General features: G+C 49.4%; 4 protein-coding genes across 6 annotated transcripts; 2 read left to right on the forward strand and 2 right to left on the reverse strand.

Moving 5' to 3' along the window:
* Positions 1–3,810: 3,810 nt before the first annotated feature.
* Usb1 (U6 snRNA biogenesis phosphodiesterase 1) lies at positions 3,811–14,706 on the reverse strand. 2 transcript variants are annotated; one of them, XM_057753759.1, is made up of 7 exons: positions 14,544–14,706; positions 13,503–13,669; positions 11,691–11,874; positions 8,839–8,892; positions 7,190–7,295; positions 5,880–5,963; positions 3,811–4,789 (listed from the first exon to the last, which is right to left on the reverse strand). In XM_057753759.1, the coding sequence occupies exons 1-7, from the start codon at positions 14,651–14,653 to the stop codon at positions 4,685–4,687; spliced, it is 810 nt and encodes a 269-aa protein (XP_057609742.1). In that variant the 5' UTR covers positions 14,654–14,706; the 3' UTR covers positions 3,811–4,684. The 2 variants fall into 2 exon arrangements, with proteins under 2 accessions (XP_057609742.1, XP_057609743.1); XM_057753760.1 differs by having other exon boundaries at positions 14,492–14,546.
* A 74-nt stretch (positions 14,707–14,780) lies between these two features.
* Znf319 (zinc finger protein 319) lies at positions 14,781–23,914 on the forward strand. Of its 2 annotated transcripts, XM_057753970.1 has the most exons (3): positions 14,781–14,829; positions 15,167–15,501; positions 17,148–23,914. In XM_057753970.1, the coding sequence occupies exon 3, from the start codon at positions 17,402–17,404 to the stop codon at positions 19,145–19,147; it is 1,746 nt and encodes a 581-aa protein (XP_057609953.1). In that variant the 5' UTR covers positions 14,781–14,829; positions 15,167–15,501; positions 17,148–17,401; the 3' UTR covers positions 19,148–23,914. The 2 variants fall into 2 exon arrangements, with proteins under 2 accessions (XP_057609953.1, XP_057609954.1); XM_057753971.1 differs by lacking the exon at positions 14,781–14,829 and having other exon boundaries at positions 14,833–15,501.
* Positions 23,915–25,756: 1,842 nt separating this feature from the next.
* Positions 25,757–32,000, reverse strand: Spmip8 (sperm microtubule inner protein 8). The gene is made up of 7 exons (XM_057754351.1): positions 31,778–32,000; positions 27,710–27,771; positions 27,286–27,460; positions 26,950–27,011; positions 26,778–26,842; positions 26,582–26,614; positions 25,757–25,787 (listed from the first exon to the last, which is right to left on the reverse strand). The coding sequence occupies exons 1-7, from the start codon at positions 31,998–32,000 to the stop codon at positions 25,757–25,759; spliced, it is 651 nt and encodes a 216-aa protein (XP_057610334.1).
* A 7,683-nt stretch (positions 32,001–39,683) lies between these two features.
* On the forward strand, positions 39,684–101,959 carry Cngb1 (cyclic nucleotide gated channel subunit beta 1). The gene is made up of 34 exons (XM_057754293.1): positions 39,684–39,884; positions 44,095–44,152; positions 44,405–44,471; positions 45,135–45,252; positions 45,357–45,399; positions 46,072–46,117; positions 47,618–47,693; positions 48,359–48,416; positions 48,803–48,950; positions 50,220–50,295; positions 51,425–51,461; positions 56,071–56,608; positions 58,428–58,508; positions 64,998–65,085; positions 65,466–65,541; positions 65,708–65,748; positions 68,798–68,801; positions 72,811–72,976; positions 75,786–75,893; positions 76,354–76,511; positions 77,087–77,242; positions 78,270–78,478; positions 80,624–80,674; positions 81,063–81,149; positions 82,168–82,232; positions 83,156–83,278; positions 87,183–87,324; positions 87,971–88,130; positions 88,901–88,998; positions 89,090–89,173; positions 92,288–92,406; positions 92,844–92,990; positions 97,477–97,696; positions 100,398–101,959. Exons 1-34 carry the CDS (start codon positions 39,684–39,686, stop codon positions 100,731–100,733), a joined length of 4,185 nt encoding a protein of 1,394 aa, XP_057610276.1. The 3' UTR covers positions 100,734–101,959.
* The last annotated feature ends 34,347 nt before the right edge of the window (positions 101,960–136,306 follow it).

The following is a 136,306-nucleotide window of genomic DNA, read 5'->3' on the forward strand; positions in this document are numbered from 1 at the left end:
AGTCAGTGTGTGGATGAGGTTCACTAGAACGCTGGGTAGAAGAGCAAACCTTCTGGTGAAGTTTGAGCTAGACTTTAACTTTTACTCCGGCATGAATGCTAAGGGGGCTCAAGGTCCATGACAACATCGTGCAGCTCATGGTCAGCCCTAGTGTAGTGAACTGGAGCAACTGGGATGTCACTTGAGGACCACAGAGATCAGGGCCGTGGGCAGCGAACGTCCACCACCTCCCTCCAGACAAATGCGATCTTTCCTTACCCGAGGGCAGGTCTTTCCTAGAATAGGCTCTCTGGGTGCCTCTGCCTCTCCCATCTCCCTGGCAAAGGACCTTAGAAATAGCCGGTTCAAACCCACCCACTGGGTGAAGGAAGACAAAACATGCCGGTGCCTGGCCTAACGTCTCATGGGAAGGAAATTGGAGTTTGGAGGAAAGGTAGAGGTAGTGTTTCCCCTTTCCTTCCACTGATGGACTTCTCTGTGGGGTCCCTCACATGGCAAACTGGCTTCCGAATTCTCTAACTTGGAATTCGATTTTGAGAAAAACCCAGTGTTCAGCAGACAGCATCCCATTTAAGTCAGGGATACTGCAATTGTTTGCAAAATTTATTCCTGACCATTTTTTAAACTGAGTTTATGGGGTTACCTAGTGATAAATAAAATCTCAGGTATGCAGGCAAGGTTTGAGAGACTGTGGTCAATCAGGTATGGTGTTTTCTTCCATTGTCGGTTGTTATGGTGGGAACTTCTGGCTCAAGGAAATGGCTTTTTACGTGAGAAATTCTACAGAAAACTCTGGATTCGAAGCCAGGTCTCTGGGTTGCTGCCCAGTCTACTTTACTGGAATTTGGAAGATCTATCTCCTATTTAGGTTTACCTTTTTTTTTTGTAAGGGGGGGGGACTCAGATCCAGCCAACAGTTGAATAAGCCGTTTCTCTTCCTCACTGAAGGTGCTGTGAGCTAGGACTGGGTCTGGATAACAATGCCCTGACTACCCAGTTATAGGGGTTCCTCAAGCAGCGTCCTCACAAAGGTGAGGCTGAAGCTGAGGGAAACCTGACCAACTCTGCTGTTCTGCTTGCGTTTATTACCTGATTTTTCCTACCAGTTTTAGAAGTACGTGGCTGTGAAGCTACACTCCCAATAGCTTTGCTGTTAGTAACCCCTCTGATGAGAGGGTCATGGGAGAATAGGTTGCTGGCTTTTTAGTGCTTGGAGGCCGCTCAGAAGGGCCAGAATGGGCAGGAGAGATGACTCAGTGGTTAAGAACATTTGCCTACCTCTCCAAAGATACGTTAGGTTCCCAGTGCCTACACCAGATAGGTCAGAACTGCCTGTGACTCCAGCTCTGAGGGGGACCTGGCCCCTTTTCTGGCCTCAGTAGGCGCCCACACATACCAGCCCACCTCTGGTGGGGCTCGAAAGTGCAGACCATGTTCTGTCTCTTTTCCTGACCTCCAATCACATTCTCCACGCCCCAGACCACCCTGTCTCTTTACCCCACAAACACCTCTAAAGCTTGCGGCTGGTAAGGCTTTAGATAAAGCTCTTGCCGCCTCACACTCGGCCACTATCACTTCATGACTGTTACTGTGCCAGGCTGGCAAAACAGGACCCTTTCGGCAACAGGACAGTCTTTTGGATTCTGGGTGCCAAGCGAAGGAATAAACACACACACACACACACACAAAGTACTTTCCCCCTCTCTTGGAACTAGACCTGGGGAGGTCTAAAGAGGCAATGGAGGAGGTCTTGTTACCAGGTGGAAATCAGCAGTGAGGCCTTGAGATGGGGGAACATCTGAGGATGCTAGAGCCAGATGTGCTGATTCTGTCCTCTCCCAAGCATGATGAAATAGTCACCGAGAGCAGTTCCTTCCCTGCACACTGCGCACCTAGCGGTGGACAGGCTTGCCCTGGCCTTCCATCTCCAGCTGTCTCCTGGGTTTCTGGAACACGTCTCCTCTTTTGGAAGGAAGCGCCCCAGCTGCTTCTGCACTGTCAGCGGAGTGCTTGCTGAAGGCACTCCACTCTGGAAGCACACTGCCTGTCTGGGTGCCCGCCAAGCGAAGGCTGCCAGCCTCCCCAGGCACAGCTTACGTGCCCATCCCCCTCAGCAAAGCTCAGGCTTCCTTCCTCCATTGCCACCTCCACTCTGTTGAAGAGCTGCTTATTGATCTTGGCCCATTTCTCAAAGTGGCTGCACGCGTAACTCCACTCTCAGCACAGCCAACCTGCAGAGCCACATCCTCGGGGGGGGGGGGGGGGCGGGGCAGGCCCGGCCCTCAGTGCTTTGGACAAGTACGAGGTTAGGGATGGGCATTCGAATGGGCACACCTTGCCAGTTTTCCCTTGGCACCACAGGGCCGGCCCGGATTGGTCCATCCAAGGTGCAATCACTTGGAGCAGGTGTCAGGAACGTGACCTGTGAAGCTAGGATTACCATGTTGCCTGCAGGCCAGAAAACACACCTAGCTTCTTCTCCATTGTGGCTTCGGATGCCACTAACAGCAAGCAGCAGGTCAGCTGAAGCCAGGAGACTGGCGCAGTGGCACTGGGGGAACAAGGCACGATTGTGTTCTCTACGCTGGGGAAAGACAGGGCTGTGAAGGCATGAATCACGAAGTTGGGTGCAGAGCCTGAGCAGGGGGCAAGTGTAGGGATAGCCTAGGCTGTGTCATGGCAGAAGCTGAGGCCAGGGTTGAGTCAGGCCCTGACAAGTTCTCATGTCCCCAGGCAAGTCATGTAACTGTTCTTCCTCTACCTAGTCTGCATTCCTTAGCTTGGCTGTAGGGAGAAATGGCCAAGAAGGCCCTAGAAAAACCTTAATATCTGTGTTTGAGGGACGGGGATGGCAATTTCTTGGGACATGGCAATCCCTGGGTTCCATGTATTGCATGCTGTTTCTCTTCATGAAGTCCTCTTCTTTTTCATGTGCAGGGGGGAATGTGTGTGTATGTGTGTACAGAGGTAGACAAGCATGCGTGTATGGGTGTGCACACAGGCATAAGCCAGAGATCAATCCTGGGTGTTTACTGTTCCTCAGAAGCTAGCCACTTGTTTTCTGATAGTCTCTCCTTGGCTTAGAACTTGACAACTAGGTGAGGCTGGCTCGCGAGTGAGCTCAGGGATCCTTGTCTCTGCTTCCCTGGTGCAGAGGTTACAAGTACCGCAACAGCTTTTTGAAGGTGGGGTTCTGAGGACTGAACTCTGGTCCTTATGCCTGCAAAGCAAGAGTATTACTGACTGAGCTAGCTCTCCAGCTCCCATTATCTTTTTTTTTTTAATTAAAAATTTATGGGTATGGGTGTTTTGCCTGCATATATGTGCGCCACGTACATTCCTGGTGCCTGAGGGGCCAGAAGGACTGGAGTCACGAATGGTTATGAGCTGCCACATGAGTGTGGCATCAAATCTATGCCCTCTGAAAGAGCAGCTACCTCTCCAGCATCCCCAAACCCAACATTTTTTTTTCTTGAGTCACAGTTACCACAGAGGGACAGTGAGATGGCTCACTGGCTAGAAGTACATTTTCAGAACCATGGAGCCTACAAAGTGGCAGGAAAGAACTGACTCTCGAGAGATGTTCGTGGAACTCATGTGCCTGTACACACACATGCGTACGCTAAGACAAATAAATACATAAAAATCTCTAACATAAAATACATAAAATACAAATAAATACATAAAAATCATAACAGAGCCTCGCAAGAACTCCCTGGACCGTGCAGCACAGCTGGAGGGGAGGCAGCGGCACCACTCACCTTAAAAGTGGGAGTAGTTTAAAAGAAGACACCACATTAAAAAGGCAGATTTTATTTGTTGAACATAATTTAAAACTGTAAAAAAATATTTCTTCATCCATTACTAGAAATCCCCATGACAACTGGAGAGGATTGGTTCTTTGCCCCGAGAAGAGCTTGGTGGAAAATAAAATCCCCTGTGCCTCCCTGGCCCTCTCCACCTCCCACCCCACCCCACCCCTGAAGAATGCTCAGCCCCAAGGGCAGGAGTATTTTGCCTGGAGGGAAGGTGTCTCTGAGCTTCTTTGGGAAAGTGGATGGGGGGAGTCCAGGGGTCATAGGTGTTGGAGGCCTGGCCGGCAGCTATAGCCAGCCAAGATGAAACATCTGCTGGGCTCTCCCCAGGCACCTGGCTGGGTAAGTGGGAGGAAGGAATGAAGAAAACTGCTGCTGACCACAAATTAGCACCCCGTGCCCTGGCCCTGAAATGACCTCTCCTGGCACAGGATGGGATGAAGGGAAAAAGTGATAAATAAAGGAGATTAAAGGGGGGGGATGACAGACTCACCGAAGCCCCCAGTTGGACAGAGGGCAGTCCGGGAACACTGAGTTTAAAAACTATGTGTTGGCCAATGGCATCGATACAGATCACTGCAGGGGGAGACCTCAGTGGGGACTCCCCTGGGTGGGCTCCCCAGCAGGGCTCATTTTCTTTTCCTAGACTAACAGAAGAATTAGAGGTCCGGGCTGCCCTCTACTGATGATTTCTGGAAATGACCGCACCACAGCAGCAACCTACCCACCTACCACCCTAAAGGACCAGGAGAGAGGAGCCCACTACAACAGCGCTAAGTGTGTGATTAGGGCTTATTGCTGGGGGTATACCACAGATGGCAGCAAGCTCCTCCATCTCAGCTGGCCTAGAGAGAGGCATGGGGCAAAGTTCACTTCAAAGGCATCGAGAAGAATTTGTTCCCGGACTTGCAGCGAACATGCTCAGCCAGCACACGCAGCAGCATCTCAGAGTCTTCAAACTCATCCACGATTTCCTTCAGCCAGCAGGGAGATGACAGCCACGTTAAGAGGAATCGGACTCCAAGGCACCACAAACAACGCCAGTCCGATAGGCTGGGCATTACCAATCACCTTACAATCCTATGAGCTAGGGCCTGTCACCTCCACCTCCGCTGATAGTAAAGACACACGGAGCCCTCTGGTTTAGTTTGGGGCTGGGCTCTCCTGGAGCTCTTGCTGCCTTCCACATGACCAGGCCAAGGGGAAGGTGCCAACAGAGATCATGGCCCAAGGCCTGTACAGATTTTGACTTGCAAAGTACAGTTTAAAAATCCAAACCAGGCACTGAGGACAGTCTGGTCTACTAAAAGAGGCCATGTCTTGAAAAACCAAACCAAAGTAAAATAGAATTAAAAAATAAGATCCGAATCAGTTGCCAACACCAGAAAATCAGAAGACTGCATGTAAAAATCTGAATTTCTGGCTTCTCTTGAGAAAAACAGGAGAGCTACCGACTCGCACTGCCAGGCACTGTGCTAGTTCTTCTAGGTGCTGATGACGCTGACGGGAAGGTCACCTGTTTCACCTGCTATCAAAATGTAGCCAGACCTGGCAGCACAGGCCTGCAATCTCAGAATCTGAGGTAGGAAGAACACGGCAAGTTTGAGGCTTGCCTGCTCTACAGTGACCTCCAGGCCCAGCAAGGAGACCTTGTGAGACCTGACTCAAAAGTAAAAGCCGTGATGTAACAGGCGCTGAGGGCTGGAGGTTCCTGGTACCTGGCATTCTTCCTCTATTTACAACTGCCAGACCCAAACCTCTGACCTCAGATAAATGGCTGGGCCAGGGTGGGGGAGGTCACCCTCATCCCGTGTCAGGTGTAAGGCGGGGCACACAAAGTCCTAGAGGTTTTGTTACAGTGCAGTTCTGTTGCCCTGAGTGCCACTTAGGTCCCAGCTGCTGGCTCAGGGGTGACACTCTGAGCAGGAAGGAGGGGTTGAGGGCCTCCTCTATGCTACCCAGTTTCCTACAGATTTAGGTTCCAGTGTCCAGTCCTTCCTTTTCTGTCACTGGTTCGTCATCACTCTGGAGCTCAGAGCTCTGCGCCCCGCCCTGGAAACTCACCTGTAGTTCCCGCAGGCACTGTCCCTCCAGCTGGAGCTGTGCGTCACCCACACACCAGGCCAGACTGACATGAAATGAAGGGTCCTAGGGAAGAGAAGCAGGGACTCAGGCTATCACAGGATGCTATGTCAGGCCCATCCATCACAGCAGGTCTATGATAGTCCCGTCAGGTCTCCCTGTAGGATCGCTGACCAGTGCCGAGGGCTGAAGTCCTGCCCCCTCCCTTGACCACAAAGTGGCTTATGCTGGTCCCCACTACAGACTGAATTGTACTCCTCCCCAACTGCAAACAGTGAAAGCCTGACCCCAGTGTGATGTGTCTGGAGGTGATCAGGGTTAGATGAGGGCACAGGGTGGAGACCTCAGCAAGAGATGTGCATGGGCAACGGCTTAGCGGTTAAGAACACTGGCAGCTTTCCCAGAGGACAAAGGTTTGATCCTCAGTGCCCACTTGACGGTTAACCAAACACTGTAAGGAATGTCTGGGATACTAGTCCCAGGGGGATCCAACGCCCTCTTGTGGCCTCCAAGAGTAGCCAGAAAGGAAGGCAAAGCATCCATGAGCACAAAAATAAAAACTAAGGGGGGGGCGTGTAGAGAGCTATGTGCTCCTTTCCCTCCATGAGGAAAGGGCACAGACAGTGAGGGATGCCTCTTACAAGCCACAGCCCTCATCAGAAACCAATCACATAGGTGCCTTAATCTTGGACTTCCAGCTTCAGGGTTAAAGGCATGCATTATCATGCCTGGCTCTGACTCTATTTTCTGATCCAGAACCTTCTAGCAGAGGCCATACTTTTCAAATTAAAAGAACAAAACTCAAAAATGTCAACAATTTTGGAGAAACAATAATTTTATTTAAAAATAACTGCACACCTGGCATGGTTTTAAAAACACAAAGAATAAAACCAATGGCCTTTTGAAGCTGTGCCACTCAAGCTGGACTCTGAGTCCCCACAGGATAGAGGGAGGGACAGTGAGGATGTGAAGCTCTTCCAGAAGGGCCATTTTACTAAGTGCTGGGGATGCCTACGAACAAGGCAAAGCCGGACACCTCACAGAGCTGAAAGCACAAATCTCAAGATGCACAGTGTTCTGATGTTGGGCTTTGGGCAGACTACAACTCGTAACACCCCACATCCCAATCCTGTGCGCTGGCTCAGGGCTCCACATGGGGAGATTCTGGAGGCCTCTTCAGTTTGCCTCTGATGGGGCTTCTCTGAGGATGCTCTGTTCTAGACGCCAGCGGGCAGCAGCCCCGTGACAGACAGTAATCATCTCTGTTCATTTTCCTCAACCGTGTGCATTACCTGGTAGAAGGTGGTGAGGTCAAATTCCTCCATGACTCTGTCTACCTCTGAAACCAGGTCCAGGAACTGGGCATGCCCTGAGCTGACCTCGAGCCCAATGAAGGTCCTAAGAAGAGGCAGTGGAGTCAACAGGGGCACAAATGCAGGGGCACAAATGCAGCCTGCGAGAGCACAACCTCACAAGCAGGAGCAGGAGCAGGAGGCATCCACGGGAAGCCGTGGCTCAGCCATCTTCCAGTGCATGCCCTGCTGCTCCATGGACCACCTTCCACCCCCTTCCTCCCTCACTTAGAAACCTGCTCTCACTGGACGCCTCCTCTCCTGTCTAAGGAGCCCTGCAGGGCAGCCTTCATCTACCGCTGCACACCTCGTCCCCTTGCCCGCTCCACTCTCGGGCGGACTCCTAGGCTCATCACCCTCTCCAGGTTCTGCTCTCTGGTACCTGCTTTCCCCTGCAGGTGAGAACTGCTGTCCTCAGCAATTAAATCCTCCCCTGAACCTGCATCTTCAGCCAGCCCTCATCCTATTCTCAACGAAACACCGTAAAACAACAACAACAACAAAATGGTGGCCTGCTGTCTTCCTCTAAAGTATCTGGGCTCCCACTTTTAAACCTCCCTTAGAAATGCTCTCGTCAAAGCGGCCAATGAGTATAGTTATCTCTATGTTAACAGAGTCACGGATTCTGTCCTCACTTGCTTGTTAGTATCTGACACAGCTGGCTTCCCACTCCTGGAAACCCTTCAGCTTATATTATAAAGTTCTGTAGCCTAGACTGAAGGGAGAATTGAGCCCTCTCAGAGTGGCTGGGAGGGGTGGCTCGGCGAATGAACGAGACAGGAGGCCCTGCAGATAAAAATGCCCTTTTTTTTGGGATGGGGGAGGGGAAAGTTTGAGACAGGGTGATGGGGAATGTTTGTCAACCAATTATCTTTAAGAGGTGGGACCAAGTTAGGGTGTGGCTTTCTGAGAGCCAGAGAAAAATGTGGCTCTCTCTGTGGTTCCCTCGCAGCACAGCTGAGCTTGAACTTCTCGTTCCTGTTTCGTGAGTTTGCCCCTTATAATTAATAAAAATATAATTGTTGTATCTTTTAGTTAGCCTGGTTATTTCTCGACCTGAGGTAATTCAACAACAGGGCTTCTCTGTGTAGTCCTAGCTGTCCTGGAACTCGTTCTACACCAGGCTGGCCTTGAACCCACAGAGATCTGCCTGCTTCTACCTCCCAAGTGCTGGGATTAAAGGTGTGCACAACCACCGCCAGGCTAAAAATGCCTGCTTATGTTCACTTAATGCTTTAGGACTTCTACGTTTTCAAACCTCATTGGCTCCTTTGGCAATGGTCGAGAAAGGGGAAGTGAGAAATGGTGCAGAAGGGAAGGTAATGGGAGCTCATCACAATGGCAGGGAGGGGGCTAGACAGGAACCAGCTCCACCTGCTCAGGCTGCTCTATACTGAGATGGTTTTCCTGCACCTGCACTGCTTCCCAAACTCCCTCAGTGCTTCTGCATAAGCTTGAGTTTTGTTTGTTTTAATATTTATTTATTTTATTATTTTTTAATTTATTTTATTTTGGAGAACAGATGCCCCATAATATATGTGAAAGCGAAGTGTATCCCATCTATCTTTGCAATGCAGTCAGGGACCCACCTGGTTTTCTCTTGGTTGGTATAAATCTTTACCTGGTTGGCAGTAAAGAAGAACCTGAAATTTAAAAGAAGAAAGATATTTCAAGGAAAAAAAGAAAGACGTAAACAATAGTTCATGTTTAAAAACAAAAAAAAAATCCCCAGCCTTTTTTTCAGAAGGGGATGGTGATGGGTGCCTACAGTCTGTGCTCTGGAGACCAAGGCAGAAGATCTCAATTTACAATAGCAGTCTATCTCAACAAACAAGCAAGCAACATCAGTCCCTCTAAATACCTCCCCTCAACAGCAATTTAAAATATAATTAACTCATTTTTACAAGCAATATTGTTATTCCATGATTGAACTAAAAATATCTTATAGTTAGACAAGATCCTAAATTACCCCTGTAGAAGCAAAAAAGTTTGCTTTGCAAACAGTCCATCCCAATAGGCAACTTGAAACCACCTATGTACTGAGAAAATCATTCATTTTGTGGGTGGAAACAGTTGATATGACCCTATGAGGCAGGCCCTATAACTATAGACAAGAAACTGGACCTGTGAGGCTGACTTTGGTGAGGCAGGAGATGAGAGTCAGTCCATTTGCTTGCAAAGCCCTTGGTCTGACCTAAAAAGTGAGTCTCTGTGGAAGCGGGTCTGGCGGTGGAAAGTAGGGCAGAAACCCCACTCACCCAGAACCTGTATTAGTTACACAGGGGCCAGAGTCGGGGCTGAACTGCCCAGGTTTGGTCATCTCAACTCAATGCACTGAGGGTTTGCGGCTGCTCTAGCTTCACTGAGGACACAGGGCAGCAAAGCAAAGACAATATCAAGTCCTTTTCCTCAAAGACACAAACCAACGCTCCAGGGGCCGCTCTCTGGTCCTCAGGTGAGCAAGGCAACAAGCGAAACATGTCCCACAGAGAATGATATTCTCGAATGACTCTTGGGTCATCTCCAGAGGTCCCAGCTTGCTCTGTTAAGGAACTAGTGCCCACTAGGATGCCGGGGGAGTGGCTTCCCACCAGACCGTGTTCATGGGTTCTCATGCACTGGCTTCTCACCTTCATGGAGCATGCCTGCAGTGCACCTATCAGTCTTGTTACCATGACAATGTTGCTGATCACCCAGCCTGAATGATAGTTTGTCCAGGAAGAAAAGGGCAGCATCCTCTAGAATAAGGGAAAGGGCATTTCCACTCTTAAGGGGAGAATATGAGCAGAGTCAGACTAACCAAAGTCATTCCCATGACGTCTGCTGAAATCACATGGAAATATATGAAAGTCTGGAATTCTGATACCAGAACTCAACTAACAAACTGGGCATCCTGTATACACCTGTAACCCCAGCTAAAAGCTGGACAGAGAGGATTGCTGGTTCCAAGCCTAGCCAAGAAAACACAAGCTCCAGGTTTGAGAAAGGCCCTGTTTCAAAGGAACAGGCAGAGAATGACAAGGACAGCTGATGTCTGCTTTTGGCCTCCACATGCAGAGGCACAGACCCCACACACGTATGCATGGGCATGCCACACCCACACCCACAAACACTTTAAATTTTTCTTTTCTTTTTGAGTGTTTTATCTGCATGTAGTCTGAGCACCACATGTACGGAGTGCCTATGGCGGCCACAAGAAGCCATCAGAGCCTCTGGAGCTAGAGTTACAGACAGCTTGAGCTGCCAAATGGAGCTGAGAACTGAATCTAGGTCCTCTGCAAGAACACCAGTGCTCTTACTGCCAAAGCACCATCCCTCAAGCCTAACAAACACATTTTAAAAGGAGCCTGCAGGGTAGGGGAGATAGCGCAGTGGGTAAAAGTTGTAGCTGGACAAGTGTGAGGATGTGAGTTTAAAACTCTGGAGCCCGTGTAAAAGCTGGACACAGAAGTGTGAGCATCTGCACTTCCAGTGCTCCCACTGGGAGATGTGACAGGTGGGAGAATCCTGGACGCTCAGGGGCTATGCAGTCTGAGACACATGGCAGAAAAACAATAAAGAGATCCTATCTCAAGCAACGTGGAAGGTAAGGACCAACACCTGACTTCTACATGCATGTACCTGTACTCACAAGAAGACACACACACACATACTGGTGGGTTCCCTTGTCACTGAGAGAAGAAAGTCAACCTCATGGGGCAGAGCGGAGACAACACAGCTCAGGTAACATCTCTGGCTACATCCTTCTCCTCATGCATGAAACTAGGGCCGTCTCTGAACCCATCTGTCATTCCAGTTGGGTGAAGTCAATTTAGGTTGGGTACTGGCACCTGGGACAGACCTGATAGAATATAGCTGGCTTACTAAATCTGGTAGTGGCGATCACAGTGGACGAGACTGAGCAGTGCTATAGTCCTGGTTTTCTCACCAACTGACTGCAATGGAGCAAATTCCTTCCTCAGGCCCCCTGAGTAGTGGGGTGGGATCTTCGAGAGCTCTGATCCATAACAAAATCAGAATTCTTGGCTGACCTAGGGACCTAACGTGAGCTGGCATCTACTGTAGAGGGCAGCTGGTGGGACAAAGCCCTTCGGCTGTGAGGTTGCCCTCTGGAGCACTGCTGTCAGAACTGAACTAAACTGTAGGATACTCAGTCTCTGGAGAGTTGCAAACTCGTATGAGAGCTGCTCTTACATATTTGGGAAGAGAAGTGCTGGAAGCCCTAGGTGCGAGCACAGAGACAGACAGCAGGGTTTCTGCATACAACAGAGGGAGAGCAGCTGAGCAGTTCATGTGAGGTGCCCGCATCACACCACACAGGAGGGGACACAGCAGCCTCAGGTCTGGTCTTCTTGCTTGGCACCATTTCTATCTCCAAGCACAAGGGGTCGGGGGGAGACACATATGACGGACATGACAAACAGAAGAGGGAAGTGCTCACCTTTGGAAAGAGGCCATGTGATCTTTGAGCACCTGCACGAAGGGAAGGATCCAGTGGTGACGGAGAACCACGCTCTGAGACAGGCTGAGGTGGAACTCCTCCATCTGCACCAGTCGGGGCACGAACATCTGTGCTCGGTGAAGCAGCATGCCGAGCAGCTCCAGGAACTCTTCCTTCGCTTCGTCTAGAGAAGAGAAGAGTGAGGAGAGTAGACTGGCCTCAGCCAAGCTGTCACAGAGGAATAAGGAGCCCAGAGAAGCCGGGTGCTGGTGGCACACACCTTTAATCCCAGCACTCTGGGAGGCAGAGGCAGGCGGATCCCTGTGAGTTTGAGGCCAGCCTGGTCTACAAGAGCGAGTTCCAGGACAGGAACCAAAAGCTACGGAGAAACCCTGTCTCAAAAAAAAAAAGCCCGGAGAGCAGAGAAGCCCTTATTAGCCGAGTTTCAGGTGTAGCCTATGTCTGACAACCTGCCAATATTTTAATGAGAATGTCTTAAAATAAATGTATATGATAAGTGTATATGTGTGTATGATACATATGGGCACACACGATAGTACTTTCCAGTCCCTCGAAGGGCCACATTCAGACCTCTGTATTGTTCATTAGCTATCAGGATCAATAAGATCAACTTCATTACACTTTAAAATGTCTGCGCTGAACAGACACTGCCAAGGGGTTTGCGGGGGCAGACTGAGAAATACCTAATGAGGAGTACAGAAAACAAAGAACTTCTAACTCACAGAGATCTGCCTGCCTCTGCTTCCTGAGTGCTGAGATTAAAGGCGTGAGCCACCACCATCTAGCATATATTTTATTTTACTTTATTTTTTGAGACAGGGTCTTACTATGTAGCTCTGGCTGGCCTAGAACTCAAACTCAACTCGGGGGTTGCTTCTACCCCCAAGTGCTGAGATTAAAGTCATGCCTGCCTAAAGCATCCTTAGGCATATCTGTTCAAAGTAAGGAACAACCAAAATGTCCTTTAGTAGGTGAACATGCAGCCAGACAGTGGAATATTAGCACTAAGAAGAAATGCACTATCAAGTGTGCCAAGGCACAGAGGAACCTTAAATGTACACTACTAAGGCAAAGCAGCCAATCTGAAAGGCTAAATACTAAACGATCCCAATTCTGTGACGGTTTGGAGAAGGCAAATTTGTGGAAACGTGTTGCTGGAGGGCAGGGATGGCTAAGTTGAGCATGACGATTCGTATTGCCGTGGTATTACTCTCCACAATAGTGTAGATGCACATCTTTTTAGGTTTGTTTAAACTCACAGAATATACAACACCAAGATTTACCCATTATACAAACTGTGAAGTCTGGTGATTATAATATGGGCTCAAGCCGGGTGGTAGTGGCACACACCTTTAACTCCAGCCCTGGGGAGACAAAGGCAGACAGATCTCGGAGTCCTAGGGCAGCCAGGGCTACACAGAGAGATCTTTTCTCCAAAAAGCCAAAAATAAGCAGGTTCATCTATTATGAGAAATGCAGCACTCTGATGGTGGAGATGATAATGGGAGACTCTACACTAGGTTAGAGCTGCCACCTTGTGTGCTGTGCTAAGAAGCTGATTATCCGACTTAACCTTCCGAAGAGATAGATATTATCAGCCCACTTTAGGGAAACAGAGCCCCTAAGAAGCCGGTAACTTCCAGAACACCCAGTGCGGCCAGGTCTGATCAGCCTGTCACCTCCTCAGGGCTGGGGTGGGATGAGTCCAGCACACAGGGCCCTGGTTTCGTCCTCCTAGCCACAGCTAAGAGGTACCTGTTTCTGGCCATTTGCCATTAGTAAGGGACTCACACGGTATGTAGATGTGGGTGGCCCAGTTGCCCCGCTCATGGGGAAAGGAGCGAATGCGCCCCCCGTGTTTTGTACTGTCATCCTCGGGTCCCTCCTCCACGCCAGAGAACATGCTCAGCACACTGTCAGGTACCGGGAACCTCTGAGTGGGAAGGGGGTTCTGGCCACTGCAAAAGAAGAAAGAACAAGCATGGTCTCCTTTTGCACACAGAACAAAAGTTCTAAGCCCTTATGCACAGTGATTCTTCAGCAGTCTTGTCGTGTAGTATAGGCTGGCATCAAATCAGATCCCCCTTCCTCAGCCAAGCGGCTGAGTGTGGATCTCCAGACAGGTGTTTGAGCTTCTAGAGAGCCACAGCGCTCTAGAATTACCGAAGCCTCCCAGTTATTCTGGGAGGCAGATCTCAGCGGGGCTCTTGGTCCCCATGGGAAACACTAGAGCAGGTAGCAGTGTGGCTTGGAGGTCCTTATTACCTAGCCGAACTGGCCTGAAGTAGCTCTGTGATCTTGTACACTCATTTCCTTGTGTGTAAAGCATATTTCTATTTGCTAGAGCTCTTGTGCAATGAACTGACGTCATACTGCGCTCAGCAAAGACCGGTATTTAAGGACCTAAGGTCCTTGAAGTATAAGATCCCCATGGATTTTGCATCAGTCTGGAGAGTCCAGTCTCCAGTGTGGCTCCCAGTGGCTGTTCACTAAGGATTTACTAGACGAGTGAAAAGCTTTGATTGCTGCATTGTGTTCAAATGAAGAAACAGATCTTGGAAGGAACATGCTTGCACACCAAGGGAGAAAAATGCACTGGTTAGAGCTGGTCTGGAACCCATGACCTCACTCCCAACTTTGCCTTAGCCATGGCGGTGGTGGTGCCATTTTGGGGCTTTGTCCAGGGTGTGCTCTAAATTCTTCTTTCCCTCGTCGTCCCTTTTTTTTCTTCCCGGGGAGCCGACCCACCCTCCCGGGTATTCCGGAGGCTCGGATCCCACCAGGGTTTCCAAAGAATCGAGCCCTCGCGATAGAAACTTCCTCGCTCCTCACCAACGGCGGCCCCCCGACCCGGGTTTTCTCCGCCCCACAGCGGCGGCGGCGGCCTCCGCTTCATCCTCCGAACCGCTGCTGCTGTAGCCCACCAGGGGCGCCTCGCTCATGGGGCCTTGACCACAGGCGGAATCCGCGGGCACCTTAAGCTGGCGCCCCGAGTTCCGATGAGCCGGAAGTGCTCTCTAGGGGCGGGACCTATAGTAGCTCCACCTCGGGGCGGGGTCTTGCGAAGGAGGGGGCGGGGCCCAGAGGACTACCGCAAACTGCGCCCGCCGGCTACGCGGTAAGTGCTGCGGGCGGCCTTCTTGGCGCGTTCAGCCGCCCTAGTGCCCCGGTGCGGTTCCGCTCGTCAGCCCTGCACAACGTCAGAGCTCCAGGGTCCCTCTTGAGAGCGAGCCGAGCGGCACGTCCGCTGCAGAAGACCGGAGAGGCGGTGGGACGGGCTGTGGCCAGCGGGGACAGGGCTGGGGCTGGACTCCCGGGCGCCTCCCCTCCGTAGGCTTCGGGGAGCGGATCCCGAGGCTCCGGCCCCGCCCCTCCGTACCTACAGGCTCGGGCCGGCCGGGCCACGGGTTCCCGGTAGGGGGCGGCCTCTCACCGTGCCTCTGGTTCCTCCGCAGCCACCGCCCGGGCCGCGGCTCCTCCCCCGACCCCGCCTCCCCGGCCTCGCGCCGCCCGCCTGTCCGCCGGTCTCTGCAAGACCGTCGGTCTGTCCGCTCGCTCGTCCGTCCGCTGCCCGGGTCCCGCTAGCCCGAGTGCGCGAGTCGATTCGTCGGTTCCGGCCACCACAAACCCGTCTCCCGCCCCGAAGCGGTCCGCCTCTGCTACGCGAGGCCGGGGATTGGCAGGGCGCGTAGGCCGCGGCGCGGCGGATGGAGCCGGAATAAAGAGGCAGCCGAGAAAGCAGCTGGTCTCTGCTCGCCCCGCGCCTGACCGCGCAGGCGGCCTGGAGCAGGTGAGCGCCAGGGCACCCGGGGCTGCATCGGGTATCACTCCAGTGCCCACCGCACCTCGGGAGAGCCCCCCGCCCTGAGCTCTCGGACGGCCCAGACCAGGCCTGGAAGCACAGAAGCTTCCCGGGCACGGTTTGAGGCTCTGGGGCCTTCTTCGGCCCGAGCCACCCTTTCTCGGGACGCAGTGGCTGGGCCATCCGGAGCAAGAGCTGACAGGAGGTAGCCCAGCTGGGCCTGATTGGAGGTGACCAGCTTTCATTCAGTTACCCAGAGAGGAAGAAGGGCTGGGGTGGGGCGCAGGTGGGGGCTTCTCCTTGCTTTTCCAATCCCTCCCCTACTCTCTCCTGCCCTTTGCAGAGTGATCTGAGAGTGTTGCTGGCTTCACCTTTCTGGAGAAGGGTCGGGGTAGGCAGTGGGGTTGCTCCTGAAGGTGGAGAGTGGGGTGGCCGCTGGAATTGACAGACATTCATACCAGGAAAAATAACAACACAGTTGGATTGATACAGCTAGACTGGACAGCGTTCAGAGCCATCACCCCTCCTCTCTACCTTAGGAACGCTGTGGCGGCTTGTTCATACTCCTTGGTACACACTCCTTGGAATAAAGGCGCAGCAGCATCTTTATTCCCTGCTTTCCCAGAAGATGCTGAGGATGACAACTTTCAGCTTGATTCTTAGGTTTCTTTAGCGGAACAGTTAGAAGCTGGGCTGGCTTGTGAGGTCATTCTCTACCTTTCTTCCTTTTTCTCAGAGAATACTTAACACACTTTTAAATTTAAGCGGCAGATGAGCCGAGAACCTGGAAAGGGGTTGCCTTTGGTTCCAAAAGTTCCTCCCTCTCTGGGATTGCCTTGGGCTTCCTCAGAGAGGAGAAGCAGAGATTTGGGGTTGGGTGGGCTTTATCTTGCATTGATTATTGTGAATGTTTTGACCTGAAAGAAAAGCACCCTGTGGCATGCTTTATCCTGTCTAACTCCGGCATCCTCTGGGAGATGGTTAGAGTACAGAAGTTCAGCTTGGGTGGGTCTATGAACCTGTCATTTAACCCTCCCTGCAAGGCCATTCATCCTGTTGTAACTAGAGATGCATGTGCCCTGGGAAAGGCCTGGGGTGCAGGTGAGGAAGAGCGTGGACCAGTCCCATGAAGAAGAGGGTTTTGAGACGGTCCTTAATACCCTTGTGTTAATATTGGCTTCCAGAGTCCATTTGCCTTAGGACTGGTGCCTTGTGGGTGTGGTTTCCTTCTGCCAGCAGACTTCTCTGATCTTTTATAACAGCGGTGTCCTCGTGTTAATGTGAGAGGGGCTGGCAGGCCTTAGGGACAGATCACCCCAGACCCTGTGAGGCACCTGACTGAATAAAGGCCATATGGAAACTAGAGGGGATTTGTGGGGGCTGAGATGCCCTGCCCAAGGATGGGGAGTTGAAGAAAATGGGCACAGGCATGGCTCCCTTCCCCTTTGCATGGAGGAGTGGAGCTGCCACCAGACTTCCTTGATAGCACGTGAGGTGAGCAGCTTTCCAGCCCGGAGCATCTCCTTCTCCTGAGGTAGTTTGTATCTGTGCTGTGAGTGTGGGCAGTATAGGAAAAGATAAGGGGAAGGCCACTTGTTCCTGCCTCAAGTTCACTGTGTCTCTCTTCCCTACAGAACCGATTACTGGGGAAAGCAGAGCCTTCTCGGCATTGCTGGGACCCTGTCCCGAAGAGCCCCCTGCCCTGTAAGCACTGCCTTGTAGGCTGTCTTCTTGGCTCATGACAAGGGCTATCTGACCGGCCCTCCTCTGTGCCTTGTGTGAGGTCCTTGTCCGACCCTGACATCCAGTAGCTTCTCTCAGGGTTGGGTTCACCTTGAGCGGGAAACTGAAGCCATTACTGTCCAAACCCAGTTTCATCTTCCCAAGCATGTCGGAAAGTTGGCAGCAGCCACCACAGACGCAGCCACAACAGCCACAGCCCCCACAGCCTCAGCACCATGCAGAGCCACCCCCAGCCTTGGCTGAACACACGCTGCCCCCGGGCACGGCTGAGAACCCGCTAGGCTGTGCTGTCTATGGCATACTGCTGCAACCTGACCCAGGCCTGCAGCCCCCACAGCATGCACCTCTGCAAGCAGGGGAGCCCGGCCCCAAATGTGGTGTGTGTGGCCATGACCTTGCACACCTCTCCAGCCCTCACGAGCACCAGTGCCTGGCAGGCCACGACCGCTCCTTCCAGTGCACACAGTGTCTGAAGATATTCCATCAGGCCACTGATCTGCTGGAACACCAGTGTGTGCAGGCCGAGCAGAAGCCTTTTGTCTGCGGTGTCTGCAAAATGGGCTTCTCACTGCTCACCTCACTGGCTCAGCACCACAGCTCCCACACTGGCATGGTGAAGTGCTCCATCTGTGATAAGACCTATAAGCCAGCGGAGGCTGCCGAACCGGCCACCACTACTGCCCCATCGCTGCCCTCGGCACCTCCACCCACTAATGTCGCCCCTGTGGAACAGCCTGAGAAGCCCTACAGCTGCCCTATCTGCCAGAAACCCTTTAAGCACCTGTCAGAGCTCTCCCGGCACGAGCGGATCCACACTGGAGAGAAGCCTTACAAGTGCACGCTGTGTGACAAGAGCTTCAGCCAGTCCTCCCACCTGGTGCACCACAAGCGCACGCACAGCTCCGAGCGGCCCTACAAGTGCGCGGTCTGCGAGAAGACCTTCAAGCATCGCTCCCACCTGGTGCGCCACATGTATGCGCACTCGGGAGAGCACCACCTGTTCCGCTGCAACGTGTGCGAGCTGCACTTCAAAGAGTCGTCTGAGTTGCTGCAGCACCCTTGCACCCCAAGCGGTGAGCGGCCCTTTCGCTGCGGCGAGTGCCAGAAGGCCTTCAAGAGGCCATCGGACCTGCGGCAGCACGAGCGTACTCACAGTGCCGAGAGGCCCTTCAAGTGTGACCTGTGCCCCATGGGCTTTAAGCAGCAGTATGCGCTGATGCGGCACCGGCGCACACACAAGACAGAGGAGCCCTTCAAGTGCGGCCTGTGTGAGAAGGGCTTTGGGCAGCCGAGTCACCTGCTCTACCACCAGCACGTGCACACCCTGGAGACTCTCTTCAAGTGCCCCGTGTGCCAGAAGGGCTTCGACCAGTCTGCTGAGCTGCTGCGGCACAAGTGCTTGCCGACCTCCACAGAGCGGCCCTTCAAGTGCCCGGTGTGCAACAAGGCCTACAAGCGGGCGTCTGCCCTGCAGAAGCACCAGCTGTCGCACTGCGCAGCCGCAGAGAAGCCTCTGCGCTGCACCCTGTGTGAGCGCCGCTTTTTCTCTTCCTCGGAGTTCGTGCAGCACCGCTGTGACCCGGCCCGGGAGAAACCGCTCAAATGCCCGGACTGTGAGAAGCGCTTCAAGTACGCTTCAGACCTGCAGCGTCACCGGCGGGTGCACACGGGTGAGAAGCCCTACAAGTGCCCTAACTGCGATAAAGCCTTCAAGCAGCGCGAGCATCTCAACAAGCACCAGGGCGTGCACGCCCGCGAGCAGCAGTTCAAGTGTGTGTGGTGTGGCGAACGCTTCCTGGATGTGGCGCTGCTCCAGGAGCACAGTGCCCAGCACAGCGCTGCCGCTGCGGCTGCAGAGGGCGCCTACCAGGTGGCGGCCTGCCTGCCCTGAGGCCTCGGGGCCACCACCTGCCCTGTCCAGTCTCGCCTGCTTGCAGCTGCATGGCAGCAAGCCTGTCAACCAGCTCCTCCTCAGGAGTGAGGACCAAAGGGTTCTGGGCAGGTGGAGGGTGTGCATGTTCAGTTCTCCTAGAACCAGACCAGCCATGGGAGGAGCCAAACTGCTGGGGCCAGACCAGATTCCATTAACCTCTACCCCACGACAGAACTTGCTTTCTGAGATCCTGCTGCCCCCCTCCCCCAATCTATAGGGAACTTGAATCCCACCTGTAGTCAGGTGCCTCTGCCCCTAGGTGTGAGGGATGTCAACCCTGCCTTCCCAAATCGTTCAGCCTAGTTAGAAGTCAGGTGACTCGGGAAGAAGGAAGTAGGGTTTCTCCCCAGATTGATTTTTTTTTAGGGGGGGTGGCCAGCTTTGTGACAGTTCTGGAGACTTAGAGTATGGACCATGAGCTACAGTCTCGGATTGCCCAGCTAGGATGAATGTGCCCGAACCCCAAGTTTCTGGTAGTTGAGATAAGTAGGATAGGAGTCTTTGGGCAGGGGGTGCTTGAAGCCTAGGGGCCAGGGTGGGGGAAGCAGAGACATCCCATGACACCCTCGGGTCAGCCAGTGCTATCCACAGGGAAAGGGACACAAGCCTGTGTGCCAAGGGCGGTCCTGAGTCTGTGGAAGCCCCTCCTGCCTGTGAGTGGTTCTGAGCGTCAGGGCAGAGAGTGTGCCCTTGCCAGAGCTGCAGCTGTAGAAGGGGGAGGCTGTTAGTCCCCTCACTCCAACCTCATTCCTGGGGTGGGGAGGAAGGAGGACCAAGCCCATGATTTCCTCAGCAGTCATAACCAGGCCCCTTCCCAAATTGTGTGAACCAAAGTGTCTGAGGCTCCAAGTCATGACTTCAGCTTGTCCCAGCCCTGCCAAATGGAGTTCTGGGCACCCAGGGTGGGGAATGGCTTCTCACCCCACAGAGCCCTTCTGACCCATGGATACCATGAGCCAGCAGTCTGGTCATGGGCTTGGGCACTGTTGCCAAAACAACCTGCTCTCTGTTGAGTCCTGGCGTCCCCTTAGGCCTTTGGCTACTCACAGCCTGCCTCCTATAGCAAACTTGGGGACACAAGGATAAAGGAGCCTATTGGGCAGCATTCTTAGCAGGTACATGGTCGGCCACCATCACTGGATGGCCAGAGCCAATTCAAGAACCTGGAGTATCTTTGTTGACAAAGTCATTCTAAACCCAGCCCTGCCCATGCCCTCCTCAGCCCCCCCCCCCATGAGTCTTGAAAGAAGACTCACTGGCACCCAAGCCAAGGGCCAGGCAGTAGGAAGACACCACCACACCTCTCATCTCCAAAAGTCCAGCTGGTCGCATGCACCTGCTCTGTCTGCCCAGGCCCTGGCCTGCGGCCGCAGAGACATACTAACACTCCTCTTGACCTGACTTGTCACAAAGCCTCAACAGACTGGAACTCAGGCTACAACAGTCCAGTCATACCTGCTCATTTCCCCTTTGATTTTGCATTCTAAAAGCAGTTTGTTATACTATTCATAACATTGTATAGCTTACTTTCATGTCATTTTGGATCATATATAAATATGAGAGTTTGGAATTTTTAAAAGAATGACTCCATTTTAGGCAGCCACTTTTGATGTTAATATCCAGTGAGTGTGACGTATGCTGTAGAAGTAAAGACATTGACCCGTGTGGCCCACAGCTCTTCCACTGTTCTTTCCGAAGGGAATGATGGGAGGTACAGAGGCTGAAAGCCGCACAAACCAGAGAGGCAGGTGGGGGCTAGGCTTCAATCCTGAGCTTTGAGGCTTCCAGCTGTGTGACCTTGGAATGGTCACTTAACCTCTTTGACATAGTTGCCTCATCTGGCCACCAAAAACCAAACTGGGAGGCTAACTTGCCTCTATTGTGAGAATTGCATGAAGTCATTGTTGAGACTGAGGGGAAGCTATGGACAAGCTGACAGGTACCAGGTGCAGTGTTCCACACCCCAGCTATGGTTTAACCATAGCCCTTGAGGAGGGAGCTAGACTGTGAGAAACCAGCAGCTCATGAAAAGTCGGAAGCTGGAGATGGCAAAAAGATGTATTCATGTTCTCCCTGGAACAGCAGTGGACTCACCAAGCCCGGCCAGCCCACTCTCACCGTTTGGTCTGCACCACAGTGATCCCTTAGTGGGCCGAGCCCAGTGCCTTTACCTCCGACCTTAAACACATTTCTCCTTGTGCTCCATCCTTGCCTACAGCAGTCTGTCTGCAACTCACATAGGCCAGAGTGGAACTGGAGAGAGGGAGAGATAGCCCTCAGCCTGGCATCTGAGAGCCAAGGGCACCCTGTCCTAGGTAAAAGGTAGAAAGGTAAAGGGCATGGAGCTACCCATACCACACGTGTTCTAAGAGTGACCCGTTCCTCGTGTCTGTGCCAGGCTCCAGGCCGCTTATTTTCTAGTTGTGTGACCCAGGTGACACTGCTTGGTGGGTAGGACAGGCCTGGCCATTCCTCTGTCCAGACCATTTGGAGGCTCGGGGACCGTTCAAGCCACACAGTGGTAAGTGCCCTGGAGTTCCACCTGCATACATGTGGAAGACAGGCAATGTGGCCAGGACATGCCTGGCAATCTGGCTCCAGGTCACTTTTCTGACCAGGACTGTCCCTGACACCCAGTCTGGCCAGGGGATCAAGGCTACAAAATGTTCCTCCTGCCCCAGCTGGTGCTCAGCTCCCTGACAAACCCAAACTACTGTTGTCTGCTTTCCCGTGCAGGCAGAGGGATAGGTCCTTAAAGGGCCTGCCCTCGTGGTACTGCCACAGAAGGTCACCTCCAACCTGCACCTCCTTCCTGGCCCATAACCCTGCTCTCCCTCCAGAGCTGACTGACGACGTCCCACCCTGGACTACTCGCTCTGTGACAGTCCAGAAGGCCCCCAGCCAGGCTCTGGTGATGAGGTCTGCATCCCACCCTCAAGCAAGCATTTCAGTCCCTAGAGGTCACAACCCCAGGATAAGCCTTGGCTGCTGTCAGTCTGCATTTCCAGAGGCTTCTGCTGCACTATCCTGTAAACAGCAGTCTGTGGGGACAGGATTGTGGGGTCTCCCCCTTCCCTATGTCCCCGCCCAACCCTGGCTCCGCATTCCTGCCTTTGTTACCTCCATGACCATAACTGAGCACCGCTGTTTGCCAGGCACAAGACAAGAACTTCAGACGAGAGTTTAAATGAGAAGTAGAGTGGGGTGGAGGAGAAGGTCCAGTTAGCGCAGTACCTGCTGCTCGAGAATGGGGACCTGAGTTTAAATACCCAACACCTACATGGTTGTATCCGTAGGCTGGGAGCACAGGTGGGGGAATGACAGGACATATGGGCATTCCTGGAGCTCCTACCAGTCAGTCTAGCCATTTTGGTGAATACTGGATTCAGTGAGAGACCCTGTTTCAAAAAATTAGGTGGGGAATGATTGAGGACACCCATGTTGACCTCTAGCCTCCACATGTATGTGCAGCCACAGGCAAACACAGTAAAAAACGGCCACTGCCATCCGGGAACAGTCCCACATCTTCACCACGCCCCATCTCAGCTTGAGCATTATTTCTGAGCCCGCTCCAGCCCCTGGGCTATGATGCATTTCCCCTATGCTGCTCTGTAATAAACACTACTGTTTCTTTATAGTAGGAATTTCATTGAGTTCAAATTTACTTGCATTGGTTCTGGAGACCCCAGATCCCATTCCTGAACCTCATAATGGAGGTAAAAGGAGCTGGCAACTAATACTATTGGCCAGATATGTGCATCCCCTGAAACAGCCAAGGTCCCTGTGCTGTGGTCTTCGGGAAGAATGAGAGAAGGGAGCATGTGAGGCTCTTTAAGGCTGGGCTGGAAGGAGTGGGGAAAGCATTTCTAGTGGAAGGGTGGCTTTGAACAAAGTTTCGGACACTTGATCCTAAGAGTAGGACAGAGCAGCGAGGAAGCGTGGTGGAGTCTGGAAACGCCAGGGAACTGATTGTGTTCAGGTCCAAAGGGCCTAGAGATGAGGTCATGCTGGCTGCACTATCCCCAAGGTTACAACTGCAGTAAAGATTTCCCATGGGATCTGTTTATAATGAGCCATGAACCCCTGAAGGTAAAGAGGTGGTCAAGGCAGTGAAGTAGTGACCACCACTAGTACTTCTGAGAGCATTCCTATGTCTGTTTCTCAGGCTAGTCCAAACTACTGGGCTGTCTGTCATGCCTCAGCCTCCGATCGTCTGGGACTATACACCACCAATCTTGGCTTCTTAGTTTTCTAACGGGACATCCCTTCTAAGCCCATCTTTAGTCCCCAGTTCCAGGAAGCACCCCTGCTTTCGTCCCCATTCTTGGCTTGTTTCTCAGAGCAGGAAAGAAGCAGAATGAAGTGGTCACAATTCCTCTGCTTTCAATTCCCAGCTTTGCTAGTCATGGGCTGTGTGGTCTTGGGCCAATCACCGCTTCCTCGAGCCCATTTATTTAGACTTCTGTGAATGAGTGTTTTGCCTGTGTGCATGTATGTGCACCACCTGTGTGCCTGGTGCCCCTTGGAGGTCAGAAGAGGGTTATATCCCCAGGAATTAGAGTTAAGATGGTTCTGAGCCTCCATTTGGGTGCTGAGACCTGAACCTGGGTTCTCTAGAACAGCAGCCAGCACTCAACCTCTGAGCCATCTCTTCAGCCCCAAGTCCATTTAATTAACCAGCTGGTAAATGGATTTAAAACTACTTACCTCATGGGGCCTGTGAAGCACTTAAAAACTTAATAAAAAGTATATGCTCAATTGTTTTTGCTTATGCTTTCTACTCCCTTTATTGTTAGGCACAGTTTCTATTTCTTGTATATATAAAGTTGGTATTAAACGTACAGTCAGTGGACAAGAGCCTTAATTACTGCCATGGGTTGTCCCTTGCGGAATCCTGGACTAGGGGTAGTGGTTTGGGGTTTAAAGTGGCTTGGCCTGCAAACCTGTTTTTCTCATTGGGCTCAAAGCACCAATTAAGCAGGGCCAACTGCTTGTCTGTGTCACCTGAGCGCTCCATAGAGCACTGGCCCAGGCAAAGGCCCCAGAGCTGGGCCACATTATGTGGTGAACTCTCTTAGTCATTCTGGGTCAAGGAAGCAGGCCCAGAAAAAAAATAAAAAAAAAATCCCGGTCACTCAGTTCCTTCTTGCTCCATCAGAGCTCCAAGTGTTCCTTCCAAATGACAGAAGAAATGGGCCTGCCGGAGATTCCCAGCAGGGATCTGAAGTTCTGAATTGGGTGACCATTGCTCTGACACCTCAGGAGCTCTGCCATTGGCTTCCCAATGCTGTTCACTGGATTTGCATGAAGGAAGCAAATCCTTCCCAGGTTCCTGCCCGGTTTGTCTGCACAACAGCAGATACTAGATGATAATGTATTCTGACCAGTGAGGCCATTTTCCTCTCAATTCCTTCCACCAGAGACATTAGCCTTGGCACGCAAGAGCTGTGCAACGGATTCAGGAAGGAAGGAGTGAGTGATGAATTCCTAACGCCTATGGACGCCAACTTTGCCGAGGATAAGAAGAAAACAAGGGGTCTATCCTTGGAATACACAACAGCGTGTGGACACGTGACTTGGCATGTGATTTCAGGTTTGTGGGTACCTGAGGCTCCAGGGGAACTCCAGAAACAGGAATCCCATACTGAGTTCTTGAGCTTAGTGGCTATTTGTCCCAGCTGGGACCTCTCCCTGCAGTCTGCCCTCTGGCAGGGTGAGACATGGAAGACCCAGGAGTATGTACGGATGTCAACTGCCTTAACATAGCACCAGGCTGTGAGACCCTCTTCCCTGAGGGTTCCCTGCACCTAGGTCATCATGTTCACGATTACAGGAGGGGCTCAGGACGAGGGTGTATGTTGAGGGACAGATGAGGGCCAGTCGCACTGCTGAAGAGGAAAGCAGATGGCCTTCTATTTAGGTGATAAATTCCTTAGTGCCTTGAAGAGTCCGGAATGCTCTCACCTCATCCAGGTTTATATTTGAAACTTGCTGCTTCATAGGGACTAGATGGCACAAGCCTAACCTGCCCACTTCCTTTCAGGGAAGCTCTGGGTACCAGGAAACCCATTCCAGAGAGGTGTCACGGATCCCTCTCAGCCCCTCCTTTCCACTCAGTGCTCAAACTCAGGTGGAGGTTGCAAATTCAGGATCTTGGTTAGGGGTTGCAGGTAAGGGAAAGAAGCACAAGGGAGAGCCAGATCCCAGCCTGCCCAAGTGCCTCAGCCCCAGCTAGACTTGAGCCTCAGGCCTGATATTCTACACAAGGCCACAAAACATCCATCATTAGCCCCTACACACTCTCTTCCCATTCCCTAGGTGTTGGCAAAGAGCAGACAAGGGTAATAATACACGATCAACTAACTGTTCTTGACCCAGAACACCCCCCACGCCACACATATATACATACACACAGAGGCCTAGGGCCTCTCTAAAGAAGCAATAGATTTATTTCTTGAACTGAACTCCTGGGGAGATGGATGGTGCCACCATATGCCCTCTGTCCTGCTAGGGGACCTGAGGTAGCACAGTCCAGCCATAGAGGGATCATCCTTCCCCACCTACAGATTAATGCCAGGGAGTCAGATAGTTGGCACGACTGTAGAGAGAAAGAGGAGTGAAATGGGAACTCCAGGGTGCTCTCAAGAATAAACAAGTTTTTCTTCCCACGCTCCACCACCACCCCAAAGCCCACCTCTCTGTCCTCAGGGATCTAAAAATAGTTTCCATCCCGGCTATGTGCCCAAGAGCCTTCAATAGCCCCCTATTTCCTTTTGTAACTTTTTGACTATTTTCTTCATCTCTAATCTACCTCGCACTATTTCCCAATGACTCGCCAACGTCAACTGCTTCATGGGTTTTCAGTCATATATGAACCTACTCTAGCATCACACAGTAACAACACCCAAAGTTTTCCTTCCTGTGAGCTGGGGAAGGCAGCTTTCGGGAACAGGAAAGGGCACTCCGGATGCTACAAGCTACAAGAGGTGAAGAGGAGTGTGTGCTATAGGGAGAGACAGAGTGCATGGTTGTGCCAGTGTTTGTGTGTGTGTGTGTGTGTGTGTGTGTGTGTAGGGGATGGGGTAGTATCACGGAGTCCGCACAGGGCATGGCTGGAGAGATGAGTTTCTCAGCACTTCCACTTAGTACCTAGCCTTTAACTAAAGGTGACCCTGCTGGGGACGCTATCACGCAGCAGGAAGCAGATGGCAGTTCCTTCCTTCTCCATCCTCCCAGGCCCCCTCCTTCCGGCCTCCACCGGGCCAATCCTGGTGAGAAATGCACCCCTAGCCCGGGCCCACTAAGCAGTAGGTTGATAGCTAGCTGAGCATCTTCAAGTCTCCCTTCCCAGGGGGCGTGGCAGGCTGCGGCCAGGGCGGGGCCATTCTCTACCTGTAGTGGGAGCCAAAGCGTCGGAATACGTTCCTGAGAAAGAACCGAGAAAAACCCTGCTGAACTCGGCTCCCAGAGCTTGGAGGTGCCAGGCACCCGCCGACAGGTGCCGGTTCGGTAGGAATTCAGTATCTGTCCTACAGTAACAATCCCCACTTCCCTGCTCGGGGATGGGGTCCCGCGTGGTGTCACTTACAGCGAGTCGAAAGGCATGGGCTTCTGTCCGTAGCGGTCCAGGCTGGGGTTCTGGTTGAGGCAGTACTGGGGCAGGCCACAGGAATGGAGACCTGTAAGCCCTCAGGGCGCGGACCCCAGCAGCCGCTTCCCTCCCAACCACCCGGGTCGGGTCTACGTGCATCTTTCCCTACCCGCCAGTTCTGGGTCACGTCAGGCTTCAAGTACCGCACCGCGTAGCCACTGAAACTCTCCACTGTGAAGAGAACCCACCTTGCGGACCCAGATCCGAACAAACCTGGCCCGCCCTCATTTAAGCTCCGCCCCGCTGGAGCCTTGCTTGGCTCTCAGGCCCAGCCCCAGTGGCTTCCCTGACCTGGAGTCGTCCCAACCCCAATCTGGTCCCTGTGCTTGCATTGCTGGTCCTTGGGCCCATGGCCCTTATTCCTTCATTCCTTGCTTTAGAATGTCATCAACCTGCGGGAGATCTCCCCCCTCTCTAGGGCACCCTTTGTAATTGGTAGACTGACCCCTCTTGTTGATGCAAGGTAGCTTGAACTCCCCGGACCTAGACACGAATTTAGACCAGTCTTCTATGGCACGCGTGTAGCAGGGCCAGTCGACCCGGTTGATGCCTGGCGCGATGGGCACCATTTTTCCTTCGCGGTACTTATGACAGAGCTTCTGGCCGGTCCCTGTTAAGTCCTACGGAACGATGGATGATAATGGCAGATGCAAGGCAAGATCCTGGGGGCTTCCTCAGCTGACACTAGGCCCATTGGACTGGGGGAGAGGGGATACAATAAACCAGGGCCTGGATTGCATGGGGGTGAAGTCCTTGGTAGGCAGCTGGGCATATGCTCAAGAAGTAGAGCCCTGGACCAGAAGTGCCTAGGCATCAGTACAGACTGGTGCCACTGAGCCCATCCACGGCTGAGGACAAAGTACACTCACCAGGCATTGCAGGGGTTTGTTGGGGACTCCCAGGAGTGTGAAGTGGGCCTTGTTAAAGTCATCTGTTGAAAGATGATAAAGGTGTCCCTTTCAGGAGCTCTTATAGGCCCACCCTAGAGGCTTCAGCCACATTAGGCACCTTGCGAGAGAAAAATGTTTTGCCAGGTGTGGTGGCTTGTGACTTTACTCCCAGCTATCAGGAGGCAAAGGCAGACAGATCTCTGGGAGTTCAAGGTCAACCTGATCTACATCTCAAATTCTAGGCCAACTAAGATTACATAGTGAGATTCTGTCTCAAAGAAAAAAAGTTAGGGTTTTTTTTTTTGGGGGGGGGGTTCGAGACGGTTTCTCTGTAGCTTTGGAGCCTGTCTGGAACTAGCTCTTGTAGACCAGGCTGGTCTCGAACTCACAAACATCCGCCTGCCTCTACCTCCCGAGTGCTGGGAAACATGGATAAATGGCTTAGTTAAGTAGTTCATACACAAATATTAGAAATTCATTTGACTTCATGATCCCTAAACACATAAAAAGACACCCTGTTTCATTTACAAGATGAATGTACATTTAATTTACATTAATATTTCAATTTCCTCCACTTATTAGGCCAGACTGGGAACAATGCAAATGTTAGTATAGCTTTAAGAAATAGGCCCCTCAGGGGCTGGAGAGATGTCTCAGTGGTTAAGAGCACTGACTGCTCTTCTAGAGTACCAGGGTTCAATTCCCAGCACTCATATGGGAGCTTACAACTGTCTGTAACACCAGGATCCAGCACCCTCACACAAATATATACAGGCTAAAACACCAATAAAATAATTAAAAAAAAAAAAAAAGAAATAGGCCCCTCAGCATACATTTACTGGAGGCTGTGTGAATTGATTAGAGCCTACAGACAGCAGTCCAGGAAACATTAAAATAAAAAGAATTGCAAATATGCACACATCCTTTGACTCCACAAATGATGTCAAAAGAAGGGGACCCATTTTCATGTTTGTAACAGCAAAAGAACGTAAGCATTGGTCATTAAACCAAATAATCCCAATCATACCTGCGCTAGGGAACTGTGGAGAGTAATCTGAGTCAGGTGTGGTGGCACATACCTGCGCTAGGGAACTGTGGAGAGTAATCTGAGTCAGGTGTGGTGGCACATACCTGCGCTAGGGAACTGTGGAGAGTAATCTGAGTCAGGTGTGGTGGCACATACCTGCAGTTCTAGCACCTGAAGGATTGTGAGTCTGAGATCGGTGTGAGCTATCTTGTGAGACTTGGTCTCAAAAATCTAAGGGCTAGGGTATACCTCAATGGTAAAGAACTTGCCTAGCTTGTGTAGACCCTGTCTTCAATCCCCAGAAGGACAACAAAAAGTATTCATTTGTGTTCACGTACGTCTAGGATCTTTAAGTCTTGAGACTGTAATGGTCAGTCCTGTCCCTTTAAGAGACAAGCCCTGCCCATTCCCCCCCTCCACCACTGAAGCCAACAGATCTTCCTTCTTTCCTGCATCCCTAGTTCTCTTCTTTTCCATCTCTCTCCCAAAGAGGTAGCTGCTGCTGTGGCTCCTCTCCTCCTCCCCATTTCTCTTTCTCCCCTCCCCCCTTTTCCCCTTCATAAGCCACTAAATAAATAGCCAACCTCACTCTGTATGACATACCTATCAGTCTCGGTCCCTCACCTGCCACTCAGGGGCTCCCTGCTGCCCGCTGCAGCCGCTCGGGGACCTGCAACATTTTACTTTTACCATTACAGAGACTATTGGAGACCAGGAAGAGCTGACACTCAAGTCACCACTTTAACCAAATCGCCAGTGTACTTCTTTATTCATTAACCAAAAAAAGCAACACATATACAGAAGGACTTCCCATACCAGGAGACCATTACAGAAAACCACAGTTGATCAAAATGAGGACTTACAGTGTCTCGTTCCAAGTGATACATCTATAACACAACTCTTGCAAGGCTCAGGAATCATCGTGGAAGAGGGAGCAGAAAGAGCCAGAGGAGCAGGAATTTTGCTGTGAGATTGTGTCTCCTAGAAATGTCAGTGAAGCTACACCTGTGAAATCTCACTAACATGGCTGCACATATATAACCTGAACAAGGATGGCACCAATTGACACCTAACATGGAAGCAGGGAAGGTCACAAAGTTTCAAGCATAGACAAAGAACTACAGTATCTAAGGAGGGCGGAGAGTGGGAGAAATAGTCTTTCCCAGGGAAGAGCGCACCAATTGGCTCTCTGATACCAAATAGTCAGGCCTGAAAACACACATACATTATACAGACTGAGCATATTATATTTGGGAGTATGTACATATGTATGCATGTATGTATGTATGTGATGGCAAGTAAAGAAAAAGAGGCATGATTTTGAGGGAGAGCCCGGGTAAGTACATAGGAGGTTTTAGAGAGCGGAAAGTGAAGGGAGGACATGATGTAATCTTAATCTTAAATACAAAAAATTATAATAAAAAGCCAATAGTCCAAGGAAAAAATAGAAATGATGGAAAATCATTTTAGGCTAAGGCTAAAGGCTTACCTAATGCATAACCCTCAATTCAACCCCATTCCCATTTTAAACTATAAAATATATATTTGTAGACTCCAGGGGAGCTTTTAGGTGTGCTGGTTAAGGGCCATTGTGGAATTATTGTTAGCTTTCCTAGGTATGATAATGGTATCATGTCACAAAGGGGGCTGGAAACCAACTCTCTGGCAAAATTTGGCATGCACATGTGTGTGTGTGGATGTGAGAGAAAGAAGGAGAAAAGAGAGAGAAAGGAAGAGGAGGGAGAAGAAAGGAGGATATAGGAGAGAGAGCAGAGAGAGTGAGAGAGAGAGAAATGGAGAAAAGAAAGAAAGCAAGAGATAGCGTGTGAATACAAACTGCAACCGACTTCGGGCAGGCAGAGAGTAAGGAGCTCAGAACATTGCCCTTTCAATATTTTTGTTTGAATTTTTTTTTTTTTTTTTTTGGTTTTTCGAGACAGGGTTTCTCTGTAGCTTTGGAGCCTGTCCTGGAACTCCCTTTGTAGACCAAGCTGGCCTCGAACTCACAGAGATCCGCCTGCCTCTGCCTCCCAAGTGCTGGGATTAAAGGCGGGCGCCACCACCGCCTGGCCTTGTTTGAAAAATCTTATAAAGTCAGGGAACAAAAGACTGTGTTTCTGTATCGAGTGTAGTGGTGTGGACCGCCAATCCCTGCTGAAACGGAGGTTGAACAAGGACAGCTTGAGTTCAGGAGTTCAAGGTCAGCCAGGACAGCATAGCAAGTTACAGTCTCAAAGACTGGTGGCGCAGGGAAGATAGCTCAGTTAGTAAGGTGCTTGCCATATAAACATGAGGACCCAAGGTCTGGTCCCGGCACACTCATGAAAAGCTGAGTGTGCTGGGGGACACTTGTCATCCTAGTGTGCGGAGAGGACAGGAGGATCCCAGCATTTGCTGGATCAGCCTAGTTGATGGACCCCCGTCTCAAACCCACGGTGAACAGCAAACCAAGGAACGACACCTGAGGTTTTTCCTCTGAACTCCTCTATGTGCGCGCGCAGCTTAAGCCCTCCTCCTCCACATGACAGGCCAGTAAGAAGATCAGGTATGGGGCTACACATCTGAGACAGGAGGAACAGAGTTTAAGGCCAGCCTGGGCTACGTGTTGCGATGCAGTGCGGACGTTGCCTTCAAATTTCCAAGCCGAAGAAACCTTATTTTGTGAAAACCTAAAGGAAGTAAAAGAACACCGCCCCCCACAACAGCAGCAGCAGGGTTCTCTGCCCATCAGTCGTGCAGTAGCAGGTAACCTGCCCTTCACCCTTAGTTCAGGCTGCCTCACAAAGCCCCGGGAGTGGGGAGGCAGGCTCTCTACCGGTCCCCATTTTTCTGCTCGGGAAGTAGTGGGTGGATCTTGGAGGAACCTTCTGGAAGGGAGTAGAAAGATGGACTGGCCTCCATCATTTTTTCATCTGCCACTTGCCCCCAGCCGGTTCCTCCAAGATCTCCATCTTGCGAGCCACCCTTGCTCCAAAGGCAAACAGGAGACCCTTGAGCTGCTGGTGGCGACGTGGCCTGACCTTTGGAGCAGTAGGTGGAAGATTGGGAGTGCTCATCCGATAGGCAGCCCTTGACAGTGTCCATGTCCATGCGCCGCAGAGTGGGCAGGGCTGGGTGGTAGAGCTGGTGCTTCACACCGGCGAGTGGGTTGCGCACACGCTCCAGAGGGAGGAGGATGGCTGGGGAAGCATATACATGAGCAGAGCCGTCTTCCCAGGGCACCACGTCGATGATTTGGGCCATTGCTGGTGAGCAGAGGGTTTGAGTTAGACATCCTTACATATAGGCACACGTTCTTGGTCTACAGGTTGATTTAACTTTTTGTCAAGCATTTATTGCGAATCTTCTGTAGGCCCAGTGATTTTTCAGGAACTCCACTTGGGTGACAGGGATATACAAAAAACAGATGTGTGTGTGCGCGCACACACACACACACACACACACACTGCACCCAGGGCTATATGAGGGAAGTCAGCACAGTGTGTGTGTGGGGTGTCAGAGGCCTGAAGTTGGGGCACTCCAGGAACTTTATCCAGGAGATTTAAATATTGAACAGGAAAAGGCCACAGTAAAGCCTGTGGTATGTCTTGTGACACTAGGTAGCCAACTCTGGATTTGCCTTTGTTATATCTAGCATTTGCCCCAAATGGTACAGATAGATAACGAGACTGGTTTTTGGTTTTGTTTTGCTTTGCTTTTTTATTTTTTGAGACAGCGTTTCTCTGTAGCTTTGAAACCTGTCCTGGGACTTGCTCTGTAGACCAGGCTGGCCTCAAACTCACAGAGATCCACCTGCCTCTGCCTCCCAAGTGCTGGGATTAAAGGCGTGCACCACCACCACCCAGCCGAGACTGTTTTTAAAGGGGGAGAAATAGGACAGATCGGAATTAGAAAAAGATGGATGGTTACCTAGTGCCTCTTTTAAAAAGCAGATATGCCCTGGAGGCCCCCTTTTAGTTTTTTGCACCTTAGTAAGAATTTGTTGACTCTACTTCCTGACCCCCAAGTTAGAGTGAAAAATGGAGATGGGGGCTAGGTAGGAAGAACTTGACCATGGAGGACCAGGAAGGGGAATGGCGAGAAAGTATGGGAAGCTGTCTCAGAGACGCCAGCACACAAGGACAGACAGAATGGTAGAACAGAGAGAAAGAAAGAGAGCTCCCTGCTGCCATCGACCCACACCCACTACCTCGTCTGCAGGGCACGGGCCAGATGCACAGGCAGAAGAACCTTCTCTTCTGCTGCTCAGGGAGCAGAGGAAGGGAGGCCGGTGGGCCTTATAGGCAGCTGCAGGATAAGGAGACAATGCCCACCGCAGCCTGATTATGAGGGCGCAGCTCCCAGGTAACCCTGGTAACAGGCTGCCAGAGATCCCTTTCCCTGAAAGCTTGGGGGTCTCCATGGCTGCTACTCAAGCCAAGCATCTTGGGATGCCAGAACCGGGGCTCTATGAAGGTGACCTGGCCACACAAGGGCAAGCAAGCATAGCTGCTGGGCCCACTCAAGGCTATGCTACTGTGCTCGCTCGTTCAACTTGACACAGCTATTGTCAACTGAGAGGAGGGAACCCTAACTGAGAGAATGTCTTCATAAGATTGGACTGTAGGCCAGCCTATAGAGCATTTTCTTTTTTTTTTTTTTTTTTTTTTTTTGGTTTTTTCGAGACAGGGTTTCTCTGTGGTTTTGGAGCCTGTCCTGGAACTAGCTCTGTAGTCCAGGCTGGTCTCGAACTCACAGAGATCCGCCTGCCTCTGCCTCCCTAGAGCATTTTCTTAATTAGTGGTTGATGGGGGAGGGCCCAGCCCATGGTGGGTGGTGCTGTCCCTGGGCTGGTGGTCCTGGGTTCTATAAGGAAGGGGGCTGAGCAAGCCATAAAAGGGCAGGCCAGTAAGTAGAACCCCTCCATGGCCTCTGCATCAGCTTCTGCCTCCAGGTTCCTGCCCTGTTTGCGTTCCTATCTTGGCTTCCTTCAATGATGAACAGGGATTTGGAAATATAAGCCAAGTAAACACTTTACAAGTTGCTGTGGTCTTGGTGTTTCATCACAGTAATCGTAGCCCTAACGAGGACAGCGACACTGTCTAGTTACTATTGCCTCTCTCTGGGAAGGGGATGCCAAGCTGCCTTTGGTCTTTGGGGGGTGGAGATTAGCTAGCCTCCAGGGTCAGGGCAGGGATCAGGAAGAGTGGTGGCCTCAGCAGGCTAGGGATTAGCAGGTGATACTTCACCCCACCCCCATCCCACTCCACCTCACTACCTGGGGAGCTGCAGCCTCCTTCCCCCCATGAAAGCCAGGCTGTGGGTATCCTAGCCCACAGCTTGATGCTCTGGGTTTAGAACAAGACATCCCGAGGTTTGCGATCCTGGGGCTGCCTATTCTTTTGTGTATATTAGCATATGATCTGCATACACTTACAGGCGCGCTAAACCTGCCATTCAGTATCTCCCTGGCTGTCCTGGAACTCGCTCTGTAGACCAGGCTGGCCTTAAAATCAGAGATTCGCCTACCGCTGCCTCTGGGATTAAAGGCACGCACCACCGATGCCCTGAAAAGTCCAACTCTTTTAATGTTAGAAAATAGCTGGGCATAGTGGCACCCACCTTTAATTCTTACTCTGGAGGCAGAGGCAAGCCTGTCTCTGTGAGTTCAGGAGCAGCCTGATCTACATAGTGAGTTCCAGGCCAACCAGGGCGACACAGAGTTATCCTGTTTCAAAAATAAATAAATAAATAAATAAATAAATAAATAAATAAATAAATAAATAAATAAATAAATAAAAAATACAGAAAGCATATAAATATATAATTTAGTATTTTATAAATTGAGACATATCCTCCACCCCCGACACCAGTAACTGCTACTCAGGTCCAGACACAGGATACTAACTTGTTGTGGTATATTAAAAAGTGGAATATGAACTAAGCATGCTGGCATACAGCTATAATCTCAGCACCCGAGAGGTTGAGTTCAAACCGAACCATGGCTACAGGGTGTGTGGCCCTGCTAAACAGCTGCCGTCTTGGGGAGTTCTGCTGTGCCAATTTGCAAGAGATTATCTCCGCTGGGCTTGTTGACAATTGACATCCTCAGGGGGTAGGGCAGGGAATCACAATTCTCACCTGTGGTACCCTGCTGCTCCCGACCACCTGTCACAGGCGACTCTGGCCTAACTGCTCCTGGCCTCAGAGGGGCTGGAGTATGTAGGTGAGGGAAGACCCTCCCAGGGCAGAGCAGCAAAGGTTGTAAGAAAGTCTTGGACATCGGTGGCAGATGCCTTATAGCCCACGAGGCACAGGCAGGCGGATCTCTGTGAGTTCGAGGTCAGCATGATCTACAGAGTGAGTTCCAGGACAGCTACAGAGAGAAACCCTGTCTCCAAACAAACAAAAACAAACAAACAAAAGTCTTCAACCCTGCTGAGAAGACTTTCTGGTGTAGACTCTTGGGGGAGAAGCACCCACACTCCAGAAATAACCTGTTGCCCACACTCTCTAAGGAAGTCTGATAAATGCTTTGGCTCCCCATAGTGAACTCTGGTGGAACTGTGGTGGGTTTGTCATTGGGACCGTGGGAGAGAAGATGGAGAAATTGCTTGTTTCCTCCAGGGAAGGAATTTTAGCAACATCCTGTCTCTGAAACACCCAAACAACAAGTTTACAGTACAATTGCTTCGTCTGGAAGAGCCTACCCTAGAAACGTTCTGAGAGAAGGGACCCAGTGACGTGAAGACTTACACGCAGAGCTTGGTGCCCATGGCCGGAGTCAGAAACAAGCATCACGCACGCTTCCCAGATTCCACCTCTTCTATTGCTTTGATCTTCTGTAGCAGCGGGGAACAGTACCTTTCTGTTCCTTGTAAATGACTTGGTTTAAGGGGTTGTGTTACAGTAACAGAGGCGACAGGACAATGGGCTTCAGAGGAAGTCCTAAACTAGTCTTATTCAGCAGGCTTATGGCTGACTCACAGGCACACAGGATCCTCAGGTTAAGTGACCCTAGAATCAACTCGGGTGCTACCACCTCACAGAGCCCCTCTCCCCTGGACCACTGCCCTTTGCACCCCCCCCTCCTGGATCTGTATTTCTTCTGTGAGTCCAGCCTCAGTTTCCCAGTTTGGTCAGTTATCAGACAGGCCTTGGAACCTGCGATGATCAAGACTGTTAATTCTGGGCTTTAACTGGGCCGATTAGGAATGCCCAGAGATCGGTAAAGCGAGACTTCTGGATGTGGCTGGGAGGGTGCTTCCAGGCAAGCCTGGCATGCCGGTCAGCAAACTGAGGTCACCCCTTTATGTGGTTGGAATTATCGGCTTGATTGGTGTCTGGGAGGGAGCAGAATAGAGGGAAGAGGAGAAACTGTCTCTGATTCTTCTTTCTTAGTTGGGTGTGGTTCTTCCTGCTGCTGCTGGCCTTGGAGCTCAGGCTCTGGGTCCTTTGGCCCCCTTGGATGCTGTGTCTTGAACTCGCTACCCTTCAGGGACTCTGAGGCTAGAGATGTCTAACTGGGACATAGCCTAGGCCTTCTGGTCCTGAGACTTTATACTGTCTTGGTTCTGTTTCTCTGGAAATATTGCTAAGTACAGATTTTGGCTAACGGTCTTGTCCTGGTTCTTGTGATAAAGCTCAGGCTATTAAAGACTCTGCTGCAGAGAGCCTGCTCAGGTCCAACGCTGGTGCTGGAGAGTAAGGACACACTCCTGTCCCCCTGGCTGAGTCAATGGGCTCCTGTCACCTTGAGGGGTCCCCCAGAACCACACAGACATCCATTCCTGGTTTTGCAGTCTCTCTCTGGCTTTGCCAGGGTGTGGGATGTCTGGCCCCGGCACTGGGGCAGGTGCCCTAGCAATTTATAGGGCCCTAAACCCTGTTGGAGACCCTTGGGGGTTGTTGCTGGCTCCCCTGGCATGAGCCCTGCCCCCCTTTCTGCACATGCTAATCCTTTGCACTCGGCCCATCAAGCACCAATTAATCCTGGCTGTGTCTGAGGGGCCAGCTTCAGGGACACTGAGACTGCAATACCTGCCAGCAACTGACATCTGAACAGGTAACTCAGAATGAAGTGGGGGCTCAGTAGGACTCCTTGGTGTGTGTGGGGGGGTCCCCATGCTCAGCTTCTAGCAGGGAATTGAGGAGATGAAGTAGACCTGTCGGGAGAGCTGTAGTGCTGCCTCCTGTGACTTAGACTTTGGTAGCTTCAGGGCAGCCTGAGAAATGAAGACTTAACGTCCCACTATGGTTTGGGGGAGCCTAGGAATCTGTGTTTTCTCTAGGTCCTCAGAAGATTCTCAGAATGCTGGCAGTTCGACAGAAGCCTGGGTGGCTAGCCCTAGGTCATCTTCCTGCCTCAGCCTCGCTCTTTAAAGTTGGAGGGCAGCAAGATGGGCCTCCAAATTCCCATCCAGAAAACTGGCCTAGGAGACCTCTTACCGAGTAATTTCCAGACAGTTCAGAAATGCAAGCCAGGATTGTTGCCCACTGGTCCTCCAGCAGAGGACAAAAGAAGGCAGTCAGGGTCCAAGCACAGATTTGAGAGTAAACCTTAAACAATTTTATTGTTCTGAAGATGGCTATCCCCCTTACAGGGAGTAGGGGAGGGCAAGATGGTCGGAAGAATGAGTGTTGTCAGAGGGGCGTGGTAGCCAGGTGTTGGGGAGGGCTTTCCTCAGGTCTGGTTCCCCGGCTGCTGATAGTTGGCTGGGGTCTGTGCTTTCTACCATCCCAAACATGTGACCTTGGGAGGAAGTCGCTGTGTCCACACCCTCGAACCAGAAGGGAACTAGAACCCAGGGGTTGTATCCAGCCCCCATCACTTTACCGTAGGCTGAGCTGACTCTGCAGCTTAAGCTCTGTCCCATAGAGGCCAGCTTTTCTTATATTAAATTATCCCATCTATCTTTGGCCTCTGGGCTTTTCTCTTTCTCTATTCCTGTATACGTCACGTTACTTCTTTCTCCGTGACTTGCTGTGTCGCTGGATGGCTGGCCCCTGATGTCCTCTCCTTGTTCTACCTTGCTTCTTTCATATTTCTCCTCCTTTTTATTCTCCCTGCCTGCCAGCCCCGCCTATCCTTTTTCCTGCCTTGCTATTGGCTGTTCAGCTCTTTATTAGCTCATCAGGTGTTTTGGACAGGAAAAGAATCTCAATGTCACAGAGTTAAACAAAAGCAACATGAAAGAATGCAACACATCTTTGCATCATTAAAACACATGTTTCACAGCCTAAACAAAAGTAACACAGCTTAAAATAATTTTCCACAACATCAATTTGTTAGTTTTTCGAGATAGGGTTTCTCTATGTAGTCTTGGCTGTCCTGGAACTCACTCTTAGACCAGGCTGGTCTCGAATTCACAGATTTGCCTCCTGAGTGCTGGGATTAAAGGCGTGCACCACCATGCCTAGCTTCTTTTAATGGATTTTATTCTCACACTCTGCTCACAAGGTAGGGACTATCAAGGTCACTTGGTTTTTGTTCAGACTGACCTTCAACTGCTGATCCTTCTGCCTTCCCGGCTCAAGTACTGGAGTCTAAGTACCACCATTCGTGACTGCAGTGCCCCCATTACAGACAGGCACACAGAGGCAAGAGGAGTCGAACTGATCTGCTCATGACAATGTTAGAGCATACACATCTTCTGTTCAAACAACTGTGCTTCTTCCTTTCCAGCGTTTCCACATCCCCGTTATCGGCGGCATTACTACTTAATGCAGGCCTCACCCATGATGAGCGTTCAGATTCTTTCTAATAGCTAGCCTCTGATAACATTGCAGAAATATTTTTAATTTTTGAGTGTTTTATTCGAACCATTATTCCTGCAGCTTGGAAATGGATAAGCAAAGTGTGCAAAATCCATACCATAGAATACTACTCCATAATAGAAATAAATGAATTAGTGACAGTAACACTTACACAGAAGAATCTCAGATGTGTGTTAAATGAAAGAAATCATGCTCAAAGGCCACATATGATATAGAAATTTTGGGATTTCTATATCCAGAATTCTATATTCTGGAATTCAGACTGCAGGGGCAAGAAGCAGATAAGCATTTCTGGGGCTGGGGTGGAAAGGGGGCTGCTCATAAATGCAGAAACTCTTTTGAAGATTTATTTTTAATGTGTACATGCACATATTTCATGTATGTGTGGATGCTCACAGAGGCCAGAAGAAAACATTGGCTCTCCTGTAACTGGGGTTACAGGTGTCTGTGAGCTGCCTGCTGTGTATGCTGGGAACTAAATGTGGGTCCTCTGGTGCTCTTAACCATGACATCATCTCTCCAGCCCTACTGCAGAAATATTTTTTTTTAAATATTTATTTATTATGTATACAATATTCTGTCGGCGTGTATGCCTGAAGGCCAGAAGAGGGCACCAGACCTCATTACAGATGGTTGTGAGCCACCATATGGTTGCTGGGAATTGAACTCAGGACCTTTGGAGGAGCAGGCAATGCTCTTAACCTCTGAGCCATCTCTCCAGCCCTGCAGAAATATTTTTAAAATTAAGCTCTGGTAAAGGGCATATGCGCCCCACAAAGTGGCCCTGGATGAGGAGCATTCGGCGCAGTTAAAAACTCTGCTGTAGGAAGTCTTACAGCCAGTGGTTACCCGCCCACTGGGGCGTGGCCTCTTATACTATATAAGCTGGTGTAGAGCATGCGTCCGCTCTCTTTCCGGTTGCGGGATTCGGTTTCTGTTCTCCGTTCAAGCAGAGGATTCTGATTTGTGAATTTACCCCTAAATAAATAACCATCGATTTCTCAATTCTGAGCTAGTGTGGGGTTTCTTTTAAGTGTCCCTTCCACATTTGGCACCCAACGTGGATTCGGACTTTACACCTACTGGGTGGACGCCAAGGCCCAGTCTCCCCACCTTGCCTGCTTGGCTTGCTTTTACCTAAGCAGTTTTTTGTCCATTGCAGGCACCAGGATGTTGGGCTGGGTCCAGAAGGTGCTGCCTCAGCCTCCAGAGACCCCTCAGAAGACTGAGGAGGAAGTAGAACCAGAGCCAGAACCAGAGCTGGAGCCTGAGGCAAAACCAGAACCTGAACCAGACCCTCAGCTGGAGCAGGAACCAGAGCCAGAACCTGAAACAGCCCCTGAAGAGGATGTGCCAGAGACCCCGACCCTGGTGAGGGGAGAGGGGACAAGGGCAGGCTGGTCTTGCTGCTCAGAGACTCACAGCCTGGGCCACCTGATCCCCATGGGCTGCTCAAGAAAGAAAGCGGGAGGGCTGGAGAGATGGCTCAGTGGTTAAGAGCATTGCCTGCTCTTCCAAAGGTCCTGAGTTCAATTCCCAGCAACCACATGGTGGCTCACAACCATCTGTAATGAGGTCTGGTGCCCTCTTCTGGCCTGCAGGTGTACTCACAGACAGAATATTGTATACATAATAAATAAATATTAAAAAAAAGCAGGAGCCAGCAGGACATGTGGTCCCTGGCTCAGTGCACATCTCAATGAGGCTACTCAGGCCCAGAGATTGGATAAGTTTGCTCACGACTGTTTCTGTGAAAGGTGAAACAGGCTGTGTGGGCCATGCCGTGTCCTGGAACTCACTCATGAACATATGTTGTCCTAGCACTTCCCCAGAGAGCTGGGAGCAGAGAGGAGGATCCCTGTATGCCCATGTCCCAGCTAACCTGGCTAACACATCAAAAAGGCCATGAAGAGACTCTGTCTCAAAGCAAGGTGGAAGACAAGGACTGACACATACATCATATACATATATGGTACATACATCATATACATATACACTTGCTATTTATAAAAACAAATGTCCTGTGGCTGTGTTTGTCAGTCTCTGGAGTTTAGAGCAGACTGAGACACTCTAGACTCTGGTTTGTTTATTACCAGTTCCTAAGGAGACCCAGAATTAGCTCCAGAATAGAATCACATCACTTCCTTCAGCTGGTATTTATTTTGTAGGAAGACTTTCTTAGTTTAGGAAGTAGAAAATTAATAGAGGTTTTTTTTTTTTTTTTTTTTTGGTTTTTCGAGACAGGGTTTCTCTGTGGCTTTGGAGCCTGTCCTGGAACTAGCTCTTGTAGACCAGGCTGGTCTCGAACTCACAGAGATCCACCTGCCTCTGCCTCCCAAGTGCTGGGATTAAAGGCATGCGCCACCACCGCCCGGCTTTAATAGAGGTTTTTTAAAACAGTATTTTTAAAGATTTGTTTTAAATATTATATATAACTGTGTGTGTGTGTGTGTGTGTCTGCTCTCATGAGTGCAGTGACCACATAGGCCAGAAGAGGGCATCAGATTCCTTGAGGATAGTAGTGACTGCCTAACAGGTGGGAAAATGAGTCCCCTGCAAGCAGCAAGTATTCTTGCTACTGAGCTATCTCTCTGGCCTCTTAAATAGTATTTTATTTTCCAAGCATTTTTTAACATTAGTGTTCCAAGGATAACAGCAATGGATGTGCTAAAGTAGTCAGGGGTGGGGAGGCTTTAATCCAACACAAGAACTACAGGTAACAAAAGCAGGAGAAATAGTTTCCCCCAGGGAAGAGCATCAATTGGATATCCAATACCAAATGGCCAGCCTTGAAAACATACATACAAGTAACATTTATAGACTGAGCAGGTTGTATTTATGTATTTAGAAATATATATGTATACACAGTATGTATATAACAACAATTAATGAATAAAGAGGCCATGGATTTGAAAAAGAGAAAGGAGGGGTTTATGGGAGAGTTTAAAGGGAGGAAAAAGAAGGGAGAAGTGTAGCTGGGCAGTGGTGGTGCACGCCTTTAATCCCAGCACTCGGGAGGCAGAGGCAGGCAGATCTCTGTGAGTTCGAGACCAGCCTGGTCTACAAGAGCTAGTTTCAGGACAGGCTCCAAAACCACAGAGAAACCCTGTCTCAAAAAACCAAAAAAAAAAAAAAAAAAAAAAAATTATCTTTAAAAATAAATATAAATAATTTAAAAAATAAAAGAGCTGAGCAGTGGTGGCACATTGCCATTAATCCCAGCACTTGGGAGGCAGAGTGAGGCAATTCTCTGAGTTCTAGGCCAGCCTGGTCTACACACAGAAACTTTGTCTCGAAAAACCAATAATTAACTAACAAACCAATCAACTCACTAACTAACTAATTTTAAACAAGGTTAGTGTTCCACTAAATACATCCACTTTGGGACCTGACACAGAGTTTCAAAAAAAAAATTTTTTTTTTCAAAACAGGGTTTCTCTGTGTAGCCCAGGCTGTCCTGGAACTAACTCTTATAGACCAGGCTGGCCTCAAGCTCACAGAGATCTGCCTGCCTCTGCCTCCTGAGTGCTGGGATTAAAGGTGTGTGCCACCACTGCCCAGCCAATTTTTAAAAATTTATTCCATTTATATGCAGAGTCAGAGGACAACTCTTGTGTGGGACGTGTCCTCAGAGCAGACAGCAAGCACCCTTACCCATAAAAGCATCTCAACCAGCCCTTAATTTTTAATTCTAACTGTTCAACCACCATGGACCAGTTAGCAGTTTGCACCGGCCATATACCGCATATTGAGGAATATTTTTCTAGTATGTTCCTTTAAGTATATCAAAAACTTGCCAGTTCGGCAGCTCATCCCTTCGGGGGCTTGATGACAATTAATTCAGCAACTTAATTAAGCAGATTTCATTTAGCTTCTAATTGATGTGAGATCCTGTGCTTAGAGCAAAAGGCATAAAGAATCAATCAGGCATTGTCCCTGGGAGTCTGTAGACAAGTGCCCATCAGCTCCTTCTACTAGGAGAAAGGGCTAGTAAGGGAGCGAGCTCCAGCAGTGCTCTTAGAGTTCATGGGAACTCATAGACAATGGTCATTTAACCTCCAAAATTGGAGGCTGGTGGGCGTGTTTAGACACAGAGACTGGTGGGGGAGTTTTAACTGGGGAGACGCTGAGGCAAGGTATTTCTGGAAGAAGAAAGGTTGCCCGTGGGCGAGTGCAGAGTGTGTTTAGGAACCGACTATAGAGTGTGTATGTGTGCACGTGTGTATGTGCTTATGGTATATTCATGATGGTATACTGTGAGCACGCTTGGGTATTTCAGATTTGGGTCTTCATGCCTATGTGTGTATATTTGTATGCATATTCATGCATGTTTATTGTGTGCACATGATTCCATGTGTGTGTGCATATTTCTGAGTATGAGCTTATGTGTTTGTGCATACACGTGTCTGTGTCTGTTCTTTGTTTTTGTTTTTCTTTTTTGTTTTTTTGAGATAGAGTTTTTCTGTAGCTTTGAAGCCTGTCTTGGAACTCCCTCTGTAGACCAGGCTGGCCTTGAACTCACAGAGATCCACCTGTCTCTGCCCCCTGAGTGCTGGAATTAAAGGTGTGCGCTACCACCACCTGGCACGTGTCTGTTCTTATGTTTGCACATCCCTGTATAAAGCATATTTTATATGCCACATGTATACGTGTGTATATTTTAGATATGTGTATATTTGTATATGTATACATGTGTATATATACACATGCTTCCATAGTTGTACAAATGCCTATTTATGTGATTGAGCACATACATGTATGTATATATGCAAATTTTCATATTTATACACATACAAATGTATCTTCATGTGCATGTGTTTATGTGTATGTACTCTGACATGTCTATGTACAAGTGTGTATGCATATGTGTATATGAATATTGTATTGCTGACATGTCTATATGTAGGTAGATACAAGTGTATTTGTATGGATACACTTGTTTTGTATATGTATGCATGCATACATATCACTGTTATATGCACAACAGTATGATATGCATGATCATGTCTATTATGTACATAGACATAAATGTGACTTTAGGGAGGAATGGGCCTCTTGGGAGACCAGATATGAAGTATGGGACTCTTCTCCAGAGGCCCAGAAGTGTGCCTCTTTTCTCCCCACTGTCTTCCAGGCTCAGGTATGGGTATACAGCTGTGGTTGTCTGCCTGGATGCCCATGCATGACTGTCTATAGCTGCACACATTGTGCAGGAGTAGAGGAGGCTGCAGGAACAGGAGGGAGGTGAATAGCAGAGGCAAGAAGGAAAGTTTAGGCACTGGGAGGAAGAGGCCTGTCTGGGGAGCACATCTGGCCCCTTTCCTATGGCTTCTCCCTCTTTTCGGGCCACTGAGTGGGGGATATGAGGCTGGGAGATGAGGTCCCAGCCTGAGTGCCAAGTCCCTAGGTGTGAGGAAGGAAGGGTCCTGGGTTGGGGGTGAGGCCAGCAGGACTTACAGAGATGATCCTGAAATGAGTCATTCAACTTTGGGGACTGCAGGTTCCTGGGGTGAACTAGAGGCTGTGCTTTCTGCACCAGGCAGCCTCATCAAGACTTACAGGTCCTGTTTGAACCCCACAGCCACCTGAGGAGCCAATGGAAGGGGAAGGTGTGGCTGAGGCTGGCCCTAGCCTTCAAGGTGAGTGCTTAAACCCAGGCTGGCTGGGTAGGGGTTGGGGGTTCCTCTCAGAGCCTAGCAGCAGTGATGGAGTGAAGGCTCGTGAAACCTTGGAGTGGGCTCCTGGGGGCTTTTCAGTTCTAATCCCTTTGTGGCCTCTTTCTGCCCTGCCTCTGACTTGATCTCCCCAGCAAGGAAGAGATAGGCCTCTCTCAGGTTCACATTTGAAATATGGGACATTCTTTTTTTTTTTTTTTTTTTTTTTTTCGCCAGAGGCCCAGGAAACTGACCCTCCTCAGTCTACCCCTCAGGCCCAGGTGGCTGTTGCCAAGGTGAACAGGTACCATATCACCCTCTCCCCTCCCAACTTCCCCTACAGGGAGCCACTGGTGTGCAAGGGTCCCTGGCCATTCAATAGAGGCCCAGAGCATCAGGGAATGATTAGGGGAGCTTTCATGGAAGCTGGGGGTGCTCTGAGTACAATAGGAATGGTGGGCAAGAGAGGGAAGGCCACAGTAATATTGGGGGGCCAGAATGATTTCAGTGCTGGGGTGACTTCAGGCAACTGGAGCTGCTGATTTCCCAATGAAGCCCACGTTCCTGACGCTTAGCCATTTTAGTCCAGAGAGTTTGTCCAACAAAACACATATTGGGCTGGGGCTAACGAAAGGCAGTGACTCAGGATCCTCACATGACCAGATTAGCCTCAGCCTCTGCCTCCAGAGAAAGGACCAGATGTGAGGATGCTGGCAGCAGCAAGCTAATTGGGGTATAGAGAGAGGCTGGGCTGTTTGGAACAACTGGAGGGCAGGCTCCAAAATTCTCCCTCACCTGCTTGGCTAGGGACTGGAGGGTACCCTGTGCTTTCCAGAGAGGAAGCGAGATTTGAAAGACTCACCATGTGGGGATAGTAGCTTGATTTATGTCAAGTCCTTTGGGATATATGGACTGCCACTCAGATGGTGTGGGAATTGATACCGGTGGTGTTTCTATCCCTTGGCAGCCCCAGCTCCTGGGTGCTGACCTGGTTCTGGAAGGGCATGGAGAAGGTCGTTCCACAGCCTGTCTACAGCAGCAAGGGGGGCCAGAACCTGGTTGCTGGAGTGGAAGACCCAGATCAGGTACAAGAGGCGGTGACCTGCGGGTGGAGGAGGGGTCAGCAGAGGGGTGTGGGGCTGGGGAGGCTGTTCCTTGTACTCCCTGTAATGTCTGTCTGTCTCAGCAGGCTGGAGTACAGATTCCGGGGCCCTGTGGCACCGGGGAATCAGGTGAGACCGAAAGGTAGAATGCCTTTCCAAAGGTGGGAGCCCTAAGAGGGTACCCGGATAGGAAGTGGGGAGAACCGCATGGTCCTTGGGAGTAGCCCGTCCACTGGCCTTGAGTGGCCTGATTTGAGCGGTTTCAGCGCTGCTTCTGGCTGACGTGAAATTATGGTTGCTCTCTCTTTTCCTCTTTTCCCCTCTTCCCCTCCCCCCTTTTCATCTTTTCTTCGTCTCCTCTCACTCTCTTCTCTTTCCCTCTCTCTCCTCCCTTTTTTCCCTTCCTTCCTTCCTTCCTTCCTTCCTTCCTTCCTTCCTTCCTTCCTTCCTTCCTCTTTCTCCATTGACTTCATGGATGTTTTTAATCTGTTAATTTATTGTTTTAACTGATACGTAAAACACAACCTTGTGCATTTTAATGGCTGCTGGCGGTGTTTGGTTCCTCGTGTGCTTTTGTAATCAGGTTAAACCTGCCTCTGTCCTCAGAAAATTCTCATTTCTTTCTGGTGAAAACATTCAATCCCTTCTGTAGATTTTGAGATACGCAGTGTTCAGTTGTTGTCTGTACTGGCCCCCTGCGCAGCCGGGACTCCTGCCGATGTTGTCTGGAGTGCAGCTTTGTACCCACTGAGCAATCTTTCCTCATCCTGCCCCCCTGTCCTTTACTTTCTGACTCTGTAGGGTCTGCAGATGGCTCAGACGAAGCTTCCAGGGCTCACGATACTGAGTAAGTCATTGTTAGCAGGTATCACTGTTGTCTATAGTGGGCCAAGCAGTGTGCCCAGTGCTGAGAGCCTTGGGGTCAGAAGCAGGGTCTATTGTTACCTCCCATGTGACCTGAAGCATGTTTCTTTCCTCTCTTCTTCCTCCTCCTCCTCCTCTTCTTCTTCCTCTTCCTTTTCCTCTTCTTCCTCTTCCTCCTCCTCCTTCTTCTTCATGGGGGAGGAGGGTTGAGACAGGGTTTCTCCGTGTAACCTCGGCTGGCCTGGAACTAGCTTTGTAGACCAGGCTGTCCTCAAACTCACAGAGATCTGCCTGCCTCTGCCTCCCGAGAGCTGGGACATCTTTAATCTCAGTATTCAGGAGGCAGAGGAAGGTGGGTCTCTGTGTGTTTGAAGCCAGCCTGGTCTACAGAGTGAGTTCCAGGACAGCCACAGGAGTTACACAGACAGACCCTATCTCGAGAAACTAAAAAAAAAAAAAAAAAAAAAAAAAAGTGTGTGCCACCACGTTCAACCTCTTTCCTTTTTTCAACCCCTCTTCTTCTGTCTGTAGCATGGGGTGGTATAAACATCACGCTGCCCGTGCTTTCTGTTGCTTGCTGGAGACCCTCTGCTGGGCCACCTCTGAGAAGGAAACAGGCATGGATAAGCTCTGTACACACAGCCTTCTGGGAGTGTGGGCTTATGTGGCGTCTGGAAAAAGGACTTGGATCACAATGCAGAATATGCTACTTGGTTGTCTCAGCCTCATAGTTTAGGACCTCTCAAAAGAAGCTAGCTGCCTTATCAGTGAGGGTGTCAGGTCAGATGGGGACAATGACACGTTGGGGAGCCTGCTTGGGGGTGTCCTGTCCACTTTAGCCACCTCTGACTGGTGTAACTGCAGAGCCTCCTGTGTTTAAAGTCACAGATGGGTGGTAGTTCGAGGCAGGTGGATCTGAGTTCAAGGCCAGCCTGATCTACAAGAGTGAGTTCCAGGACAGCCAAGAATATACAGAGAAACCCTGACTCAAAAAAACAAAAATAATAAGAAAAAGAAAAGTCACAAACCAATACGGACACAAGGGCACACACCTGTAACCTATAACTCCAGAATTGGGAAGGCTGAGATTGGGGAATCATAAATTTGAACCTAGTTGGGACTTTGTAACTGGACTCTGTCTCAAAAGCAAACCAAATAAAAAATTAAAAAAAAATAAAGCCCAAGGCTAGAAACCTAGGACTTTATATAAAGTCCTTAATTAATACCTGTTGCTAGTCACTTAAGTTTTCAGGTTGTCATGTCCACAATGTCAGCCTGAAGAACCGCTTTGTGATTTCCACAAGAAACCCAGACTCATGTCTTCTGTCCCAACCGCCTCCTTCCACTCACCCCTTCACTCACTCATTCCTAGACTGCTGGCTCTTTGCTCCAGCTGTAGAAGGCTGGCCAGGCCTAGGCCCAGTGGGCAGTAAAGTAGCTCATTTCAGGCTACCCCATTTTCTGACCTCTGACCCTTCTGCAGACCCAGCCTGTGGCTGCTCAGGTGGCTTGAGCAGAACCTGGAGAAAGTGCTGCCTCAGCCCCCTAAGCCCTCTGAGGTAAGTGATGAGTTGGGGGTGGGCAGCTGACCAGTAGGGAGGGTTGGGGCCTGGGGAGCTGCCCATTCCAGCAGGCCCTGGAAACCCCCAACATCCATTGGAGCATGGATCTTCTCCTTGGAGTGTCGTTCGTGGGAGGAGTGACTGACTAGGGCCTTTTCTTAGTGATGGCAAAGCTCCTGACAAAAGATGCTTAAAGAGTTTATGTTAGCTCATGGTTTAAAGTGGGTACCGTCTGCCATGGTGGGGAAGCACACAGCTGGTCATATTACATCTGCAGTCAGACAGCAAGCAGAAGTGATTGCTAGTGGATCTATCTGTCTCCGTCTGTCTGTCTGTCTGTCTGTCTGTCTCTCTCTCTTAAACCTTTTCTGTTGAGTCTGGCACCCCAACCCATGGCATGGCACCACCCACATTCAGAGTGGGTCTTCTCTGTTCTCTTAAGCCTCTTTGGAAACTCCCTAAGAGGCCTGCCCAGAGGTGTGTCTCCTAGATCCTGATCAAGTTAACGAAGGAGATCGGTTGCCATAGTCCCACCACCAGCACCGGGCACATGTGTATGCACACATGCATATACATGTGAGCTCATGGGGTCAGGGCACAGCTGTCAAGGTGGGGTATATGCAAGGATGGCTTCGATCATGACCCACCTCTCTGTCCTCCAGGCCTGGAAAGCTGAACCTGAACCTGAACCTGAACCTGAGGCTGCTGTCTTGGACCCAGGTACAGAGAAGGAACTGGGAGGGGCTTCCTAAGTGGTCACAAGCTAGGTTCCAGGGGAACCTGAGACTGAGCTGAGACTCTATGTGTGTGTGTGTATGTGTGTGTATATGTGTGTGTGGTCTCAGGGGAACCTTAGTGCTCAGCCAGGCAAAGGGACAGTTCAGTCCTTGCTAATACTAGAACCCCACCTTAGGTCTGGGACTCAAGCAGCTATAGTCAGCTGAACTTCACAAGCTTGGCTATACTCCTTTCCCTTCCTGTACTGTTTGGTGTTAGGGTGGTCCCCAAGGGGATCTTCACCCAGCCATGGCAAGTTTCCAAATCTGGCAGGAGGGATGGATGAAATCCTGCTATGGGGTCTTAGTGTTGGTTCTGTTACCACTCAGATCCTCCAGAACTCCTGATGGAAACAGAGCCCATAGAGAGTCCCTCCCAGCCCAATCCTGGAACCTTGGAGCTCAAGGAGAAGCCAGCTGCAGAGCCCCAGCCTGGTTTCCAGGCCTCTTCCCTGCCACCACCTGGGGACCCTGTCAGGTGAGCCCCCTGAAGGTCACACCTCCCACAGGGAGCAGGCTCAGTGCTTTGCTCTAGCTCAGTACTAGTTTGCTGAACTAGAAAGTTAGAACATCCGCTTGGATGAGAACTCGGATTCCCCGGGCAAACCTCATCAGCACTTTCCTCCATCAGCCAGGCTGGGGAGTGTACTATTCCTTTAAACATGTACCAAGTGCCCACCTGTCATCTCAAGAAGCTGAGGCAGGAGGATCATATGTTTAAGGCCAACTTGAACTCCATAGCCAGTTCTTGTCTCAAAACAAGCAACACACACAAACACACACACACACACACACACACACACCTGTATCAAAAGCAAGTTGCATGTATTCTTTTACAGCTTCCTTTTTTTCCCCACTTAAAACAAGTAAGTCCCCCAGAGTCTGGAGAACTGGTTTGGTGATTAAGAGTGGTTCTTCTATGAGCATGAGAGACAGAATTCGGATCCCAGTACCCATGTGAAAGGGAGCATGGTCCTGTGCCGGACTGTAAACCCAACACTGAGGCAAAGGATGGAGATGGGGATTGTTTGCTGGCTGCTACCCTTGCTGAAAAGACTTGAGCTCTAGGTTTAGGCAGAGGCTCTGCCTCAGGTTTGTGGAGAGACCTCGGTTCAGCTTATGGAGAGATGCTATCTCAGGTTTAGGGAGAGGCTATGCCTCAAAGGAACAAGGCAGAGAATGATAAAGGAGGGTGCCTGCCACCCTTCTCTGGGCTCTGTACCCGTGTACAGACATACACACCTGTTCATATGCATAAATCACACACACACACACACACACACACACACACACACCAAACTTTTTGAAGACGTCCTTCAGAGGTGATTTTATACTCCAGTTCTACTGCATTCCTTCAATCGCTTCAAAAAAAACTACGCAGAACTTCATTTCTTTAACCACACACGAGCACTTAGAATTGTTTCGCATTTTCCCTGCCATCAAAAACCTTGTTCACGCATATTTAGTTGGCAGGAGTAAAATGTATGCACTAAAGGCCACATGCATTTGAAATCTGGGTGGGTGCCGCCTAATCCCCATCCCCTGGCTTTTGTGAGAGACTGGAAATAGAGCTGAGCTGAGCTCCCTACCAGGGCTGTTTGGGAAGGATGGGGGAGGAGAAAGGGGCCTTCAGGGATAGAGGCCTGGGGCTGGTTTCCGATATGACCTGCCTCCTGGCAGGCTTCCTCTGCCCTAATCCCCCACCCTGAGAATTCTCATCTTGATTCAGTGCATGTCTCCACTACAGGCTGATGGAGTGGCTCTTACACAGGCTGGAGATGGCCCTGCCACAGCCTGTGCTCCATGGGAAGGCTACAGAGCAGGTGAGTGGGCAGTCAGGCAGAAGAGACTCTGGCTGGGTGGTGGTGAGGGAGGGGGTCTTCTACGGGGGTAGAGGAGCCCAGAGATCGTCTCTTGAAACATCAAGGAAGGCTGGCTAGTGGAAGTGACCCCCAAGAATATACAAAGATTCAGAGACCTGGAATGACCCAGGAAGAGGCGACATACCCAGGGAGCCCACAGCCTCCATGAGTATTCCTGGCAGCTTAGAGCCCAACATGGGTGGTGGGGAAGGGGGGCCTTGGTCACCTCTTCCTTTTCTTCATCAAGAGAGTAGGGCCTGATTTTCCTTTCTGGGGGATGACTCACCTCTCCACAGAAGCACCTAGAACTGGGAAGTGGCCATGTGACATTGGTCCTAGTTACCCTGAGAAGTGGGTGAACAATTCTGTTACCACTCAACCTTGTGGGGGAAAGAAAGGAAAGAGCTTTGAAAGTAACTCAGAGTGCAGTGACTGGGCCTGGACGGGTCCTAGCCCAGCACCTCTGAGAGGCACCTTGCTGCGGTTGTTTCTGGGCACCCTCCCTGTGTCACAGAGCCAGGGTACCATGTTCTTCCCTCGTTGTTGGCGCTAGGCCTAGTGGGGGATTTTCTTTTCTGTTTAATGGGAGGTGCACAAGAGCCAGACACCCTGGGTCCACACCCAGTTCCGTGCACTCCTTCCCTCTCAGATGACTCGGTACTGAGGGGGGCCGAGCAGAAGGTACTGAAAGCCAGCCTTGTGCTCATGCCCATCATCATGCTGTCTCCAAAGGGGCAGAGAGCACTGGCTTCTGAGATTTCCAAGCTCAAAAGGGGTTGGGGGGCGGGAACCATTAGCTAATGAAGATGTGCACTGACAGAGGGCTCTGGGGACCACGGCAACAGGGGATACAGGTACAATTGGGAGAAGATTTCTGGGTGCTGGAAGGAAAGGATGGCCTTCTCAGAGTGAGCAGAGGAGAGGGCGTTCCAGCCTGAGCAAAAGCTGGGAGCAGGCTGCGGTCCTGGAGGGAGAAGGAAGCCGATCAGCGGGCAGCCAGGAGCGGGGAGCTGACTCATATGCCTTGGTGACAGGAGCTCCCGAGGCAGGTGAGACAGCCATTGCAGTCTTCTCTTTTCTCCCCATGTAGGAACCTGTCTGCCCTGAGACATGTGATGTGCAGACCAGTAAGTATCCCACTCAAGGGCCCCATGTTCACTTCCAGGAGAGCCACCTGATATACTGAGGTCTGAGTGTGAGGCACATTTAGGGTCTCCTGACCTGGAGTTGAGAGACCCCCCTCCCACTCAGCGTCTCTGGAGAGCAGTGACAGAGTTGGAGGCTACAGCGTTTCCTCTTTGGCTTCTGGCTTCTATCAGGAAAACAACTGTAAAGCCAAGTCCACACCCTTTCCTGCTGGCAATCACCCAGAATGGAGACCAGACTCGGGAAGCTGGGCACGTGGGTTTGGCTGAGCAGAGTTGGGAAAGTGGGGAGGGATGGGATGTTATTGGGAAACAGATTCTAGGGACTCCATAGCCTTTGAATCAGGATTCCCTCCCCTGTGATGAGTTGGAAGGTATGAGGTAGCATTACTGAAAGGCAGAAGATTGAGGTCAGGCAGGGACAGAAAGGGGCAGCACTGCTTAAAGTAGGTAATATACTGTAGATGGCAGATAGGCATTCATGCATCCATCCATCCTCTGCTTGACCACTCCTTAGATACTCATCCATCCTTTCATCCATCCATCCATCCATCCATCCATCCATCCACCTACCCTTCCACCCATCCATTCTCTGCTTGGCCTCTCATATCCCCTTCCTTCCTTCCTTCCTTCCTTCCTTCCTTCCTTCCTTCCTTCCTTCCTTCCTTCCTTCCATCTATCCTTCCTTCCATCCATCCATCCACCCACCCTTCCACCCATCCATTCTCTGCTTGGCCTCTCATATCCCCATCCATCCATCCATCCATCCATCCATCCATCCATCCATCCATCCTTCTATCCATCCATCCTTCTATCCATCCATCCTTCTATCCATCCAACCATCCATCCATCCATCCTTCTATCCATCCATCCTTCTATCCATCCATCCATCCATCCATCCATCCATCCATCCATCCATCCATCCTTCTATCCATCCATCCATCCATCCATCCATCCATCCATCCATCCATCCATCCATCCTTCTATCCATCCATCCATCCATCCATCCTTCTATCCATCCATCCTTCTATCCATCCATCCTTCTATCCATCCATCCATCCATCCATCCATCCATCCATCCATCCATCCATCCACACATCCATCCATGCCTTCATCCACCCACTCATCCATCCACCCATCCTTCCACCCATCCATCCTCTGCTTGGCCACTCATATCTCTGTCCATCTATCCATCCATGCTCTGTCTGTTCACCCAGGTGCCCACATTTCTGTCACCTCCTTTGTTTCAGGGGTGACAGCAGCTGGAGGCCTCTGAAACAAGGGAAAAGGGGACCTGGGGAGCCCATGGACAAACGGATGGATGGATGAATGGATGAAGGACAGAAGGATGCCTCAAGAGAAGACCTTTTAGGGGGCAGTGACTGCTAATCTCCACCCTTCTTGATTAATGAACCCCAGGCAGGACCGAGGAAAGCAGAGTCATTATGTAAAACCCCAGAGCTTTCTTTTGGGGACTCTTGGCCAGGAGGCAGCACCCTGACCAGAGCAAGGGCGAGGAGGACTTCCTGGTGGGAGTCTATACAGAGCCCTATCAAGGTCTCAATGTTCAATGTCTAAGCATGCTCACACCGGGGCACCTGGCACCATCCACACTGCTGCAGGACCTAGTTTCCCTACAAGTGGTTCTCCTAAGGTCTGCCCTAGTTCAGGGACTACCCCCGACGGTGATATTGTAATTGACATTAAAGAGTGTGACTTTGCACCTCAAATCTGTGACTGCATGACATTCTTAGGACAAGTCTGAAAGAAGCCTTTGGGTATTTATTTCTTTATTGGGTGAAGGTGCCAGGTCTCCTGTAACTTAAATTACAGATAGTTGTGAGTTGTCATGTGGGTGCTGGGAATTGAACCCAGATCCTCTGGAAGAGCAGTTAGTGCTCTTAACCGCTGAACCATCTCTCCAACCCAGGAGAGGTTAAGACAGGTTCTTGCTGTACATTCCAGGCTGGCCATCAACTCTCTATCCTCCTGCCTCAGCCTCCTGATGGTTGGAACTGCAAATATATCCCATAACCCAATAGTACTTATCATAGAGAGGTAAGTTGAATAGACATTTCCTGGGGTTATAGGATGGAGGAACTGGCCGGGGACTCTGAGGTCCTAGTGGCCCCTAGATGTCTTTATTTAGATTGATTTTGAAACAGAATTGTCAACCTTTAAAAAAAAATCAGTTTTCATGCTGGGCAGTGGTGGCACACGCCTTTAATTTCAGCACTTGGGAAGCAGAGGCAGGCAGATCTCTAAATTCGAGGCCAGCCTGGTCTACAAAGAGAGTTCCAGGACACCTAGGGCTATACAGAGAAACCCTGCCACAATAGATAGATAGATAGATAGATGATAGATAGATAGATAGATAGATAGATAGATAGATAGATAATGAATAAATAAGAAAGATTTAAAAATCAGCTTCCACAGCAGGGCCTGGCTTCTGTTAGAAGTGGGGCAGTCTGGCTGTGATGGCCTATGTTGTGTTCATGAGAAAGGTCTGAACAAAAGCTGTCACCTGCAGGCAGCTGGCATTTGTTCCTTCATTCATGTCCATGATCTGATTTGAGTTTGAGACCCCCAATGCCTTGAGGTGGCACTGAGGAAGGGAAGTCTTGCCGAGAGAGTAAATTGGGAAATGCCTGGAGGCGAGGGTAAGGGCTGGGCACTTCCGCCAACTGGGATCCCAAGCCCTTGATTATGAAGTCCAAACTAGAAGTTACTAACCTGCAGGGACTGGGCTCTAGGCAATGCAGAGCCACTGGAGGTAGTTGAGCGGGCACTGACCTCACAAAGATTACCCTGGGAATGAACAAATATTGCAGGCAGGAGATATACTCAAAGCGGGACTATATCTCACATGACCAGGCTCAATTATGAAGGCTGTCCTGCTTCCAGACCTCATCGTTGGGGGAGGGGCATCCTGGGAATCTGCCTTTTCAAGAGGCTCCTGCCTCCCCATGTGGCTTTGGTGATGGCATTGCCTGGGACCATACCCTAAGAGATGTATGTGGTGAGGGACGGCCTATGCTTCAGAGCAGAGTAGGTGGGAGAGATAGCCTGGACTAGAGGAAAGGAGGCATCCTGAGCTATGCCTGCTAGACAAGATAAACTGAGGGCAGAGTGTCTGGCCTGCGGCGAACCTATAGACTCCCTGGAAGCAGGAGCTCCTATCTCAGTGGAGTAACTGGCTGCCACTGACTGGGGTTGGAATCTCACGCAGTGGCCCTGGGGCCAGACAGGTTGCAGACTTGCAGGTAGCCTGTCCAGGAGCGACTCCAGGGGTGAAAGTTAAATGGGGCTGGGCCAGCACTGGGCTCCTGGGTGGACTATGGGGAACAAAGGGTAAACTACTTCCTGATACAGAGAGGAACGGCAGCGCTGCAGGCAGCCGCTTCTCCCAGAGGTCTGCCAGCCTCCCAGCCCGCCACCATATGTGCCGGCTACACCTCATTCTTGCCTTTCTTGGTTGGCTGTGGCGTATTTGGCTGCAAAGAGGCTCATTCTAAGGCCCCTTGTAGGCCGGCTGTGGAGATGAAGAGAGGAAATGCTCATGAGGGGCCAATACTCTCAGACTATGCTCACAGCATCTAAAAAGAGTTCATAAGGAAGGAAACAAGAATGTTGACACCCACTACTGAGACGGTGCTCATAGGGGCCTCTACTGCCTGGGATAAGTTGGCAAACCCTCAAAAGTTTGAGGTTAGCCCGAGCTGCATAGCAAGATCCTATATCCAAAAACCAAGACACTTATTCACGCTTGACTTGAGGGCCACCGACCCCTGGAACTTTTGAGAAAAAGCTGGTGTGCTGGAAGTCTCCCCTTCTCTCGACTAGGATGAGTCGGGTTTCCTGTGAGATGTCCTGAGCCCACTTTCACCATGTCTCAATCCTCCCTATAGAAATCCTCTTGCCTCTGTCTCTCGAGTGCTGGGATTACAGTGTGAACCACCCCACCCAGCTCTCTGAACCTACTGCCTAACGGGCCCACACCGTTTTCAAGTCAGGGATCTGAATTCATGGAGAAGTGTTAAAGTTACAGGCAACCGTAATTGTTTTCCTTGTCTCCATGAAAACGTCATGTCTCAGAGAGTGAAGATCCCAAGCCTAGATGGAGGGATAAGGTTCCCGGAAGCAGGTGCTGAGCTCACAGACATGCTGTCACCAAGAGACGGCACCCAAGAAATAGGCAAGGAGCAGGCTTTGTCTGCAGCCCTTGAGGCAATCCAGCCCCTGCAGGTGGTGAAGTGTCTGGCTCCATTGACATCAGCTGTGACATTGTGATGAAAACATTCTTTCTGCTCTGGTCAACCCTCTAAGAAGGAAAGTCCTGATAGGAAAAAAGCATGGTCAGCTGTACCCAGAGCTCAGTCCCTAGAGGAAAAAGGCAGGGAGTCATGGGAAGAGGTTGGATGAGTGGCTGTGTTGTCTGAGGCATTGAGCTGGCTGCTTATGATCCTGTTGATAACACAGCCAGCTACGGAGCCAAGGCCCCTGGGGTAGGGCTCCCAGGATGGACCCCCAGAACTCAGTGGTACAAGCTACCCTCCTTAGCCCACAAATGGCTCCTCTTTATCCCCTGCAGTCAGCATCCTCCCGGTGGGACAGGTGGAGAATGATCTTATCCTGGAGGAAGTGGATCCCTGCTGGGAGGACATCCAGGAGGAAGACAGTGCCAGTCAGCAGGAGGGCAGTGCCTGTCAGCAGGAGGACAGTGCCAGCCAACAGGAGGACAGTGCCTGTCAGCAGGAGGACAGTGCCTGTTACCAGGAGGACAGTGCCAGCCAGCAGGAGAGCAGTGCCTGTCAGCAGGAAGACAGTGCCAGCCAGCAGGAAGACAGTACCAGCCAGCAGGAGGACAGTGCCTGTCACCAGGAAGACAGTGCCAGCCAGCAGGAGGACAGTGCCTGTCACCAGGAAGACAGTGCCAGCCAGCAGGAGGACAGTGCCTGTCACCAGGAAGACAGTGCCAGCCAGCAGGAGGACAGTGCCTGTCATCAGGAAGACAGTGCCAGCCAGCAGGAGGACAGTGTCAGCCAGCAGGAGGACAGTGTCAGCCAGCAGGAGACAGAGGAAGCTCCGGCTTATGAAGAAGAAAGCGAGGCCATGGTGGAGATGCCCAGGTAGGAAAACAGAGAAGTCCTGGGAAAGCACTCAGTGCTTGAGAAGGTACCAGGCATACAGTGTAGAATCTTAAAGGCATAAAGGGCCTGGTGCAGGACCATACCTACCTCCCCACTCTCAGCACTTGCCCTCAGTTCCTAGGTACAGGGCTACCAGGCCTCATTTCATAGGTAGATTGGGGACAGATACTCATGGAACCCTTGTTCTAGTTTGACGCTGTTGCTATGATGAAACAGTCTGCTCAGAAGCAGCATAGGAGAGGAGAGGGTTTATTTCTGCCTGTACTTCCAGGTCAGAGAGTCCATCATTGAGGGAAGTCAGGCAGGAACTTGAAGCAGAAGCCGCAGAGGAGTGTTGTTTGTGGGGCTTATGTTCAGCTAGCTTTTTACAAAGCTCAGGGCCACTTGCCGAGGGGATGGTACTACCCACAGTGGGATGAACCTGCCTATGTAGATCAATAATCAAGACAGTCTTCCACAGACATAGTGATCAAGGTAGTTCTTCAGCTGAGTTCTCCAGTTCAGTCATCCTGTCAGATGACTCCAGGCTGTGTCAAGTTGACAATTAAGACCAATCAGGACAATCCCCCCCCTCTCTCTTTTTTTTTTCCAACAAAAATGGCATATCATTGTGTACTTACCTGCCCCTTGTTATGTTTGGGCAATGATATACTTGAAGTTTCCCATAATTCATTAGATGGAAATCATCCTCTGTTTTCATAGTTGTATTGTATTCCATTCTATGGCTAGACCATAATTTGTTTGTTTGTTTGTTTGTAGACTAAGTCTCACTGTGTAGTCTTGGCTAGCCTGGAACTCACTATGTAGAACAGGCTGGCCTTAAATTCACAGAGATCTGTCTGCCTCTTCTTCCCAAGTGCTGGATTAAAGGTGTGCATCCCCCCGAGCCCAGCTTTTACTTGCCTTCCACTGGTGACTGTTCTAGTTGAAGGCATGAACCTCAGAGAGCAGAGCCTAAAAATGAGGCAGACTAAAGTCTCATGCAATAGCCAACTTTATTCAGTGCATCCGATGACTGATACTCTGAGAATGAAGAAGAATCACATGAGCAAAGTGTGCAATCACAATGGTCAGCTGCACGTGGCAAAAACACGGTTTCTATAGAGACCAGAACAAGTGATAATAGCCGGCTGTGATGAGTGAGCTAGAGTGAACTCGCTCCTGACCGCCCCGCCGGGGAGGCCCATCCCAAAACCAGTTTCATGTTTTTCAAGAAACTGAGATCACAAGACCCTTGTCTTGTTTTCCTGGGTTTTCTCACAAGCACCCATAATTCCTCTCACACGACTCCATTCTTGGACTGTGTCCTGACACTCCACTGGAAACTTTTAGGTTGTGTGTTGATCATATTACTGTTTTAACCAGATACTCAAGGTCACCAACTTACACAGGAAGAAGGCCCGTTTTAGCTCATACCTTCGGAAGTTCAGTTTGGAAGGCAGTGGCCCTATGACTTTTGATCCCATGTTGAGCCATTGGTAGGAAGGCAAAACGATGGATTTCATGTCAGGGAAGCATTTAAAAAATGAGGGGCTGTTATGATGAGCAATTCAAGCTCCCGACCTGCATTCACTGCTGAGAAATACATAAGGGGAAACTGAGGCTCAATGAAGCTCAGAGCTGTCCTCAAGTCGCCATCAGGACAGTGTAGTCAAGCTGTGGCTAGAGAGAGCTTGGGACTACTGGCGAGGAATCTCAGGTGGAGCTGCTGTGAGTTCCAGAACACACACCAGAGATGGGATGAGGGGGACTGGAGAGGCCCTGGAGGGATCATCTCTTATCTCTGGCCCTGACCTAGGGAGTTGCCTCAGATTCAAGAGGAAAGAGAAGAGGAGGAGGAGGAAGAGGAGGAGGAGGACGGAGAGGAAGAGGAGCCTGTGTGAGTAACTTGTCCCGGGTTGGCGGTGGGATTAGGGGATCCTGGGGTGGGATGCTTTCTGTCTTTGTTCTGTGCTGAGCATTGTCGGGTATTGGCCAGAGGACTGGGAAAGCCGAGGTCCCCACTGTGCCCAAAATGAGACCTCAGCCCAATATTGCCCCCTCCAACTCACACAGGTGCATCCCTGTGAAATCTGAAACTTGAGCCGATTGTTTTCACTGCCGTATCCCAGATGCCTGGTACACAGTAGGCATGAAATAAATGTAGAATTAATGCATGTATAGATGCATGACTGAACACATGTACTTCTCTTTTAACAGCAAAGCCAAGGCTGTCTCCCCATGTATGTATGTGTACACACACATGCACGCACGCACGCGCACACACACACGTACACACACACACATTCATGCCAGTGATCCTGAGGTGGCCTCCGATAGTGTCTACAGCTACCTTAGATTCTCCTCTGCTGCTTGATTCTCACATCCACACTGAGGTGGCATTGAAGTCCACACAGTGCATTTTGAATAAAGATTAAAAAATGAAAGGCAGATCCCTGACCTATTCGGAGCTGGAGAGAGACTGCGTGTAAGTTGGCAGAGTGGGAAGCTGTGGGCTGGGGCTAAGTAGGGAATGGATGAGGAGAGAGGCCTGGCCAAGCACAGGACCAGAGAGGGTCAATGCGCAGGGTCTCCCCCAGTGAAGGGACATAGGGTGAGAAGAGCACACAGTCAGTGTTCAAAGCGGGCTGTCTCTGGAGCAGGATATGACAGCCTTGGATCTGGTTTCCCAATTGTCACAGGGAGCACTGAAGATTTGTGAGCAGGAGAGAGGGACAGGCAGGGGAGCAGGGAAGCAGTTGCCGTGGACTGAGGAAGCCTATTTGTCCCTGACTCTAACCCCTTGCCTTGTTCCTCTATTTGTCATGCTACCCACAGTCCCAATGCTGTCCCAGACCTGTAATCCCTAGCTTGTCTTCTCTGGCCAGAGCTTTCGGCCCAGCAACACTACAAGTGTTCAGAAAATAGCTCTGCTCCAGAAATGGTACCATGGCTGTCTGCAAGGCTACCTGGCAAGTGACTTCCCTCTCCAGTGCCCACCCTCACAGCTGTAGAGGACTGACAGTAGCCCTGGCAGAGGGGCCACAGGGATGGTAGCCAATGGGTGCAGTGGGGAGCAAGGGCCCATTGGTGGCTAATGTTCTTGTCCCCACTAAGGGCGATTCCATCCACAGTTAAGAAACAGTTAACCATGAAAACCATATAAGATGTATGTAGAACCCTATGAACTAGCATCAGCTCTCAAGTCAATCTCGCTCAGGTTACATTTTGTCTTCCCAACCGTGCCGGGGAACCATACTTTCCTCTTGCCTACCTCCAATGATGAGGGAGCTCATCGCCTCACAAAAGCTACCTCTATCTCTAGAGCCCACAGATACAGCTCAGCTCTATCTCCAGAGCCCACAGAAATGCCAAGTGATGTGGTGGCCTGCCTGTAATTTAACCCTTGAAAGGTGGAGGTGAGATTCCCAGAGCTAGCTGGTTAGCCATACTGGTTAGCTAAAGTTTTGGATCAGGTGAGAGTCTTAATGCGTACAACGGAAAGTGATGGGGGAAGACCTCAGGCCTCCACATCCCACAAGCCCGTGTGTACACATACACGAACATGCTTAGATATGTGCACAAACACCATATACATGCACATAGAAACAATTTTTTAGGGCTGGAGAGATGGCTCAGTGGTTAAGAGCATTGCCTGCTCTTCCAAAGGTCCTGAGTTCAATTCCCGGCAACCACATGGTGGCTCACAACCACCTGTAATGAGATCTGGTGCCCTCTTCTGGTGTGCGGGCATACACACAGACAGAATATTGTATACATAATAAATAAATATTAAAAAAAAAAAAAGAAACAATTTTTTAAGAGTAAAACTTTTGCCGGGCGGTGGTGGCGCACGCCTTTAATCCCAGCACTTGGGAGGCAGAGGCAGGTGAATCTCTGTGAGTTCGAGACCAGCCTGGTCTACAAGAGCTAGTTCCAGGACAGGCTCCAAAGCCACAGAGAAACCCTGTCTCGAAAAACCAAAAAAAAAAAAAAAAAAAAAGAGTAAAACTTTTTTTTGTTTTTAAAGTTTTATTTATTAAGTATGTATACATACATTCCTTCCATGTATGTTTGCATGCCAGAGGAGGGCACCAGATCTCATTACAGAATGCTGTGAGCCACCATGTGATTGCTGGGAATTGAACTCAGGACCTCTGGAAGGGCAGTCAGTGCTCTTAACCTCTGAGCCATCTCTCCAGCCTGAGTAAAACTTTCTGAGCCAGGTGTGGCTGCACGCTCCTTTAATCCCAGCACTGGAGAGGCAGAGGCAGGCAGATCTCTGTGAGTTCGAGGCCAGCCTGGTCTACAAAGCAAGTTCCAGGACAGCTGGGACTGCTACACAGAGGAACCCTGTGTTGAAAACAAACAAACACACAAACAAATAGATAGATGGATGGATGGATGGATGGATGGATGGTTGGATGGATGGATAGATAGATGTTCCATCCTGTCCCTAGCATTATGAAAGTCTTTCTTTTGGGAAAACAGCCCTCTACCTCTGCCTCTCACAACAGAGCCAGGTGGGAGGGCCAGATGTTGCCTCTTTCTTAGTGCATACGGTATGTGCTCTGCATTTTACACACACACACACACACACACACACACACACACACACAGTGCTGGCTCTGAGTTACTCCCCCACTGACCCAGTGTGCCTGAAAATTCTGGCACATACCCCTGTTCTTGAACTGAACACCTCCAAAGGCCAGTGGCCACATAGGCCCACACCAATGTATACGTGTGTCTTCAGGCATAGTGACATGAGCATGCATGCATATGTGTATAACACACACTGGCTACACACACTCACATATGTGTTTATACACGTGCATCATTGCACTGGCTCTCGTGTGCATAAAAGGTACTCATGTATATGTTTGTGCAGATACCCCAGGCACACATACATCCACACAAGTGGTCACCCACAGTTTTAAACTCAGAGAGCTTTGGGGCTCTGTGATGACAGTCAGGGATCCTAGGTACACACATAGGAGGTGTGAAGCTGGTGACAGGCTGGCCTGGGTTGTTACTGTCTGGGGAAGGATGCTCTTGGCCAGCTTCGCAGAGACACAGGTTACTGATGACGTGAAGGCCCTGGTAACACAGATGGTCACCTAGCAACCCTGTCTCTGCAGGCAATAACTCTGCTTTTCCTAGCAACCTTTGCCCATGGTCCCCACCTGCCCTCTCTGGAGTGTTCCTGCAGTTCCCTGCCAGCCCATTGGTGTGGTGAGAAGCAGGAGGGACCGGTGGCTCCATGCTGAGTCAGTCACAGCATCACAGAAGCTGTTGTCCCGGCTGACCCAGGGCTCTTCGCAGCTCCCCTCATATGCTCCAGTCCCAGGCTTGGTGTCATTGTCACAGCCCCAGGCTGACCCACTACGGCATGGCCCCCCCTACCAGCAGAACCCGAGAGAACCAAGTAGGTGGCTGCTCCTGTCTTTGGGCTCTCGTCCTCTCCTCCTTCTGAGCTGGGATTTCAGAGGAGGAACATGTCAAAGGTGATCTATAGACCTGAACTTGGGGGGGCATGGCCTGTGGAGGGTGGGGGAGGAGTAGGCGGCTAAACTTAGATGCTGGCATGGCTCCTACGTCTTATTACTTAATCCAGGGGCCTGCTGGAGGCCTATCTCAGCCCACCTCTGATCTTCTGGGCAGAGATCCCTGGGACTTGGGAACTTTTTAGATGTTGAGGGGCTACTGCTTCCAGGCTAAACAAGAGGGAACCTTGGCAAGTACTGAGCATAGGGTTGAGTAGAGCAACATGGCCTTGGTACATGGACCCCTCTGCAGCCCCTCGGTAATGTGGACAGGGCCACTGTTGTGCTAGTAAACTGCTTTGCTAGCTGAGGTTGTTTATCAAAAGCGTGTGTGCTATGGCCTAACCTGCTGCCCAGGCTGCCCCTGGGATTAGCTGGAAGGATACAAACAGATAATAAGAGCTGCTAGATTGTGTGGAGACAGGGGGAAAGCCAGGTCCGTTACTGAGCCCGCTTCACAGACAGGAACATTGAGCTTCGGAACTGTGTTCTTGGCTGCCCTTCCAAGGAAGTGTAAGGTTGGGCCTGGCTCCTCCAAAGTGAACCGCAGACAAAACCAGCATCTCACTGTGTTTGAAGAGAAGAATCCAGAAGAATCCTGAGATAGCATCTAGCATTCTTTTTTTAAAAAAATATTTATTTATTTATTTATTGTGTATACAATGTTCTGTCTGTGTGTATGCCTGCAGGCCAGAAGAGGGCACCAGACACCATTACAGATGGTTGTGAGCCACCATGTGGTTGCTGGGAATTGAACTCAGGACCTTTGGAAAAGCAGGCAATGCTCTTAACCTCTGAGCCATCTCTCCAGCCCAGCATCTAGCATTCTTATGGCTTATTCTTAACAGGCTTCCTGATCCTCTGACCTTAGACAGTTCACGCAGGGCCCTGTCTTTTTGACACAGGAATAGAAGAGGACGCCTGGGGTTCCAGGCAGGGTGACTCGCCCCAGGCCACAGATGCCTGATGCTGGGAGGATCTGGACAAGGAGGCCTCTGACTGGTGCTGAGTGCTGAAGACAAGCCCGGCCACTGTTCTAGAAGGCCCATCTGCATGAGGCCAACTTCTGCTTGTGGTGGGAGGCACAACACCAAGATCTGTTAGGAGACCAAGAGAATATTGGAATAGTACTTTGACAGAACCTAAGGCCTCAAGGATGTTAGGCAAGCTCTCTATCCTAAGAAACTTCCAATTTCTTTTTAAAAAACAGACCCAAAGAAGAACTTGCAAGATATAAATTAACATTGTTCTTCACACAAAGCCACCATGAAGTAATCTTAACATATTTTTAGGGGTGAAGAGATGCGTGAAGGCTAGTGTACCAGGACATGGTCAACAAGACAGTGTAGACATTCAGGATGGCAGCAGACAGCGGAGCAAATATCTGTACCCGGATTCACCCTGCCAAGACTGTGTGACCACAGGCTGTCTGTAGGCCTCTCTGAATCTGGGCTTTCTAAGATGGAATAATCTCACCACAACCCTGGCAGGGTTATTTGTATAAAGGAGCAGGGAGATGACAATGTTGCAGAGAGCTTGGCACATGCCTGGCACACAGCTCACGGAAGCTGCCATGGCCATGTGAATACATGCTTATTCAAAATCCTTGGCAGGAGACTTCATATAGACTTCACTATATCCTGTCTCAGCCCCGGCTTACCCACCTTGGGAGAACTGAAAAATGGCCCTTTGGACAGAGATGACACCTTGGAACATCTGTTATAAACTTCTGGGGGCAGGGCTCTGATGGGAGGCAGGACTTAGTTCTAACTACAAAAGTCACATAAGAATCTGGGCTTGGAAGTACATGTGTGGAATCCCAATACCAGGAAAATCACAAGTTGTAGACCAGCCTGCAATACATGGCAAATTCTAGGCTAGCCTGAGCAACACAGACTGCATTTTCAAACATACAAGTGTGTGTGTGTGTGTGTGTGTGTGTTGGGGTGTTTGAGATTGATTTCTATGTAGCCCAACCTCAAACCTGCTATACAACCAAAGCTAGTTTTGAACTTCTTATCCTCCTGCCTCGACCTCTTGAGCCCTGGGTAGATGCATGCTAACGTAGCATCCAATGTCAAGACATTCTACCTGAAAAACCTGGTTCAGATTCCTCTGGAGAATAAGGTCTGATACCCCTGACCCCCTCATTCCAAACAGAGTGGGAGCCCCATTCACACGGATGAGAGCCCTTCGGATGAGAGCCCTTCTGTTTGCCACAGTCTCCTCCCTGCCCCTCCCAGGGCCTCCACCACTCCCGACGCTGTCACTCATATAGACTTGCCAGTTGGGCCAGTGATGTCAGGGAGCCTCCAGCATTGCGCTGTTGACGCAGAACTCATGGGGGAAGAAGCAGCAAGGGCCTTGGGCTGAAGTTTGTGATACTGGCTAGGTCACTTCACTTCTGTCCACCCACCCCCATACTGGGGATGGAACCCAGGGTTTTTCACGGGTTGGGCAAGTGCTCTCTACCACTGAGCTACACACCAGCTCTTGTTTTTCTTACATAGGTTTCCTTGCCTGCAGCCACCAAGGTTTCCTTCAGACTTGGGGAAACCTGGGGTTCACCCCAGAGATGCTTCCTTGAACATCCCCTATGGTGTCCTCTTTCTGGACCTATCTTCTCCCCAGTCATCCTTGAGACCCAGTGAATAAGCCACTTCCTAGGGGAAGTCCTCTTTCCCTGTGTCGCTGTGGCCTTTACTGCAGTCCCTTGTCTCAGACAGTAGTCTGTCCGTGTGGATGTGATCTAGTCTCTGCCGTCTCTATGTCCCCTGTTTCTGGTTGGGTTTGGAAATGACAACCTTCACTAACACTGTCTCTTTCCTCTGTCTCTTGGGTCACAGTGTCCTGCTGGATAGCTGTTTGGCGGTACAGGCTGATGTGGACCAGTGCCACCTAGACAGGACACAGCCACAGATAACATTGCTGCAGGTAGAGAGTCCCAGGCCCAGGGAATCTGGGGCCATTAATGATGGGGTTTGCTGGTGAGCTGTCCACAGGACAGAGAAGGCTAAGATTGGAGGGACTGATGTACGGGGTGGGGGAGGTGTGGTCCTGGAGTATAGATTCTGGGTAGGGGGGTTGTTTGGGTAGCTTTGTCCCCATAAACAGGGCTTCATGGGGGTCCCCTCAGCATATGAGATAAGTCCTGGGTTTAGGGTCTTGAACTTCCATGCATACTTCCCTCTTTAGGTGGTAAGCCACCTCCTTGGATGGCCCAGGAGATGAGCTGCTCCCATTGGTACCGGGTGGGGTAGGAGTTGGGAGGAGTCCAATGAGGTACCCACTCTCCTCTCTATGTGTCTCTGAAGGAGTTGCCAGAGGAGGAAGAGGAGGCGGAGGAAGTGGAAGAGGAGGTGAAGGAGGAGGAGGCCACAAGCTCAACAGGTAGGAGTGACTTTGTACAGAGATGCCCCAGGAGACTTTTTGGCTGGTGGCAGCCTGGGGTGGGGCCCTCTTCCATACCCTCCATCTCCTTCGTGCCTGGGGTACCTCCATTCTGTCCTAGGCAAAGACCCTCCTCTGTGTCTTGGGGCCACATCGTTTCAACTAGAAGATGTCTTTCAAAGGTACCGGGGAAATGCTGTCCAGAGCGTTGGGGAGTCTTGCCCTTCCAGCCCCTCCTGCAACCTCCTCCCAGGAAAAATCGTATCATAACCTGTGCAGGGAGCCTGGGGGTGAAGGGGCAGAGTCTGTAAATGGCACGACCATGCCCCATCTCTGTGGGCTACACCCCATCCTTCTGAGTATATCCGGGGTGGGGAGAGCTCCATCTATACCCAGCTCTATACTGTGGTCTTTGCCATCACAATCCCAGGCCTGGTGTCCTCGTCAGTGTTCTATTGTCGTGAAGAGACACCATGACCACAGCAACTCTTATAAAGGAAAGCATTTAATTGGGGCTGGTTTACAGATTCAGAAGTTTAGTCCATTATTGTCATGGGGCAGGGGTGGGGGTGGGGGAAAGCATAGCTGCGCACAGGCAGACACGGTGTTGGAAAGGTAGCCGAGAGTTCTACGTCTGCATTGCAGACAGCAGGAAAGAAGAGAGACCATGGACCCAGCTTGAGCATCTGAAAACTCAAAGCCCACCTCCAGTGGCGCACTTCCTTCAACAAAGCCACACCTAATAGCGCCATTCCCTATGTGCTATGGGGGACTATTTTCTTTCAAATCACCATACCTGGTAACCCCAGGGATTGGGTGCTAAAGAGGAGGCTGGACCATTGCCCCTAGGCAGATGACACTGTGGCCTGCAGGGCTGCATTCCCCCATGTTCTGACCTTCAAGCTTCTGGTCCTTGAGTTGCCGGTGAGGCTGGTAGATTATTTTACCAAGGCGTGGTGTGTTCCAGTGTAGGAAAGTGAAGGCACAGACTACATCAGCTTTTGGCTCCTCCTTGCTGTGGAACCCAGGTAGCTCTGTCAGAGTGGAGCAGGGCTAGGACCTCCCACGCAGGCTGAATGGCAGCGCAGCCTGCCACTCAAAAGTCTTCTCTATGGACATCAACATTGATCTCTAGGAACCTATGATGTTCAGGCTGGACCCTAGACTTCCACAGAGATGTGAAGGCTAGAACAAACAGCATGCGGGCTCCATTCCCTTCCCCAGGCAGTCTGGGAAAGTAGTGCTCACCCCTACTCAAAAGCTGATACCTCAGTGTACCCTAGAAACTACTTAGAAACATAGAATCCAGGTCCTAGCAAGCCCCGCGGAGCCAGGATCTGCCTGCTGTCTGCCTCACTGTGTGGTGACTGTCCTCATGTTAGCATTTGAGGCAGTAGCTTTGAATCCCACTTCTCGGATAGCTGGAGCAAGGCTGGGCATCAGGACCACGTAAGCCTCTTCTAGGGATTCTAGCCCCAGGGTCCTAGCGCTGTGTCTGTTTCTGGCTGGAAGAAAGATGAATTGATTGCAGGGTTTCTTTGAAGAGGAAAATTGTCCTGAGCTCAGCACGTTGGAGCCTGGTTTCTGAAGTTATAAGTCTTTCTGCTCCAGATTCTGAGTCTGTTATCTTTTGAATCTGACACGGGGAATACTATTATGGTTGATGAACAGACTCATGGCTCCAGGAAGAGCCTTGGAGCTCCTGGGTGGACCATCTGTGTCCCTTGGTGATGCTTTTAAGGGTGAGCATTGGGAAAGAAAGTGATGCTTCAGACCTGAACAGGGCCGATGCAGTGGGCAGGTGTTAGGTAGGTCTATGTCAGTACTTGGGAGGAGCCTCACCCTCACTATCTTCCTCAACTGAGCTCCTGATTTCAGTCTCCAGGGTCACGCCTCTGCCTGCCACCTTCTGGACCCAGTACCATGGCTAAACCAGGCCTGAATATGGAACTGAATCACTTGGTCCAGGACCAGACACCTGGCCAGGAGGGACCCAGGCCTGGCCCCCCAAACCCAGCTGAGCACCTCCCCAATGTGCCCAGCTATCGTCCCACAATCACCCGCATTCCTGTCCTCGTTTCCCGGAGGACAACTTTGTCCAACTCCAACTTCGCCAAGGAGACCAGGAGCTCCATCCGTCGCCTGGGTAGTGTGACCTTGCCCCAGCATGCTTGGGACGTGGCACAGTGGGGTTTCTGCATGGCTTGGGCTGTTTTTCTGCCTATGTGGCATGCTGCAGGAGCTTGCTTTGAGCTCATGGAATTCTCTTTCTTCTAAATACCTCCCTCCCACTTTGCAGTGACTTAAGGGTTAGTCCTTTTCTTTCCATATGCCTACAGGGTCACAGTTAGTGATTTAGTTCTTTGACTACATACCCTTTCTGCACATCATCATTTTATACAGGCAGTTATCCCCACTCTAGTTTTTTTTTTTTTTTTTTTTTTAAAAATAAGTCAGCCCTAGCCGAGCAATGGTGGCACATGCCTTTAATCCCAGCACTTGGGAGGCAGAGGCAGGCAGATCTCAGTGAGCTTGAGGCCAGCCTGGTCTACAAGAAACCCTGTCTAACGCCCCCCCCTCACAAAATCAGCTCTTTAGACCATGAAACTTGGGAAGAACGCTGGTAGAAGGGGTAGGGGGTCACTTCCATCCTTAATTGAAGTTCTGTGATCAATCAATAGCGTCTGTGGGAGTCAGTTTTCTTTAAGGATATGGCTTCTGGTAGGTTAACCATGCCCCCATGGAAGGCCTTCTACCCAGAAGTTTACATGAGGAGCACAAATTGGAGTTGATAGGTTATTATAAAAAATAAAAAGGACATGAAGGTGGGGGAGTAGGAAGGTGGGGTGGGCCTAGGAGGATTTGGGAGTGAATATAATTAAAATACATTGTATGAAATCCTCAGGAATTATAAATATTTTTTTGTTGTTTTTTCAAGACAAGGTTTCTGTGTAGTTTTGGTGCTTGTCCTGAGACTAGCTTTTGTAGACCAGGGTGGCTTTGAACTCACAGAGATCCACCTGCCTCTGCCTCCTGAGTGCTGGGATTAAAGGCGTGTGCCACCACCACCCGGCTAAATAAAAATGTTTTTAAAGGAGGGGACAGAGGCTATGGAAGGCGGGAAATCAGATGGTGGGGTGATGTGAGGTCCATCGTAGGTAGACTTGCCTGACTGAGAGTCTGCTGGGCTTTCTGAGGGTCATTGGTATCTATTTCAGGGACAGTGGAAGCAGGCAGGTGCAGGCAGGAGAAGCAGACAGGTGCAGGGAGGCCGGGAGAAGGGGTTCTCAGGATTCAGTGCAGATTGAGGGCCTGTCCAAACTAGTCTCTGGGCAGCTACTGCTAACTGACTAATGAATGATAAGGTACTTGGGGACTACAGGCATCCTGAGGTAACCTCTGTTCCCTTCTGCCTTGGTGCAAGCCAGTCTGCCCACTCTCCCTTTGATGTGACAGACATCTGTGCAGACACTGGGCCAGGCTGTCTCCAAGATCAGAGCAGGTAGCAGGAACAGGATACTCCATAGGAAAGGGCCTGGTTGTCCTTGTCTGTTCTTCCTGAATCATGTGGGCACAGTGACAACCAGGTTCTGTCTGCTGCTCCACAGAACCCCTAATTTCTGCCTCTTTTCTGGACTTTCTTATTGTTTTTATCTAATTATACGTAAACAGGAAAACTTTTGATGGCTAGTAAAATGAACGAGTGGCATGGCTTGCCCTAGACAGGTGTCAGCAGTTTGCTTCTGTGTTGCAGTGATAAAATGTTGAACAAAAGCAACTAGGGTTTATTTCAGTTTATACTTCTAGGTCCATCCCTGAAAGAAACCAACACAGGCTCTCGAGGCAGGAACCTGGAGCCGGAAAGGCACACTAAATTAGCAATTAAGAAAATACTTTTTAGACATGCCCACAGGCTAATCTGAGGGAGGAAACTCCTGGAAACTCTCAGATAAGTCTGTGCTCTGCCCAGTTGATAGGTAAAGCCAAATAGGAAGCTAGGCCTAGCCCAGGTCTCAGAAAGACTGAAGCAAGAAACCAAGACTCTACCTCAAAACAAAAACAACAATACCCCTCCACATACACCAAAAAAAAAAAAAAAACCAAAAAAAACACAACAACTCAGAAACAAAAACAGAAACAGAAACAAAACATCAGTAGGAATAACCACAAGTACATGAAAGAAAATGGAGCTGTGATCTTCTCATGAGATGTAGAGCCTGCTGAAGGCGTGGAGCCCAGAGGGGCTTCCTCTGTGCCAAGGCCATAAGAGCATTGACCTTGGTGGGAGAGTGAGGACAATGGTGTCATGGTCTCCTTCTCTGCCTCCCCTTTTCTGGTCTGGGCATCTGGAACAATCCACGTCATCCCTAGATCTGGGGACTTCACCTAGGAAATACTCGCAGGGGTGCCGTGAGAGTGTGGCTGGTCTAGGGATGCCCAGGGACCAGGATTTTAGTGCTACCGCGGATCAGCAGAGCGCGGCAAGAGTGTTGATCCTGGTCTGGGTGTGGTGGTGCCTATAGTAATCAATCCCAGCACTTGGGAGTTCAGGCTAGCCTGGGCTACATAGCAAGACCTTCCCTCAAAACAAAGCTGGCAGTTGGTTAGTGGCGCTAAGGGCTTCTGAGCTGGGTGTGATCTGCACTGAAGCAGGGTTCTGAGCTTTCCTGTCCCACAGTTCCCTGAGGGACAAGATGGAAACTGAGTAACAACACAGAACAGATGGGGAAGCTTACAGGCCCTGCCTGACTGCTGAGAACCTATGACCCCTGACTCTCTGGGGCGAGACCATTGGTTGAGCCCAGACAGCATAGTCAGCTCAAACCACAGCAAGACCCCATTTCAGTGGGCAGTGGAGGAAGGGAATAGATGTAAATACTTAAAAGTTAAAAAACAATAATGGAAGCCCAGTAATAGTGGTGCATGCTTTTCATCCCAGCACTTGAAGGCAGAGGCAGATAGATCTCTGTGAGTTCAAGGCCAGCCTGGTCTACAAAGCGAGTTCTAGGGCACACCTGTAAACCAGCACTGGAGAGACTGAGGCAAGAAGATTGGAAATTCAAGGCTGACATGGGCTACATAATGAAACCCAGGAAGGAAGGGAGGGAGGGAGGGAGCGAGGCAGGGAAGAAGGGAGGGGAGGGGAGGGGAGGAGAGGGGAGGGGAGGGGAGGGGAGGGGAGGGGAGGAGAGGGGAGGGGAGGGGAGGAGAGGAGAGGAGAGGGGAGGAGAGGAGAGGAGAGGAGAGAGGAAAAGAGGGATAGAGGGAGGGGAAGGGAAGGAAGGCACACTGGCCAGCAAGATGGTTCAGTAGGTCAGGTGCATGTTGCCAAGCCTGGTGATCAATCCCCAGAATGGAAGGGGAGAATCAATTCCTACAAGTTGTCCTGTGACCTGCACACACACACATACATACACACACACACACACACACAATGGCATGTGCTTACACACCCTATGTAATAAATAAATGTAATATTTTTTTTTCAAGACAGGATTTCTCTGTATAGCCCTGGCTGTCCTGGGACTCTATAATCCAGGCTGGTCTTGAACTCAGAGATCCACCTGCCTCTGCCTCCCAAATGCTGGGATTAAAGGTGTGTGCCGTTAAGCCTGGCTTAATAAATGTAATTTTTAAAAACTTCCCAAGAGAAAGGGAAAGGGAGGGAATGCACTGTGAGTGCTTAACAGTAAACATTCTCTCACTATTCTGGTAGTCTTTCTCTTTCTAATATTCTTAGTGTAGGTCAGTCTAATACAAACCTGTCTCATCTGAACTGCCTTCTACCAGCTGATTGCTTCTCCTTCCGTTGGGAGTATGGCTGTGGTGGAGTCCTGCCTAGGGCAGGCAGGGGTAGAGGGCATTCCCTGCCTGGCTCCCTGAGTCATACTTGCTGAGAATGGAGCAGACCATATGTATATGCTGGGCCTGGAGCTGAGGCCATGGGGGCAGCGTGGGGACCCTGAGGTCTAAGTTTTGCTGTTCTTCCTCTTCTGCTCCCATGGTGACTAGTGGGCAGTGGATGAGACCTCTCCTCTTTTCTTGAGCCTGGAAGACCTCTTATCAGTCTAGCACAGTGGTTCCCAACCTTCCTAAATGCTGCAACCCTTTAGCACAGTTTCCCAACCATAAATTTACTTTATTGCTACTTCATAACTGTAATTTTGTTATTGCTAGGGATCCTTTTTTGTTTGGTTGGTTTTTTTTGTTTTGTTTTGTTTTTTGTTTTTTGTTTTTCAAGACAGGGTTTCTCTGTAGCGTTGGGGGCCTATCCTGGAACTAGCTCTTGTAGACCAGGCTGGCCTCGAACTCACAGGGATTCACCTGCCTCTGCCTCCTGAGGGTTGGGATTAAAGGTGTGTGCCACCATGGCCTGGCTTAGGAATCTTAATGCAAGTATCTAAAACATAACCCCTGTCGGGGGTCGAGGCCCACAGGTTGAGAACTGCTGAATTCTAGCAAATGACATAATCTGCCTCAGTGTTGAAAACACTTTCCCATTCTTGCTTGTCCTCCTCCGGGGGGCATATGACTTATCAAAACAAACACCCAGGCCTGAGGCCCCCTTTCCTTCCCATCAGATGCTATAAGCTATGCACTGGACTTTCCATGGTGGCTGTGAGCAGAAGTATCCCAGGGACAGTGATTTCGGAGTTCCTTTCCTGCCTTGCCAGGGAGCAGGCTTGTGTCCTGCTGCCCATAAGCCTCCCTACTGGGTATAGTCAGCCCTCCAGCGTCCTCTAGGTCCCCAAGGTGCCACATGCAGACTCCCCAGGAAGTACCTGATCCTGAGAAAGAAGGCCCTGGCTTTTCAGAGGCCCAAGTAGACAACAAGTGACTTCTGGGGGCCTCTGGTACAGACGCTAATACCCTCCAAAGCAGATTCCCGGATAAACTCGTGACTAAGACAGCAATACATCTGAACTGGAGCCCCTTCAAGAATCCGAGGCCTTGGTTCCTGCCCTCCCTACAGGCATGGAAGACGTAGTTTCTCCTACCTTGAGAAAGGAACAGATGAGCCTGTCTGTGTGACACTTAGTCCCGGCCTCCCCAGGTCACTGCTGCTTGCCACACTGGGGAGAGAGAGATTGAGGCTGGATTTCCAGCTCCTGCATTTGGGGCTGGGGTGGTAGTAATAAGCAAGGGTCTCAGGCTGCATGGAGCTTGGCTGGGAACTTCAGCGGGGAGGCAAAGCCACCAGGAACCCTCCAAATAACAGCCCCAGGACCTGACTTCTCTGTCTGACTATCCCTTCCTTCCTCTTCCCAGTACCAGGCACAAAAGAGCACCCAGAGCTCCAGGTAGAGGACACGGATGCTGATGCTGACAGTCTCCCCCTCATCCCAGAGGAGAAGGTCCCTTCACCGGAGAGACCACCCTCTCCTACCAAATCTGATACCCTCAGGGTCCCGGGCTCCGCTGCAGCAGTCCACAGGTTAGCCGTGATGATTTGCTTGGGCTTTTGTCCTCGTGGTGCCGCTAGCCCATCTGATAGATGATGGAAAACAGCAGGGCTGAGATCTCCTCTGCCAGTGGTCCTGAGAAGTTCTGAGTCCTAGTCCACACACCCTCAGCTGCAGGACAGGGAGATGCTGCCGCAGAAAGGCAAACATTTTCATATACACTAAATGTGACAGCTAACTCCTACCCCCTTTTATTTTGTTTTATTCTACATTCAGAGTATTGCTTCCTAAAGAACACATATGATTATAACTGGCAGAGTGCTAGGCCTTGTTTATTTTCCTCTCATTTTTTTTTCCTAGCTCAGGACCTCACACACTTCTTAAGAGCTCACACTCCCAGCATATCTGAGCAATTTAAAAACATGTGTATTTATTTAGTGTATGCATGTGTCATGGCATGCACACGGGGGTCAGAAGACAACTTTGTGGCATCGATTCTCTACCTTTGCGAGATTCTGGGGATTGCCTTCGGTCTCCAGTTTTGCACGGCAAGCACCTTGTCCCACGGACCCATCTCATCCACCAGCACCCAGGGCCTCCTTTTTGAACTGAACCACTTGACTGTGTTATCACAGTGCCATGGCTAAAGCACCCAGCCAGGCCATCCTGTGGGCCCCTAGCTGATCCTGGTGCCACTGAGTTCAGCACACGGACCCCCATCCTCACAGCTGGGCAAACTCTGTAGCTGCGTTCTATCCCATGAGCCCAGGCGTGCTTGAATTCACAAGTTTCCTGCCTCTGCTCCCCCAGGGTGTGACTGTGGAGGTGTGCTGTCACACCTATCCTAACCTCTTTTATTTTTTGTATGCCAAAGGACCTTTTTATGTGGGCCCATCCACATGCATTGCCGTGTTATTCTCATGGGGAACACTCACGTTTAGGTCCTAAGCTCTCGTCTTGTTCCCTGTTGTTCTGACCCCTCCCTCGACAAGCTAATGCATTGCCTTCGTGTGCTAACATGCCTATCTATGTTCATGCGCTAGCATGTCTATCTATGTTCGTGCACTAACACGCCTATCTATGTTCGTGCGCTAGCATGTCTATCTATGTTCGTGCACTAACATGCCTATCTATGTTCGTGCGCTAGCATGTCTATCTGTGTTCGTGCGCTAGCATGTCTATCTGTGTTCGTGCGCTAGCATGTCTATCTGTGTTCGTGCGCTAGCATGTCTATCTGTGTTCGTGCGCTAGCATGTCTATCTGTGTTCGTGCGCTAACATGTCTATCTGTGTTCGTGCGCTAACATGTCTATCTGTGTTCGTGTGCTAGCATGTCTATCTATGTTTGTGCACTAGCATGTCTATCTATGTTCGTGCATTAACATGTCTATCTATGTTCGTGCACTAACATGTCTATCTATGTTCGTGCACTAACATGTCTATCTGTGTTCGTGCACTAACATGTCTATCTGTGTTCGTGCGCTAGCATGTCTATCTCTGTTCGTGCATTAGCATGCCTATCTGTGTTCGTGTGCTAGCATGTCTATCTATGTTCGTGCGCTAGCATGTCTATCTATGTTCGTGCATTAGCATGCCTATCTGTGTTCGTGCGCTAGCATGCCTATCTGTGTTCGTGCGCTAGCATGTCTATCTATGTTCGTGCATTAGCATGCCTATCTGTGTTCGTGTGCTAGCATGCCTATCTATGTCCCTAGACTCTGGGTTCCATGTGTTCACACTGGGTGTTTTGTGTTTATATGCTAATATGAGTCTTTGGGAAATGGCCATTTTTCTCTTCTATGTTTATTACCTCATGTTTTGCTTCTAAGCCATGTGCTGATAGCATGTGCATGTAATCTCAGCACTCAGGAGGCTGAGGCGGGAGGATCACAAGTTTGAGAACAGCTCAGGACACATGACAGGACCCTGTTAGAAAATGGGAAAGAAACAGAAACACACACACACGCCAGATAGGCACACACAGAGATACATAGACACACAGAAATCATTCCTAACTGTTGACCTGACCTGTATCCTCCAGGTACCGTCTATGTGTTTCTGTATTAATTTACTCTACTCCACCCTAAGCAGATCTTTCTCTGAGGCTGGGCATGTTTTTTTTTTTTTTTTTTTTTTTTGTAATGTTAATAAATTTCCATCTTTCTCAGGTTTTTTAGTTCCTCCTCCATAAAGCAACTCATCCCCACTCTTGAGGGTGGAAAAGTCCAGAGAATTAACCCTAAGGTGCCAATGTCAAATAGTTCCAAGGGCCCCGCTGCCCACAGCAGATTTAATCAGACAAGATACTAGTGGCTCCAAATGTAGTCCTCTGTGGTCTTCCTAAATGACAGGGCCTCCCCCAGATAACTTAGCTTCATTCTTTAGTTAGGAGCCTAGCAATAAGAAGGAGAGGACTTGTTCAAGATCACATTGTGTTCTGAAGAATGAACTCCATGGCTTTGCCTCACAGCTGAAGGGTGGTATATGAGGGTGGGGTTGGGAAAACTTCAGATCAGAAACAGGAGGCAGAAGGACAGACGGACACTTAGGCAGAGACTTAGCTAAGGGACAGCACCTCTTTATGTCACTGGGTAGATTCAGTGCCGCTTATGGAAGAAGAGAAGGAGGCACATTAGTATTTAAGTACTGTGTCAAGGTCAGACTCTAAGTTTACCTGATACTAAGTCCATGCTGTTCACTTTGGGCCAGGCCACTGAGAGGTGTGCAGACCGGGGTCCCAAGATCAGACCCTCTCTCCTCCCAAGAACCAGCTCGAAGTCTGTCATTTAATTCCATTAGCCGACCTTCTCTGAAGGGCGTATACCTGTCTGGGTCCCTACAGGAAGAAGCTACCTTCTCAGGACGATGAAGCCGAAGAGCTCAAAGCACTGTCACCAGCTGAGTCCCCAGTGGTTGCCTGGTCAGACCCCACCACCCCACAGGAGGCTGAGTAAGTGGGGGTCAATATGGAGAGCCACACATTAGCTATGTAGACTACTCTGTTGGAATAAACAGGTCCCGATGGCCCAGCGGCTAAAAAGACAGAATTCCTCATATGTTATAGCCACAGATCTATCTGTGCTTTTTAGGTCAGTGGAAGGCTCTGTTGCATGCAATCATTTAGGGACCCAAGTATCAGTGATTCTGCTATCTTTGTGCAGTTTATAAGAAGTTCTGGTCAAGACTAGAGAGAGAAAACTTCAGCCACACATGGTGACACAGGCCTATAATCTCAGCTACTGCAGAAACTAAGGGAGTGAAATGTGTCTGATATTGTCAGAAAAAAAAATTGTCTGAAGTGGCCTCCCTTGGGCTCTGCTAGAAGTGGAGGCATAGACATTACTCAGCATAGGCCTGGGGTCCTGGGCACCCTTCCTGCTTGGTGTTTATCCTCGGCCGTGCTCCCACAGCTGTCAGGACCGTGCAGCCTCCACAGCCAGCCAGAACAGTGCCATCATCAACGACCGGCTCCAGGAGCTGGTGAAGCTGTTCAAGGAGCGCACGGAGAAGGTGAAGGAGAAGCTCATTGACCCCGATGTCACTTCTGATGAGGAGAGCCCCAAGCCCTGTGAGTGGGGGGTGGAGGTGGCCGTGGGCCAAGGAGGGTGGGCCCGAAGAACCCCGTCACCTACTCATGGGGAGAGTGGCATAAGCAAATGGTTGGGGTATGTGAGAAAAGCCCAGACCCCCAAACTCTGGATTTGGGGCTTAGATGTATACTCAGGAGAGGAAGAGAGTCAAAAGTGAACTTGGTCTTCCCATAGCCAGTGGCTTATAGACTCTTCTGCCTCCTTCTCCCATAGGGGAGGGGGCTGGGATGTCTATCTCAGGCTGGCTCTCAGCCATAGCACAGCTGCTCTGGGAGCAGTCTCTCTCTCTCTCTCTCTCTCTCTCTCTCTCTCTCTCTCTCTCTCTCTCTCTCTCTCTCTCTCTCTCTCTCTCTCTCGGCTGCTGTGGAAGAGGGAGCCATGGAGTTCGCTCCCAAGGAACGTATGGGCTTCTGCACTCAGAGTTTATGAGCGAGCTGTGTGTTCGGACGTGTGGAGGCCCTTGCAGTCCCAGCTCTGTGGGTGGGACCCTTTCCCTCATATCCTCCACAAAGCCCCAGGGCTGGGTCAGATGGTCACTAGTGTCATCCCACAGCCCCAGCCAAGAAGGCCCCAGAGCCAGCCCCGGCACAGAAGCCCGCGGAGGCGGGGGCGGTAGAGGAGGAACACTACTGTGACATGCTATGCTGCAAGTTCAAGCGCAGGCCCTGGAAGATGTACCGGTTCCCCCAGAGCATCGACCCGCTGACCAGTGAGTCCCCTCGGAGGGGGTCACATTTCCTCACACTTTCCAAAATGATTCCACATATCCTTGCCCGATTCTTTGACACAAGTCCCCGGGCTAGGGACATAGATCACACCCATTTTACAGATGAAGAAGCTGAGGCACAAAGGAATGAACTATCTGAGAAGTAGCCAATTAGATTCCTCACCTTGACCTTGCCAAGTCTTCTTTCTAAGCTGGCTGCACGGGCTCAGAGCAGGGGCAAGGTGGAGTCCATCCTCGTCTGGAGTAGATTCCCATGATCCTCTGTAGTCCAGACCATCGTCCTCCAGTCCAGCACCCACCACGTGTGTGCTTCACAGTTCACACTGGAGCCCCTTGCCTTATCAGCTGGTGATTTCTTGTGACTTTGAAAAGACCAAGGCAGGTGCCAGAGAGAAATACCTTAGTTAAACAGCGAGTCACCCAGGGGTAGAACCCCAATCCTTGGTGTCTACTGGGTTTCTAAGATACCAAGTCATCTTTAGTCTGCCCAGGTATCTGCCCACATCTGTGCCCATCTGTCTGTCCATTCTCTGTGTGTCATTTACTGCTCTGAAATTCCTAAGACAGAAAATTTATTGTCAAAAACTGCCCATGGGCTGGTGAGGTAGCTCGGTGGGTAAATATGCCAGCCAGGACTTACAACGTAAGTTCCATCCCCAGGATACACACAGTGAAAGGAAAGAACTAACCTCCGACCTCCAAAATACTCTGTGGTACCCTTATGCCCCTCCATAAATAAATGGACATAATAAAAAATTCTGAAAGAGGGAAAGCCAAAGGGGTTTCCACTTAGCTGTCTGTTATCCAATAACGCCACCATGCCCCCTCATCAGAAGATTGACCTTTCAGGGCCCATCAGTGACGTCCATGCTCACCTATCCCCTCATCCACTCATCTACCCGTCTACCCGTCTGTCTGTCTATCTTCCGCGGAGTGAAAGCCACACGCAGGAGCCCGGGGGAAGCGTCCTGTCTTGCTGACCTTCAAGCCCATCCCTGTCTCCCCTCAGACCTCATGTACATCTTGTGGCTGTTCTTCGTGGTGCTGGCCTGGAACTGGAACTGCTGGCTGATCCCCGTGAGATGGGCCTTCCCGTACCAGCAGCCGGACAACATCCACTTGTGGCTGGTGATGGATTACCTGTGTGATCTCATCTACCTCCTGGACATCACCGTGTTCCAGATGCGCCTGCAGTTTGTCAAAGGCGGGGACATCATTGTGAGTCACAGGCCGGGGGAGGTGGAGGGGGTGGCCAGGGCCTTTGGAGGACTGACCTTTGATGCTGTGGCAGGTGATAGAAAGAATGACAAGGAAACCCTGCAGCAGCTGCTCACGGCTGTGTGTGTTTGTTCTGGACCACTTGCGTGTGTTTATGCTTATATACATTAGATGCCATCCAGGGATGAACTGCGTTCTGGACCACCTGATAGAGTTAAAGAAGTGGTCCGGAGAATAAGCATCTGGGCCTGGTGCACCTGCTTCATATTCTAGCTGAAGTCCTATCTGAGCTTCAGCATCATCATCCATGAACGGGGTGGTAACAGCTCCCCGATGATGCAAGTATTGCTACGAAACTAGATGTCACATGCAGAGTGCGGGGCTCAGGAGCTGAGTGCCTCCTGCTGAGGGCGTGGTGAAGAGCTGCTATAGGGAACAGCCTGAGCTGGCCCCTTACTGAGAGGAAACCAAAGCCCTGACTGCGACCCTGACTGTGACTCATGCCTAGGATTCAGGAGGTTGAGGCCAGTAGAGCTGAGTTTGAAGCTACACCAGGCTGTGTAGTCAAAACTTGTCTTTGTTGTTGTTGTTTGTTTGTTTGTTTGTTTGAGACAGAGTATCTCTGTGTAGCTCTGGCTGTCCTGGAACTTACTCTGTAGACCAGGCTGGCCTTGAGCTCAGAGATCCATCTGCCTCTGCCTCCCAAGTGCTGGAATTAAAGGTTTGTGCCACCACTGCCTGGCAAAACCCTGTCTTAAAATCATAGCGGCTTGGGGTGGGGGAAAGGGATAGGAGAAGGGAAAGGAGAAGAGAGGTGGCATCCCAATTCCTGTTTCTGTGAGCAAGTCATTTCCTAAAACTCCACACCGAGGGCTGGGTGTGTAGCTCAGCGGTACTTGCCTAGCTCCTGAGGCCCCGGGGTCCTGGGGTCCATCTTCACCATTGCAAAGTTAAAAAAAAGTTCATAGTACAGCAAAGCTGGGACTTTTTTTTTTCTTTCAAACAGCTTCCAAGTGGCCTCTTCTTCTGAATTAGAGTTTTCTTTGATACTTACTGGTTGTAAGTATCAATGGAAGAAGTCAGGTCATTAACATATAGAAGGGGGCTGACAAGGAGGCAAAAACATATTAGGGTAAGGTTTTGGCCGCTTTCATTATATCGATAAGAATTATGAGGGAGCAAGGCATGGCGGCACACACCTATAATCCCGGCACCCAGGAGACAGAGGCAGGAAGGATCTTTGTAAGTCTGAGGCCAGCTTAGTCTACAGAGGGAGACCCTGTCTCAAAACAAAATGAGTCAGGGTCTCTGGAGAGATGGCTCAGCAGTCGTGGACACTTGCTGTTCTTCCAGAGGACCCAAGTTCAGTTCCGGCACACACATCGGGTAGCTAGAGGGGATCCAATGCCCTCTTCTGGCCTCTGTGGACACCTGCGTGTGCGTGTGCGCATGCGCGTGCGCACACACACACGAAGAAAAATAGATCTTTTAGTAAAAAGAATCATTTGATTAAGAAAAAGGAAATCAATAGTGTTATAAAGCTAGCTATTAAGATGTATGGGGTTTTTGAGTTCCATGTAAGGGGGTAGCTTAACGGCTGGTAAAATAAAATGTAACAGTTTAAGGTCTTGGACATTGTATCATATGTGTTGGGTGTCATAGTAAGGGATGCTAGGCCAATAGCTGCTTCACAGGCCACAAATGCTATTGTTAACAACAGGCAGCATGAATTAAAGTGTAATATGAATCCAAAATTTAGGAGCCTGTGATACCTTGAGACAGCGTGTGCCAGAAATGAAAGTGTTGGTAACAATCGGAGAGTCGTTGTCCAGACTCCTCCCTAGCCCCATCAGAGAGTTGCCAGCTCTTCACAAATCAAGTGGCTAGTCATTCTGGGAGGAGCTGAGAGTTCCCACTGGTCGTCCTGGGAGGAGCTGAGAGTCCCCACCTTCCCGCATCTCTGCATCCATGAGATCGGAGGCTGGCTGGTGACTTCAGTACAGCTTGTTCCTATGGTAGCCACCCACCTGCGACCACAAGTCCTTCCCGGCAGCGTGGCTGCGTGTGCCTAGGTGGCATCCAGGCTCTGTCTGGTAAGAACTTAATCTAACACCATTTCCCCATCACTGTGCCTCCTTCTTCCAGACAGACAAAAAGGAGATGCGTAATAACTATCTGAAGTCTCGCCGGTTTAAGGTGTGTACCTGGAGGGTGGGGGGGATGAGCAAAGTCGCTGGGTCTCTGAGGACCTGGGTATTTGGGGGTCTGTGCCATGTAGTTCCTGGCACATAAAGACAGCCCAGGCTGGGAGGCCCTCACAAAACACCTTTCTATGTCTGTGTTTCCACTTCCAATTCAGCAGCACAGGGTCCCTTACCTTGGTCAGTAACAGAACTGCACTGGAGATGGACACCATGGTCTATGAAGCCACACAGATGTGGGTTGGTGGGAGGCCTTGTGCCCTCTCATCTGAGGCTGTCCTGAGCATTCTGACCCTTCTCTGGCAGATAGAGGCATGTCCCTCAGCCCCCCTACCCCCGAGGTTCTGTGCCTTATTCCCTCCGGTGCCCCATTGGGATTTCAGATGGACGTGCTCTGCCTCCTGCCCTTGGACTTCCTCTACTTGAAACTCGGAGCGAACCCCCTCCTTCGCCTGCCCCGCTGCTTGAAGGTAGGACTGGCAGGTTCCCGAGGCCTTCGGTTCCTCCGTGCATGGCATGGGCACTGCCACTTGGGGAAAGGAAGGTGTCCCCAAGAGGAGACGCTGGGGAGGTGAATGCCCTCCGAGCATGCCTTAGTAAGAATAAGAAGCTTGTTATAATTGCTGGTGACTCTGGGAAACTATTGTTCATCTTTGATCCAAAGACTTTACTAATTCTAGTTCTCCAATTCCATGACTCGAATACTGATCTTACCATCTTTTATTTATTTATTTATTTATTTATTTATTTATTTATTTATTATTTATTTATTTATTTATTTATTTTTTTGGGGGGGGTTTCGAGACAGGATTTCTCTGTATAGCTTTGAAGCCTATCCTGGAACTCGCTCTGTAGACCAGGCTGTCCTCAAACTCACAGAGATCCACCTGCCTCTACCTCCCAGTGCTGGGATTAAAGGTGTGCGCCACCACCGCCCGGCTGTTCTTACCATCTTAAGGGGCACAGAGAAGCTAAGGAACTTGCCCAATGTCACACAGCTAGGCAGGAGTGGAGTCTGGATTTGAATGTAGGCAATCTAGCTCCAGCTCCATCCCTACAGAGCTTCTCAAAGGAGGGTCTTCTGCTTTATAATGGACTCCATCCAGAGCATGGGGAAATTGGCCCTTGGAAGGGCTGCGTGACTTGCTGAAGGTACCAGGAGTAAGGGTGTGCCAAGGAGGGATTTGGATGCAAGGCACCCATTTTATCAGCACTCAGTGTCATTCTGTAGTTTTATTCTGATCCTGGCTGGATCCAGGATCCTAGGAGGATCGGCCATGTGAATGTGGTCAGGACAGATGGCCACTCAGGGCACTCAGGATTCCCTAAATGGACTTTTCTAGCCACCCAATTAAATTTACTATTCCCCTTACATGATACTGGTGTTCTTTCCCAAAGACAGTAAGCAGGGAGAATTACTAACAGGGGGACCATGGCAACACCGGTTACCCTGCGGGCACTACCCTGACACCTCCCTCTCCCTTCTAGTACATGGCCTTCTTCGAGTTTAATAACCGCTTGGAAGCCATCCTCAGCAAAGCCTACGTTTACAGGTGAGAGTTCTCCGTGCGTGCATGCGCACATATGCATGTCAGCGTGTGTGCACACCTACACACACACACACACACCCAAGCCCCCACCCAGGCCTCATGGCCTCTTCTTGGCCCAACCTCTTCTCTGGAAGAATATTTGTTCTATTTGTTTGATAAGATCCAGGAATGCGCCGGGCGGTGGTGGCGCATGCCTTTAATCCCAGAGGGAGGCGGATCTCTGTGAGTTCGAGACCAGCCTGGTCTACAAGAGCTAGTTCCAGGACAGGCTCCAAAACCACAGAGAAAACCCTGTCTCGAAGACAAAAAAAGATCCAGGAATGTCTTATTTATTACCTCCCCCCCATCCACTGTGGCAAGGCCACTCACAGGTTGACTCAAGTCACAAGTAGGCATTTCTGTGTCAGTAAGGACCTGAAGCTCCACCCTAGCTCTAACCGAAGGGACCATTGTAAGAACACAGTGGGCACAACATAGATGTTCAAGGCAGAACCCAGAACCAGCTAGTCCATACCTGGGGGCAAGGCCCCTTATTCCTATTTCAAGGAGTACGTAGCTCATTGCCATTTCTCTGTACACATCGGTCTCTTTTATGCTGCTCCTCAGGTCATATTTCCCCTTTGACCCCTCAGCTTCTCCAGCCCTGCATTCCGACAAGGCTCCAACCAAGTGCCCTGGGTTCAATTCCAACCCCGTCCACAAAGAAAAACCTGAATTGACTCAGTGGTGTGTTGACTCAGTTAGCTCTACCTTAGAATTAAAGGGACGCAGCAAAGGAGAGAGAGGGTGTCGGCCTGAGTGACTGGCAGGGTTGTGTGGCTCCAGCAGGGAAACCTAGGAGGTTTCTGTGGGGAAACTGAGCTCTAGTTCATGTCCTTGGGGCAAGGTGTCACCTCCCTGGCAGTGTCACACTCTCTCCTCTGCAGGGTCATCAGGACCACTGCCTACCTGCTGTACAGCTTACACCTCAACTCGTGTCTTTACTATTGGGCGTCGGCCTTCCAGGGCATCGGTTCCACTCACTGGGTTTATGACGGCGTGGGGAACAGGTGAGTCAGGCTTCCCCCAGGGCATCCCGTGGGCCTCCACAGTCACAAGCATTGCGTTGGCAAGACAACCTTGTGCCCAAGGAGCCACTCATGGCCAAGGTTGTAGGGCCAAGTTCTCCTTTCCTATCATCTCCTTAAGCAAAGGTCTCCTTGGTATGCTAGAGAGATCTTGGCATCCCCAAGTCCGGTAGGGTTGACAAATACACCACACATGCTTTAGTGTGAGGAAATATTCAGGGGAGGGGACAAGGACTCATGGATAAAAATATTCCTCATAATGTCATTCGTTATATTAAAAAGACAGAAACACCCGTTAGGACCCACGAAAGAGGACTGCTGGCGGAAGCAACATGGCTCCAGAGGATCTATGTGATATTGTGTTATTTTACCTCCCCGTGGGTGACCTGCTTTTTCAGACTTTAGCATTTCTAAATGTGAGGTATATGGATAATCCATGCATATGTTTAACATGATATTTATTTTTGTACAAAATACTGAATTTGGGTTGAGGATGCAGCTCAGTGGGAGAGTTCTCAGGCACGGGGCTCTAGACTCAAACTCCAGTATCTCAAAGAAAAAAAAAAAAGTGAATGAACTCACTGGTGTGCTATGCAATTGCTGCATCTTCGAACTGAAGAACTGTAACAAGAGTGTGTAGCCCTGGGTTTCCTCTCAGAGTCAGCATCAGCAAAGTGTTGCATGCGGCACTATGCATATGTATGTGTTCAGTACAATGGTCTGCAAACAGCAAACCTTAGCTGGTTCCCTACTGCCTAAAGCAAGGCTCTGCAAACACATACAATATTACGATGTGATGTGACTCATACATGCAACTTGAAATGTTTTAGTAGCCACATTATAAACATAAAAGGAGGAGAAATTAATTTTAGTAATGTGTTTGGTTAACCCCAATGACAAAATTATCACTTCTGCGTGTAATTGCTGGGTTAAGCGTGAGTGACAGCTTGTTGACTGGACAGTGGCATGCTGGCCTGTTTCCTCTGCACCTTCCGAACCCTGTGCGCATCCCACACCCACAGCACGGCATTGTCTGTGCATCTCTGGTCCCTGGCTCCATGGCTTCCTTATGATGTATAGATGTTTTAAGTTCTGGGATGGAGTCCTTCTGTGTGGAAAATAACGTAGATATTTCTAAGACAGTCTCTCTAAGTTGCTCAGGTTGGCCTTGAGTTCACTCTGTAGCCAAGTAGCAGGGTTACCAACGAGACCCTGTCTTAAAAACAAAAAGAAAGCCGGGTGGTGGTGGCGCACGCCTTTAATCCCAGCATTCGGGAGGCAGAGGCAGGCGGATCTCTGGGAGTTCGAGGCCAGCCTGGTCTACAAGAGCTAGTTCCGGGACAGGCACCAAAGCTACAGAGAAACCCTGTCTCGAAAAACCAAAAACCAAAACAAAACAACAACAACAACAAAAAAACAAACAAACAAAAAAAACAAAAGAAAAAAGAAAAACAGACTGTTGACAAAACCACCTAAGTGGATCTCAGGACATTCTGTTGACTGGCGACTGGGGTGCTAGCATGCTACCCCAGAGTCTTGTATTCACAACGAAACACAAAACAAAACCAGTGAGTGTGAGTGGCTGTCTGAGGCCCGAATGCCCGGGCTGCGCTTGCCCCTGCTGTAAAAGCCAGCACGCCAGCAAAGGGGTCAGAAATTCTAACAGCCCCAGCCTGGAAACGGAAGTGAAATTCCCTGACTATGTCTGCTGTTCTAGGTCATTTTCTGGTGTTCCTTCAGCTCTCAAAGGAGTCTGTGCTCGGAATCTAAGAAGCCCCTTCTCAGTGGCAGCCAGACTGGAAGCCCTAGAAGGGACGAGCAGGAAGGAGAGGTCAGGGAATCTCTGGAACCTTCTTCCCAAGGCCCCAGGGATCTAGGTCTGCTTGCTGACATGCTTTCTTTCCTGGGGAAATCCTCCAGGGACCCTGGATACAGGAACAAAGTGCAGCGACAGAAAATTCTTCAAGACTTTCAATAGCACAAGCAATAACTGTTAGGAATATTTCCTAACCGCGCCTTTCCACCGATGCAAAATAATTCCAATCAGACCAAATTATAAGATATCCAGGTTTAATTAGATACCTGAGCTCTCAGGTGGCGGGAAACAAAGCTGCCCACGCGTGACCACCGGGGAGGAAGAGGGAAAACCACGTGTTTATTTTCTGGGGAGCAGTTTAAATAGCTTGTGGGAGTGGTCTTGATCTTTCTTGGGGAGAGATCAAGGTTTGGGGGGCTACCTTGACGCTCCCCGAAGAAGGGTCAAGGTTCAACAGGTACGGTGGGGAAGGGCCTTCAAAGATGGAGGCCGGAGGCTGGGATTACAATAACTATAAAATTAGCCACTACTTCCTGGGGGGCTTTTGGAGACTGGGGCAAGGAACCTTGACAAACCAGTGCCTGCCTATGGCAGTCCACTGTGTTCTGTCTCAGCATGTGCCATGTCTGTGGGAGATTGCTCCAACTAGAAACATTTAGGGGACTTTGAGGGCTTTGAGGACACCACTCTTACACCTTCGGTGGTTCACTACCTAGGTGCATGGACCCTCAACTTCCCCCACAGTTGGGTCCTCTAGATGGCTGATAGGAAGGCAATGGTGGTGGTGGTGGGGACAGGATACGGGACTGCTCATGCGCCCTCTGGTGACGAGTACTGGTATGGCATGTATTGTCGGGGCAGATTGGCCTGTTGTTCTCAGATGTCCAGGCAACTGGTGACAAGCAGCCCTGCCTAAGACCTCCCAGGAAGCCTGAGGCAGAATGGGTGTGCGTGCACGCGCACACACGCACAAACACACACACACACACAGCCTGCCACAGCTCCAGCCGCCTGGGCTCCCTCTCAGCATGAGTGCACTTTGGATGCTTGTCCCCCGCTAAGGAGGAAATGTCTGGAAGAACGTGGGTCCGTCTGCTCTGTTCCCCATGACAGGTGCTGGCAGGCACAGGCACTGTGCGGGGTCTTGATGGCTGACTTGGGGCCTGGTCACCGCTCTAGCAGTTCACTTCATCCTCACAGTTGCCTGGGAAGAACGTTCCCCTCCTGTGTCCATTTTGTGGACGATGAGGCCCTCTGGAGGGAGTGAAAATTGGTCCACCCTAGAAGGTGGCGCTGGGGCAGTGGTTCTCAACCTGTGGGTCACAATCCCTTTGGGGGCTGAATGACCCTTTCACAGGGGTCACGTATCAGATATCCTACATATTATTTATATTATGATTCATAAGTAGCAAAATTACAATGACGATATATCGAGGTAAATAATTTTATGGTTGGGGGTCACTATAACATGAGGAGCTGTATTAAATGGTCACAGCATTAAGGTTGAGAGCCACTGCTCTAGGCCTGGACTTTGTGTGTGTATGTGTGTGTTAGTGGGCTCTGAACCCAGCTAGACACATTTTTCCCTCAAATGTTTCCCACTTGCAGCTGGTTGGGTCTGCGGGAGCTAGCCCTTCAGATGTGAGGGCCCCAGTATCTCCTGGTTTTGTTTTCCTTCTTACTTTCTGTGAGCCAACACCACAGGGGAGAGCAAAGAAAAAGACGGAAAACTGATGAAACCCAGTCACCAGGGCCAGTCTGTCACCCTGCCAGCTCTTCCTTGCTGTCTCCTGGAACCTCCTTGGCCCTGCTGGCTTCCCCTTTGCTGGCTTCAGGGAGCAGTCAGCCTAGAGCTGTGTCCAGGTGTCTGCTGGAACCTCAGTTCCAAATCCACGTTTCAGGGTAACATGTTCTCGCATGACCGGGCCAGAGCCTCAGCCCCACGTGACAGCGTTTGAGGGCGTTGCTGGAGGTGGGGCCACTTTCTTGCACCTGTGGCTGTTCAGGATGGCAAGGGCAGCGGGGCAGTTCCTGCACTGCCCATGGTCCCCTTTCCTCATCTCTTACTAGTTACATCCGATGCTACTACTGGGCCGTGAAAACTCTCATCACCATTGGAGGACTGCCCGACCCCCAGACGCTCTTCGAAATTGTCTTCCAGCTGCTGAATTATTTCACAGGTGTCTTCGCTTTCTCTGTGATGATTGGACAGGTAACGGGGGTTGCACATCCACCCACCTGTGGCTCCCCTCCTCCAAGCTGGAAACCTCCCTGTGTGTTGTGGTTTGGGGATCGAGCACCGGGAAGACTCAGGCTGAGTCAGGAGCCCACAGCATTTGAGACAGGAGGATGTCTGTGTCCCAGGATTGCCCGAGCTGTCTTACTGTTTGAATGTTGGTCCCTTTGGGGAGTACTGTGAGCCAGGAGGCTACATGACTTTCTCAAAGGCGGAGGATCTGAGCTGTGCCCTGTGAGAAAACCCTTTGGAGTCTCTGATGTGATGGGTGACTTGTGTTCTAGTCAGGGCAGGAGGCAACAAATTCAAGCAAACTTGGAAGGGTTCCAGTCTGAGAAATAATATTCGAGGCTCAGTGTTCCTCCCTGGAGAGAGCGTTTGTATAATCTCATCAGCCTATCCCAGTGGGACATCCCAACCCAGCATTGTGCTGGGGACTCGAGATGATCAGAGAGGTCTGCAGCCTTGCTCCCCACTTCCAGGGTCCCTGCTTTATGTGTGGCCATCCCTGATGCAGTTGCGAGCATAGGTACCCGATCTACCGTTACATATCCCAACCTGTGTCCTATGTAGCTTGGACCGGCACTTCCTAAACCTCTCCTCACTGTTGTCTTTGCTATAGATGAGAGACGTGGTGGGAGCCGCCACGGCAGGCCAGACCTACTACCGCAGCTGCATGGACAGTACGGTGAAGTACATGAACTTCTACAAGATCCCCAGGTCTGTGCAGAACCGTGTCAAGACCTGGTATGAGTATACCTGGCATTCACAAGGCATGCTGGGTAAGCCTGGACAAGCCCCCATACCCTCTACCTCCCCTCACCAACCTTCACCTGATTCCCAGATTGGCCAACTCTTCCATTGTCCTCTGTGTCCTGCGAGGTCTCTCTTGGTTGCACCTCCAGCACTGATATTGGAGGGACCTCTCGAGGCCAGTGAAGACCCAGGAAGACTTACAGGGCTTGTCCTCTGGACGGCCACTCTCCTCTCGCTTCATCTGCCTTGAGATGCAGCTCCATCCAAGGTGGAAGTGATGGCAATCAAGGGTAGAGCCAGGCACTTAGGAGGACATCTTAAGTTTGGGTCAAAGATGGACCGCATAGCTAGACCTTGTCTCCGAAAGAAGACAGTGGAGGGGCTTCTTGCCAAGTACGATGACTCAGCTCAGTCCCTAGGACCTCCACAAGTTGTCCTCTGACATCTACGGGTGTACTATGGTGCACGTGCACACTCACACACACACACACACACACGATGTAAAAAAATTAAAGTGGGGTTGACAAGCCTACAGAATAGGGAATACTGATACAAAATCTGAGTAGGCGCTTCAAAGTCAGGAGGAAGTGGCATTAGTCCTTAGTTTTGAAGGATGGGTAGGAGTTTGGAAAGGAAGGGATGCTATATCTGATGGGAACTCTCAGAACCTGAAGAGGCTTCCTGTGACGGGAGAAGCTGAGTTGGGCTGAGCCAGTGCAGGACCTCACGTGGTTGTGTATGGTGTGAGGGGCCAGGCCTGGTCTGAACTCTGACCCTGACCGGGTCTCCTTCCCAGATGAGTCAGAGCTGATGGTGCAGCTTCCAGACAAGATGAGACTGGACCTGGCCATTGATGTGAACTACGACATTGTCAGCAAAGTGGCGCTCTTCCAGGTACCCCCACAGGTGCCCTCCCGCCCGCCGGGGGACCGAGGACAAAGCCCCTCCCTTCCTCTAACGGACTCCTTCCCCTTGGTCTGGGCAGGGCTGTGACCGGCAGATGATCTTCGACATGCTCAAGCGCCTTCGCTCAGTTGTCTACCTGCCCAATGACTATGTGTGCAAGAAGGTGAGCTGCGCATGCGTGTGTGCGTGCAGAGGGGGGCGCGAGGGGGGCGGGGGCGGTGTACGCACGTGTAGGAGGACGTCTGCAGGGCCTGTGAGGGGGTCTGCTCGCCCAGCAGAGCTCAGCAGCAGCCCCACTATAGAGGAAGTGGAGGGCAGTGGCAGCCTGAACGGAGAGCACCTGCTGCAGAGGGTGCCCGGGCTCTGCCAAGTGCTTCCAATGCTCGCTTCACACAGAGGAGCCCGCCTTGTGGAAAACAGGTGGAGGGGGGCTCTGATCCACAAAACTGCCTCCAGGGTCTCCATTTTCCCATCAGGAAAGCGGGTAGTTTACAGCCCTGCGGTGTTTTATGAATTTATTTAAGTGGAATTAATTCCTAACCTTTAAACGCTGGAAGATTCCACATCAAATTCCAAACGTCTGGATGAAGCAGAACATTGGCTAACTCTGGGTCCCACTTCCCGCAGCAGAGAAAGTCAGCATTGAGAGTAGGGGCTGAGCCGGGCGGTGGTGGCGCACGCCTTTAATCCCAGCACTTGGGAGGCAGAGACAGGTGAATCTCTGTGAGTTCGAGACCAGCCTGGTCTACAAGACACAAGACCTAGTTCCAGGACAGGCTCCAAAGCCACAGAGAAACCCTGTCTCGAAAAACCAAAAAAAAAAAAAAAAAAAAAGAAAGAGAGAGTAGGGGCTGTCCCTAAAGGGGCGGGTGATGCCCTGTCTGATGCCACGGGCCCCACCACTTGGTACCACTCCACACCAGGTTCCTTTCACCTAGGAGACACCTACGTTAGAATCTGGCCTTTGACAGTGTAAAGCCCTTTGTGCTCCTTGTCAAGGGCACTAAGATTTCAGCAAGGTCACCAGGGGCAGGGATGGGCAAGTTTCGGGTCTTTTGTACAGAGATGTCAGTAAGTCTGGGTGAGTGTATGGGGTGAAGATAAGAAGACTTGGGAGCCTCTAGCCCCTGTCAGGTGGGTTAAAATTATTATTTATTATTTTTGAGACTGGGTCTTTATAACCCTAGCGGTCCTGGAACTCACTATGTAGACCAGGCTGGTCCTGAATCATAGAAAACCTCCTGAGTCTGTCTCCTGAGTGCTAGAATTGAAAGTGTGTGCTGCCATGACTGGCTTTTTTTTTTTTTTTCCAATCTTGTAAGGATGTTATTTTTACTTATTTGCATGGTCCCCTGGAAGAGCAGTAAGTGCGCCTAACTCCTGCGCTCTCTCTCCAGCCCGGTCCTTTAAAATTACTTATCTGCTGGGGGCGTGGGTATGCAATGGCGAGCATGTGGAAGGCAGAGGACAGCTTGAGGGGCTTGCTTCTCTCTTTCCACCATGCGGGCTCTGGGGATCAAACTGTTCATCAAGACTGACAGCAAACGCCTTTACCTGCTGAGCCGTCCCTGAGTTCAGTTTATATCCGTAGGTTGAACATGTCTGCCGAGCAGTGTGCGAGGCAGTGGTGAAGTTTCTGGGAGTGAATTACAGAGCCAAGAAGAGAGGACGAATTTCAGAACATGGAGCATTTAAAGCCTTAGGGGCAGAGAGGAGTTTGGGAATGATAGAGTGATTGACGCAGTTTTGGAGCCGCTTCCTGGCGGTGCGGCATTGGGCAGGCGGCCTGCCCTCTCTGAGTCCTGTTCTTATGGATGAAGTATAGATACTGTTAGTGCCTTTTTCATGAGGTGGCTGGGAAGACTGGATTAAGATGTGCCCCTAGGCACAATGGCTGACACTGTTTAGAGTTTGTGGCAGGTGAGAGGCGGCTCCGGTGTTGGGGAGCACGTGTGAGCGGCGCCCTCTGCTGTTGCTTCCTCTGTGACTCTCTGAGACACTGGGGCTTGAACCCCCCACACTTTGATCCCTTGTAAGGCTGAAAAGAGCATTTGTGGGGTAAATTGAACTGTAGCCGGGTTAGGGTTACCGTCACCCTTTGATAGTGACAGCTGTGATTGACAGGGGGCCGCCCAGGCAGGGTCTGGGAAAGCACTAGGGTTGGAAGACTTGCGGCAGGTTACTGTTTCTGATTGACTCCAGAGGAAGCCATCCGTTCATCCGTTCCTTTGGTCATTCATCTGTTCTCTCATTCATTCATTCCTCCGATTTAGTTTGGGACTCAGGTTACTGTGTGTTAGGGCTGGCAGAACAAATGAAAGCCCCATTTCCTCAGGTAGCAAGATGCTCATCATCTCTTTGGCTCTCTTCACCTATACTTGCTCTCTGTGAGAATGTCAGTTCGATCGGATGAGGACCAGCCTACTCAAGTAGGCATCTTAATTGCATTACACCTGCAACAGCCTTATTGCCAAATAAGGGCCTATTGAGACGTGCTGGGAATTTCAGCAGACAGAGCCAGGATCTGGGGAGAGAGTAACCACAACTGTGCACTATGGGTCAGGCTGTCTGGATTCAAATCCCGCCACTGGTTCGACCTTGCATTTCAATCTTGGTAGAGTATAATCTTACAATAGCAGGTTCACTTGTGTGGAAAACGCCCACCAGCATTAACTTAGAAGATGTCCTGGGGCCTGTGGGCCTCCTGACTGCTATTATCATCACTACCCAACTGGCCAAGCTCCTGGGCCACTGGCCCAAGGTTCTCACTGGGTTGTGGGTCATGGGGTCGTATAAGTGGGAGCTGCAGAATAACGTCATACTCAATATTCAAAAGAAAAGACGGAGGCCAAGAGCGAAGCGACCCCCTCCTCCACACCACAGGATGTGGTGTCTCATGCCTATAATCCCAAAGACAGAGGCAGGAGGATTGCTGCAAGTTCAAAACCAATCAGGTCTGTGCTTCAAGTTCCATGCCAGCCAGAGCTTTATTGTAAAACCCTTTCTCAAAATGATGAAGCAAAAATAAAATCGAAAGAAGATCTGAACCTGAAGGGTACTCGTTGCTATGGGGTGCTACTTGGCTTCCTCATGCAACCCCACACCTGTGCTCATCAATATGAATATTCCTACACATGTTTGCATATAAATGGCACATTGATTTTTCTTAGCTAGTGATGAATTGGTACTTCTATGAAGCAATTTCAGATCATCCCCTCAGTTCATTGGTGGTGCAGGGCAGCCATGTGGTGTGGAACTCCACTCTCTTCTGTTCCAGGGGGAGATTGGCCGCGAGATGTACATCATCCAGGCGGGGCAGGTGCAGGTGCTGGGCGGTCCAGATGGGAAAGCCGTGCTGGTGACACTCAAAGCCGGATCGGTGTTTGGAGAGATCAGGTCAGTGGTGGTGGGGGTCACATGCACCCTGGGCAAAGGTTGGGGGTTACCCCACCATGGCAGACCCTGAAGGAGGTGGGGAAATGCAGAGTTGAATAAATGCGAGCAAAACCCAAGCCACTGGGTGGCATATGCCTGTAGTCTCATATACTGGGGAGGCTGAGAGCAAATCAGTCTGAAGAACAGAAAGATTCTACTTCAAAACCTAAACAATGCCAGATGTGATGACACACTCCTTTAGTCCCAGCACGGAGGAAGCAGAGGCAGGAGGATCTCTGTGAGTTCAAGGGCAGCCTGATGTACAGAGTGAGTTCCAGGACAGCTAGATCTACACAGTGAGATCCTGTCTCAAAACAAAACATCAACAAAAACCTAAGACAATCTCTCTAAAACCACAGCCTCCGAATGGTCTCATTCCCTTCCCTTTTCTCTTCCAGCTTGCTGGCCGTGGGGGGCGGGAACCGGCGCACGGCCAACGTGGTGGCTCATGGGTTCACCAACCTCTTCATTCTGGACAAGAAAGACTTGAATGAAATTTTGGTGCATTACCCCGAATCTCAGAAGTTGCTCCGGAAGAAGGCCAGGTACAGAATCCCTCTTTCTTTTTTCTTTTCGGGTTTTGAGTAATGATTGGGGGAGTAGCTTCTCTCATAGTGCTGTAATACCATTATGGACATCAGAGCATTTGTGCGGGAACCATACTGTTTGCTCCTCTGATCCGTGTTGAGGTTGTCTGCTGGCTTTCTCCTTACTGCATCAATGTGCTGAGTCCCCTGCCTCCTCTGACATGGGACAGTTCCTTATGATGTCTCTAATGGCTTTGACTTCTTAGCAGCCAACAGGCCGGCTAGGTGTTAGAATGCTCCTTGGATTAGATGTGTCTGGTGTTTTCTGGTAATGGCTTTTGGCTCTGCATCTGATGCAGAAACAACCAGGGGTGACTGTGCCCCCTCAAAGCAGCATATGGGGGTACATGGTCTGGATTCTTACCAGGTGATAAATTTACCTCAAGCATATGGACAAGGTTTCTGGACTACAAAGTTACTTGACAAGCGATTAGTGGGGACCTCTTTGGAATGACATAGATGTCCCTGTTCCCCCAGTTTGCACCTGTTGCTTGGTGGACACCCATCTGCCCATGACTCCTTGGTCCTCAGTGGTCTCTCTGAGCCATCACTATTCAGCCTCCTCCTGCCTCCCACTCCTCGGTTCCCACTTGGCTGTAGAGCCTCATCTCCTCTCCTGGGGTTTATCTACCACACGAGCAGACATTGCTTGGTTTCATGAACACCTATTACAGTTTTTCTGAGGCTTCAGTTGCTCCACTGTGGCCAGTGAGAACTCTTCAAGGTAACTTTTGTCACCCTTTGAAGTCCCATCCTAATTCAACATTTCCTTGTGTCTATGGGGGACAAACAGGCACAGCCAGACAGCCTAGGCAACCTGGGGCTCCCACTTCAACTGCCCTCCACTCCCGGAAATGACAGTTTCTCCAAGGAGCTAAATTTCTTCTAGTGGAAAATGCTTGGAGGAGTTTTGAGGGGCACAGGGGTTGGGGATGGAGCCCCGGGCTTTATCCATGCTAGACATGTGTGCTTTACCATGGAACTATCCAACTGCAGCCCACCACTGGTTTCTAGAAACCAAGATCTAGGTCTGGTATGGGGTCTCATGCCTATAATCCAAGAGGCAGAGGCAGGAGGATTGCTGCAAGTTCAAGCCCAATCAGGTTTGTGCTTCAAGTTCCATGCCAGCCAGATCTTTATTGTAAAACCCTTTCTCAAAATGATGAAGTAAAAATAAAATTGAAAGAAGATCTGAACCTGAAGGGTACTCGTTGCTATGGAGAGCTACTTGGCTTCCTCGTGAAACCCCACACCTGTGCTCATCAATATTTCCACATGTGTTTGCACATACACGGCACATTGATTTTTCTTAGCTAGTGATGAATTGGTAGGTACATCTATGAAACAGTTTCAGATCATCCCTTCAGTTCGTTTTAGTCTCCCTTTCTGGCTTCTAAACCCCTTCCTGACACTGGGACATGGCTGCCTTTTTTGTGCTGTATTTATTCACTTGTCCAGTCCTATAACGTTTCAGAACATTTAACCCAACCACCGTGTGAAAACAAGCCTTCCAAGTAGAGTTCAGTATCTGACAAAGTTATTTTTGCTTTTGACTTGAGTATCTATGGTAAAAGTATTGTGTTTGAATTTGTTTGGGTCAAGGGCTGGAGGATGCCTCAGTGACAAGGGCCTTACCTAGAGTGCCTGGGACTCTGGATTTGATCCCCAGCAGGAGAGCGGACAGGCATCTGACTAGTTCTCATGCAATGCACTGTTTTGTTTGTGGTTTTCTTTTTTGTTTTGCTTTGCTTTTTTTTCTTTCTTTCTGGACTTGCATTCCATTTTAAGGCTGTACCCATCCTGACTGTAGTTGTTGATGTTTTTGTGACAGAGTCTCACCATGTAGCTCTATCTGGTCTGGAACGCAGATTCATCTGCCTCTCTAGTGCTGGAATGTGCCACCATGCCTAGCTAGCCTTGAGCTTTTGAACTTCCTGCCTCAGCTTCCCGGGTGCTGTGATCCCAGGTGTGTGTTGCCGTGACTGGCGGAACTATTGTTCTGACAACATAAAATATTAACAGGACTCCCAAAGTACAAAGCTGTATGCTCAGGAAGGTGTCACACATTCTCCTTAGCATGGGGCCTGCCCCATAAGGGGTTAAATGTGTTAGGTTTGTTTGGGGTGATATTTTTGCCTTCCTTCCTTCCTTCCTTCCTTCCTTCCTTCCTTCCTTCCTTCCTTCCTTCCTTCCTTCAGGACGCAGGGTCTTGTGCATATTGGGCAGGTGCTTTACCACTGAGCTTAACCTCCAGCCTTTAAGTTTTCTGTATTTGACTTGGTATTGGGGCAGGGTCTTGCTCGATTGGCCAGGCTGTCCTTCCTGTTGTTTTGTAGTCCAGGTGAGCACTGCCTTCTCCATCTGCTCAGCCTTCTGGGTAACTGGGCTCACAGGCCTGTGCCGCCTGGTCTGGCTAACCTCATTGGTTCCCACTTTTTCTGCCGTGTGTTTACTTTTTCAAAGACAGGCAGGCCTATGGCTGTTTCCTTATTTCTCGTTATATGAATGATAGCATGTTGGACAGTCATCTGAGCCCACAGAGCCCCTCCCTTCCCCCAGAGTGAGCCTGTGGGGGCATTGCCAATGTTTTGCGACTGTGAATAGCAATGCAGGTGTATGTGAATGTGTGTTTGTGTTTTGTACTGGGAAATAGGTTATTTTATTTTTAGAAAAGCAGACTTTTGTTTTCTAGTCCTCCAGATGAGGTTTTAAAGTGAGTGACTAAGGAAGCCTCTAGGGTATAGAAACCCACACACACCCAGGGGAGTCGGCTAGGGGGTTAAAGATTCACAAACAGGCTCTTGGTAAAGGGTTTGCTGTTTCCTTCCCACCAGAAAGGGGGGCTGCTCCAGGTGGGCATAGTCAGAGCAGCAGGGTGGTCCGGGTTCTAACAGCAGACTCTTGCAGATGGTTGGTCGGTCACAGGGTCCCTCGCAGACCTGCACAGGGTGGCTGCAGACTCTGTGGCCCAGGGTGTGCTCTAGCTGGTGTCAAACAAGGTGGCGCTCTGTCCCTGAGAAGATCAGCTCAAAAGGCGGAAAAGCTTGTTTTGGCTCTTGGTTTCAAAGGTTTCAGCCCATGTTTGCCTGACCTGAGTCTTTGCTTCCATGATGAGGAAGGACGATGGGTGGGGACAGAGAGAGACAGATAGAGACAGACAGAGGGACAGACCGGAACCCCAGATCCTCTTCAGAGTTGCACTCCCAGTGACATTTGTTATTTATGGGTATTTGTACCAGTCTCCACTCTCCTGCCTCATGCCCTTTCCAGAGCAGAGGCCTGGACTGCAGAGAATTCTATTCACATTGGCACATCTATCCACACTGACTCAAAGCAGAGCCGCCGTCCCCTCCACTGCTCTTTGTCATCTCAGCATCAAACCGAGCCTTCCTGCTGCCTGTCACGTATGAATTATGGACTCACGTGACCTAGGTGACAGTGCCCGGGCTGCTAGCGAGCCTGCTTCCAAGGCCTCTGATGGATGACCAAGCTTGCATCTCCTGGGGAAACCCAGAGAGAAATGCAAATCTCAGTCGATTAATAACACCGCACACACTTCAAGCCCGCTGGCTCTGATTAGCTAAGCAGCCGGCAGCGGCCTCATCTAAAAACAAACAGACAAACAGAAAACAAATAAGTTGCACTGGAACCCTGATGAATGAATTTTCTGATTAGCCGCCTCGCCCACTAGATTGAACACAAAATGCATGCGTTCTTGAGCCAAGCTGTTGATCACATATTCATAGCTTGAAAAATTCCTAGTAAAGGGTGTGTGTTCTGTTTGATGGAAAATTCTGTCCTTATTCAAAGAAACATCGTGCTGGGTCGCATCTGACCCTGCATCTGGTTCTGCCTCTGCCACTTCCTGGTGACCTGGAGCAGGTCGCTCCCTGCTCCTATTCCGAGCATCAGTTTCCTCAGTTTTCAGGGGTGCAGTAACCCCAACCTTTTCCAGATGAAATCGAGAGGGGGCCAGGATGGCTTTCATAACAACCTCTTTTGTGAGAACTAGCCAGGGTCCCAGGAGAACTAGATCACTAAAGACTAAAGACAACAGGCCCTGACTCTGGAAGGTTCCGTGCTCCCCCCTCCCAATATCACCATAAGCTTATGAACCCTTCGAGATACCTTCAAACAATATCTGAACTATAGCTGTGTCCTTTAGTCTATCCAGTGTGACCTCAAGCAAGGTAATCAACCTCTCTGAGTTCCAGTGTTCCCTTCCCTATGGCACAGACAATAAGCCCCACCTCTTATGGCAGTTCTAATCATCCATCTGTGCGTAAGCACTCAGCACTGTGCTTGCCCCAGCAAAGTACCCTGAAACCACCAGCCAATGGCAGCACCAACACTATGACCACCGCCACCATGTAGGGGCATGTAGGGTTCTACACAGGCATAGATGGGCTCCTCCCCACTGTGCTTTGGTGTGTCCCTCTTTCAGGCGCATGCTGAGAAACAACAACAAGCCCAAGGAGGAGAAGAGTGTACTCATCCTGCCCCCACGTGCGGGCACCCCGAAACTCTTCAATGCCGCCCTCGCTGCAGCAGGAAAGATGGGTGGCAGAGGCGCCAAGGGTGGCAAGCTTGCCCACCTGAGAGCCAGGCTCAAGGAACTGGCAGCATTGGAGGCAGCCGCGCGGCAGCAGCAGCTGCTGGAACAGGTAACGTGGTTGGGACCTGGCTCTTCCCACTTAGCAGGCTTGTTTCGGGGAGAAGGTCGGGGACCTCCAAGAGCTGACCACACATCCAGTGTCGGGACTTTCTGTCTTCTTTGCAGCAGCAGACTTTGTCTGGTCGCAGGTGACAGAAGCAGGTTCAAGCCAGGTTGAGAACCCTGGGTCACAGCTCACAAGGGTGAGAAGCTGATGGCAGGATTGCTATGAATTCTAGGCCAGCCTGGCCTACATAATTTCAGGGCAGCCTGAGCTACATTATGAAGCGTTGCCTCAAACAACCCCTAAGTAAGACATTATGTTGACAGGATAGGAAAGTGAGAGAGAGGGCTTAATAATTGGCAAGTTCGAATATGGCTGAATCTCAAGTTGCAAGACTAGTCTTTCTGTCTGCAGTCTCTCTTTCCTTATCGGATGACTCCACATCCCTTCATGTAGCAACCCTGCCAGGAAGTACATCTTCCCCCAAGAGCAAAGCCAAGGTCCCCAGGACTTTGTTACTGGTCAGTGCTGGGACACATGCCAATTTCTGAACCATTGCTGGTGGGGCCAGGACAGTGTGTGTCCCACACCTGCCCACTCCTGGACTGGAAGTCATGAGAGGCTTCTTTGGGGAAAGGTATTGGGGTTGGTGGGAGGAGTGGATATAGGCTGGGAACATCTCTCCCCAGGGGACAGTGATGTTCTATTTAATACAGTGTCTGTGACCATTGAAATGATTTGGAAAGAAAAATATAATCCCATAGTTATGCACAGTGACAATGGCTTCTACTCCTGTGACCCTAAAGGGATATTAAAATTAGCTCACAGGTCTTTTTTTCTGTGACTGAAGCCAAGGAGACCTCTTAGAATAATAGCATGAATTTGAACTGCTCATAACAGCCTAGAAGCACTAGTAGTCTGTGTGGCTAACAGAGAAGCCCAGAGAACTCAGCTTCAATCCAGGGATGTGAGTCAGGCGACCCATTCAGGGTTCATTCGACAGCAGAAGTTGGGCAAGTGACATCAAAGCCACCTGAGATTCCAGGCCATGGCCTACCAATAGCCCCAGACAGAGGAAAAATGTGATTGTTGTGTTGGTCTTTTGTGCTGGCTGCTGTTTTGGTGTTGAGTGGACATGAACTCAAAGACTCTCTCAGAGCAGCAAAAGACTTCAGCTAAGATGGGTTTCTGCTCCTGTTGCATGAGTGTTCTGACAAAAGCATCCTGTGAGATTTAGAAAGCCGGAGCAGACCGGCAGTGAAGGAGCTCTTTACTAAACAAGCGCAGAGGCTCCATCACTCCGGGAAAGAGCCCTGCACCCCCCGAGACTCTGAGGACTCATGGTGGCCACATGGGACTGCAGAGGTGAAGCAGCGGTTCCTTCTGCCAAACATTTGAACACCGCAGAGCATATGACCAGCCTTCCCATGATCCTTCCCTTCCTGTTTGTATCTCTCGGCTTCAGAAGTTGCATCTGAACACCCTGCCCAGGATGGGGTGTCCTGAGAACTTAGGGTGCACACGTAGGGTAGAATGTGTGTAGCTGGTAACAAGGAAGCATGGAAGAAGCAGCAGCAGGCCTCCAGAGCTGCTTCTGATTCTAGAAGCATCCTGACGCCCCCCTCCCCCGCTTCTTTAACACCTATGATCTGTGCAAACCTCAAGGGTCTCTGCTCTGCTCAAGCACACCAACTACTCTCCCTTGGGTCTTGGTCAGTTGAGGATCTTCTAGATTGTTCCCTCTCTCATTGCCTTCCTTGCAGAACTAGGGTGAAAGAGCAAGCAGGTGAGAATGCAGGGATTTTTAAAATCCCCCCATTACTTATTGATGGCCAACAACACCCATGGGGGAAGCACAAGTTAGAACTACAGCTGCCCACCAAGCCTCTGAACACAGGGTCACCTCAGCCTCATTTTTCTGATACCCCACTCCATTGTTCCTGTAAGGGTTGCAACTTTTGGAACCTTCTAGAAAGATGGCCAGGCCACTGGTTCTCCTGCTCACTCAGCTTTACCTATGTGCTCCAAGTTTTTCCTCACTCACCATCCATTACTAAGAAAAACTGTGTGTGTGTAGCCGGCGGTGGTGGCACATGCCCTTAATCCCAGTGTCCAGGAGGCAGAGACAGGGAGATCTCAGAACAGCCAGGGTCACACAGACAAACCCTGTCTTGAAAAACCAGAAGAGGAGGAGGAGGAGTGGGTGTCAGGATGGCTCAGCTTTTGAAGAGGCCATCCCTTGTGGTTATCAACTCCCCTGATAAGTTGGCGGATGGATCTGTACTTGAATGCCCAGCCCATAATAGTCTAAATTATCCTAAGAGCTGGGCATGGTAGCTCATACCTGTAGTCTCAGCATCCCATAGGCTGAGGAAGAAGGACCCTGAGTTTGAGACCAACTTGTGCTCCACACCAATTTAAGATCAGCCAGGGCTACATATGGAGACACTGTCTCAAAATTAAACAAATCCCCAAGACTTACCCCCCAAACATGCTGGCCTTTCATCCTCAAACTTCAATCTGCCAACACTACATTGTTTCTTTTACACTACCCTGCCGCTGCTCTGCTAGGCCACTAGCTTTCACCTCCTGTGTGCCATTGTCCTCTGGAAGTCCTAGAAGGTGGGGGTGAATTGGCTTGTAAGATCCCTTTACGCTCTATGGAGGAGAAGGCTTCACCTCATGTATCACACTCTCTGGGTTTCAGGCCAAGAGCTCACAGGAAGCTGGGGGAGAGGAGGGCTCCGGAGCTGCGGATAAACCTGTGCCCCAGGAACAGCCAGAACCCAAGAAGCCCCAGGAGCCCCCAGAGCCTCAGGAGCCCCCGGAGCCTTCGGCCCCACGCTCTCCACTGCTGGCCCAGGGGAAGCCGGAGAGTGGCACGGAGGAAGTGGCGGCTGGGCCCCTGGAGCCCCCAGAGCCCCCGGAGATCCCAGAGCCTCCGGAGGCCTCAGTGAGGATCCGCGTGAGCCCAGGCCCGGATCCTGAGGAGCAGACGCTGTCGGTGGAGATGCTGGAGGAGAAGAAGGAGGAAGCAGAGTGAGGCACATGCAGTGCCCCATGGACCATGATCCCCATCCCCCGGTGCATGCCTGGCTGTAGAACTGCCTGCCTGGACAGTCTTGTGGAAACCCTCAAACGGTGGTGGTGTTCTTGCACTCCTACCATGGGTGGAGCACACTGCCCCCTCCCACAGTTGCTATTTTCAAGAAGAAACCTGCCTTGCACTTTTAAAAGTTTTTAGGAGGGAATAGAAGAGGGCTCCGACATCACGGAGCTCTCTACCGGAAAAATCAAGGGTTGGTGATACGGCAGGGTCCCCACCAGAACCCACCCTTGGTTTAAGTGATAGGGAAGAGCTAGAGTGGGAACCCAGAACTGGGGAAGCTGAGGCAGGAGGATCCTTGGATCAAAGTCAACCAGGGTTACATAGTGAGAATCTGCCTCAAAACAAACCAATAGCAAAACAGCTTAGGAGTTCCAAGTTCCTGCAAACACAGGAGTCTCGGCGATGGCAGAGCAGGCGATCCAGGTACTTTGTACACTGCAGGTAATGATTGGCATTCTTCTCTCACCCCTTTAAATTTTGCTTATTTTAGTAGACAATGACATTAAAAGTTCTCTGTGCTATTCTTGGCACCCATCCTCCCTGACCACTCTCGAGCACCAAGTAACAACTGTGAAGAACCTAGTGGTTCTCTGTCAGCACACAGAGAGCATGCTTGTAGCTGGGCATCGTGGAGCGCTAGATGCTGAGGCAGGAGAATCACAAGTTTGAAGTCAGCCGGGGCTTCATGACAATACCCTATGCCAAGAAGGGAAGAAGGGAAATGCACTGGTCCATTGGTGACAGCAGCGTAGTCCCTTGTTCAGATGTGTGGTGACATTTTGTCTACTGTTCATCAGCAAGCATTTGGGTTGCTTCCTATCTCACATTATTAAGAATAACATTGTAGGACATTGAGAGGGCTCAGTGAATGAAGGCCCTTGCCACACCACCGTGCATGCTTGACGACCTGAATCTCTGAAACCCATGCGAAGGTGAAAAGAATCAGCCCCACAAAGTTGTCTTCTGACCTTCACATAACACTGTGGCACACACGCACGCACGCGCACACACACACATGCACGCACATGCATGCACGCGCGTGTGCACACACACACAAGAGCTAACAGTAATAAAATCATCTTGTACAGAATGGGGTTGGCCTTACTGTAGAGCACTTGTCTGGCCCATGTGAGTCTCTGGGTTTGATCCTCTAAACTAAAAGAAAGACTCCCACACAGATTTAATCTCACGGGAACACCTTTTTTTTTTTTTTTTTTTTTTTTTTTTTAAGTGGGGTGAGCTTGGAGTCTAGTCATATTTTTTTTTTTAGCCCTAGTATCCTCATGTATCTTTCCCATATCTGCCCCCTAGAATCTAAAGCCCAGGCATAATAAATGCTTTCACCCGCAGCAAGTATTTCAGATGTTCCTCTAAGGTAAACATGCCACCCTTCAGTATGGCAAATTGTTTCCTGACCCCGCCACTGTGACGTTCTGCATCTTCCTGACCCCACCACTGTGAGGTCCTGCTTCATAAGGAATCTGTTTTCTGTGGCTGCACCTACTCTTTTAGATGCTGGACCCTGAGAATAGTCTGCTTATTGCAGAAAGCAAGAGGTCCTTGGGGTTCCTGGAAAGAACACTAATTCTGAAAAGAGATTGGCAGTGTCTTAATTTCACCGAGCTATCTCATTCAGGATAACATCCTCGCAGAACCCCAGATATTAGATAAACTGAGCTGGAGACAGGCATTAATCTCTAAATTAAATTGGACTGGCTGGCCTCTGAAGCGTGAATGACACAGCTCAGAGATGGCCGTAATCCCGAAGTCAGAACGGAGCAAGTATGAGTGACTGTTCAATCTCTCCTCCTTTAATCTCCTCAGCGTGTCTTGTGTTTTGGTAGATAATGAATCGCACGCCATCTTTCATTTTTAACTACACAAATATTTTAAACAGAATTAAAACGAAGAAGCTGTTTAAAATTCCCTTATCAAACTGTGCCCAGCTACCGGAACTAGTCTAAGCTGTTTTCTCAGTAAACAAGAATACTTTCTGTACACGCCGGCTTTTGTAGTGCCGTGAATTTTAATTAAAGTGTTTAGACAGATGTTCCTGGGTTATGGATTCATTTTCAAAACTAGAAGTCGGGACCAGGTATGATGGTGACCACCTGGAACCCCACGCAGCACTTAGGGGGTGGAAGAGAAACATCAGGAGTTCAAGGCCAGCCTCAGCTACTGTTGAGGCCAGCTGGGTTTGTGATACCTTGTCTCAAAACAAACAATAACTCCAAGCAAATGAAAAGCCGCAAGTCTGGCTTGGTGGCAGATGCCTGTACACCTACTATTTAAGAGGTTGAAATGGGAAGATTGAGCGTTCAAGGTCAACCTGGTCTACCCAAAGAGACCTTGTCAAAAGACAAACCAAGCAAAAGGGAGCCAGTGAGAGGAACTAGCGGCAAGGGGCCTGTGGAGCAGAAACAGAAGCCTCCTACTAAAGGTAAGCCAGATGACCGTGGAGAAAGACAACTGGTAGACCTCTGTGTCCGCGAAAGCTTCAAATACTGATTGCTCCTGGGAGAGGGTTCAGCAATGAATACCAGCTCTGGTTTACAATTTCCAAGTCTTGGTGAGTTGTGGCTGGCCACCGTTTTAGGCTGAAATTCCCTACAGGCCTGATAAAGGGGAGTAGCCACAAGGTACAAAGCTTGTGATCAAACCACATCCCCCGACTCCTGAAGCCACAGGAGGCTGTCACAGAGAGGAGGAGGGCCAGTCATTGACAGGCTGGAAAGCTCAGGTGGCAGGAGGTTAGGCTTTGGTGTGACTGAGAGCTGAGCCCATCTCCTGACTATAACGGAGAGTGAGTTTGGTGGTTTGGATGAGTTTGGCCTCCACAGGTTCATGTATTTGTGTGTTAATCCCCAGCTGGTGAACTGTCTGAGAAGGATTTGAAGGATAAGGAGAGGTGGCCTTGTTGGAGGAGGTGTGTCACTAATGACTCACTTTGAGGTTTCCAAAGCCCATGTCAGGCCCACTGTCTCGGTCCCTCTATCTGCTGCCCGCATATCAGGATGGAAGCTCTCAGCTTCTGCTCCAGTGCTGTGCCTGTTTGCTTCCTGCCGTGATCATCATGGACTAACGCTATAAACCTGTAAGCAAGCTCCCAGTTAAATGCTTTTGTTTGTAAGAGTTGCCTTGGTCATGCTGTCTCTTCACAGCCACAGAACAGGAACTAGAACAGTGAGGTAGCTGGGAGCTGGAGGATCAGCCCCTAGAGCCAGACCTACTGTGAGGTTCACTGCCTGGGGATCTCTGACGCTCCGGTAGACTACATGATCACCCATAGCTTTATCCGTCCAGGGGTGGATTTAACGCTGAGTGGGCTCTGAAGGTACAGAGACTGGCTCCCCACGCAGATCTAGGCTGTGTTTCCACTCCTCTTAGGAGGCATCCCTGGCCAAGCATCTTAGCCACCCTGTAGGGAAGGGAGGGGGAGATGGGGAGCTTGAAAGGGTGAGAGAACCTGCCCGGCTCATAGACTGCAACACTAAGTGTGGCCAGCAGAGGCCGCTAAAGAAGGGACCTGGAACCAGCTAAAGCGAAAACAGCTGTGTTGAACGCCTGTCGCTCTCCTGGCTCCACACCTGCCTCTTTCCATCTCCACATCTACTGGGCAGATTCCAATTTTAGACGGCCCAGGAGGAAGCCGCTCAAGTGCTTTATTCTGCCCCCTCCTTGTTAAAAAAAAAGTTTTTTTAGTGAGCACACTCTGTGCACACTCAGCCTTTCACATGGCAGTACAGTTTTCTCTTCACAGTAGAAACCGTTTCGCTATAATTTTACATTTATTTTCCTTTCATTTTTTTAAGGATTTCGTGTTTTTAAGCCTATATTCCCCTTCTTACATTTATCTTGGTTATCTTCCTCACTCAATTAAAGTTGCGCGCCGTATGCACTTCCGGGCTCCCTACCACATACACCTGTCCACTGTGTACCGGGCACCTCTCCGACAAGCCTTGGCCCCCTGGAACAGCCTTGGATTGAGACTCCATCCTATGGCACTGAGCTCTTGCATGTCACCCTCCCTGGGTCTCCGTTTCTGTGCTGCTGGGATCCTCCTTCCAGCAGGACTCCTTTTGGCGGACCCTAAGACCAGGACTTGGAAAGGAAAAACCCTTTTCTGAGTCTCTCCCACCTCCTCTTTGTGCTGCTTCTGGGAACTGTTGACTGCCACCTTTTCTTCAAGGGAGTCTCCCTTTCTCTAACTGACCACGGGCTCCTTCCAATTGAAAGTAGACTCCTCTCATCTGCCCTCCCAAATCTCTTGCCCTCCTCGGACTCAGGTACCATCAACCTTGGCACCTTGTTTTTTCTTTTATACTGAAGTGTATCTTGGTCTCAATACGAGCTCGATAATCAGCCTCAATGGCCCGAAAACGGAGTATTAGACTTTCAAATTTCTCACTGCTCTTGCCAAATTCTGCCGACGCTTCGGCAAGGGGCCCAAGACTCTCCATGTCCAAGCCTTCTTTGCTCTCCGCTCTTGTCCCTCTCTGTGGATCTCCTGTTACAGCCACCAAATTCTCCTGGCAAAGACCAGACCTCCTTCCAAAGCTGACAGGACCTCAGCTCCCACTCCTTTCAACTTCAATAGAGGACATTCCCGGTGGGTGCCGCCTCAGCCGGACCGGCCATGGGCATCACCCTCCATTGGCATTACCCACTGGCACCCTTACAGCCTGCTCCACCTTGCTTGCTTCATCACCCCTGGCTAGTCAAAACCCACTCCCATATAGATAGTCTTTATCCCCTCAGGGAAATGGCGGGCCCTAGCAGCATACTCCATGTTCTTTTTTCTATGGCTGATCTCTCCCAGGGAGAAAAGCATCTTGGTTCTTTCCCTAGCGACCCTTCTAACTTCATCAAAGCATTCAGGTTCCTCACCCAGATCTATAGCCTCACCTGGCGTGACCTCTATGTTATTCTTTACTCTCATCCCTGAGGGAAAGAAAAGGGTCTGGATGGCTGTCTGGGCCTGCGGTAGTTTGAAAGAAACTGGCCCCCATAGGGAGTGGCACTATTAGGGGGTGTGGCCTTGTTGGAGTGGGTGTGGCCTTGTCCGGGTGGGTGCGGCCTTGTTGGAGTGGGTGTGGCCTTGTTGGAGATAGTTTGCCGCTGTTAGGGTGGACCTTGGGGCTTTCTATACTGAGGATACCACCCACTGTGACTGTCATTGGACTTCAGCGCTCTCAGCTCCAGCAGCACAGCTTACCTGCCACGTTGTGCTCCCCACCATGATGGTAATGGAGGGAACCTCGGAAACTGTAAGCCATGACCTCAATTAAATGTCATGGTGTTCTCTTCACAGTAGTAAGAACCCAAACTAAGACAGGACCCATGAGGATGATGTCCGCGGAATGGACCATACTTATCTGTGGTCGCTGCAGCGGTTACCCAGATGGGTCCCTGCTGGGATTATCAGGTTAACCATGAACATGGGGCAAGCAGTAGGGAGACCCAGAATAAGAGTTTTTGCCTCGTGGTCTCCCAAAAGGTGGTAAGGTTTTGACAAACTTAGGAGGATCACTCAGAGGCCAGATAAAATCCTGCTGAGTTCCTTGCCCGGCTCACCGAGGCTCTCCTTTGGTCCTGATGCTCAAGAGGGCGTGCTTGTCCTCAGCCTTGTTTACTTTCTCAAGCAGTCCCTGCTGTTAGGAGACAGCTTAGAGTCTAGATGACGGCCTCAAATCCCTCAGAGAGACCCGCTGACTATGATGTTTACAGTGCTTAATGGAAAGGAAGACACAGAAAGGATGGGACAGACTTCTCATAACACAGACTGAAATACCAGTTTATGGCAGCGGCCCTGAGACCTCCTTCAAAACAGATGGGGCACCAACAGACTCCTCAAATGTGGAGCCTCCAATTATGTTCATAGCAGCTTTGTTTGTCATAGCCAGAACCTGGAAACAACCTAACTGCCCCTTGACCGAAGAATGGATAAAGAAAATGTGGTACATTTACACAATGGAGTACTACACAGCAGAATAAAGACAGCTTGAATTTTGCAGGAAAATGGATGGAGCTAGAAAACATTATTTTGAGTGAGGTAACCCAGACACAGAAAGACAATTATCACATGTACTCAATCATAGGCAGTTTTTAAACATAAAGCAAAGAAAACCAGCCTACAAACTACAATCCCAGAGAACTTAGACAACAATGAGGACACTAAGAGAGACTTACATAGATCTAATCTACATGGGAAGTAGAAAAAGACAAGATCTCCCGAGTAAATTGGGAGCATGAGGACCTTGGGAAAGGGTTAAGGTGGGGAGGTGAGAGGCAGGGAGGGGAGCAGAGAAAAATGTAGAGCTCAAAAAAATCAATAAAAAAAGAAAAAAAATGTGGAGCCTCAAACGTGGCAACACCTGAATCAGCTTTTTTGGACCGCCAGTCCCCAGATCATAACACAGAAACTTATATTGTTTGCCTGGAGTCTCCAGCTCTTCCCTTTCTAGACCCTGCTCTCTCAGAAAGACTGTCAGAAGTCCAGGCCACTCCCCCGAAGCTCAAGACCTCGACTACAGCATATTCAAGCTCCTGTCTCTAGACCGGGTGTGATTTCTCCTGCCCCCTTCTCCTGTCTCTCCTCTGGGGCTTGGAAGGTCACCGAGAGTGCTTCACCCAATAAACCTGGTCTTCTTCATTTGGCTTGATATGGTTTACTGCATCAGCAGAGAAACCTAATGTCGGGGGACAGAAACCTAGCAATTATTAATCATGAAAGCCCAGAATATGGCTTTTTGTGCATTAAAGCTCACCCTGAGAAAGCCTCAGTGCTACACCAAGATCCTGAACACCCAGGGTAGTTGCCAGTCAGTTATTAAAGACTTTCTATTGTCTTAAAGCTGTGTCCAAGCAGCCTTCACGGGTGAACACCCCACGACAGACCTTTAGGGTGCTATCTTCACCGTTCTTTTACACCCAGATACACGTGACCTCTTTGCCTTCACCTGGGAGCACCCTAACACTGGAACAGCGACTCAGCTTGTTTGAACTGTCCCCTCCCAGGGGTTCTGAAATAGGCCCCATTTCTTTGGCTCTGACTACTGATCTCTTTTGTCTTGATCTGTCTCCCGGTCTCTTAAGCCAACATGTAGAAGACCTTCTGCTATGCAGTCCCTTGGCCTCCTTGTCATGGCAACATAGTGCTCCACTTCTCAGCTTTCTAGGTAGCAAAAGATTCAGAGTCTCTCCTTCCAAAGCTCAACTTCCCATCCTTCATGTCAAGTGTCTAGGTTTCTGTTATTCCCTAAGAGCCTCAAGCTCACTATTGATCACAGAGCATCTGTGGCCCCTGACAGCTCCAACCAGCAAAGGATTCTCTTCTGCCTTGACCTGATGGGCAACCTGAATTGCCAACTTCACTCTTCTTACCCACCTCCTCTATGAAGCAGCTAAGGGCCACCTAATGGAGCCCTGAGACCCTACTAAGCCTGTTCTGCCTACCTTGTCTTTCCTTCAGGGCACACTCGTACAGATCCCAGACTTTGACAAATCCCTTATCCTGTATACTACCGAAAAACGGGGGAATTGTCCTGGGAGTTTGGGGACAAATGAGAGGACCCCCTTTGTCCCTGTTGCCTACCTTTCCAAACAGCTAGACAGAACAGTTAGGGGTGGCAGCCTTGCCTACGGTGCTAGCAGCAGCCTCCATATTGGCCCAGGAGGCCTCTAAGCTCCCCTTTGGTCACTCTTTCTCTGTCCCTCACCACGTCTGCTCAAGAATCTCCTAACACACAAGAGCCTTTCTGCTTTGTCCTCTCCTCTGCTTTTCCACACCACCTTCCTAGAAAATCGTGATGTCGCTTGATTCCTTGCCTCCTCTCAACCCTCCTACTTCTACACCCCTTCCCCAAGGCCACCTTACCCACTCCTGCCTAGAGTGACATGAAACCCTTAACTGCAAAAATCCATAATTTCCCATTTCCCTTCTGTCATGTCCTGAATATATTTGGTTTGTAGATGGAAGCTCATCTCTCAGTTCCCCTGGCTCCTCTGAGCAGGTTGAAGAGTCTGCCCCTTTATCACTAGGCATTACTTCTCAGAAGACAGAGCTCATAGCCCTCACAAGAGCCCTCACCTTAGCACGCGACAAAACTATCAACATTGTGATTGTTAGTCTTGGTTCTCAACTTGACTATATCTGGAATTAACCAAAGCCCAAATGACTGGACACACCTGTGAGAGATGTTTTCTTAAGTAAAGCATTTGAAATGAGAAGACCCACTTCTAATCTGGATCTTTGAGGTGGGAAGATCTGCCTTTAATCCAGATCTTTTTTAAAAAAATAATTTATTTAACTTTATTTTATGTACATTGGTGTAAAGGTATCAGATTCCCTGGAACTAGAGTTACAGACAGTTGTGAGCTGCCATGTAGGTGCTGGGATTTGAACCTGGGTCTTCTGGAAGACCAGCCAGTGCTCTTAACTGCTGAGCCATCTCTCCAGCCTCCAATCCAGATCTTTTGAGGTGAGAAGATCCACCGTTAATCTGGCTGCCTAATTCAGGACGTGGAAGAAGGAGGTGCTTGCTCTCTTTTTGCCTGCTTGCTCTCTCCCTCACTAGCAGGTCCATTCCTCTGCTGACACCGGAGCCAGTTTCATCAGGATTCTGGCATACACTGAAGACCAGCAGAGCCATCCAGCCTTGTGAATTTATAATGACTGGATTCTTGCACCTTCCATTCGTGGGCAGCCATTGTTGGATAAGCTGAACCACAGCCTATGAGGCATTCTAATAAATCCGCCCTCCCCCCTCTAAGTTCTGTTATTCTAGCGAACTCTGATTAATATAAAAATATGCACAGATTCTAAATATGCATCCCACATCCTACACCACCGTGCCTCCATTTGACAAGACAGGGGCTTCCTCACCACCACGGGTACATCTATTACCAATGAGCCTCTAATCCTAGAGCTGTTAGAAGCCTCTTATCTTCCTAAGCAGGCAGCAGTTATTAACCGTCAGGGTCACCAGGCCCCTGCTAGTGATACAGCTTTGGAAAAGACTGGTAATCAAGCTTTGGGACGTGCTTCCGCTGACAAGACTGCCAAGGAGGCCAGCGCACATCCCTACCTCCTTCTTCTAGTCTCTTTTTGGCTCCTACAAGCCTAATTCCTATGCACTCTGGTTCCAACAACAGGCCTTCCAGGCTATGGGAGCCACTACAGGTCCTCAGGGCTGGATCCTTCTACAGGACAGGTACTGTCTCTGTGGATGCTCAGGCAAAGCCCTTCCTGACAACATTCACAGGTCCTTTCCCATTGGGTCTTGACCTTTCTACAGCTTCCTCCAGCCTCTCTGCTTTAACCCAGCCTTTCATCCTTCTTTAGACTATCAACCAGGGATGCTCCACTTACAACCAAACCTCCCCTCAGGGGACCTTGAGACCCCCCCTTTCTTTCTTCGACCCACACCAGTTTGGGGGTAATCGTCTAGGGGAGGATGACAGATTTCACACACATGCCTCAAAAAAAAAAAAAAAAAAACCCATAGATATATTCTTACTGTGGTAGACACTTTCTCAGGATGCAGAGTTTTCCCTATTAGAGCTGAGACTGCAGAAGTGGTCTGTACCCTCTACATGCATGATATTTTACCAAGATTTAGGCTTCTTAGATCTACATCCTATCTAGATCTGATCTCGAGAATCAGATAACACCCCGGCATTCATCTCTAATGTCACCCAGTTAGTTTTAAGGACCTGAGGGGTATAGTGGCACTTCCACGTTCCCTACTGCCCCCAGTTCTAGGGAAGGTAGGAAGGATGAATGGACTCAGTTAGACTCACTCACCCAAACCTTCTCCTGAACTTCACCTCCCTTTGACTCAGCTCTTACCTCAGGCCTAACTCGAGCAAGCCTCTTTCTTCCTCAGTCCATTTCTGTTCATAAATCCATCCTTTCCTTTCGGGAAATTTGCCTCCTCTGGATCCAGCCCCATTTTATGACCACTTACGTTCTCACTCCCACTTCTCGGGGAGCATAGCCGATCGTGTCTCTCCCCGACCCCCACCAGCCTCCACTGATCCTGTCACTAAGACCATTTTACCAGGAGACTGGGCTCATTTGAAAGCCTCTCAACCCATGCTAGATGGGTCCACATCGGGTCATCCTCACCACACCAATGGTGGCTAAACTTCAAGAACTAGCTCCAGACTCCTCACCTGCTAAATACTCCTGTCAGGCAATGGGACCTCTATATCCTAAGCGCCTGCTGGGGTCCCTCTCTGTCTGCTTGACTTCTGGCTGTCCCTTAGAGATCTTCCTGACTTTTGATCCCCAGGCAGCCTGCTCTCCAACTGTGATAATGGTAAATCCAGCCTCAATTCCTAAAATAATGCCAAATACCTTTGTCTCCTCCAAGACCAAACAAACTTGACCTTCATGGACATCTGCTCCGGGGGTGAGCTTCCAAATTATAGGTGTAAGTACCATTACTCTGAACCAGGATGGGATATAAAGCCTCAACAATTCCTCCATGAGCCTGCCTGAGTTATGGTCACCTTCCCTCACCATCTGAGACCCCATGGGTGAAAAATGGGCATAGTGCATTGTGGGACAGATCTGCTTCTACATGTTGGGGACTGGCCTGACTCACAGAGGGGCGGTGGTAATTTTTGGACCCCCCAAAGAAATACCCACCACTTCTATAGACAGTATAGTTGAATTTGAATGCCCTGCAGCCCAAGCCAAGAGACATCTCTCTTTTTAGGCATTTGGAAGACTTTTCTTTCTTTCTTCCTTTCTTTCTTTCTTTCTTTCTTTCTTTCTTTCTTTCTTTCTTTCTTTCTTTCTTTCTCCCTCTCTCTCTCTCTCTGTCTTTCTTTCCTATTTATGTCTTAATTTTATTTTTGTTTTATTCAAAACAGGGTTTCTCTGTGTAGCCTTGGCTGTCCTGGAACTCACTTTGTGGACTAGGCTGGTCTTGAACTCACAGAGATCTGTTTGCTTCTGCCTCCTGAGTGCTGAGATAAAAGTTGTGCACCACCACCACCAGACTTGGAAGACTATTCTGAATGAGTCCCACTTACAGCAGTAACTGGGTCTCTTAATGCAACCTCGTACTTCCTTTGTGCTTCCCTGCAACAATCCCACTTACCCACATAACCCCAAACACTGTGTTCTGTAAGTTCCAAACCATTTCTCTTCCCTGCTCACCATTGGTACCTCCCTGCTCTTTGGAGTCACCAGGTGACTGTCTCTTCAACAATCTTTCTCATTCCTCCCCTCCATCAGTCCTAACGGATCTCAATTTCAGGAACCTTGCTAGGCCTGGAAGAAATCATCTTCTGGTGTCGCACAATCATATCTCCTTATGTCATGCTTAACTTACAAATGAAAACAATAACCAGGTCACAATTATGCTTAACATAATATAATTGTCCCATATACAACTGCAAATGTATTATATTGTTTAGAATAGGTGGTAATGTTACTTAAAGAACATTCTTCTAGTGTCTAATAACAAATATGATAATTGCTGATACTGTATCAGTTTATTTTCTATTGCATAATAAAGAAATCAACAAAAGAAAACTCAAATATCCGTACAAACACATTCTTAACGAAATACGACAGAAACACTCAAGTCAATTGTCCTCATTTCTGCAACTGGTCACATGACCTTAGCTGGTCTTTGTAACTACCTTCCTCTACTGCCCACTCTGCATTCCCTCCACCCTCAGCAAGTGCCGCCCCAGGTCTTAGTTCTTTTCCCAGAGGAGTGACCCACATCTTCATCGCAAAGGGACTGCGCCCTTTGTCATTGACTGTATTGGACCATAGTAGCTTTACTGTTGGCTTTAAGCACAGGACATGGTAACACCTAGAGATTCCCTGAACGTATCTCCTGCACTCCAGACATAATCTTCCTTAGCTCCACTGTGGAGGATTAGGTTTTACACAGCATCCCTACTCTAGCTCCGCAATTTCCCTGAGCCTTCAAACCCCTTCATCAACTCTAAGCCAAAGGATATTGGGCATTGCCAGCTTCTTCTTAGTAGGTCATCTTTTGACAAGTGCTTTGCTAACTAATCAATCAGACAAACTTTTAACACCATGTTCCAGTTTCCAGATTACGCCTAAAATCTCCACTCAATAGGCCCTTATCAAGAAAGAGCCTGACCTAGTTTTAGATTCCTTCCACCATTATCCCATACTTGTAAAATCCACTCCCACATATACTCTCCAGACTTCTGCTTGAACGAACCACAAATTCATTAAACTCTTTAGTGGTGTAGCATGTCTCTTCGTGGACTGAGCTTTCTATTTCTCCTCTAGGCATCTGTTTAACCTTAAGTCTAGTTGAATATACTCAGCTTGACAACCAAGAATATCTACCACAGCTACAGAGGTCCTGGGAGCCCCTAAAACAATGAAGGTTACTGCCAGCATTCTTGACTGCCTTCCAGAACTACATGGTAGACCCTATTGCTGAAGAGGCTGCATTCTTTGGTTGCAGAACTTGAAGGAACAAAGCCAGAACGTGGCCTAAAGAGTACCCTCCCTGTGAGCCAGCTCCTAGAGTGTTAGAAGATGCTACCGAGGGTTCTGGGGAGAATGAAAACCTCGAGTTCTACTCAGCTTCACGATGAAAGTGCCAGGTAAGATGTGGCAGCCTGTGAAACAGTAGCTGGAGTGGTTGCAGATAGAACCGGTTCTCTGATTGGATGAGGTCCAAGGCCTGCTTCACGTTTGGTACTGAGAACTTAGACACCAGCCTGTGACCAGGAAAGCCATGGGCTCCAGTGGAGGAATGGCTGCCATCCCTTGATTAAAGGGCACACTAGTTAATGCGTCTCCCCATGTTTGTATTTACAATTATAGATTATTACCGCAACTCCCCAAGACTCCTAGAGAGTTCAGCTGTTTCTTGTTGTAAAAGAATCATCTTAGTTTGGGCTTCTTAGGTATTTACATCCCCTCGTGGAGGGGTTTCCCAGAGTGAACTTCAGTGGAAACTTGCCTCTGTTTGTCCCAGAGACCTTAGGAGGAGGAGTAGGTATTGTTTATGTCTCCCTCAGGAAAACTCTTTGCAGCAACTTCCATACATAAACAGTCTTAAAGACACTGATAAAGAATATTCCAGGGCAGGACAGATAGCTTTGGAGAGGACCTGGGTTCAATTCTCGGCACTCACATGGTGGCTCACGACCATCTGTTACTGTTAGTATCTAGTATCCTGGTGCCCCTTGGAAACCTGGCACAATCACCCCTCTGCGTATGGCAAGCAGTTCCCTGACTGTACACAGGTGCAAAGGTCCCTTTAAGAGACAAGCTCCACCCACTCCCAATCTTCTCTCTTCCCACAGAGGCAAGCAGGTCTCTGCCTCTCTCCCTCTCCCTACTTCTCTATCTCCCCCCCCCACCCCCGTCTCTCCTTTCCCTCTCTTCTCCTTCCCTTCCTCTCCTCTCAATAAACTACACTCATATTATGTCTGCATGGTGTATTCTGCCCCTCACTGGTCATCACCCACAGCGGGACCTGACAGTGTCCCACTCACGGCATATCATAGCAGTAACTCCAGATCCCGGGAATCTGGCTCTTATGATTTCTTTTTTTTTTTTTTAAGATTTATTTATTATATTTACAGTATTCTGCCTGCATGCCAGAAGAGAATACCAGATTTCATTATACATAGTTGTGAGCCATCATGTGGTTGCTGGGAAATTGAACTCAGGACCCCTGGAAGAGCAGCCAGTGCTCTTAACCTCTGAGCCATCTCGCCAGCCCATGTTTACAATTTCTATCGGCACCAGGCGCATACCATGTGCACAGTCACAGACACTGAGAAAACACAAAATTAAAAAAAAAAATTAAGACTATTCCATTCATACTGTTGTGCCCAGAGTCTAAACCCCCCCAAACCACCAAGAGATAAGATCCGATGCAAAAGCAAAGAGTCTTTTTAATTACAAGTTAATTTGGGTCCTCCATCCCTCCAACACAGTAGATGGAATAGGAGAGACCCCGAGCTGCAGTGGAACAGAGGGTTTTTTTTTTGTTTGTTTTTTTTTTTTTTTTTTTTTTTTTTTTTTGTCATAGTAGAGGTTGGGGTGAGGGGACTTCCAGTGTTCAGGACCCTTACTGGCTGACATTTGTCTAGGGGTCTTGGCAGAAGGGGAATAGGTGGGTCCTGGGCTCAGGGACTTCTGGTGATCTTAATCTAATCTTATCTAATGATTGGACCGTCAGGTCCTTCCTTTTGGATGCTGGCCCTCTCTGGGTGGTGTCAGCTTTTGGCTTTCTCTGGAACCCAGTGTTGCCTGCCAGTAAGCTGAAACTCAAGCCCACTTTTTAGCTGGGTTTTTATTAAGTATCAGGGCAGCAGTGTGGCCAAGCTGTTCTGGGCCCCACAGGTGCATACTCTTCTCATCAACCCAGGGAACTTTTTCCAAAACAGATTCCATTTTAGACCACAAAAGGAATCTCCACAAATACAAAATATCTAAATAACTTGCATGTATCTTATATCATTTTAAAAGAAAGCTAAAAATCAGTTATCTAAAACTACAAAGACTGTACCAATACATAAAAATGGAACGCTTGATATTCAGTGGTCCTGTTATTGGTGGTTTTAGGGTTAAAACCTGGTCCCTGGGAGCATGAGAGTCAACTAGCCATCTTCAGTAGACCAGTTTTGGAGACAGATAATAGTTGAAAGCAGAGAGGCCTAGGTGGCCACACTGGACGGAAGGACAAATGCAGAGGTCCAGGGGCCCCTCTCCTTGGATGATATTGAGATACCGACACAGGTTAGGTTTAAATGGAGGGCAAGAGCTTTGCGGTCCTGTCAAAGTGTGGTCGCGCCCATTCTTGACCCTCAGTGTCTACAGGCAGTTTGTCCTGCAAGGCATTTGACCAGCTGTCGAGCTGTGTGAAGTCTCTTCCTGGGAGACAGATTCCTCTTCCATCTGGCTCCAGGCTTCAGCCTTTTCCTGCCCCAGCATGAGATTCCTGAGGAAATTCCTGTTCTTTGGGGTCTGTTGTCTCAACAATCTGGTAACTGAAGTATGGGGCCTGTCCTTTTTTAGAATCGCTTTACCAGGAAAAATTACAGTCCTTTCTATTTTCAGACCTAGATCTTGAGGGATTTGGTGTGAGAATTCCTGAGATATGCCTGTGTTGGAATCAAACAGTGTAAACACACGTAAGGAGGGGCCATAGCTGGGGGCATTCCATTAGTGGCAGGTAGCCATGCAGGAGAACTGTTTTTCCATGACCTCTTGACTTCAGTTCTTTGTTGCTATTGTTGTTGGGTTTTGTTTTGGTTTTTGGAAACAGGATGTAATTAAGAATTCCTGGCTGACCTGTAACTCACTTTGTAGACCAGGCTGACTTTGAACTCAGAGATCCTCCTGCCTGTACCTTTCAAATACTGGGATTAAAGGTGTGAGCCACCATGTTTCGCGTTAGCACAATTGACTCCATTTTTGTTGACTTTGAGGCAGGGTCTCTCTATGAAATCGAGGCTGGACCCAAGCTTTTCTGTTCTTCCTTCATTGGCCTCCTAAGTGCTAGAATGAAAGCAAGTACCATGTGCCAGAGTGACTTGGTTTTTATTCTAAAAATATTATCTCTTTTCCTGAACAAATTTCTCTGAAGACAGGTAGTCCAATTTCGACTGTCAGTTGTCACTGGGGAACGAGATCTGATCCAATGCTAGAAGGGTGATAGATGTCGAGAAGTTAGAGTAACGAGGTGGTGTTGGCACACGCCTGCCTTTAATCCCAGCACTCAGGAGGCAGAGGCAGGAGGATCTCTGTGAGTTTAAGGCCAGTTTGGACTACAGAGCAAGTTCTGGGACAGGCTCCAAAGCTACAGAGAAACCCCGTCTTAAAAAAAAAGAGAAAACAAAAAAAACACCCCCCCCCAAAAAAAAACAAAACCAAAAAGTTAATGCAAATAAAATCCTTCCTGATCAATTTTAATTAATTTAAGAGGTCTAGTGAAATTACCTGGCGCGAGTGAGAAGGAAATGATGAACATGCAACAAGCCCACTTAGGAGTTTAATGGGAGGGGTGCAGAGAGAGAGAGAGAGCATCCAAGTTTTAAGGGCTGCATAGCACATGCGCACGAGGACGACATGGTTACATCATATGCAGATAACGGCGCTCACGCATGCGCACAAGGTCTCATGTTGCTGCGGCATACATAGGTGATACAACCATGCTGCAGGTGGGTCATGCCTGAGGGCTTGTCTGCACATGCGTGGCCCTGGAACCCGGAAGTGTCAGCCATATTATGTTTGAATCATAACATTCTACCCTTTTATTTATTATAAAAATTTAGGGAGTTTGGGGTCTTTAATGGGTGGGAATGGAGTGTTGTAAAGTCTCTCGTGACTGCTTCCTGCTGATTTTGTGGGCGTCGTCGGGTGTCTCTATACTGCTTTTTGCTAATTTTGTGGGCATTGGATAGTTGAGATGCTTGACCATGTCCTGGGGTGGCTGATTACTTCTGTGTTTTTTTCCGGGCTCTGTGGAACTGGCTGGCTGGCAGCTTGAACCTTGCAAGATGCTGGAAAGGCAGAAAATTATGTCTGGGAAAAAAACTAGATCCTGGTGATTAAGGGGAGAGTCTCAAGATGGAAGAGAGAGGGTTTTTTTTTTGTGGAGGGCGGATGGAAGAGGGAATTTTCCAGGAGTTCCCGAGACCAGAAATAATAAGAGAAGAATTAAATGATATTTATTCTGGGTGAGTCTGGTCCATGTAGATAGGTCCAATTGGCTCCCTGGGGCTTATGAAAAAATGTTTTAAAAGAAATAAATTTTAGACATATTAAAAGCTTATGATTATGATGGTATAGTGTTGGTATATTATATGGTATAGAAGACGGTGGGGAGGAGGGAGGAAAAGAAGGGGGAATTATTGGAAAGGGGAATGTTTTACCTGAAGCAAATCTTAAGGCGCTTGTTCTCTTTAGCATTATGGTATTACCTTAACATCCAGGAGACACTGCTGCAGTCAGTGATAAACGTGTTATGTTAAAGTCTGTTTTGTGCGTTTCTGGAGTCTGGGGCTATGAATGTCACCAAACTCATTATTGTTTCTTACCACCTGGACTTTTGGCAATCCTTGTACTCCAGCTCTATGTTTAATGATGGTCCCTGCAATAACAGCTGAGTGGTTAACTGGAAATTTAAGCATGACATTGGAGATATAGAGAAGTTGGTAAAGCAGATAGGAGAAAAAGGAAGAGGAAGAGTATATAGAGTTTTTGGCACAGGAGAGTTTCACAGTGATGAAACTTTTATTTTTTCTGGAACTGGAGAAAAAGTGACTGATCTTGGTGTCCTCTGGAACTTAAGGGAGCAGGGCCCCGTTTGAGTTACCGTATAGGTGGGGGTATCTTGAGCTGGAAGAGTAAAAGGTTTAAGGTGAGACAGGTGGATCCAGTGAGAGAGTCCCTCGAGCTTGGCAGCTGTGGAAGTTACAAGAATTACTTTAAAGGCGCCCTGCCATTTAGGGGAAAGGTCATTGGTTTGGGGGAGAGAATAGTACCCAATCTTCTATTTTAGTCAGCAGTAGGCATGAACTGGCACATGGCTGAGGTAACGAGTAGTCAGTGAAATCCCATAATAGGGAGCAAGGACGGGATAGCAGCGGAGTAGGCAGGTGATCAGGAAGGGGAGAGGTTTTAGGTGAGAGGCCAGGAGTTAAAACTGGCCACCCATACATGAGTTCAAAGGGCAAGGTGGAAAGGGGGCTTTTGGGGAGAGCCCTAAGCCTAAGAAGGATCAGAGGCAAAAGTTTTACCCAGTCAAGGTAAAGTTACTGCGACATCTTAACAAGAACATTTTTAAAGGAATGGCTAGTTCGTTCTACCTTCCCTGAAGACTGAGGGTGGTATGGAATATGAAAATGCCAGGGAATGTTAAGAGCCTTATATAAAGTTTGAGAGATCTGGGAGGTAAACTCTGGGCCATTCTCTGACTGAAGAGAGGTTGGGATTCCAAACTAGGGGATAATTTCTCGGAGAAGAACATCGAAAACTGGGTCCTCTTGTTAGTGGTGGGTTTACCAGAACCAGGAGATATTTAATTTGTCTGACTGTGGGTTTATGAGTAAAATCAAGCTGCCAGTCAGTTCTGGAAGGGAGCCCCTGGCTTTTAACAAGTCCATAATGTAACCTGAGTTAATTATGGTTCCTCCTTTTATCATAAGAAGCCCACGCTCCTTCCAGATAACTGCGTGGGACAGGAAGATATGAAAGGCATATTTGGAGTCTGTGTAAACATTTAAAGAGTGTACCTTTGCTAACTGGAAGGCATGGGTAAAGTCTTAACTTGCTGATTAGTGGTATGGGCAGGGAGTCCCTGTGCCTCCACCACCCCAGTATCTGACACTATGGCATAGCCTACTCTATGGGTCCCTTCTCATAAAAAGGAGCTGCCATCTGTGTACCAGGTATAAGTGGCCTGGGACAGTTTGCCCTCCTGTATATGTGAAGGGTGGCACAGTAGATCCTCCAAGGTCTCTATGCAGGAATGAGATGGGGAATAATTTTATTAGGTTGAGAGGTAGGAGATTTGAGATATTAAGGGGTGGGCAGCATTGGAAAGTGAGTGTGGCATCTTTTACTAATGCCACCTGGAGGGAAAGATCTTGGGAAGGGGGTAAGGTTTGTAAGCCTTTGTAAGTTAAGAGATGGGACAGATTGTGGTGGGAGAAGACAGTGGTGGGTGGCCAAAAAGTTAATTTCTTAGACTCATGAATAATAACCTCAGCAGCTACTAAAGTGCATATGCGGGGTGCTCAGCCCTGAGTGGTGAGGTCCAGCTTCTTTGACAGGTACGCTACAGGTGCAAAGGAAGGTCCCAGCTGATGTTCTAGGACCCCAACGGCATATCCTTCCTTCTCTGTTACATAGAGGGAGAAGGGATGAGTTAAATCTTGGAGATGAAGAGCTGGGGCCTTTTTCCAAATGTCTAAGTTTAGCCTTAATGTCAGGGTAGCACTGAGAAAAAAAATGAGTCATGAGTAACTGTCTGCTTTCCGTGGTTTCTGGATCTAAGTTAGTATATTGAAACAGGGCTTTAGTGAGGCATTCCAAAACTACAGAAGGATTTTCCTTCGTATCTTAAATGACCTCTGAGAGCTTATTATAGTTTACTGGCTTGAGGGCAGCCTCATGGAGACCTGCCAGGAGGCAACTCAAAAACCGGTCCCTAGCTAAAATTTCACCTGGGGTGTTATGAGCCCAGTGTGGTTCCTGCTCGGGGACCACTCTTCCCCTTGGGGGGGGGTGTTGCATGTGTTTGGTGGATCTTGTCTGCATGTAGTCTGGCCTGCTCCCAAACTTGCCTGCGCTCTTCAGGAAGTAGGTTATTAGATAGGATCATATAGATATGAAAGGTGGGCAGGGGTTCATTAGCTGGGTCCAGAGCAGAAATGGAGGGTTCTTCCAGCTCAGATGGCAGAGCCAGGAACACGTGAGCAGGTGAACAACTTGCGAGGACAGAGGGCTTAGGCTTAGATCTTAGATAGCAAAAGGCTTGGATATAAGGAAACTCCTTCCCTTTGCCTGTGCTCCCATAGAATATCGGGATCAGAAGTGTCATTAGGCAGCCACTTTAAAATGTTATCTAAATTGTAACAAGGCCATTTTTTGAACAAAGACAGACAGGTGTGGGAATCTGTAAGTAGAGGATTAAGGCCTGGGATTTCAGGGCCTCTAAAAGGCATCCCAGTAGGGAGGCTGGATTGATGGTCTTGGATGGCTTACTCCCCATAGCTGAAACTGTGAAAACCCATGAAAACGGCGACACCATAGGGCTTATAGGAGGACGTCTTCCCTCTATAGGTGAGGTGTGAAATGATGGCAAACACCGCAGGGCTTGTAGAAGTGCATCCTCTTCTACAGGCAGGGGGTTAAAGCCTGATTGGCTCCAGTTTGGGTGTCTGGGAAACCAGAGAGGCTAGAGACTGAGTGGTCCCTCACAGTAGGAACCACTGACGAGTGGTCCAAAAGAAAAGAAAAGAAAAGAAAAGAGAAAAAGAAAAATCTGAGGTGGGTGGGCAACCCTGGGTTGTCGAATCATGATTTTAGCTAAGGGAAGCAATCCAGAGATGAATGTCAGCAAAGGGCTCAACCATAGCCATGAAGGTCGTGTTTGGGGGCTGTCGCCCCCATTTCTAGGAACACCAGAAGATTTCTGGGAGCTCAACAGTCAATTCCTCAGGTTCGGAGAAATGGTTAAGCTGACCAGAATGGGACTCACCAATTGAAGTCAGTGGTGTGTGTAGAGGTCGCAATCAGGCAGATGGAACATGGGGTTGTTGTGGAAAGAATACCCGGTTCCCCAATAACCCTGGGAGAGGGGCAGGAGAGCCTCCCGAGTCTCATGGCACCCATGAAATTACCTGGTGTGAGTGAGAAGGATACACGGAACACTCAACAAACCCGCTTAGGAGTTTATTGGGGGAGTGTACAGGCCTGGTGAGGGTGGTGTGCAGAGAGAGAGAGAGAGCTGAAGATGGCGCATCGAGGTTTTAAGGGCTGCCTAGCGCATCGCACAGGGGGATGACATGGTTACATCATATGCAGATGATGGAGCTCATGCATGCGCGCAAGGGCTCATGTAGTTGCGTCATTCATCATACACAGGTGATGCAACCATGCTGCACATGGGTCATGCCTGAGGACTTGTCCGCACATGTGTGGCCCTGGAACCCGGAAGTGTCACCATATTGTGACTGAATCATAACATAGAGGAATGACTCTAAGGCCAAGCATACAAGGAATCCATTCTTGAATTTGATTCTTCTGTCTGTCCTGAGGACTGGAGAGGTGGCTTAGTTGGGAAGAGCTCCCAGCTCCCCCCCCATGGCACTATCAGATAGTGACTAGCTGAAGGGTTAGTGATCTAAAATTTTCAAGGGAGTTGAGAAACAGGAACATTGATAAACTGATACATCTGAGGTAACTACGGACCTCGTTGGTTGTTGGGGGAGTTCCTGCAGATTTCTGTAGTTGCTTTGATTCCAGAGTGTTAGTGCCTGGCTTTGACCTGCCTTTTCTGATGGCTACCTTTTGCCTCTGGTACCTTCTGTATAAAGTATGTAAATCTTACCTGAGCGTTTCCTAGGGGTTCAAAGACTTTGCAAACTTGGTTGGGGGAGGACCTGGGATGTCTTTTAACTGAGAATTTGCATTTGGCACTGTCCCTTTGGGAGCTTAGATAAAAGGTTTTGGTATAGGGAAATTAACTTGCTAAATGTGTGAATTGTATAACAATAAAAAAAAAGCCTTTTGCTAAGCCTCAGTGAGTCAGTCCACTTGAGGCTGCTGCCCCTGAAGCTGGAGAGACTAAAATTGATCCTCGGAGGGCCTCTGTGTCTTCTTCCCAGGGACCAGCAGTGAATCCATGCCAGGTAGAACAATTGGCCTTTACAGCTTTAAGAGTGCAGGGGAGCAAGTCTACCTATAGAATCTTCCATTCACAAAGTTCCCTTTTCTGTCCTATAAAGACAGTCTCCACTCCTACGAGAGACCACTGTCCTAAATTGTTCTGATAAAGGACAATCTGCTTCTGCAGAGGTCTATCTCCTCTTTCTTTTATTTTCATATGGTCTCCCTCAGTTCCAATCTACTCCGGTCCCAGGAGATGTAATGCCATCTTCCGGCCTCTATGGGCACCAGTTATGGTGTACAGACATGGAATCAGCAAAACACCCATACACATAAAGTAAATAAATATTTAATGTGTCTGTCCTGTGAGTATGCCCTGATCTTTCAAAAGTACTACTTAAATTCTTTTGTTAGGAGTTATATTTCGCTTGGCTTGGTGGTGCACGCTTTTAATCCCAGCATTTGGAAGGCAGAGGCAGGCAGATCTCTGTGATTTTAAGGCCAGGCTGGTCTACAGAGTTCCAGGACAGCCAGAGCCACACAAAGAAATGCTGTCTTGAAAACAAACAAGCAAAAATAATTAATATTTCTCTGTGTGTGATAGCACATGACTTTAATCCCAGCACTCAGTTTCCCACAAAAGAGAGGCTGCCCTCTCTCTGTGTATACTAATAAACACAGTTCTGTCTATTGAAGGTGAGATTCCTGTCTTTTTCTGCCTTCTGTCTCTTTATACTGCCTCAAAAATCTAACAATCTGCAGGCTGGTGTGTGTGTGTGTGTGTGTGTGTGTGTGTGTGTGTGAATAAAGTCATTAGGAACATAAGTGAAACCATTTTGAATAACTTAAAAATCATTTTGTGCAACTTGGAATAATGTAATGCCTGTAACAAAGGCAGCTCTGATGCCCCAGAGGCAAGCCCTGATGTGTTTGTTAATGGCCCACCACAAGGCAGCTCAGTTCTGAGCCAAGTCCAAGACAGTCACTGTCATGCTAATGAACTAACCCCAAGATGGCACTGGTGTACAAGTGAACCAGCCCTAACTGTGATAATGCAAAGCTGATGAAATGATACAAAAATTGGGCCTTTGGAAGTGGCTCCTCAGATACCAATGCTGTGCTCTTGAGACATGGCTCCTTGAACCTCCGTGCTGATGACCTTCATGGAGAGTTTGAGACTGGCCTCTGCGAGTGGCCCTGGCTTCCATGACTGTTGAACTTCTGGCTCACACATGCCCACCTGTCAGCGGTAGCCACTGACTGATCCTCTCTGGGATCTTCTGGGCCTCCACCAGTACCATCCTCCTGGCCTGCCACAGCTGAAGGACTTCATGGTGAACCTGGGTTGAGCCCATAAACTTCCCAAAGAACCCTCACCAGGAAAGACCTCAGTAAAGTCCTGCAGCTATGTTTTCTGCTTGACCACCTGTTCCCCCCAGTGAGATGATGTCTGCTTACTTTTATTATATCAGCTTGGTGTTTGCCTTAGTGTTGCATGGCTGTGAAGAGACAGCATAGCCAGCACAGTTCTTATAAAGGAGGGCAATTCATTGGTTCTTGTTTACAGGTTCAGAGGGTTAGCCTATTATTGCTATGGCAGGGAGAATGGTGGCATGCAGGAAGGCATGGCCTTGGAGAGGCAGCTGAGAGTTCTACATCCTGATCTGCCGAGAGAGAGAGAGAGAGAGAGAGAGAGAGAGAGAGAGAGAGAGAGAGAGAGAAGAGAGAGAGAGAGAGAGTCGACTGGTGGTATGGGCTTTTGAAACCTCAAGCTCACCCAGTGATACATCTCCTCTATCAAGGCAACACCTCCTAATCTTTCCCCACAGTCCACCAACTGGAAACCAAACATTCAAACATATAAGACTATTGGGGGCATTTTCACTCAAACTTCCTCAGCATCATAAGGAAAATTTGCGTGAATAAACCGACATATTCAAAGACAAATCTTGTGTGGACGTCCTGATTGCCAAGTGCCTCACAGCCCGTTCACTGGGTTCTCTACAATAATATATTAGGACACACAGACACAGGTGTATCAGTCAGGGTTCTCCAGAGTGATAGATGGGATTTGTTTGAATAATTTACCAGCTAATTCAACAATGACTGCCTATGAATGAAATGTCCAAGAATCCGGTAGTTGTTCAGTCCGTAAGGCTGGATGTCTCAGCTCATCTTCAGTGCACTCTGGAATCCCAATGAAGTAGGCTCTGATGCCAGTGAAGAAGTGAACTTGCTAGCAAGGTGAGAGCAAGCAGGCAAAGAGCAAAAACTTCCTTCTTCCATGTCCTTATATTGGTTGCCAGTAGAAGGTGTGGTCCAGATAAGAGGTGGATCTTCCCATTTCAAATGATTTAATTAAAAAGAAAAACCCTCGGGGGCTGGAGAGATGGCTCAGTGGTTAAGAGCATTGCCTGCTCTTCCAAAGGTCCTGAGTTCAATTCCCGGAAACCACATGGTGGCTCACAACCATCTGGAATGAGGTCTGGTGCCCTCTTCTGGCCTGCAGACATACACACAGACAGAATATTGTATACATAATAAATAAATAAATTTAAAAAAAGAAAAAAGAAAAGAAAAACCCTCACAGATGTGCCCAGTCATTTTGAGACTTTAGTTAATTCCGGATATAGTCAACTTGATAATGAAAATAGCCATCACTCAAACTGATGGACCAGCCTGACTTCATTTTAAGATTAAAAATCATCTTGTTACAAGAGCAAAATAAGTTCTTTTCTCCTCTCTGTAAAAGTGGTATTTGAGCAGATCCTGACCCATGTTCTGGAACTTGACATGTTCTACACCCTATACCCTGACCTCCTTGTAATGGTTTTCCCTTTAAGAGACAAGACTCGCCCCCTCCCCCCTCCTCCCTCCACCACTAAGGCAGGTGGATCTTCCTTCTGCTTCCAGTCTGAGATCTTCTTTTCCATCTCTCTTGAAGAGGCATCTTCTGCCTCTCTCCCTTCTTCCCACTTCTCTCCCCCTTCTTTCTCTCCCCCTCTCTGGTTTTCTTCCTTTTCCCTTTCCCCTCCATAACCCACTAAATAAATACCCAACCTCACCCTGCATGGCATGCCTATCCATCTGTCTCTCACCCACTGTGGCTGCACCTCCTTGTGGGACTGGCTGCCCCACTGAGGTCTCTTACCCACCATGTGGCTCCCTGCCTGGGACTTGCTGCTTCTCGTGGCCTGCAGGTCACTCAGGGAATGACAGCGCCATTTTACTTATACCATTACACTTCACCCTGAGGATAAGATGTTCTGCCAAATAATTTTGAAAAATTCAGCCAATTTCCTCTATAACCAAAATTCTGTTGGAAATTCCCTACTCTTGAAAACACCCTACTCTTGCAGGTTTGGAGATTATATAAACCCCACTATCACCTATTTTCTATGTTATTTTCTCAAACTCCCACTTTAGGGAGACAGCCCCGTCTGACAGAAAATAAAGTTTGCTTAATTTGACCAAAGAATTTGGGAAATGGTCTTTATTCTCATTTGGCAGTATTAACAAAGTTTCAGAAAGATTAACACCATTAAATATTCTAGTTTGAAGGACCATCTTTGTACTGTTTTCCCCTAAGATTTGCATCTTAGAAGTCCTGTTGGTTACTTTTTGTCAACTTGACACAACCCCAGGTCATCTGGGAAGAGGGAACCTCAATTGCGAAAATGGCCTCGGCTGGGGCTAGGCTAAGAACCAAGAATACAAGGGAAAACGGCCTCCGTCAGATTGGCCTGTAGTCAAGTCTGTGGGAGGACCCAGCCCACTGTAGACAGTATCACCCTTGGGCAGGTGATCCTGGGATTTAAAAAAAGCAGGATGAGTAAGCCATGGGGAGTAAGCCAATAGGCAGTGGTCCTCTGTGATCTCTGCTTCAGTTCCTGCCTCCAGGTTCCTGTCTTGAGTTCCTGCCTGACTGTGTGACTCTATGATGGACTGTGATTGGGAAGTGTAAGGTAAATCGACCCCTTCGCCCCAAGTTGGTTGTGGTTAGTGTTTTATCACTGTGTCTTAAGGTTTCTATTGCTATAAAGAGACACCACCATTACCACAGCAACTCTTATAAAGGAAAACATTTAATTGTAGTGGTTTCCTTACAGTTCAGAGGTTTAGTCCATTATCATCATGGCAGAAAGCAAAGTAGCATGCAGGCAGACATTGTGCAAGAGAAGGAGCTGAGAGTTCTTACATCTTCACTCATAGGCAACAGGAAGTGGTCTGTCTCACTGGGTGTAGCTTGAACATATATGAGACTTCAAAGCCCACCCCCACAGTGACACACTTCCTCTAACAAGGCCACACCTCCTAATAGTGCCACTCCCTTTGGGAGCCATTTTCTTTCAAACCACCACACACAGCAACAGAAACCAAATTACAACAGCCAGTTTTTATTTATCAGGTCTCTCAACATATAAGTTAAATCTAAACTCTACTCCTGACACATAAGTATCACCTGCTTGTATTTTAAACTTTCTTGGTAAGTTGTGTTGTTACTGCTCCTGTAAATCCTGCACCAAGATTTTTTTTTTCTCACATTGTGTCTAGAATTAACATTTGAAAGTGCCAGACTCAAAGTCATTCTACCAGGAAAGAAGTTAAAACTTAACTTTTTAATATCTTTAGTCCCAAATCCTACAGTTAATGCCTCTATTTTTAGCTAACTGCATTGTCAAAGGATGAGAGGAAAGAAAGAGGCCACAGCTTCTGTATATTAATGTAGTTTAAAATTTTTCCTTGAAATACACATGCACACGCACACACTCACACACACACACACACTTACTTTAAATTTGGCATGCTAAGAATAGTAATTTAAAATTCAACAAGTTTTAAAAATGAAATGACCAGAAATTTGTCATGCAGTCAGGGATATTAGAGGCAAACAATCTTGTTCCGTGTTGTTTTATATACACTCAGGAGTTCCAGACCAGCCTCCTCTATAAAGCAAATTCTAGGACTGTTAGGGCTGTTACACAGAGAAACCCTGTCTCAAAAAAAAAAAAAAAAAAAAAAAAAAGACACAAAGCAATTGTTAATGGAAATTTTGGGGATTGGGAAGAGTCTCTTCAGGATTGCCACATGTTATTGGGCAAATCAGGGTTCCTTCTTGGGGGGGGTCTTAGAATTTGGGCCACTTAGAACCCCAGCACTTGGGGGATAGGGAGGTGCAAAGGTAGATGGATCTCTATGAGTTTGAAGTCAGCCTGATCTACATAGTGAGTTCCAGGCTAGCCAGGGCTACGTAGTGAAACCCTGTCTCAAAAAAAAAAAAAAAAACAAAACAAACAAAAAAAAAAAACGCAAACAAACAGAAAGAATGGACTCAAAAGGAAACTTGAGAGCAATTTCTGCCAATCACTACATCTCTGGAGCTACTTGGAGAAGGATGCTGAAGAGGAGGAGAGAGAAAGCCATAGCATTTGGATTAAGCTGGCAGGAGGTCAGCTACATGATGATGGACAAGTCGTCATATAGCAGGAAGAGGAACTTTTGAGAAAGAGCAAGGAAGCCCAGGGTACCAGGGAGAGCATGCTGAGATCTGGACAATCCTTTGAAAAAATGAGGGGAGAGGAGAGCGGAAAAAGCTATGATTGCCAAGTCAGGGCTCAGAAAGGCAGGCAGACCGAACAGACCCTCATGGTGGCTTGGAGAGACTGTATTCAAGGGGAGGGAGTTCTGGAAAAGAAAGCACATTCTCATTAAAGGGCTAATTGCTCCTTCTATCTCTTGGGCATGGCTTAAGGTGAACCACCTTGGCCAAGTGACTGACTTACCCAATGGATCAACTCTATTGTTCTCACTAGGTGGTCTTTGCTAGTTTGAAGCTTGCTGTGTAGACTAGGCTAGTCTCTGTCTCCCAACAGACTGTAAAGGTGCTGCAATCCTGGACACCCAGTGTAGTTGCTGGTCCACTAATAAAGATACAGTGTTCTGTGTGCGTGTATGCCTGAAGGCCAGCAGGGGGCGCCAGATCTCATTACAGATGGTTGTGAGCCTCCATGTGGTTGCTGGGAATTGAACTCAGGACCTCCGGAAGAGCAGTCAGTGCTCTTAACCTCTGAGCCATCTCTCCAGCCCCTTGCCCCTATAGTCTTAAGTAAATTTGGTGGACTCACACCTTGGTTTGTTTTGGGGACCACAGGAGGGAGGAGGTAGACATTGTTCACATCTCCCCAAGGAAGGACTTTCAGCAACTTATGGTCACTCAGAGTATGGGCCTACTCGGAGAGGCCCCTGGAAAGCTGGGTTTTGAGAACAATTGCTCTTCTTCCTTACATTAAGTTAGCTACCGACCAGGCATGGTAGTCCGGGAGATGGAGCCCTGGTCTAAGAGATCGCTGCCTGCTCTTCTCTTGCCCAACACTTGCCTGACAGACAGGCTTCCCTGGTGTAGGGGTGAGTGTTTGACCCAGTTCTGCCCAGTGTACTGGGAAAGGAAGGATGATGGGGGCTTAGTAAAGGAGATACTCCATCCTTGCTGGATGTCTTTTGTTGTACTGATGGGAGGATGTATTTGGAGCTAAAGCAGCCAAAAAATCAGGACTGATGGATATAGCTGAAACTATCTGCCTAGGTATGTGTGAGGTCCTGAGTTTGATCCCCAGCAACACACAAATAGGTGGGCAAAATGAGAGCTGTAGATGATTAAATATTTACCAAGTCAACCCCGAGACTGCTCCACTTCCCATCCATCATATGAGATAATTACACATTGATATTTAGACTGCTCTCTGACCCTGACTTCAGCTGTGAATGGATGCGGCACAAGGAAAATGGGATCAGCTGTTCTCAGCTATTGGACCCTCTGAGCAGGTGAGAAATGAGTTCCCATTCAGTTTCCCACCGGTCCCCGCGTTCCCGCCTTCCCCTGGCCGCTCTTCAGCTCTTCCCTAAATCACACAAGCCACCTTGTGTCTTTTGAGTCTCTGCGTCAATGGGTCAGACTGGATTTCTGTTGGTCATGATAGAAGAGACCGAAGCAGAGTAGGCGAGGCACTTCCTGGAATATCCTGACAGCTTGCATCTCAAGATCTTGGCCACCCACTCTGGGTGTGACTTCCAGCATAGCCCAGGCCTTGGTTTCTGTTCACAACCTGTTTATAAACAGGTATTGATTTCTAAATGTAAATATCAGGAAAAGCTCAGAGACGTGGGGGAGAGAACAGGCTGTGTGGACTGAGACAATGTTAGGCTATCAGAAGGACTTTGTCTAGGGAGGTAAACTTGAGTATCAAAACTCTTTGACCCCAGGCCTTCCCCAGATCCCTCCAGTACTAAAGGGGTACACCTCAGCCAAAGGCCGCTCATGAATAATGATTGGTCTGGTCTCACCTCTATGTCATCTGTAAGAATGAACTGTGACCAAGCAGTGGTGGCACACACCTTTAATCCCAAGCACTTGGGAGGCAGATGCAGGTGGATCTCTGTGTCCTGCTGCATCAGAGAGCTCGGCCACTCAGTCAGACTGAATGCTATGCTCCTGCAAGTTGAGCAGGAAGGAAATAGTCAGACTCAAATTATAGAGAAAATTTTAATTTAAGATAGAAAGGAAGCCAAGAGAGAAACACGCCTATAATCGCAGCACTTGGGAGGCTGAGGCAGGAGGATTATACAAGACCCTGTCTGAGCCGGGCGGTGGTGGCGCACGCCTTTAATCCCAGCACTCGGGAGGCAAAGGCAGGCGGATCTCTGGGAGTTCGAGGCCAGCCTGGTCTACAAGAGCTAGTTCCGGGACGGGCACCAAAGCTACAGAGAAACCCTGTCTTGAAAAACCAAAAAAAAAAAAAAAAAAAAAAGACCCTGTCTGAAAAATAAAACTAGAGCAGTTGTGACGGTGCCTGCCTATGATCCCAGCACTTGGGAAGGAGAAACAAGATCAATAATCCAAAGCAAAGTTCACCACTTAGCAATTGTGGGCCAGCCTGGGCTACATGAGATCCTATCTCATAAAAACACAAAATAAGTAGATCTAAATCTAAACAAAAGGAAAGGGATTTATTCTGCCCTTGGATAGAGACAGAAACACCAGAGGGTAAAGCACCCAGGGAGACAGGAGGCTACTGTCCCATTTAGATTGCTAGCTTACCTTATCTTCTATTGGCAACTTTCATTTGCATAGTACTTTTTAGCTGGATATAACAGTGCACACCTATATTCCAGCTCTTGTAAGCCTGGAGCAAGAGGCTCTTGATTCTGAGATCAGTCTAGGCTATACTGTGAGATGCTATTTTTTTAGATTTATTTATTATGTATGCAGTGTTCTGCCTTCATGTATGTCTGAAAGCCAGAAGAGGGCACCAGATCTCATTATGGATGTGAGTCACCATGTTGTTGCTGGGAATTGAACTCAGGATCTCTGGGAGAGCAGCCGGTGCTCTTAGCCACTGAGCCATCACTCCAGCCCCGAGATGCTAACTTTTAAATGGAGTATGGGCTGGAGAGCTAGCTCATTTGTTGAAAGTGTGTATTGTTCTTAAAGAGGACCCGAGTTCAGTTCTCAGCCCCTACTTGGGCAGTTTGCAAACACCCATAACTTCAGCTCCTGCGGGATCCAGCATCTGTAGAGTCTGAGGACACCTCACTCATGGTCACATACCCACATCACATATACACAATTTAAAATAATAAACTACTTTTTAAAAGTGAGACAAGGGGAGAGAAAGAAAAAAGGAAAGAAAAAAAATTACTGTTTTAATTGACTTCTGGACCCCAGAAGTTTTGTCTATGCAGGCTCTTGTAAGAACGCTGGGTGCTGGAGAGATGGCTGAGCAGTTAAGAGCACTGGTTGTTCTTGCAGGGGACCAGGGCTCACTTCCCAGAACCCACGTGGCAGTTCACAACCATTGGTAGCTCCAGTTCCAGGGAAGATAGCACCATCTTCTGAGCTCTGCGGACACCAGGCATGCATGTGGTTCACATACATACATGCGGGCAAAGCATTCGTATACATGAAAAATACATCATAAAAGGTTAGGTACATTAAACAGACATTTGATAAACTAATAGGGACCTAAATGAATGGATGTGAACATCTCCCTGACTCACTATGTCGGGTACCATCCCCTCTAATCATCCCAAAACGAAGGAAAGAAGGCCAATGCACCTTTGTAGCTCACTCTCAGTGGGCCCAAGGTGCTGAGGGCATGTCTTTCCTGATTATCAATGTCAGATTCAGGAAATAAAAACATAGGATAGCCAGCTCACTGAGATTCCCGATAAGCAAGGAGTGTTTACTGAAGTACACACCTGAAACTGAAATCCAGCGGGGTGTATTTTACTTCCCATCTCTAGGCAGAGACCAGTAGCTCCTGTTCTGCAGAAGTAGGGTGCAACCTTGGCACCCCATGGCTTAGAGAGGCGGGCCTAGGCTTTCGAATGAATGCCTCAGCTTCTTCAGTCAGTGCTGATTGCGAGAGGAGGGTGACAGGGCTCAGCCACCCTCCCCGAACACCAGTTAAAGAGACGAGAGCTGGTGCAAAGCAGAGGCCGCTTAACCTGTGCACAGGGGAAGAGGAACAGGTCAAGGGGCCAGAGACCTCACGTCCATTTTTGTGGTACTGCCATGAGCATTAGGTTTAAATCAAGGAAGAATTGGGGCGGGGAGGAGAGCTCTCTACAACTAAGCAGCTGGTCATAGCGTGGTCTGGTTGATGACATTCCCAAGTCTAGTTCTACACAGTGGTCTCCAGAAGTCAGTCCTTCCAGGGTGAAGGAGCCAGCTGGCTCCCAGGAGATGATTGGTCCTGGCCCAGGATTCGGCTTCATCGTCACAGATGGTTGTCTTTCCTGTGGTCACCTGCGATCCAAGGCAACTGCAGGTTTAGGACATGGAGTAGAGAGAGACCCTTAGGCTCCTTTTGAGAGTCTGGAACGGGACATTGTAAGCCTCTGCTACGCTCATCTGTGTGCTTGCCTTAAAGGAGAATGAAATAGTTTAGATTGCACCCATTTGTTTTGGCCTTGAACTGTGTAGCCCAGGCTTGCCTCAAACTTGTGATCCCCCTGCCTCAGCTGCTTGAGTACTGGTATTATGTGTATTCCCTAACAATCATACACAGGTCTGGCACTGTGCTTCCTGTTTCCAGGGAAACACTCTCGTGAGGAAGATGGAACTAGTTATCTCTTTCCTTTTTGTCTTGTCGTCATATTTTAAATGTCATCATGTCTGTGTGTGCTCATGCACATGGGTGTGTGCATGTCACACAGACAAGTGGTCGTCAGAGGGCAGCTGAAGAAGTCAGCTCTCTCCTTTCCCTGTGTAGGTCCCACGGATCAAACTCAGGTGTCAGCTGGGCGGTGGTGGCGCACGCCTTTAATCCCAGCACTCGGGAGGCAGAGACTTGGGAGGCAGAGGCAGGAGGATCTCTGTGAGTTCGAGGCCAGCCTGGTCTACAAGAGCTAGTTCCAGGACAGGCTCCAAAACCACAGAGAAACCCTGTTTCGAAAAACCAAAAAAAAAAAAAAAAAAAAAAAAACAAAACCAAAAAACAAAAACAAAACTCAGGTGTCAGTGTTGGAAGGAAGTCTGAGCCATCTCTCTGGCCCGACCTTTTATTGGTAGAGAAGTAAACTTCCTTAGCTTTTACCTATGGTGTGTCCTGTAGCTTGTGGAAGGCCACAAAAAGGCCCGTGGGAGCCGGGAGGTGGTGGTGCATGCCTTTAATCCCAACACTCGGGAGGCAGAGGCAGGTGGATCTCTGTGAGTTCGAGGCCAGCCTGGTCTACAAGAGCTAGTTCCAGGACAGGCACCAAAAGCTACAGAGAAACCCTGTCGCGAAAATCCAAGAAAAAAAAAAAAAAAAAAAAAAGGCCTGTGGGCCAGTCTGGTCTGTAGCGTGAGTTTCAGGACAGTCAGGACTACACAGAAAAAAACCTGTCTTGAAAAAACCAAGGACAGCAACAACAAAAAAACCTCAGAGGTCTTTAAAGTCTGGGGCCTTGTGCCGTTTGGTATGTAAATACCTAAAGAGGCAGCTCAGAAATGCCCTTGGGGAATGACCTAGGGACCTCAGCCCAGACTCAGTCACCCGTCCCTGTAGAAGTAAAGGGTTTGCCACCCTTTTCAGTGAAAGTGATTGCCTAGACACACGTCTGAAGAGCTAATTACTAGGTATGTATAGTGTCCCAGGGCACTATGGACTCCTGCTTTCATACTTCCTAATTCCTAAAACCCAAAGTGCTGATCCGTAAAGAAAGATGGAGGGCAGAGTGGTTGCACAAAACCTAAAGCACTGCAGGCAGATACAAACAATGCAGCTAATAGCCACTCATGCTGCTGCATGCCTATCACCTCAGCACTGCTGCTTGCCTGTCACCCCAGCGCTGCTGCATGCCTTTTACCCTAGCATTGCATGCCTATCACTCCAGCGACGCTACATGCCTATTACCCCAGTGACGCTGCATGCCTATTAACCCAGCACTGCTGCATGCCTGTCACTCTAGAACTGCTACATGTCATCATCCCAGCACTGCTGCATGCCTATCACCCCAGCACTGCCGCATGCCTGTCACCCCAGCACTGCTGCAAGGCTGTCACCCCAGCACTGCCGCATGCCTGTCACCCCAGCACTGCCGCATGCCTGTCACCCCAGCACTGCCGCATACCTGTCACCCCAGCACTGCTGCAAGGCTGTCACCCCAGCACTGCTGCATGCCTGTCACCCCAGCACTGCCGCATGCCTATCACCCCAGCACTTAGAAGACTGAGGCAGAAGGAGCATAAGTTCAAAGCCCACTCAGGTTACTTATCAGGACCCTGTTTCACAAGGTAGAAAGGAGCCATGATCACTTACACAAAATCAAATCCATAAAAATGGGTTGACATGGATGATGGGGGTTCACTCCTGAGTGAGGAGTTATGGCAGTTGATGAAGAAGTCTGTTTTGGCCGGGCGGTGGTGGCGCACGCCTTTAATCCCAGCACTCGGGAGGCAGAGGCAGGCGGATCTCTGTGAGTTTGAGGCCAGCCTGGTCTACAAGAGCTAGTTCCGGGACAGGCACCAAAGCTACAGAGAAACCCTGTCTCGAAAAAACAAAAAAGCCGGGCGGTGGTGGCGCACGCCTTTAATCCCAGCACTCGGGAGGCAGAGGCAGGCGGATCTCTGAGAGTTCGAGGCCAGCCTGGTCTATAAGAGCTAGTTCCAAGACAGGCTCCAAAGCTACAGAGAAACCCTGCCTCAAAAAACTAAAAAAAAAAAAAAAAAAAAAGTCTGTTTTGTTTGTTTTGGTTTCTTATGTATATAAATGTTTTGCCTACATGTACGTATGCACACCACGTGTGTGCCTGGTGTTCACATAAGCCACGCATCTGATCACTTGTAATTGGAGTTTGTTACAGATGGTTGTGACTGTGTGGGTGCTGGGAGTCAAACCCAGGTCCTCTGCAAAAGCAGCCAGTGCTCTTAAACCCCGGACCATCTCTCCAGCTGTTTGGACCCTGGGTCTCGATGTGTAGCTCTATAGACCAGGTTGGCCTTGAACTAAAGGCATGCACCACCATGCCTCAGCTTCCATTTCTATTTTTAACCATGTCTTCCTCAAGCAATTCTTTGTTGTGGGACTCAAGAGCCTAGAATTTCATTCTCTGAACACAGATCCATGACTAGACACTGCTCAACGTGCCTTCCCCTTGCTTTGGAAGTATGACCTTTCTCCCACCTCCACTCTGCTTTCTCTTCTATTGTCTGTCTCTCAAATTGTAAATGCTTAGCTCTAAAATCAGATGGCGCTCAGCTAAAGTTCAGTGGATGAGATACAATACATTGCACTGCCTTGGGCGGATCCATGGGGAGTGCTTGCCAGGAGAGAAGCTTGCCAAGAAGAGATGGCTGAGCTACTGAGGCTGGCCCCAGAGAGGGTCCTTTGCTTTGCCATCATCAGCATGTGGCGTTAACAGGAGAGGGTGGATGTAGAAGGGGGCAGGAATAGAGGGGGCGGATCGCTAATTACTCATGACGTCACATGACGACTGCAGGGAAGGCTGGGAACTGGGATTCGGGTTTGAAATGTCCACTGCAGTCAGCAGTCATCACCCAGAAATGACTAACTTCTCCGCAGACAATAAACTAAGCAGAATAAGGACACTGAATCACGGATTCCCAGCTCGGGGGTGGGGGAGGAACCACAGGGCACCCACCCAGTTCTAATAAGCCAGCTCGAAAAATACCTGCATGGCATGGCTGATGGGGAAACAGCTCGACTGTCCTAGTAAATCTGTCAGCAGGTGACAGGCAGCTTCATGGTGCAATTAGCAGCACCCAGTCAGTTTTCTCTTTACACCAGGACTTTGGGGATAACATTTTTCCCATGGAGCCATCTCACCAGCCCTGCTTTGGCTCTTATTTGGGCCCCAGCACCATCACACACACACACACACACACACACACACACACACACACTTTATCCATGCTATGAATATGGACTTCCAGGGTAGAAAGAACATTGACAACTCTGGGATCACTAGTCTTGAAATTATTTCGCCTGACTGCCTGTCATTTCCCTCGCTGTGGAGTGGCCCCTAATTCCACTCCTTTGCCATCAGAGAGTTCCAGTTCCACCACCGAATAGTCTCAGCAACTACATAGAAACACAAAGTCAACTGTCAAAGCTCACACCCTTGGTTTTTGCTGTAGATTCCACGGCTTTGACTCTGAACTGTGAGGAGCTGGATCCTAGGCTTCCCATGTGCTAGGCAAGCAGTCCATCACAGAGTGAGCCCACCAGAGCTTGGTTAGAGCACCGTGGTTTTATTATCGTCATTCATTTATTCTGTGTCTGTGTGGGGTGTACGTGGTACGTGTGTGTGACCCCGTGCAAGGAGGCTGCGGGTCACTTCTTCCCTCCCACCACGTCGGTCCTGGGGAAATAACTCAGGCTTTGTAGCATAAGCCTTTGCCTACCGAAGATATTTTTTCTTCTCGAGGAACTCTAGTATTAAAAGTTGTGCTGGCTTGTTTTATGTCAGCTTGATACAAGCTAGAGTCATTTGGAAAGACGGAACCTCATTTGAAAAAAAAAATGCCCCTACCAAATTGGTCTATGGAGAATTTTCTTGATTGATGACTGATTGGGAAGGGCCCAGCTCACCGTGGATGTTGTCTCCCTGGGCTGGTGGTCCTGAGTGCCCTAAGAAA

This window comes from Chionomys nivalis, chromosome 21 (assembly GCF_950005125.1).
Source record: "Chionomys nivalis chromosome 21, mChiNiv1.1, whole genome shotgun sequence".
Lineage (NCBI taxonomy): Eukaryota > Metazoa > Chordata > Mammalia > Rodentia > Cricetidae > Chionomys > Chionomys nivalis.

Bases quoted from the DNA above. Each gene is read 5' to 3' on its own strand.
- Usb1 (XM_057753759.1), bottom strand. From the start codon at position 14,653: ATGAGCGAGGCGCCCCTGGTGGGCTACAGCAGCAGCGGTTCGGAGGAT. The intron at 8,893-11,690 runs GTGAGCACTTCC...TTTAAATTTCAG, and splicing joins CACATGGCCTCTTTCCAAAG to GTTCTTCTTTACTGCCAACC. The intron at 4,790-5,879 runs GTGAGTTTCCAG...TGCTGGCTGAAG, and splicing joins AGTGCCTGCGGGAACTACAG to GAAATCGTGGATGAGTTTGA.
- Znf319 (XM_057753970.1), top strand. From the start codon at position 17,402: ATGTCGGAAAGTTGGCAGCAGCCACCACAGACGCAGCCACAACAGCCA.
- Spmip8 (XM_057754351.1), bottom strand. From the start codon at position 32,000: ATGGCCCAAATCATCGACGTGGTGCCCTGGGAAGACGGCTCTGCTCAT. The intron at 26,843-26,949 runs GTAGGGAAAGAT...GGCCTGCCCCAG, and splicing joins ACGTGACCCAGAACTGGCGG to TACTGCCTCAACCAGAACCC. The intron at 25,788-26,581 runs GTAGAGAATGGC...TTCTCTCTACAG, and splicing joins CGCTTTGGCTCCCACTACAG to TCGTGCCAACTATCTGACTC.
- Cngb1 (XM_057754293.1), top strand. From the start codon at position 39,684: ATGTTGGGCTGGGTCCAGAAGGTGCTGCCTCAGCCTCCAGAGACCCCT. The intron at 46,118-47,617 runs GTAAGTCATTGT...ACCCTTCTGCAG, and splicing joins TCCAGGGCTCACGATACTGA to ACCCAGCCTGTGGCTGCTCA. The intron at 88,131-88,900 runs GTAAGCCTGGAC...TCTCCTTCCCAG, and splicing joins GCATTCACAAGGCATGCTGG to ATGAGTCAGAGCTGATGGTG.